The 119,874-nt window shown below is 40.5% G+C and overlaps 8 protein-coding genes across 9 annotated transcripts; 5 read left to right on the top strand and 3 right to left on the bottom strand.

Moving 5' to 3' along the window:
- Window positions 1-1,101: 1,101 nt before the first annotated feature.
- On the top strand, window positions 1,102-22,096 carry acacb (acetyl-CoA carboxylase beta). Its single transcript, XM_053324668.1, has 54 exons — window positions 1,102-1,154; window positions 2,808-3,393; window positions 6,297-6,429; window positions 6,526-6,664; window positions 6,869-6,978; window positions 7,086-7,167; window positions 7,267-7,365; window positions 7,531-7,640; window positions 7,732-7,842; window positions 7,958-8,167; window positions 8,263-8,433; window positions 8,544-8,705; window positions 8,804-8,967; window positions 9,273-9,423; window positions 9,529-9,632; window positions 9,715-9,796; window positions 9,894-10,039; window positions 10,128-10,278; window positions 10,390-10,524; window positions 10,865-11,011; window positions 11,104-11,292; window positions 11,453-11,553; window positions 11,672-11,760; window positions 11,880-12,004; window positions 12,096-12,209; window positions 12,385-12,498; window positions 12,581-12,670; window positions 12,755-12,873; window positions 13,326-13,349; window positions 13,906-14,040; window positions 14,158-14,257; window positions 14,341-14,448; window positions 14,545-14,601; window positions 14,703-14,744; window positions 14,862-15,081; window positions 15,251-15,402; window positions 15,766-15,969; window positions 16,123-16,278; window positions 16,368-16,490; window positions 16,575-16,844; window positions 16,963-17,060; window positions 17,179-17,299; window positions 17,387-17,497; window positions 17,858-18,001; window positions 18,114-18,234; window positions 18,326-18,422; window positions 18,533-18,629; window positions 18,715-18,850; window positions 18,937-19,114; window positions 19,219-19,331; window positions 19,466-19,620; window positions 19,758-19,928; window positions 20,197-20,333; window positions 21,106-22,096. Exons 2-54 carry the CDS (start codon window positions 2,840-2,842, stop codon window positions 21,230-21,232), a joined length of 7,299 nt encoding a protein of 2,432 aa, XP_053180643.1. The 5' UTR covers window positions 1,102-1,154; window positions 2,808-2,839; the 3' UTR covers window positions 21,233-22,096.
- A 283-nt stretch (window positions 22,097-22,379) lies between these two features.
- Window positions 22,380-28,112, bottom strand: foxn4 (forkhead box N4). Its single transcript, XM_053325244.1, has 9 exons — window positions 28,015-28,112; window positions 25,527-25,693; window positions 24,556-24,668; window positions 24,356-24,466; window positions 24,137-24,264; window positions 23,924-24,020; window positions 23,627-23,834; window positions 23,131-23,523; window positions 22,380-23,042 (listed from the first exon to the last, which is right to left on the bottom strand). Exons 1-9 carry the CDS (start codon window positions 28,092-28,094, stop codon window positions 22,792-22,794), a joined length of 1,548 nt encoding a protein of 515 aa, XP_053181219.1. The 5' UTR covers window positions 28,095-28,112; the 3' UTR covers window positions 22,380-22,791.
- Window positions 28,113-39,177: 11,065 nt separating this feature from the next.
- On the top strand, window positions 39,178-46,613 carry myo1ha (myosin IHa). The gene is made up of 31 exons (XM_053325232.1): window positions 39,178-39,315; window positions 39,398-39,513; window positions 39,684-39,882; window positions 39,984-40,064; window positions 40,442-40,621; window positions 40,715-40,813; window positions 40,898-41,011; window positions 41,102-41,173; window positions 41,254-41,373; window positions 41,467-41,534; window positions 41,722-41,827; window positions 41,928-42,008; window positions 42,113-42,204; window positions 42,582-42,676; window positions 42,790-42,836; window positions 43,230-43,310; window positions 43,566-43,671; window positions 43,766-43,883; window positions 43,996-44,109; window positions 44,194-44,270; window positions 44,350-44,418; window positions 44,514-44,598; window positions 44,689-44,851; window positions 44,927-45,010; window positions 45,107-45,200; window positions 45,278-45,333; window positions 45,415-45,550; window positions 45,633-45,703; window positions 45,978-46,075; window positions 46,156-46,255; window positions 46,376-46,613. Exons 1-31 carry the CDS (start codon window positions 39,193-39,195, stop codon window positions 46,400-46,402), a joined length of 3,072 nt encoding a protein of 1,023 aa, XP_053181207.1. The 5' UTR covers window positions 39,178-39,192; the 3' UTR covers window positions 46,403-46,613.
- Window positions 46,614-46,813: 200 nt separating this feature from the next.
- Window positions 46,814-53,081, bottom strand: kctd10 (potassium channel tetramerization domain containing 10). 2 transcript variants are annotated; one of them, XM_053325241.1, is made up of 7 exons: window positions 52,956-53,081; window positions 51,024-51,237; window positions 50,763-50,932; window positions 48,679-48,765; window positions 48,524-48,576; window positions 48,210-48,405; window positions 46,814-48,111 (listed from the first exon to the last, which is right to left on the bottom strand). In XM_053325241.1, exons 1-7 carry the CDS (start codon window positions 52,956-52,958, stop codon window positions 47,893-47,895), a joined length of 942 nt encoding a protein of 313 aa, XP_053181216.1. In that variant the 5' UTR covers window positions 52,959-53,081; the 3' UTR covers window positions 46,814-47,892. The 2 variants fall into 2 exon arrangements, with proteins under 2 accessions (XP_053181216.1, XP_053181217.1); XM_053325242.1 differs by having other exon boundaries at window positions 51,024-51,233; window positions 52,956-52,985.
- A 243-nt stretch (window positions 53,082-53,324) lies between these two features.
- On the top strand, window positions 53,325-61,037 carry ube3b (ubiquitin protein ligase E3B). Its single transcript, XM_053325224.1, has 27 exons — window positions 53,325-53,816; window positions 53,926-54,094; window positions 54,246-54,363; window positions 54,506-54,565; window positions 54,657-54,761; window positions 54,853-54,949; window positions 55,063-55,148; window positions 55,268-55,350; window positions 55,475-55,580; window positions 55,674-55,794; window positions 55,896-56,073; window positions 56,378-56,544; window positions 56,665-56,832; window positions 56,925-57,096; window positions 57,192-57,310; window positions 57,417-57,531; window positions 57,636-57,735; window positions 57,828-57,947; window positions 58,058-58,234; window positions 58,332-58,442; window positions 58,544-58,681; window positions 58,779-58,844; window positions 58,928-58,986; window positions 59,086-59,268; window positions 59,472-59,583; window positions 59,669-59,761; window positions 59,873-61,037. Exons 2-27 carry the CDS (start codon window positions 53,934-53,936, stop codon window positions 60,062-60,064), a joined length of 3,207 nt encoding a protein of 1,068 aa, XP_053181199.1. The 5' UTR covers window positions 53,325-53,816; window positions 53,926-53,933; the 3' UTR covers window positions 60,065-61,037.
- Window positions 61,038-62,822: 1,785 nt separating this feature from the next.
- aldh3b2 (aldehyde dehydrogenase 3 family, member B2) lies at window positions 62,823-66,333 on the top strand. Its single transcript, XM_053325239.1, has 10 exons — window positions 62,823-62,875; window positions 63,387-63,582; window positions 63,740-63,850; window positions 64,152-64,272; window positions 64,387-64,472; window positions 65,039-65,120; window positions 65,207-65,596; window positions 65,688-65,854; window positions 65,956-66,055; window positions 66,134-66,333. Exons 1-10 carry the CDS (start codon window positions 62,823-62,825, stop codon window positions 66,331-66,333), a joined length of 1,506 nt encoding a protein of 501 aa, XP_053181214.1.
- Window positions 66,334-66,605: 272 nt separating this feature from the next.
- Window positions 66,606-68,315, bottom strand: mmab (metabolism of cobalamin associated B). The gene is made up of 9 exons (XM_053325245.1): window positions 68,189-68,315; window positions 67,890-67,948; window positions 67,685-67,778; window positions 67,534-67,591; window positions 67,378-67,450; window positions 67,196-67,293; window positions 67,042-67,106; window positions 66,879-66,938; window positions 66,606-66,796 (listed from the first exon to the last, which is right to left on the bottom strand). The coding sequence occupies exons 1-9, from the start codon at window positions 68,299-68,301 to the stop codon at window positions 66,712-66,714; spliced, it is 705 nt and encodes a 234-aa protein (XP_053181220.1). The 5' UTR covers window positions 68,302-68,315; the 3' UTR covers window positions 66,606-66,711.
- Window positions 68,316-68,596: 281 nt separating this feature from the next.
- mvk (mevalonate kinase) lies at window positions 68,597-78,048 on the top strand. The gene is made up of 10 exons (XM_053325240.1): window positions 68,597-68,923; window positions 69,525-69,672; window positions 70,082-70,226; window positions 72,581-72,736; window positions 74,071-74,174; window positions 74,326-74,371; window positions 74,521-74,611; window positions 75,034-75,153; window positions 75,365-75,518; window positions 76,606-78,048. Exons 1-10 carry the CDS (start codon window positions 68,846-68,848, stop codon window positions 76,767-76,769), a joined length of 1,206 nt encoding a protein of 401 aa, XP_053181215.1. The 5' UTR covers window positions 68,597-68,845; the 3' UTR covers window positions 76,770-78,048.
- The last annotated feature ends 41,826 nt before the right edge of the window (window positions 78,049-119,874 follow it).

Below are 119,874 nucleotides of genomic sequence, written 5' to 3'. Positions count from 1 at the left end.
TCTCAGTTTTTTGGCAGTTTGGTTTCAGTTTTTTGGCTGTGTAAAGCACGTTGTGTTTCATTAAGATATTTGAAAAGTGCTATACAAATACATTTTGATTGATTGATAAATTATGTGCTCAGGACTTGCTTTATTCGTCCCATAAGAGACAATTTGAAGCAAGAAATTTCCCAAATAAGGACTCAATACAACTACACACAGAAGAGAAAGAAACATACAAATATGACAACATTAGAAACATTTTAAATACACAAGGATTAATGGCAGTTCTGGTCTGTAGCTGGCCAAAAATACCTAACAACACAAAGACACATACTATGTCAGACGTTTCAAAAGTGGCAAAGTGCTTTAGATTGTCGTAATGGGTCAAATTGGACTTGAACAGTATGCAAGAGATAATGCACAGAGTGAATCCCTTTGAACAGACACTATCTTTGAAGGGTTTTCCTCCTTCCTGGCTGGGAGGAGTTTGAAGGCTTCCGCCGTGCCTTTTATGGGGGACTACAAGTGTCACGGAAATAGTTAGAAAGCGTTTCATTAATTAATAACTAACGGTACAATAAAAACATAAATACATGCATATCAATTAATTAATCGACAAAAAATAGACTGAATTACTTTGTAATTTGATATTTTAAACGTTTTTATAATTCTTATTTTTAATGTCCATTACAATATCAAATAATGACTTACTTTGTAATTTAGTCTGTTTATATATGAATCAATTGATTGGTTTGTTAATCAATTTATTGTGCAATTGGTTAACATTTTATGACAGGCCTTATTACTATTTCCGTGACACTTGTGGTCCCCCATACATCCTCCACCCCCCTCTGCACATGTTTACTATCCGGACTGGAGGCAGCGGTCTGTAGGGGTTGGAAGGACTGGACTGGTGGTAGGTGGCTTTGACATTTGTGGCTGCTGTCATACAAATAACTTGAAATGAAACCACAACACCATTTACAGTGTGCGGTTTACTTTGTGCGGGGTTTGAGCCCTCGGTTGAGATAAATAGACACTGACGGATGTAGTTAAACAATGAAATAAGTCGAGAAGCGTGAAGTTATGAAAAATAACGAGGCTGTCAGCTAGTTAGCCATTAGCTAGCAGCAACAATAACAACAACAACTGTCCATTAGTTACCAATAGTGGTGCGTGTAATTTACACATTCTTACATCGGAAAAGCCCATTTTAAAGCTAACCTTTACCCGTTTAACACTTAAATCACCTCGCTCACACATGTTGGGCAAAAAGGGGCAGTTGTTTCTGTCAGAATTGACTTGCTTGGACATCTTGCTTTCATTTAACTTCTTAAAGTCACTTAAGTCAATTATGTTTAGTAATAGGAAACAGTTCATTGGTGTGCTGCTAAACCACGTTCAGTATGTGACATTTTGTGTACATGTAACAGTTCGTTGAGGTCAGCTTAGACCTGAAGTCATCACACTTTAACTTAATTTGTCTTCTTTTATTTGGCAGTGAAAGAGGACTTAAATTAGTCACAGGAAGTAGTGATGAAAGGAAACTTTGCTATTTTTAACATATGACGAATGAAATGAAAAGTTGTGAGCGCCATTGTTTTCAAAAGAAATGATCTCAAACATATTGCTAAATTGGAAATGTGACATTTTATTCTTTTTGTTTCTGTCATGCAAAGTGGCTCCAGAGGACAAATTCCTCTTTAACATGAATTACATATTGTTGTATCAATCATTTTGATTTGAGACAACCATATCTGTTTCTTGAGGACTGCGTATTAATCTGTCCTTCATTTTACCACTTTATTTTGGTTCCTTCAGATGCTCATTGAAGGCTGTTTATGTGGATGTCTGTATCCCCTCCCCAGCCTTCATTCCCTCAGTGATGACCTTTACCCCAGATGATACACTTGGCTCTCATGCCAGCTGTTACAGACAGGCTGCTTTCCTGACACTGACTGGGAAATATAGCCTGCGAGGCCCTGCTGGCATAGTAAACTACACACACTTCTTACTGAGTTATAAGAAGGTGAATCTGACTGGGCAAATTCAAACGATTGCTCTAAATCAGATTTTAATTGATTTACTTAATTGAAAAGACATTGTACTTTTTTTTGCAGTGTAACGCTAATCTTTTGGATTAGGCTAACACAAAGATCAGCTTTTCTGTGTGTTTTCTCTCTGTATTTTGAAATTAAGCCTAACCCACAGGTCTTATCTAAAATTACCCAGCATGCCCCTGTCCTGGGATTGCTTCTGACCTCAGACCACCTCGAAAGAAATGTCTTCAGACTAGAATAGTACACAGACAGCAATGCACATTTACTTTAGACCAAGGGCAAGGACAGAGTACCAGCTGGCACCAGAGTTTTTGAGGCAAACTTCAACAGAGTTGAAGAGTTGAAAACCATGTCTTAAATATCTGAGAGTTTAATCCAACATTAATTTAATCCTTTATTTGATAATAGTATCAGATCTGATTGGGCAATAGTAATTTCTTATCATAAATACACAAAATAAAAACACATGTTTGATAAGTATACCTTCAAGAATTGTGACTGTTTACCTCAGTGAGATATTTTGAAGTTGAAAATGTAGCTCACCTGTGCTCTCTGGTGGACAAATGGTGTCACTGCTTTTAATTTACCTTAAGCATATATTTGGCATTTCTGCACTACATGGTTCTGCTTACACTACTATATTTTAATTACAAATATTTTCTTGGGTGAAAAAAGATGTTTAACTATGAGCCTGTTATCACAAGTTTGCTCACTTTTGATGTTTAAATGTTATTGCCATCTCTTATATGAATTATCTCTTCTTAGTTTTCATGGCAGTGTCACAAGGATGTCTGTGAATGCTGCCGTTTGCAGTTTTGGGATTAGTCCTATGGATTTTGTTGCTACTGGGTTGGATTAATATCAAGAGAGGAGCGATGCCCGAGAAAGGAGAGGAATCTTCATCTGGCTGCGGTCCCTCTGCATCCCAGGAGGACATGCCTGCTGCACACTCCCCTTGTCCTGGCAAATATTCCCTGTCAACAACTCCTACTACCTCAGCACACAATGAGAATGACAGTCCTCAGGCCAACAGTGCCTCTGCAGGTCTGGATGTAAATACGGCGGACATTGAGTTTCAGCAGGCCTCTTCTGAGGTAAATTCAGAGGAGACGCCATCACCACTGATCACCCGAAGGCCTTCCAAAACCAAGGGGCCAATGCTCAGCTCAGGGCCCGAGGCTAGGGCACGTCTCAAGTTCATCCTTGGAGCATCAGAGGATAATTCTTCTGATGATGAACCTCTGGTAACCAAACCTCCAAGCGGTGCATCCCAACCGCCGATCTCCACTCCAAAATCTTCTCCTCTGCAGGTGTCCTCTGAAGTGCCACAGCCCAGCTCCTCAGGCATTAGGTAAGATTTAACTTATTTTATGTAAGTCACTTTAGTGTCCAGGGTCAACCATGTTGCTGTTTACATCAGTCCATCATGTGACTACACATAGGTGAAAAACCTGGTCTGGAAGGTGTAATTCTTGCATGTGACTACAGCATGGAGGCATCTCACCCACAGCAATTATTAGTAATACCATTTCTTTATTTTGGTTTGTCGGAGGATGTTTTTGCTCAGAATTGCTCTGTCACATGTGAGACAAACATGCGGGCACACTGGTGATGTGTCTTTGTGCTCTGACTTGTTGTGTTTTATCACCTGACTGCATCGAGCTGACCTGTGTTATTATCGAATGCCAAACACTCCAGCTCTATTATTGGAACAAGAGCCTGAGCCAGTGACTTTGAAAATTGTGGCGTGACTCTAGGTCACAGTGTAGTCGACTGTGAGGCAAAAAAACATATCAGACACAGATATTTTTGTAATTTTATCTTTAGCTCTACTGTCAGTATTTAAATATGGGAATTTGTTTAGTGTGCACAGCTATGAGTTCATCTTGAGAACTTAGTTTTATTGACTTATGCATAAAGCTATGTGTGCTAGCAGGCCTTGTGAGAGTCATCATGAAGGGGAGAAAGGTAAGACATTTTCCTCCGTTAAATCTCAGCTTTCAAAACTTGTCTTTGTAGAGCAGCAGAATGAAATGCGTTTTATTAAGGAAAACAGATCTAATTTGATGTAAAATAGATCTGTTTGTTTTGTTTGAATATGTGTGTGTCTCACATTGTACATGAAGGTTGCAGCTTTTTCATCAACTATTTTGGCTTCAGTTTTTGCCTGGACGGTAGCTTTCATCATCTGACATAGAAGAATGAGCAGTTCTGTCCAGCTGTTGCCTCTGGCTGCTCTTTGTATTGTAAGGAGCAGCCTGTGATATGTCACAGAGGATCTGTGGATGGAGGATATTTTGCTGCACATGTGGGAGGGGCGAAGTCAGGCAGCACCTGAGAGGAAGCACTTTGTAGAAGTCTCTTTGTTTTGATCTTAGATTTTAAAATATATTCATACCCTGAGGCACTTAAGATAATAATGCAGGATATTTAATGGAGGGAAACGGCTGTCAAAGTGTCAACTGGTTCCCAAGTCTCCGAAGGTTAGTCCCATTAAGAGTTGCTTACCGCTTGTTGTAATTTGAGACTGTGGCTCGAATGTTTGTTTTGTGCACAGTTATCACATGATTTATGTTAAAAACAGCAGAAATAATGACATTGTGTGTTACTTTGTACACAACATGAACAAATAATGTTACAACTTCTGCAGACATTTTTGTGAACAGGAAGAATCGCTTGTGGCTGTAGTTATGTAACTGTGCAGTGCTCGTCTTGGCACATGTGAGTTTGAGGGGGAAAAACACACACAATTTGTACTCTCTGAGGGAGGGAAGTGTAAAACAACCAGAGGAACTTCATGGTGTGGCGTCCTCATGTAGCAGTGCAGTAATAAGCTAGTGTGTTTTAGCACAAGTTATATTCCTCTTGTCTCTAAGTCATGTTCATGACTAGATACTCATTGTTTAGTCTGTGCAGTATGTGTTTAGTTCAACTCTATGAGCACATGCCTCATGTCCTGGAAGAAGATTAGAAAGAGGATCAAAAGTGCTTCATGCTGAGCTGCAGAAAGATTTTGATAAACTAGTTCAAAAGTTAAGCACAATCTGTTGTTCCTGAGTTTACTGAAGTGTAAAGTACATCAGTTATAGCAGGGTCCAAAAGTCTGACACCTTTTTCACATTCGAGTGAATGGGATAGAGGACCCTACTGTATGTCTAAAGTTCATATCAACTCCGAATTGTTCTCCAGCTTCACTGATATAACAAATGTGTTTCTCAGTCATATCTTAACATGGGCCAGAATTTCTGTAAAGGGTGAAGTAGCCGGTGGAGACTTTGGAGTGAGCAAGGCATGAGCCAGCAGATAATCATGGTACATAAATGATCTTTAGTTACTGCAGTATTTACTCAAAGTATAGTGTATTGCCAAAGAGGGAACAATAGCTTTGCCTTTGTTGTCGTAAGGTGAGCAGTGTTGCAATTATGTCTTACTCTGTGTGTTGTAATGCTGGTCAGATTTAAAGGATTTAAAGTATGAAAGTTCAGTTTTTACTACGTACTAATGTCATGAAAATGGATGTCGTCATTCTGATAGCAATCATATTCTGTTTCTCTCAACCAATAATCACTTTACACTTTTAGAAAACCACCCAAGAGCAAAGTCACTTATTCTTAAAAAAACCCATGAAGGCTGCAAATGTTTGTCAACTAATGTCACATAGCTAAATTTTATGACCTTTTTTCTGCACTTTTTCTACACTCATTTAAGTTGCTGTCAATAAGGAGAGCCCAGTTGCTGGGGTATTTTCAATACTTTTATTGCTCTCCTGTAACTATTTGAAAGAGTCCCTGGCTGAAGGTACAATTTGTATGAACGCGTCATGATCACGCCATTCAACTTTTATTACTGTGCTGTGGTCAACGTGGCGAAGAGACACAGATTGATAGCATTTGCCTGTATTTTGAAACTAATAGACGTTCCTGTAATTGCATTGCTTGTCTGTTTTCTATGGGGAGCAGTGGTTAAGGGTCATTTTGCGAGATAAGGCCAGACATACATAAATGGGCTAGTCTACAGAGGCAGACTGAACTTTGACTTTGATTTTTGAGAGCTGTCGTTCCCTTGGTCGTAGAGGAGAACTGTAGCCTGTTTCTGTTTTTACTTGCTCAGATCTGATATACTGAAGATGAAATACACCCTTTATTTCTCAGATGATTTAATATGTGTTGGAGCTACTATATAGGACAGACTACACCCAGGCTATCACATCTAGCAGTGTTACTGGGGGAAATAAACATGAGCTTTCCTCTCCAGGCCTAGCATGTCTGGTCTTCATTTGGTGAAAAAAGGACGTGAACATAGAAAAATGGATCTACACAGGGACTTCACAGTGGCCTCTCCCGCTGAGTTTGTCACCCGCTTTGGTGGCAACCGCGTCATCGAAAAGGTAGGAACAAAACTCTGTCCTGTATGTTGATTGGTTCATTTTCCAGTTTCTGTCTTTCTAAAGTTTACTAATGTGGTGCCTGCATCTGTTTTACAGGTGTTGATAGCAAACAACGGTATCGCTGCAGTCAAATGTATGCGCTCTATCCGTCGCTGGTCCTATGAAATGTTTCGCAATGAAAGGACCATCCGCTTTGTGGTCATGGTAACCCCTGAAGACTTGAAAGCTAATGCAGGTCATTGTTAACTTGATACATATCATTTTTTAAAATTACCCAGCAGTTATCACCCGCCTCTTTTTTGGGTGAGAGGAAAACACTAGAAACTGTGTTTTAACTGTGAGTCAACTGTTTGACTGTGCAGACATAAAAAGTGAGGCCCTGAAAGCTTCCATTGGTCAAGCTATTGACTGTTGTATGTTGTTATTTTTTCACCTACAGAATACATCAAAATGGCAGATCATTACGTGCCGGTTCCTGGTGGGCCCAATAATAACAACTATGCCAATGTAGACCTGATAGTGGACATTGCCAAAAGAATCCCTGTGCAGGTAAATGTCAGCATGTATCCACAATCTGATTTCTTCTTCGACCTTGGCTACTTAGTAATAAAACCATTGAGAAATAATTATATGTCTGTGTGTTATTCTGTTGACAGGCTGTGTGGGCCGGTTGGGGCCATGCTTCAGAAAACCCCAAACTGCCTGAACTCCTGAATAAAGTAGACATTTCATTCTTAGGTACAACCCAGTTTAAAACCACATAATGTTCACATTATTCTGGTGTAGTTCCTTTTTATCTGTGTCAGATGTTTTTGTTAAATGACAATCTTATCTTAGGGCCGTCCAGTAAGGCTATGTGGGCTCTAGGGGATAAGGTGGCTTCATCCATTGTGGCTCAGACTGCTGAAATTCCCACACTACCATGGAGTGGATCAGGTGATGCCCCCATTCCCGTTGTCTCAGCTTACATAAGTGTAATACATGCTGTGCTGCAGACACTGACTGAAGATTCCCTCATGTGGTTTATTTTTTAATTTAGATTTGTGTACTTGTACAAAGGAAAGACTAAACTTCTCATCTTTCTTCTTCATTGTGCTTCAGGTCTGAGAGTGTGCTGGGCAGAAGAGGACCAAAAACAGGGCAAAGTAATAAGTGTTCCTCCAGAGGTCTACAAACATGGCTGTGTTCATGATGTAGATGATGGGATGGCGGTGAGCATTTTTAGCAAAATCGTCAGGTCACTTTTCAATGTGAGTCCTTGGAAGTAAACCAAGGTAAATTTCATGTGTCTCCTCCTGGCAGGGAGCTGAAAGAATTGGTTATCCAGTAGTTATCAAGGCCTCTGAGGGTGGAGGTGGAAAAGGTATCCGGAAAGTAGAAAGCGCTGATGACTTTCCGAGCTCCTTTCGACAGGTTTGTGTAATTACATTTTACAACCTAACACTTGTTTTCAATTGTGTATAATTCAGGCCCAACCTTCAACAGCTGAAATTGATGTCATTACAACAAATGTCCATGTCATGTGCAGGTTCAGACAGAGGTTCCCGGCTCGCCCATCTTTATCATGCAGCTGGCACAACATGCGAGGCATCTTGAGGTTCAGATACTGGCTGATCAGTACGGAAACGCCATCTCTCTGTTTGGGCGAGATTGCTCCATTCAGAGAAGGCACCAGAAGATCATAGAGGAGGCTCCAGCAACAATCGCTGCTCCCTCAACATTCGAGCAGATGGAACAGGTCAGTTATTTTATTGCATATATTCATTTGCTCGTGCTAATTAGTTCACTTGTTTTGTTTGAAACTTCTTGTTTTGTCTCTTCTTCCCGTTTTAGTATGCTGTACGACTGGCCAAGATGGTGGGCTATGTGAGTGCAGGAACTGTGGAATACCTTTTCTCTGAAGATGGAAGTTTCCATTTCCTGGAGCTGAATCCTCGCCTGCAGGTGGAACATCCCTGTACAGAGATGATTGGAGATGTAAACCTGCCAGCTGCCCAGCTTCAGGTAAAACTCTCATTGGACACTCAGAAGAATAAATACACCACAGTAAAGATTTGATTCCTCGTGCATCTGAGGCTGTAGCTACAAATCATGTCATGTTTCATCTCCTGTAGATTGGAATGGGCATCCCCCTTCACAGGATCAAGGACATCCGTTTGCTTTACGGAGAAACTCCATGGGGTGACACCATCATTAACTTTGAGACTCCAGACTGCATGCCAAGTCCAAGAGGGCATGTCATAGCTGCTCGAATTACCAGTGAGAACCCTGACGAGGTAGACCTCAATCTCATCAACACTGAAGCCACACCTCTCTGTTTCTAACGGAAATTTAATTTTCACCACAAACCTGTCCTCTTTGTGCTTTTTTAAAGGGGTTCAAACCCAGTTCTGGCACCGTGCAGGAGCTGAACTTCCGCAGCAGTAAAAATGTCTGGGGTTACTTCAGTGTTGGAGCGACTGGTGGCCTGCATGAATTTGCAGACTCACAATTCGGACACTGTTTCTCCTGGGGCGAGAACCGTGAAGAAGCCATTTCGTAAGTCTCTCTCAATCTTTTTTGTGCTCTGATGCTGTCTGGATATCTTATCTTTAGCTGGTAAAATGGTTGAGGTATATTGTCGACTGTAAGGCAACAGCCAGTAATGCAATTTCTGCTGTAATATTGTAACTGCCTGTGATGTAATAAAATAATGTAGGAATTGCAAAAATAAATAAATGAATAAAAAATAATAATACATAAAAAAAATAATAAATAAATAAATATATATATATATATATATATATATATATATTTCACAGGATGTTATGCTTATCTGTTGTCATAACTGCCATGTACTATAGGAACATGGTGGTGGCTATGAAGGAGCTGTCCATCAGGGGTGACTTCAGGACTACGGTGGAATACCTCATTAAGTTACTAGAGACAGAAAGCTTTAGAAACAATGACATCGACACTGGCTGGCTGGATCATCTCATTGCAGAGAAAGTGCAAGTAAGAGACCAGAAACCTTATGTCATAAATCATTACACAGTTGAACACACAGTCACTGAACATGTCAGTCTTCTTGTTTGATGAACCCACATGCTCTTTCTGCAGGCAGAGAGACCAGATACCATGCTGGGTGTTGTTTGTGGGGCCTTGCATGTTGCTGATGCAAGCTTCAGAAAGAGCATGTCTGACTTCCTACATTCACTGGAAAGGTCTGTACACACTCTTCCCTCTTATTTATGCCTCACCACAGTTGTGGACTTTTAAATCATTCTCTTCTTTATGCACCTATAGAGGCCAGGTACTGGCTGCAGCCAGTCTTCTCAACACTGTCAGTGTGGACCTTATATATGAAGGAGTCAAATTCTGCTTGAAGGTATCGGTTTCCTTCCTCTTATACATTCCTTGTTTGACTCAACCTCTTACCTTTTTCATTCTGATCAATAAATAATCACTGCTGCTGCCGCCTGCAGGTGGCTCGCCAGTCCCCAACAACTTATGTCATCATGATGAACGGCTCCCACATTGAAATAGATGTCCACAGGCTGAGTGATGGTGGCCTCTTGCTCTCCTACGATGGCAACAGCCACATCACCTACATGAAGGAGGAAGTGGACAGGCAAGAACTTAACCGTGTAGAATCCAGATGAATCTAATTGGTTATTTTGTTTTGCTAATTTTCCTTCTAAATTACTTTATTCTCACAGCTACCGCATCACTGTTGGCAACAAAACATGTGTCTTTGAGAAGGAGAGGGATCCTACAGTGCTGAGATCGCCATCTGCTGGTAAACTCCTGCAGTACATTGCTGAGGATGGTGGTCATATTTCTGCAGGAGAAACTTATGCAGAGATTGAGGTGAATTGGATAGATTTGGGTGACAGTCTCTTTGCTTCTTGGTTTCATGCAGCATGCTGTGTGTTAGGCTACCATATTTCTATTTAGTGTCTGTTTATGCTGTGCATTTAGGTGATGAAGATGGTGATGACTCTGACTGTGCAGCAGTCTGGTTGCATCCACTTTGTCAAGAGACCCGGGGCGGTTCTGGAGCCTGGGTGTGTGGTGGCACATATTGACCTGGACGACCCTAGCTGTATACACCCGGCAAGTTGGTCCAAATCACAATACACAGTGCATAAATTGATGTCTTCATTGTGTCTTGTAATCAGTACTACTTTATTAGTTGATCACTAATAAGACAAATTAGTCAAATTAGACATTTTGGCACATTTTGGCCAGGATTTTTCCAAATTTACTGATGTTAAAAATATTATCCAAGTATTTACTGTTATTTGGCCTAGTCAAGTGGCAGCTCTGATTGGAAGGCAAAAAATCTGTTTCATGTCCCTCTTATAACTCTGTTATTGTTGTACTGCTTACTGATCACTGCAGAAAATAATGGTAACTGTTCTTATCCACTTTGGTCCCCTCCCCCTTGTCACAGGTGGAGCTCAACACGGCCATATTGCCACCCCAGCAGCCGCTGCCCATCACTGGGGAAAAGCTCCACCAGGTGTTCCACCAGGTCCTGGAAAACTTGATTAAAGTTATGGATGGTTATTGTCTTGAAGAGCCCTTCTTCAGTAGCAAGGTACATCACATGCCTTCTGCCGCTACATATTCTTAAATGGTTTCCGTCATTTATATTGACTATATTGTATGTCTGTATTTTCTTGTCTGCAGCTAAAACAGTGGGTAGCAACCCTGATGAAGACTTTGCGGGACCCCTCACTCCCCCTGCTGGAACTGCAGGAGATTATGACCAGTGTGGCGAGTCGTATTCCGCCTGGTGTGGAGAAAGATATCCGTAAAGTCATGGCCCAGTATGCAAGCAACATTACTTCTGTCCTTTGTCAGTTCCCAAGCCAAAGGGTGAGAACATAACAACAAATGGGAAAAAGTACTCCTATATATGAAGACCTACATTTTCTGTGTAGAAACAGTTGGAATGACAAAGCATTTCCTGCATACTTCCAGGTTTAACAGTGTCTGCTGTACTATATTTAATGATATTTCATTTATTTTATTCCAGATTGCAAATATTCTAGACAGCCATGCGGCAACTCTGCAGAGGAAGGCAGACAGAGAAGTGTTCTTTATCAACACTCAGAGTATTGTTCAGCTTGTACAGAGGTTAGCTTTTTGTTTTTTCTTCATTGTTGAATGCACATGTTGCTGCAGCAACACATTATGTATTTCAATGATAGAAGTATTGCATTGATCTACACATGTTTGAATACATCCATTCCAGGTACCGGAGTGGAATACGTGGTTACATGAAGTCTGTGGTTCTGGATTTGCTGAAGCGATATCTGCAAGTGGAGATGCAGTTTCAGCACGGTGAATTGAATACACCACACTCAAATTGAAATTAAACTGTATGGATGAGGCATTTTTTAAAATCACAGCTGTGTTTTTTGTTATTACTAACATAATTTCACTCTTGATCTCAAAAACAGCTCACTATGACAAGTGTGTTATCAACCTAAGAGAGCAGCACAAACCTGACATGAGTCCTGTGCTGGAGTACATCTTCTCTCATGCCCAGGTCTCAAAGAAAAACATCCTGGTCACAATGCTCATTGTAAGGCTTTCATCAAATCTAACACTGATATGCATACATTAATCATTCTTCTTACATTAACAGAACTTGACATAGCGTTGTTTATGTGTAGGATCAACTGTGTGGAAGGGATCCCACCCTGGCAGATGAGCTGATGGCGATTCTCAATGAGCTGACTCAGCTTAGCAAGATGGAGAACTCAAAGGTTGCATTAAGAGCCAGACAGGTAAGACCTTAGACTGTCTGTGTCTCAGTTAAAGACTCTGCTGTCTGTTTTTTTAATATATAGCTTATGCACATTAATTGGCCAAACAGAAAACTGTAACCATGTCTTTTTGAACTGTCAGATTATTCCAGCTTTATTGACTTCATGCTATATAATACTTGTGAATGTGTAATAGGTGTTGATTGCGTCCCATTTACCATCATATGAACTGAGGCACAACCAGGTGGAGTCCATCTTCCTGTCGGCCATTGACATGTATGGACATCAGTTTTGCCCAGAGAACTTGAAGGTGAGTGTTGTGCATACAATTTATCATCAGTATTTCACTGCTCAAATATAAAATGATTAACGTTTGCATTCATTTCCCACAGAAACTCATCCTCTCTGAAACCTCCATTTTTGATGTCTTGCCCAATTTTTTCTATCACTCTAACCAAGTTGTATGCATGGCTGCTCTGGAGGTATGGCTAATGAATACACAGCAGGACCATTTTTTTATGTCTATTTCTCATTCAGCTATAATGATGTGCTCTGTTTACTTTCAGGTGTACGTGCGCAGAGCTTACATTGCCTATGAACTTAATAGTATCCAGCATCACCAGCTGCAGGGAGGAACATGTGCTGTTGATTTCCAGTTTATGTTGCCCTCATCACATCCCAACAGGTAACATGCTGCCTTCACTAAACTGCACTGCAAAGAGCCAGAGAAGAATAACGCACTAATTATTCCCTAAACAGATGAATCACCACCACCACCAAAATTGGACACATATTGTCTTCAACTCTTTCCATAGGAAAAGACTTCACTTTTGGAGTCCAGGCCTTAAAAACTGTCAGCCATTTCTCAATTTTTTAAAATGGAATTTATCTGATAGATAAATAGAAAATGAACCATAGTTATCCTTTGCATAGTGGTACAGGTGGAGAGTGGTCTATAAATTGTGGCTGTAACTACTTATGGCTAACTTTGAATGCAGACTGGTTTTACCCACTGGACATTAATTTGAATGTGCACAGCATTTTGTAAAGTGCTTTGATCTAATCATAATGCCTAGGGGTAGAGGTGACATTTGATCCTCCACTGCTAATATTCACCTGTCAATCGTCTTATTTCAGAGGGAGCAGCCCTACTCTGAACAGGTAGAGTAAAGCTCCTCCCAACCAGCTACACCTGATGCTGTGTATGTCTCACAGCAATGCATGCTGAATGCATTGTGTTGCTTTTTTCCCTTCCATCCTCTGAAACAATAAACATTTGCTTACGGACTCCTCTAACAAGTTCTTCCTTCTTCACTTTTTAGCTGAGCGCCTCCATATGTTTTTTTTTTTTGTTGCTTCTGTTAAGAAATGAGGAGCTTTTTGAGAGGATCATCTTTGATTTATTTCATGTTCCTCTTAAAAATCTCAAGCCTGAACTTTTATTGATTGCTAGTGAATGGGGAGCCTGTATCCTCCAGCATCAGATTTTGAATCTTGATTTGCAACCATCAATCAAATGTAGTAAAAACAATTCTTCATAACAGCAATTCATAATCCTTTCCAATAAGAAACATTAAATGTACCTATCAACTGTATTCAATTCTAATTGGACATGACAAAACAAACTTGCTTTCATTGCTCTCTGTGCGAATATTTGTATTTTTGTCTGTTTAATGATGCTTTTGCTCATCACTGTCCATGTATGTCTCTTTTTTAGGGTTCCTGTCCCAGTGGATGGCCAGTTTAAAATTAGGCGGCACAGTAGTGAACTCTTCCTCGAGGGAGCACTGTCTCCACCTTGTCAGCGCATGGGTGCCATGGTGGCTTTTCAGTGTTTTGATGAGTTCAAAAGGTCACTTTTAAGCTGATCATCTTCTGTTCTTTCTTAATCATTCACAACAAAGACATTGTAGCTCAAATTAAGAATATGTGATTGAATGTTGATTTTGTGTTTCTGTTTATTTTGCAGGAAATTTGATGAAGTTCTTTGCAGCTTTGCAGAACCACTGCTGGAGAGTTTGAACCTCTCACAGTCCTGCTCCAGTCTCTATGACGAGGACAACTCAAAGGTGAGCACTGTGGGTGAGTAAGGGTCATTGTTTTTTTGTTCCTGGGTCTCTGTAAACACCAATTTATCTTCAATCCATTACAGAGTCAGAGAGAGAACCCAACCCACATCATTAATGTGTCCATAAAAACAGCAGACACAGAAGATGATGATGCCTTAGTCACAGCCTTCACTGCCTTCGCCCAGTCCAAGGTCAGCTTCCTCTGAAAAAAGACATAATCTCATGAATGTGAGGAATTGTCTCTGTTTCTTATTGTTTAATTAAAAATGTTGTATTTTTTTCTATAGAAATCAGTCCTCTTTGAGTATGGGATCAGGAGAATCACATTTTTGCTTGCACAGAAGGTAAATCTGAAACCGTCTCAGCAATTACACTCTTTTCATTAGGACTATTATTGTCATTCATATATATTGAAACTATCTTATATTTTTTGATATTTCAACAGAGAGAATTTCCCAAGTTCTTCACTTTCAGAGCTAGAGATGGGGTAAGTTTTTCCTCAGTGGAGCAAGATACTGTAATTGTTCATTTAAAAACAGTCAATGAACCGACATGCTGCTGTTTGAGGAAAAGATAAACCACTCCTGTCTGTGATTCTTCTCAGTTCCAGGAAGATCGTATTTACCGCAATCTGGAGCCAGCTTTAGCATTTCAGCTGGAGCTCAACCGCATGAAGAACTTTGACCTTACCGCTGTTCCCTGTGCCAACCACAAGATGCACCTCTACCTGGGTGCTGCTCGTGTTCAGGAGGGGGCTGAAGTGACGGATCACAGATTCTTCATCCGAGCTATTATCCGCCACTCAGATCTGATTACAAAGGCAAGTGAGATTATAAATGATTCATTGTTTTGAAAAAACAAAAGACATTTGTACTTGTGAAGTATTTTTTGGTCTCACAATTTCTAAGATGAATGGTTTATTTGTGGCTTTATTAAAAATACTTTGTGCTGTTTTTTGCTATAATGTGATTAAAGCTCTTTATACACAGGAAGCTTCCTTTGAATACCTTCAAAATGAGGGAGAACGTCTTCTGCTGGAGGCTATGGATGAGCTGGAAGTGGCCTTCAGTAACACTATGGTCCGCACAGATTGCAACCACATCTTCCTCAACTTCGTCCCAACTGTAATCATGGACCCCTCTAAAGTCAGTATGCTGCACATCTCTGCTACATAGTGCTGTATTACAAGTATTATTATCCACTGTAGCATACACTTTTCTGAATTCACATAATTTCTGTCTGCAGAAAATAGACATGTTTCTCCCTTTAATGGGCAGACTTCATATACATTTGTCATGTTTTTTGGGTGCCTACTTTGTGTGTGATTCTGATATTTTACTAAATATTTACCTACAAATATATTGTTATAATTTCAATTTTGACAATCCATATTCATTGACCTACTACATATACTGACTCTGTACAAACATAAGACTTCTGAAGACTTCCGACCAGTGATAATCTGATTTATTCCTCTAAACCCCTTGTCCTCTTCTTGGTGGCCTCAGATAGAGGAGTCTGTCCGCTCCATGGTGATGCGCTACGGCAGCCGTCTTTGGAAGCTGCGGGTCCTACAGGCTGAGCTGAAGATCAACATCCGTTTGACTCCTACTGGGAACGCCGTCCCTATCCGCCTTTTTCTCACTAATGAATCTGGCTATTACTTGGACATCAGCCTGTATAAGGAAGTCACCGACCTAAGTTCTGGGCAGGTGAGGAAAATTGACAGAGATAGCCGATGTAGTACATTTCAGTTGAAGCTGATTTATTCTGTGTGTTTGTTCTGCAGTGTTAACATTTATACTTCTGAGCAAATAATTGTCATGGGCATATAAATTAACAAAATGTCCTTGTCATCTATCCAGATCATGTTCCAATCATATGGAGACAAACAGGGTCATCTGCATGGCATGCTGATCAACACTCCTTATGTTACCAAAGACCTGCTGCAGGCCAAGCGCTTCCAAGCTCAGAGTCTGGGCACCACTTATGTTTACGATTTCCCTGAGATGTTCAGACAGGTACTGCTTCTTCACTTAACTTTTGTCTTTCTTCCTGATGTTCCTGAAGTGTCTCACGCATCCCACTCATACTGAAAATCTTCCTGTAGGCTCTGTTCAAGCTGTGGGGTTCAGGCGACAAATGTCCTAAAGATGTGCTGATGTGCACAGAACTTGTTCTGGACCCAGAAGGTCGACTGGTGCAGATTAACCGCCTGCCTGGAGACAATGATGTAGGATACTTTTTTTAGAAAGTTAATTCATTCAATCTTTGTCAGTGTGATAATACTGATACCACTTGAACTGCTCTTTATCAGGTGGGAATGGTTGCCTTCAGGATGAAGATGAAGACTCTGGAGTATCCAGACGGTCGAGACATCATTGTCATCTGTAATGACATCACCCACATGATAGGTTCGTTTGGGCCTCAGGAGGATGAATTGTTCCTCAGGGCATCTGAGCTGGCCCGAGCTGAGGGCATCCCTCGTATTTACATTTCTGCCAACAGCGGAGCACGCATCGGCCTCGCTGAAGAGCTCAAACACATGTTCCAGGTGGCCTGGATTGACCCCTCTGACCCTTACAAGGTGATTTTGTGAGGCCTATTTGCATTTTATGCCTGTAGAAGAAAAACAACAACACACAACAACCACAGGAAAAGGCCATATGTATGTGTGGTTTGATGTTTCTCATGTCACGCTGTAGGGCTTCAAGTACCTTTACCTGACACCACAAGACTACACCCGCATCAGCTCCACCAATGCTGTGCACTGTCACCATGTGGAAGAAGGTGGAGAGTCCAGGTACAATAAATCATCTGTTTATAAGCTATAAAATGTTACAAAATCAGACATATTTGACACACTTAACTAAAAGGTTTATTTCTTTGTTGGTCTTTGTCACTGTGCCCATATTTTACAGATACATAATCACTGACATCATTGGGAATGATGACGGTCTTGGGGTTGAGAACTTGCGAGGTTCTGGCACCATTGCTGGAGAATCTTCTCAGGCCTATGAGGAGATTATAACAATTAGTATGGTAAAACTGAACGTCTGCTTTCTCTGAACAACAAGGGCAGCTCTGATTCTCTTGGACCTTTATCTAAGCCACTTTATGCTCTTGCAGGTGACATGCCGCGCTATTGGAATAGGAGCCTATCTGGTTCGTTTGGGTCAGAGAGTCATCCAGGTGGAGAACTCTCACATTATCCTGACTGGAGCCAGTGCTCTTAACAAGGTGTGTTTGGTTGACCCATTTCCACAGTTTGTTTGTGACCCTCATACCAATATACCAATGAATATTATGGGAAAAATGCACTTTGACAGGAAAGAAAAACAAAAAGGCAAAAACACCTACTGTGGCCCTAATAATAATGTACTAAGCCCACAGTATGTGTTTAAGGTGTTTTAAGATTTTCAGTGTTTTAAGGTGTTATTTCAGTCTCAGATAAGGAGTTATTTCACAATAGATAGCTCATCAAGATGGCTTTCGTAGATAAATGAAACAACTGCATGTCAGCGGGAACAAGATTTCAGGATGTGTTAAATACAGTAACAATCCATTACTGTGATCCTTAAATTCCCTGTATCTGTACAGGTTCTGGGCAGAGAGGTCTACACTTCCAACAACCAGCTGGGAGGAGTCCAGGTTATGCACAATAATGGAGTCACACACACCACTGTGTCAGATGATTTTGAAGGCGTCTTCACTATCCTGCAGTGGCTCTCTTACATGCCAAAGGTTCAGCTGAATGTTTGAAGTTTATATAGCATTCAGTCTAGATCTATAGTATACACAGTAACTGAACCAATACTTCAGATCACTAACCAGACTGGTGCTTCTCTCCTGACAGAACAAACACTCCCCTGTGCCCATTATAGAAACTACAGATCCAGTAGACAGAGAGATAGAATTCACTCCTACCAAAGCACCGTATGATCCTCGTTGGATGCTGGCTGGCAGACCTCATCCCAGTGAGTGGTATTAAAACTGACACTGTAATATTTAAAATAGTAATGTACTAAAGCTGGTTAATTTCCTTTTCATCTGCGTTTAAATTTTCAGCGGTGAAAGGCGCCTGGCAGAGTGGATTCTTTGACCATGGCTCTTTCAAGGAAATCATGGAGTCTTGGGCTCAGACAGTTGTAGTGGGCAGAGCACGGTAAATCTGTGTATAAAAATGTACTCAGTGTATCAAAAATGTTGTATGTGTATGTTTATTATTAAATCACACTACTTACACTGTTTTCTGATTCTGTCAAATGAATACAGATTAGGAGGAATCCCGCTTGGCGTCATTGCCGTGGAAACACGCACAGTTGAGTTCACTGTCCCAGCAGATCCAGCCAACTTGGATTCAGAAGCTAAAGTGAGTAAATCTATGACCCCATGTCTATGACTTGAACAAATATGAGTGTCTCACCTCTACCTGTGTTGGTGTATCTTTATTTCAGCTTATGCAGCAGGCTGGCCAGGTGTGGTTTCCAGATTCAGCCTTTAAAACAGCTCAGGCCATTTGTGACTTCAACCGTGAACGTCTGCCTCTCATGGTGTTTGCCAATTGGAGGGGCTTCTCTGGGGGGATGAAGGGTATAAGATGAATACTCAACACTGCAGAGAGACTTCAAAACTTTGAATTAGGTGATAATTTATTTGGTCTCCCTTTGCCCTCCCAGATATGTATGACCAGGTATTGAAGTTCGGGGCCTATATTGTGGATGCTTTACATGGTTTCCATCAGCCAGTGCTGGTGTACATCCCCCCACATGCTGAGCTGAGAGGAGGGTCCTGGGTGGTGATAGACCCGACTATCAACCCTCTGTGTATGGAGCTGTATGCTGACAGGGAGAGCAGGTACATGAAGCAGCAATGTTTTAATGGTTAATCAATGGTGTCACACAAGACAGACGTGTGCTTGTGTGTGAATCACTTGTCTCTGTTGGGCTTTCTCTAATCAGAGGTGGAGTGCTGGAGGCTGAGGGTACAGTGGAGATCAAATTCAGGAGGAAAGACCTACTGAAGACTATGAGAAGACTAGATTCAGTCTTTGCTGGTCTGGTTGAACAGCTTGGTAAATGCCATTTCCTTTGAAGTCACATAACCAATCTTACTTTCCTTTTTTGCTTATCATTACAGTACTGCTTGGATCTTAGTAACCTCACTGCTGAGACTTGTATTTACTCAAAGTACTTATTTTTTCATCAGCTTCCCCAGAGCTTTCTAAAGAGCAGTGCAAAGAGCTTGAGTCAAAGCTCAAAGCAAGGGAGGATTTCCTGTTGCCCATCTACCACCAGGTGGCAGTGCAGTTTGTAGATCTCCATGACACTCCAGGCAGGATGCAAGAGAAGGGTGCCATCACTGTGAGTGTGTACTACATGAACACTGACCTTCTGACAGTGTGGCAATATGTGTGACACATCAGACCTGGAAAGTAAGAATTAATTCAGATGAGATTCCTGCTGTTATAATATTATATTTTTACTGTGGCCTTTGACAGGATATTTTAGATTGGAAGAATGTTCGGACCTTCTTCTATTGGCGTCTGCGCCGGCTCCTGTTGGAGCTTGTGGTGAAGTGTGAGATTCTCCAGGCCAACAAGGACCTCAGTGATGGACACATGATGTCTATGCTGCGACGCTGGTTTGTTGAAACAGAGGGAACTGTCCAGGTATGTGACTATGGCCAGTGGTACATGCTATCTCAGGAAAATGTAAACATTGTGAATAAATGTCTTTAAAGCAATGAAGTAAAACTACAGGGCTACATTTCAAACTCTGTAATCATTTCATGGGCACTGCAGATACAGCCATGAAGTAACTTATTGTTTTAAGCCTCTGCACATCTTTGTGAGCTTTGCAATCAAGACATTAAAATGCTATTGCTTATTTGTTGTGTCTAATCAATATTCATGGCCTGTTTCTGCTCTGCCTGTCCAGGCCTATCTCTGGGATAATAACCAAGCAGTGGTCGAATGGCTTGAAAAACATTTGTTGAAGGAGGATGGCATTCGATCGGCCATCCGAGAGAACATTAAGTACCTGAAAAGGGAAAACACTTTGAAACATATCCGCAGGTATACAGACACACTCACACAAAACATTAACAGCCACACGTCACATCTTAATGAGTCTGAGAGGCATGTTAGTTGTATGTTGAGCTTACACATAACTGAGCAACACTTCAAGTGAATGATATTAGGGTCCCCTCAGATGTCACACATCACAGCAGAGCACCAGCTAAAAAGACAGAATTATTTGTTTGGTCATGTTTATGGACTGTAGAATTCCAAATGTGACGCTCTACCTTAAGATATACCTTAATCTCAAAGTAAAACTATGTAACTTTTAAAAACAGAAACAACCGAGATTTCTTTTTCCAATTGAAAACTTGAAATCATGAGCAAAAGTCTCCTTGCTCAATTTAGCACTGCTGTTACAGCCTTAGTTGGTCTGGTATGGCTAGTAGCTTATGGTGGTTAAGATTACTCAGGTGACATAATGACTCTTCTCTAATTGTGCTACTGTTCTACAGTGTTTTAACATTTACCATTAATCTTTTAATTGTCACTTTTGGCCTGTTCTGGTGGTCGCTGATAAGAAAGGTTATATAGTCTTGCTTTAAAACATTTCTGCCTCATATATTCACTCACTGAGATGCGTTTTGCGCTTGGCAATATAATCACGGTGGTATGCAACAGAAGTGAGTTTCTCATCAGCAGATTCAAGTAAAAACTACATGTTTGACGACATGCTACATTTTATGTTAATTTTTTACTAATACTACATTTTCACCATTACAACGGTTAAAAGGCGCAATTATTTAATAATCTTCCTCTTGTGTCCTAGCCTGGTGCAGGCCAACCCTGACGTAGCCATGGACTGCATCATCTACATGAGCCAGAACATCACTCCGTCCCAGAGGGCCAAGCTCTCTCACCTGCTTGCAACTATGGACAGCACCAGCACCAGTTAAGCTAAAGGCCTTTATCAGGTTATATTACTAAAGACAACAAAAGGCTCTATTATACTTGATTTTCCCAGTAAAGTGTTCAGATGAAGAACCATATCAGTGTCAACAGGTGGGAAAATGTAAAGCTTGTCCTATTTTAAGGATTATATTCAGGGCAATTCTTTGCAATAACGCATACATGCACGTGCAAGTGGCGTATTCCTCAGTGATCACAAAACCACTTCTACTGTCTATCCTAAACAATGCTGTTGAATGGCATCTATGGATGGACAATATAATACTCTTGACTGAAGGGCAGGGAGTTTGTCTTTTTGGTTGACACACTGTCATTGTAAAGCACATTTGATAAACATGAGTGTGGACAACTGATCAATTCTATGATCATTCTTCAAATTCTACAAAATAAAAGCATTTCAAATTTCTGAGCCAGCAAATTAAATCCTAATACCAGTTTTTCGTATTTCATTACTGCATTGATTAAACTATTGAATTTTTATCAGTACTGTAAATGCAGAATGCAAATGAAGAAGCAGATTTTTTTCTAATAAGCAGTATATTGAGTGAAGTTGTTTGTCATTACACTGTTGACATGGACTCCTGTCGTCCATCTTATCATTATCACTGTCAATTTGTATATGTTTGTAACAATGCTGTAGTTTTTTGTGTGCTAAGCCAATGGCATGAAAGGTAGGAGATACTGTGACACAGTGTGTGATGAACTGAATATCTCTGAAGTATAGAAGTAATTCTTAAAGCTCAGGTTTTGCTCTGATCAAAATACCAGAATTGTAAGCCATGACATTTCATTTGAATGTGTATAAACTCTTTCCTGTGTCTATCAAGGGCTGATTGTTAATAAATGTCATGAATGTATTTTTGGCAAAAGAAACCTCTTTTATTTACCCATTTGATTTTTATTATGGTCAAGCTAATGAACATAATATGCATTTGACTTTTAGGCATGTTAATCATCGTGTGTAGAAGAATAATGTGTAAATTCTGGATTACTGTTGGCACACGGTGGCATTTTGGAGCGAGGTGGGTAAACACAGTCAAAAGAAAGCTTTTCTGTGGCAATAGCATTTTGAAACATTCAAATATATACAGCAAAAGATTGATAGAGTCATCACCTTCTCCAGCTGCCTTTTTCATAAATATAAATAAAACATCACAGCAATAATGTCTAGCACGATACAACAGACAAGAGACAGGGAGCTACAGTATGATGGGGCTTTAAAACGCAGAGTGAACAGTAGAAAAACTGGCAGATGCTAACTGACTTCTCCATCAAGAGTGTTTGTACTTACACAGACTTTGAGTCTTTGCTTGGCAAAGCTAGGTATTTTAAGTCTTACATACTTTTCTCCTACAGCAGCCTCTTTATCACCAGTTTTGTTTTCTTGTGGAATGTATGTGGGGAGATTATTTTCAAGCATTTTCTTCAGATAGTTCCCAGGTGATTTGCTCAAAATAAACCTTCAGATTTCTTCAGCTGATGCCCACAGATATCCACAGACAGTCACACAAGTTGTGCCGACTCTTTTCGAGACAGTTCTGCTGCTTTAAAGCAGGGCGATGGGCTTGCTGGTGGCTGGTGTGCCCATGTACTGGGAAGAGAGATGATCCTGGGAGGCATATGAGGTGTAGAGGCCCGTCACCTGCACGTCTGACAGTGGCAGGTTTGCTCCGCTGGAGACAGGAGGAAGGTGGGCCGTTCCCAAATCACAGTCTGATAGTCGGAGGGGTGAGTTACTGAAGGTGCCCAAAGCATCCAGGTTAAAGCTGTCGTCCTTCATTTCCTCCCACAGGTTACCTGAGAAGACAGAGAGGGTTAGTGTGCTGCTGCAACAACATGGTATAATCTACTGTAGCGAACAAAAAAAGAGACTTCAAAACCTCACCTTGAAGGGCAAAGTCCATGATGCTGGGATCCAGTGCATCCACCTCTGTGTGAGTGTCACCATGTACACTGTAGAAGTCATCTGGCGGCTTGCTCGCGTGCTGGGTGAGGGGACTGTGGGAAAGGTCAGGGACTGTGTGGAGGGGGGGTGTCTGGGCCGGAGCAGGGGACATGGGGGCCAACCGGGCCTGAGCCTGTAGCTGGGCCTGAAGTTGGTGGTGCTGGTGTATGGGTAAACATGGCAGGGAGAGGGTTACTATAGGCTGAGGCTGCATCTGGACTGGGACTGGCAGTGGGAGGCCAGTTGGACAGTTGGGCAGCCGTGTCATGCCCGGCTCCATAGTCTTGCGTCTGCAGTTCTCGGGGCGGTCTGTGATCAGTTTGTCCAGCTCATCTGCAGCAAAGACAGATTATCAGAATAAGTAAGAAACTTTAGCTTGTCTTGCCTCTCAGCTGAACATTAGACCTTTTTATATTTAGGAAAATAAATTTCTCACCAGGATTAGCCATGCTGCGGCGGATGGCTGGGAGATCCTTGCGTTTCCACTTCTGCATCTCTTCCTCCATCTTGTCAATTTTGGCAGGGTTCAGCGCCCATAGACAGCCTTTACGGGAAGAGCTGCTCGTCTTGTTTTCCACCTTCTCAAAGCATTTGTTTAAGGACAGGTTGTGTCTAACTGAGTTCTTCCATCCATCGGGTGCAGTCTGCAGGGAAAGTAGTTTATACTGTCACAACCTTTAACTACACCATCTCTTTTTGTACTTTTCAGTTTAATATTACTAGAGGATCATACCTTGAAATAAGGAAAGTGTTCCTTCATAAAGCTATAGATCTCACTGACTGGGAGGCTGCCAGTTTTGCTGTTCTTCAGAGCCATGGCAATCAAACAGCTAAGAAAAGAAATCACCAGGGGAAAAAATCATTAATTAAAAGTCATTCAAAGCAGAGTATAAACTAATTTAGGTGAATATTTGATTTGATTTCAGCCATGTAAGTGAGGTCTGACCTGTAGGAGTAGATTGGCTTGGGGAAAGACTTGGGCTGTAGCTCCTGGTCTTGTGGAGCCAGGCGAGGTTGCGTAAACAGACTTTGGTTGTTGAAAGAGACATTGCTATAAAGCCCACCAGTTGAACACTAAGAGATAAAGGAGAAGAAAGTTATGAGGGACTTTATCATTTTTAGTTTCCCTATTGATCAGATTCTTTATTTACTTAAACTCCGTTACCTGTTGTCCAGTTTGGGTTAGAGAGTACACCTGCTGGGGTGTGGGCTGGTAGACTGAGGTAGGGCACTGGTATCCGGGTGAGGGCAGCCCACTCATTGAGAATGGAGACATCTGTGAAAGATTAACATTTGACATTAAATAACATAATAAGCACCACACAACATATAACTGTTTCCCTTTGTAAAGCTGCTAAAACTCACACTTCCGCTGTGGGTGTTGATGATGCTGATTCCCAGGGGGCTGTGCTGCATGTTGCTCTGGAGGTGGAGCATGGATCCCTGACCCGCTGTCATCGTCATGTTGTTTAGCTGAGCTGTAAGGAGGAGCAGCCAGACTGATGTTTAGATTAAAGGAAAGTTCGACCAATAACACAAAGCACTCAAACAAATGTGTTTTTTTATATCCTTCTAAATATGTGTGGTGTGGTTTCTGAGGTTTTCAGATATTGTCTCTAACACAGCTGCCTCTCCAAAAAAAAGAACGGCTTCTTTACCTCTAAGTGAACTATTTTCTTTGTCACAGTGACAGAAATGTGCAAGTGGTTCTTGATTAGAGCTTCATTGATTAGTCAATTAATCAATTAGTCAGTCAATAGAAAATTAATCAGCAACTATTTTGATAATTGAATAATCAATTTAGTGATTTTTTTCTTCAAAAAATTATTTTCTGGCTTCTTTAGTTATATATGACAGTGAACTGAATATCTTTGAGTTGTGGGCTGTTGGTTGGGACAAAACAACACATTTTAGGGTTTAAGGGCTATAAGAAACAATTCTTAACATTTTCTGACCGAGCAACTAATCGAAAAATTGAGAAAATAATGTAAAGTAATGTTATGTAAAGGAAAAATTTTATTTTCCTAATAAACTTTTCAAACAAACAGTTATGTTTCAACAGAACAGAAATCAAGTATTTGTTTTTGCACTTTGACCAACAAAGGCTATTGGATGCATTGCACTGGGTTGAGCTAAAGGTGATTTCTCAAACCTCAGAATATGTCACCAGAAGTGTAGTTTGATAAGGTCAAACTTTATTGATCCCTAAATGGAACCTTGACAAATTTAACACTATTTTCTATCTGCAGAGGCCAGAAATCCAGAACTCATGATTCACCCAATGGGAGAGATGATGAGGTTTTTGAATGTTGCACTGTCCCCTCTTGTCACCTCACCTGTCTGTTGCTCCAACAAGCTGCCCTGGGAGGGCCCGTTACTGTGGCCTCTGCTATCAACCATCTGCTGTAGTCGGGGAACATCCACAGAGGTGAGCCATGACAGAGACTGCAGGTCCCCGGGGAGGTCCTCCTCCCGCAACTGGGAGGGGTCCGTGGTCAGAAGCCTTGAAGAGAGGAGGAGGAGGGGGGGGAGGAGGAGAAGGAGGAGGGGTGGTTGTGGGGGTTAACACGGCTGTTGGCTCAGACACACATAGACCAGAAGTGGAATTTAAATGTAAACATTTGATAGAACGTTTTTTTGTCCTTCAAAGTCAAAACCACTGTAATGAGTCTGAATCTGAAGGAAACAGAGATGAAAGCTGCTGAGAGAAGCCGTGTATTAGTCATTCCATCCAGGATTTACCATAAGAAGATTAACTACAAGTGTTATTTAGCAGTGACAGTTTTAATCAACAATGAGGGAGTTAAACAAGCTTTCCATTCAGAGAAAATCATCTGTTGTGATTGGAATACAAGAAACAGCACACTGATCTTTGTTTCTCTTGGTTTATCCTTCTTTGCAGATTATGAAAATATGAAGAAAAAAAATCAAAATAGCAAATGTTTTCAGTAATGGATGTTTTAAATCCATAATTATATATGTATAATTCATGCTATTTTTTATTTTCTGTAAACTGAATTAAAAGAAGGATTTTTGTTTAACCAGTGAACTGCCAGTGCCAATCAGCTTTCAGCTATTACGTCTTTTATGCAGTGAACCTTGAAGAGAAAGAAAGAAAAGAGAGGAATCCTCTTGAATCCTCTTCAGTCTCCTCTGCACACACACACACTTACTGCACAGGGGTTTAGTAATTGGGGTCGCTATGACAACACATACTATTCAGTTACTTTGTGGGTCTTGGACAGTGTAGAAGTACAACCCCCCCCCCCCCCCCCCCCCCCCTCATACACACACCAAATCTCCTATTAAAAAATCAACCCTGTGTCAGGTGACCATAGTCTGGCAACCATTGGCTGAATCATAAGTAAACAACGCATGAGATCGTTTGAAACATGGGACAGCAGCACATGTTGCCTGCAACAGTTGGCCTTGTCTATTGAAAAATGATCACCTATTGTGTCCCAAACGACAAATCTGCCCAGTGGCACGTGGCTCTATTGTCTTCTCCAGACCCTTCCTTGATTGTCTCTGTCGTTTCTTTTCTTTACGCAGCCCTTGCATTAATCTGTTGGAATGACAGCCCTCACATAAGAGGGACAAATAGGATGCCATCTGCTTCCCTGTCCCTTACCAGCCTCTATCCTCACTGCCGCCCCAACCCCCCCAACCCCCTCCACCCCCACCCCCTCCCTACACAGGGAAATCAACGGAGCCTAGGGCCAGAGGGGGTGCAAATGTAGTTTGAGGTCAGGGCTCTGTGTCTGCCGTCTGAATACATGACATCATTGCAGCCAAGAATCAGCACACATCCTCGAACACCTTGCATGCGCCAGCAAATGATTCAGGCTGATGGTCCTTTTGAGGCGGACAGGTGGCATTGTGAAGTTGAACACCCTCCACAGTATCACAATATCTCAGCTGGAGCTTTGAAGTTGGTGAACCTTGTTATTGCTGTCTAGCAGCTGTGAGTTTTATTTCACTTTTCACAAGGTGAATAACTTATTTTCAATCATCTACAAGTGAATGTCAAATGAAAACATTACAAAGGTACAATTGCAGAGACTCTTCTTTTTTGTGTTGCATAAAACATTAAAGCATAGTCGATAGTTGCTGTACGTGTTCTTTTATACTTTTTCTTCCCATTTCTACTGAAGGTTGCACTTATCCATCATGAATGCCCAGTACATACTGATAAAAACATAAGAATAGATGACACATGGGGGTGTTCCCACCTCCCCTCCTTGTACTACCAGCAGCGTAGAAATTGCTCACTGATGCAAAACATGTTGAGCTGGTGTCTCCATGTATCATCCGAGCCTTCCCAGAGGTTCAACAACACTAAATATTGCACCTCCTCCCTCTGTCCCTTCAATCCCTCCCTCCCATTGCTTCTAATTGGGAGCCACTTGTGCATACTGGTGACCCAGAGCGGCCCCGTCTCCCCCTGAGCCGGCAGGCCAAGAGGCTCAGGCTCTCCGTGTGCCGACAGCGGGAGTGTAAACAGAGCTGATGGTTTCTGACAGATCCATTCAGTCTGAAAATCATTTATTCTTCAGGATTTTTTTTCCTCTCTTCTTTTTCATGCAACCCCCCCATGCACAAAAAGAGCTGTCAATCTACCTTTAGACGGAACAGAGTGGAATTGGATCATTTGTTCCATGACTCTTTTAAAAAAACACCTGAAATGGTTTGATTAATAGAGATATGCGTTTTATCTTTTTTTGACAATATGCAACAAAAAAAAAGATAAATAGTTTAGCCCAAGATGAATCAGTAAGTCTTGGTCCTAATAAAGCTGAACATGGTTTGGATCAGGAGTCTTACCTGTAGTCTTGTGGAGACGGATGATGCCCAGCATTCTCAATTATTCCCGACATCCTGGATGTAATTCCACCTTCTATCATTTCCTGGGATGTGTGGTACCTCTGCATGGACATCAAAAAAATTAAACACACTTTAGATGATCTTGAAGCTATGTAGAAGAACTTATTACAACGTGAATGACATTACTTTGACCAAACCGTTTCTCAGTTAGTAAAAAAAAGGCAGAACAATTGTTTTTTATAAAAGGCAAATATTTTAAACACAATTTTGAGGTTTCAGTGATGATTTCAGAGAAGGATAAGCAGATGTAAAATAAATTATAATTTAATAATAATAGGCCTATACATGCCTTTGTTGTTGTCTGCAGCCTTTTCAACAATTTGAATGCGCCCCCCCCCTCCCTTCACCCTAATTAAGCGAATTTAATTTTTTTTTTTAAATACATGGAATTTAAAAAAGAGATCATAGCGCTCATATATAGACAGACAGTCAGTTCAAATGTTTACATAACAGTTAGGTCACATTAAGTTAGCCTGTAGGTGTAAATGGCTCATCATCATATCTCCTGCACACAAAGAAATTAAGAATAAAGACTTCAATCAAAAAAATGTCACTGAGCTCACACAAACTAACAATCGAAGAAAGACGCTGGAAGAGAGAAATACATAAATAAATAAATCACCTGTTTTTGGAAGATATTGAAGGATGTATGAGCCGGTCGCGAGCCCCTGTACTGTATTTCACTGTGTTGCACTTGATTCTCCAAACCCCTTTTTTAAATTTCCCTCTCTGGAGCTGTCCAGCGCTCTGTCATGCGCAGTGGAGACCTCAGTAGAGCTCCCAGTCGCCCGGGGCGCAGGAGGAGGAGGAGGAGGATCCCATGAGTTTGACAGCTGCTGTTAATGCAGTGCCTGTTAACAGTCCCGGGGATATCCACACACACTTTTCCTACTGTAAGTGCAGCACCAAAGAAGAAGCAGAGGTTTGATGAATGTTTTCTCTAGGATTGTGGCTGCTTTGTGTCACAGCAGTGCGCTCCTCCAGTGGGTCCAAGAGTAGACAAACGCGAAGCTTGTTGGATTAAAAATCACACCATACTCCATCCAGACATCCTCTTATGGGTTTATTATTAAAGAGATGAGAAGTTATAATTGCACTTTTTTTTAAATCTTTTATCTTCCTGTCTCCTATTGCGCTGGTGGCTCCAGGGGAACAGGTGTGTCTTAATAAAACACTAAATACATCAGCACGGGCCTATAGGCCTATATTCTGTCCAATGAATTTGACTGGTATGGCAAAAGAAAAAGTTAAGTATTTTAAAATAGTTCAACCAGGTCGTGCGAAACATAGGCAACAGAAAAAAACCACCTAAATTAAACAAAAATGATGAAGAATAATAATGAAATATCCATTTTGCTCCAGTGTGCTCCTGTCAGGTTATTCCAAGTGAGCTCCTTCGTTCAGGTCTAAGACGATGTGAGTCGCTACTTGTGGTGGCATCTGTGTATGTGAGTGTGAACTTTTTTTTTTCTTTTAGGGAAGTGCTTGTAGATAATTTGCTTCCCGCCGCTGTGGCCGCGTCCTGCTCCTCTCAGTAGTGGGAAAAAGAGCCGGGGAGGCGCGTAGGGAGGGCAGGGGGGCTGCAGCAGGAGGCGGCAAAGGCTCACAGTGGCAAGTCTACTCCAGAAAAAAAAAAAACAGAGAATGGCGAGAAGACAGTCATTTCTTATTCTCTGAATTGATCAGTGTACTGAAATTCGTTGCCAGCCTACTATGACACCTCCTCACTCCAGCATCACTTCATTTCCAACTTCTGGTTTTCTTTAGGCTATGTGCTCCATTCAGTTGCGCAATGATAAATAACCTTATGGGAGAAATCTTTTTTTGCTTGTGTAGCCTATATAGAGTCTAACTGGGTTTTTGTTGTTGTTATTTTTATATCTGGAGGTCTCAAAAGATTGATGCCCACTTAAATTTGTGAGGAAAAGCAGCTCTAAGAATTCTCATTTGTTTGATGATTTACTTTGTCTTTATGTGCCTATTTGATTCTTGCATTCCTTCGTCTTTTTATCCTTATGGGAGCTCATTGGGGGTCAAAGCAAGTTAAATTTCACCATTATTTAAATGACTGGAAATTAAAGTGATGGTTCTCCAGGTGGCATCCATGTCTCACTTTAAAGTGTTTTACAATTTGATAAAACATCAGAAATGACAAAAATCTTTCTATAGGCCTATAGAGGTCTTTGAAGGAAAACCTTTGTGCTCCAGTGATGAAGTGCCGTATTTCAGGAGTTAACATAAGCAGGTGAAGTCTTTAAGGTAAAACCTGTTGGAGATTAAATTTACAGCCGGATATTAAAGGGGAATTCCTTAAAGTCTACAGGGAGGCTGCAGTGACAGCACTATCAGTCCCATGGGACCCTACAGATGGTAAATCGGCCTGTCACAATAGACACAATCAATGATTACATGCATGAACGTAACGGACAAAAACAAGGCCGTCCTCACAGGGCAGATCCTCAAGGTCCTAAAGTCCGCGGGGTTACCAACTGTTGGTGAACATGGTCAAATGCTGTTGGTCAGGTGTTGATGATGTTTGACTGACAGATGAATAATCTGCAACTTTTTTGATTTGTGATTAATTATGTTTTAAAGTGTATTTTTTCCAAGAAAATATGCCAAACATTCCCTCTTACCCCCTTCTGTAGATACTGAATATAATTTAGTGATATCACTTTGGCTTTTAATTGTGATGACCATTTATTCACTCTCTCACACCAAGCAATTAGTCAATTAATAATAATAAAAAAGAATCTGCAGTGTAATCTACATTGACATAATAGTTGTAGATTTACTGACTATGCAATGTATCATCACTGCAGTAAATACTACATCTGAAAAAATGTTTTCATGCTTTTTGATGTTTTTACTTCTGGTAAGTAATCATCATGTTACATGTCTTTTAGTCAGCATTGTAGCCTTTTTGTGATTATTATTTACCTCTTTGCATTTTCTTGGTTTAATCTTCACTCCACACCATGTTCTGCACCAGCAGTTCAGGCAGCAACTACCTGGCTGAAGTTGTCTTGATTATATAAATGGTGGTTGTCAAACTTTTTTTTTTAAATGACATCTGCTACTATCAGTTTTCAGCTTAATAGGACTGTGTTCACTGCATGAATGGCTGCCACATCAGTCTAGCAATTTTGCTATCTGACCATAAATAAATATCTTGATACTGAAATATTCACTCCAAGTGAAACCAAATTCTCAGTCCTCAATGAGGACCTTTGCTTTAATGTTTGGCTGTCCAAGCAGTCCATGTCCAGTCAACAAAAGTAGTGATAAAACTCTGTACTTATTGATTGATGCAGTCAACATAATGTCCTCTGAAGTGATGGAAACACATCTGTGTGAGCATGTTTGTGTGGCTCTGTTGAAAGAAGGAACTGATTAATTATAATATAACCATCATGCAGACATCTACTGCTTTTTTAAGCCTTAAATGAGAAAACAGTTCCAGAGGTGCAGTTTAGGCTGCTGGTAACCAAAAATTGATGATAGGTGTCACCTGTCCCTCTATGCCAGTAGTTTTCTTGTGTTTTTCCGTTGCTAAATTACATAACCACTGGATATTGAAATTGCTTCTGCAAAGTGGGATCTGCTCTGTGGTTTTACTGTAGTGTACATGTCAGCATTGCTTCAGTAAATTTCAGGAACACAGTGATATTATCAAAATATTTCTTCACAGCCAGGGAGTGAAATTATAGGAGTCTGGGGTTAATGGCAGTGACCTGTGGGGCCGCTCTGGGAGCTTGAGCTGGCTGTGTGTGATGCACTCAGAGGGACGGTCAGTGCCACTGATGCATCAGAGCACGAGGACTCCCTGCAGTCCAGGAACACAGAGTGACGGCTCTCCTCTCTCATGCTTGTTGTAGAGTAATGGGGAAAAATGGGATCACCGCCCAGAGTTGGCCTGTGTTTGTAGCCTAGCTGTTTTTGTCTTGCACCAATTGTTTACTCAAAACACACCAGCCCCTCTGAGAACGAGGTCAGCTCACCCCTCTAATCTCCTCTGCAGGCAGAGAGACACAGTGTCCCCCAGAACGGCATGTCACCCAGAGTGACCCTAATGGCCACACAGAGGAAACTGCTGTCAGCTGTGTTTATCCAAGATGCAGCATGAGGGTCCTGCGATAGACTTTGTTTTCCCAGAGATGCTTCAACCTGTACGGAGCAGTGTCCCCAGACTGTCAGGCCTCTGGGTGCCCTGTCAAAGGTCAGTCAGTGAGACACGACTGACGTACTGTCTGTAATGTAACTTCAGTTCACATTCACCTTGACAGAAGGAAGACATGACACAGCAATCATAAAATGGCAACTCTTGTAAGTTTTTCATGTAATGTTGAGTCATTTAGTCATCCATGTGTTGGCTTCACATCTATTTAGTGAAAGGCGAAATTAAAAGGTTTACTACGCAAGATTATAATGCGCTTAACACTGTTGTAATAAACTTGTGTTGCATTAAGAGTTTCAGGAATGCAACAATCAGAACAGGCAATAGTATTAAATGGTCACTTCATCCTGACACAAATGAATAAATAAAATTACACTTGAACTTTTTACTATATGAACATTTTTAGGTTTATTTGATGAGATTTTCAGATCTCCAACACTCAGATTCTTGTCGCTAAATGCAATCCAGATTACACAATGCTATTTATGTACAAAACTGCAGTAGATTCCTTATTTTTTGACTGTGTGTTGGTCAAGCACACATCCCATCACGCCATTTTCCCTCCTGCAGGGCAGACGAGTTCTCTGGATAGACTGCTGGACTTCACAATCCCATTGTCCTGCAGGATCACAGAAAACCCAATCTTCAAGTTTTAGAAAGGTCAATGGTGTTGACCTCTGAGCGACCTGTGTCAACACCAAAGCTTCTGGTCTGAGGTGAGGTCAGTCCTTTTCAGTGTCCTAAAGGATAATGATAGAGCAAAAGTCCTCTTAGTTTTCACAGCTGATTGAATGTAAAAGAGCCTTGTTTCCAAAAGAGCTCTCATTTACTTTTTATGTGGCACAGCAGGCACATGGTGTCCTCTAAGGATGGCACTCAGACACTGCTAAGTCAAGTTGTCTGAATTACTGTGCATTTAGTTTCAGCAATGACCTCGCAGAGGTTATCCAGGCTGGCAAATATTTTACTCCTGGTGTTTAAATGGCTATTGTATCAAGAAAATTGTCTAATCAAGTGTAAAGCAATTAAAATGAGATATTTAAAGGTGCAGGTCCAAAAAAATCTGCCTTGCTGAAGAAAACACCAGTTGAAAGGGATATAATAACATCATATATCCTTCTTGTTTCTTAAGCAAGACAGAAATGATGTCTAAGTAAAAAATGTCCAATGTGAAGTATGAAGTACCCCCATTGACCCAGCACTTCAGGACTAAAATGATGACGGGGCCCAGCCTTCGTTACGCTGCTCTGAAAAATTAGAATAATGGACTATGAAAGAAGGAGAGATCAAAAGAAATGGACAGGGGAAGAAAGAGGGTCTTTGGGAAAAGAAGAATTAGATAGGAAGAGAGGGAGAAATAAAAGGAGGGAAACAGTGAAATGGAGACAAAATGAGGAGGAGAGAGGAGAGAGTGAGGGGGCAGTAGTGGTGTGATGTGAGTGTTATCATCAGCTCTCATTCTCAGCATGGAATCTATAATGGGAAAATCAACCTCTCTGACTCCTGTGTAATTGGATTTGCCGGGTCTCGTGCTGAATCAGAGCCCAGTGGGTAGCACAAAGCTTGTTAAGATTGGACAAGCATGGGCCGGGGGAGAGGTGGGGCGACAGCAGAGGTAACCTTGACAACTTTTCTGGAGTGGAGAGTGAATAATTAAAATATGTTCAACGCTCAACTGGTCACCAATTATAGCAACTGACTGAGCGTGTTCCAATAATTAATCGATCCATAAATTGGGTGAAACCTGATCTTTTCTCACACTTGAGTCACCAGAGCTTAGAAATGGACACCTATGTTAATGTGGAGGGTGTGTTTTTTGATGGCGGTTACCAGGTAACAGACATAAAACACATCGACCTCAAAAGGTGCAGCTACTTTTAGGAGCGGTCATTTTTGTACACAAAAGAAAACCCAATTGATTCTTTTAGGACATTGTGTCAAGAATTTATATTTCCAAATCCAATTACAATTTAATAATGGTATTTTTAAAATTTAAACTTTATTTAATCAGGTAAGCTCATTGAGATTGAGATCTCTTTTTCAAGACACACCTGAAAACAAGAAACAACCAGCATACAGAGACAACACAGCTAATGCAGCAAAACCACAATGAACAAATAATGAATAAAAACAGTTACAAAAATCATAAAAAAGACATCAGATAATAATATTTTCGATCTCTGAAGGGAATCAAAGGATTTAGTTTGTATGCAGATCAGTCATGCATTGTACCTCAAACCAGTTTCTGTGTCTCTGTACTTTCAAGAAATAAAAAGGAGAAGAGATATGAGGTAGTTTGGAAGTTTAAACAGTAGAGCTTTATTGATGAATATCTTTATTTATCATGAATATCATTATTATTTATGTCTGTAAAGAAGTCCATCCAGTCTTGTGAACCAGAGAGAAATGATAAGTATGAAAAGTTGTCATTTAGTTGGTTTAGCTGCTGAAGCGATAATGAAATAATGATGACTGCACAATAGTTTTACAGTTTTAAAAAAGATCAATATTGCGTGATATTGAGGATATGAACAGACTTAAATTTCAGTCCAGGCAAATTATTAAGGGTCTAGTTCTAAGTAATAATGTAATTAATAATGTGTGTGTTTAAACGCAAAAGAAAGGTTTGTGCAGTTTTGTTCTTTTGTACCATTAAACTGGCTTTATATTTAACCATGCTATCATTATGTCTCTGTGTGAAATTTGGTTAGAAACTTTCATTCTCTCCAGCAGATATATCCTACTGACTTTGGTGATCACGTCACTACTGCTTTAGTGCCACCGGCAGGTTGACATCTTCGACTTTTACTGAAATATTTTCACAACTGTAATCATTGACTGCCATGATATTTTGCACAGACTTTCATGGTGTCCAGAGGATGAATCACAACTTTAACTTCAACTTTCAACTTAAACTCTATTGTCCCTGGTTGGAAATTTGTCTTTCAGCCAGGGAAAACATTGCACACAGAGAACAAGATGGATGGATGGATGGATGGATGCAAACATGCTCATAAAAAGCTGAGTCGTCATGAATTTTTAAACAGTCTGATGAGCTAAACACATACTGACTGTAGTGATCGATTTTTTTCATCTAGTCATCATCAAATTAGAAAATTAGTTTGATAAAAATACTCTAGGTAATAACCAAATATGTGATAAACTATTGACATTCCCATTAACAGTCTCAGCTGTCCTTTGTGTTTAATAGGCCAATTTAAGCCAATTTGCAAATGTTAGCATTATATGAAGCATTAAATTAAGATGTTGAACATGGTAAACATTATCATATACACATACATACATCATAACATCACCATGTTAGCACTGTTATTCCCACATATATAGTATGTATATTATATTACATTTTTAATAATAATGTTTTTGCCACGATTATAACACAATTAAAGTTGAAACTGAAGGCCAACAATAGACTCTGGCATTTAATGCTGTCACAGGAGCTTGAATTAAGTGTGTTGTTCTATGATAATTGTTCTCACCCAAGCAAATGAGATAATTGCATTTGGGCATGAACCCAGTAGCACTTTACACAAGGCCTGAAAATTGGCAGCTCAGACTGAACAGCTCTGTTATGCGGAGTAATAAAGCAGTTGGGGAATATGCTGTAATGTATCCACCTATTCAAAGAACAGTAACCAGACCTAGACTGTACCAGTAGGGAGAAGAAGACTTTTTTTGCTGCTGGTGGAGATGTAATGGAGCTTAGAGTGAGAGGAGAAGATGCGAGGTAAAGGGGGATGGTTGGAATGGTGTGGTTTGGATCTTGTTTCTGTATCGTTATGTTACACTCAGCAGAGCAGTAGATACCCAGGTAAGAACTGAATAAGATCTCTTCGTCCCTCCACCTCCCACGACATGAATGATTAAGCACCTGGCCCACAGTGTCCCAAGTCTGGGTCAGGATGGTGTGGAGGAGCATACGTGTGCACAGGCCCTCCACACAGCATCGCCAACACCTGCACTGCCACAGCACACTGGATTAATGAGCTGACAAACATGGGGAGAGGACAGTAAATGTGTTTTTTATTGCAATTACACAGGCTGGACTTTTTCCAACTAACTCTCAAGACTTCAGTGTTTACAGCTTCACTGATTGTCTCCATGCAAGCAGACACAGGTGGACACGCTAGTCCTGTCTAACTTTCCCGGAGAGAAGGAAACTTTTGCCAGTTTCAACAGACGGATACAACTTCAGAAATGCAGGTTTGAGATTTTTTTTTTATTGTCATGTGGTTCTCTTGAACAGCCTTGTAGTTTTATTACACTTCGAAGCAATTGAAGCAGTTGCAGGTACAGTTTGGGTATTATAGATGTTGTCAAAGTGTTTTAAAGTTGATGGTACAACAAGTTTAACAATTCAGTGTGAATGTTCTGTTCCATTTCCCAATATTACCATTTTAAAGCTATAATGAGTCCTGTTGGAAGTCTTATCCTTAAGATGCTTTGTGGAAATAGGGTTTTGGTCAGTAGAAGCTACGCAGAACCATTTGGTTTTTGCACCATATGAAGACCTTTGGAGTCAAGTGGAGTTATTACCAACAAACCAGATAATCATGTAGAAACCCCCTAAATAGGGAATAAACTTTCCTGTTACTTGGTTGGTAAATTGCTGTCCCCCCCTCCCTCCCTGCCTCCCTTCTTCACTCCCTCCTTCTTCAACAGGCTATTTCTACTTCTCACACAGATGAGGTCACTCAGTCTCAGGCAACACTGACACTCTAGACCAAGATGAGGGACCATCTCTTAATTAAAACGCAATTGGTTGTGACTCTGAGGTAGCGAGGCAATTCACCTGATCTGACAATGACTGGCGTGGATTGATTACATAACCGCCATGCATCAGGTTGGGCATTCGGGTGTTTAATTATAACTAGAGTTACAATCTTGTTGTGTATATAAAGCTACAAGTAAAAGGAATGGGGAGGAATTCTTTCTACATTCAGGCACTTGCTCCAACTCGGACTTTCTTGTCCTTACCCCTTTTAGTGTTCAGCTAAAGTGTGTCATTAGAAAAAAAACAACCCTGCAGGACAACAAAGCAAACAACACTCAAAGCACAGCAACCCTTTAGATTGTGTTCTTGCTCTGGATGAAAACCTGAAACATTAGCATCATTATGACCACTTCAAAACACGAATCCTCCTCTTGACAGGAGCTTATCTGTCCGTGTTATTACTTGTAACACTGTATGGCAGATCCCTAAGTCACGCTGTCCCAGCATATTGTCTGCTTGCGCTGCCCTGAGAGAAGTTTGTTCCCATGAAGAAAGGGGGGTGTCACAGATACCCCACACCAGCACCACTACCATCACATTGCCAGATTGATTCTGACATCCCAAAAAGGGTTCCTTCATTGATATTGTTCACCTGTCTCATTGGCTTAAAGTGGGTGGGGGTGGGTGGGGTGGAGGGCGGCTATGGGAAGGGGGTCGGGTGAGGGTTATTGGTGGGGACACGGGGTGAGTGGTATTGTTGAAGGAGAGGGGTGAGAGCACATTTGGGGGTGTGGGGCTGACAGGTGGAAAAAAACACTCTCATCTGACTAGCCTCCTCTATCCGTCCATGGGGCCCCGTGTGAGCAAAGTAATGAAGTCCAAATTACAGCACAGGATTGCTTAGAACAAGCCTCTATTGTTCGTCCTCGGGGCACACTAAATGAGTGTCACAGCAAGCAGCGGGGCACAGACCGTTACTGCACTATTTAGTCTGTCCCGTTGTCTCAAGACGGCCCCGTTTCAGAGGTTCTCAGATCAGACAAATACTGCTCCCCTCCTCATCCCCCTCCTTCGCCTTCACCCTTCCTCTGTACAGCCAACCCCCCTACCCCCCAACTCCTCACCCCAAAATAGGCCAAATCTCCTCTATTGTGTTTCGACTGCCTAGTGTGAAATTCACTGTGACGTTAAATGTTTTCTAATGAATAATTACTGAATGGATATGCAGGGGGAATATGTGTAATGGATTGTAGACTGCATTTTAAAGACGTCTTTTTTGTCTCTGCTCCGTGGTATTTACAGGACAAAAACACTTGGCCTTTCTCAGAAGAAATGAGGGCCATAGGCGGAGGATAGAGGCAGGGGAGGAGGAGGGACGGAGGGCTTTGTGTCAATTAGATCCAATGGATTATCTTTTTTTAATGTTTTTACAGAGAGAATTGAGAATCAAAGGACTTCTGCTTCCAAAGGAGAGGGGAGAAAAAATACAAAACCAACAAAAGCTGTGAAAACCTTTGGTCTAAGTGTTGGTGCTGAGAATGCAAAACAGATCGGTGGAATTTTTCCCACTATGCTTCTTAAATGTGCCGCTGTTTTGGGCTCCCCCAAGTCCATTTGCACAGTGTGTTGTGTTTGGTTGGTGCGTCAGCCTCTAGTGAACTATGGGCTGCCAGCCAAGGTCCCTGTGTGCTGTGTAGCGATCATTAGCTTCTGTCTGTTCGTCTGCACAATCACAGAGCTTTGCTTCAAAGCCACATAGGACCTCTAGACCTCTTATTTCAATAGAATTAACAGGGACCATGTTTGTGCTTTTTTTGGTGCTTTTTTCAGCTCCTTCCTCCCCCATGGAGCCATTTGTTCAAACATTCATTCATCCAGCTGCATGTGTTAAAATACATGGCTGAGAATTTTGAATGTCATTGTTATACATGCATCATGTGTTACACTTGCCATTGTTATTTTTGGCAGATTTCACCTCGTCAAAAGTTGAACTTGAATAAGATGCAATTGTTTTATAATTTCTGTTTTTGACTGCAAAGTACTTATTGTGTAATATGATTTCGAAATATAGATATATCTTGATTATGCTGTAGAGCTCCTGGAGTTTGGTAGAACTTAACCTTTTGGGAGTTTTCCCACTGCTCTTGATACTTTTATGTATTTCCTTTATTGTGGTTGGTTGGCTGTTGCACAGGGTCAGCTGGACATGGAGGGCGCTCTGACAGCCAGGGACCGGGTTGGAATTCAGGACTTTGTCCTCCTGGATGAAACCACAGAGCCGGCCTTCCTCAGCAACCTCAAGAAACGTTTCAGCAAGGATCTCATCTATGTGAGTCTGGCAATTTGAACCCTGCCACTAATGTGTGTACTCCTTTACAATGAATATGATGTGTTTTAACTCACTGTTTTAGACCTACATTGGCACTTTGATAGTGTCTGTCAACCCCTATAAAGAGCTGGATATCTACAATAAGAAACAGATGGATCTATACATGGGTGTCAACTTTTTTGAGCTTCCACCACACATGTGAGTAAATTATTTGCGAGAACACACACACACACACACACACACACACACACACACACACACACACACACACACACTGACTTTGACACTGACAAAGTCCTGATAGTAACTTTTGGTGAGTCAGTCCAATGTTTTTAGGTTCACCTATGAAATGTTGTGCACCTCTACAGCTACGCCTTGGCAGACAATGCCTACCACACCATGCTGTCAGAGTTAAACAATCACTTCATCCTCATCTCTGGTGAGAGTGGAGCAGGGAAGACAGAGGCCTCCAAGAAGATTCTACAGTATTACGCCATTAGCTGTCCAAGTACCACTCTACTTAACACTGTCAGGGACAAAATGCTCATGTCAAACCCTGTTCTAGAGGTATGATGGTTACTTAATGTTGTATGATTGTAATGACATAACAAAAACCAAGTCATGCTCAAATGAATTATTATGTATGATGTGGTTGTGTTTCCCTGCAGGCTTTTGGGAATGCCAAAACACTGAAAAATGACAACTCGAGTCGGTTTGGGAAGTATATGGACATTCAATTTAACAGTGAGGTAAGCATCAAGGGGGCCATATTCATAGATGTGCTCTTAAAATGTTTTAATCTTTAGTTTTTGCTTTAGAAAACAGTAAAGGCAATATACAAAAAGGTGAAAAAATAATGCATAAAAAGGGCTAAATCTTCCCTGCATAATTTTAATTCCTCAGTGTTAAAATATAAGGACAAATTTACAAACTTGACATGAAAAAAATAAAGAAAAAATCTAAGGAAATTACAGCAATAAATAGCAATTTTTTTTAAGCCTAAAAAATTACTTTCAAGAAGGCGATATTTTATTAAGAAGATTTTTAAATTCTGGCCAGTGGACCATAGGCTATGTTCTTTCTACAAGTTGTAGAGCTGTTGTCTTTAGGATCATGCTGCCCATAGGGGGATGCTGTTGGAGGACATATCCTGAACTACCTATTGGAGAAATCGAGGGTTGTGCATCAGAATCACGGGGAGAGAAACTTCCACATTTTCTACCAGCTGGTGGAAGGAGGAGAGGAAGATCTGCTGCGCCAGTTGGGACTGGAGAGAGACAGCCAGCATTACAACTATCTAACGCAAGTCTGTGCAACTCAGTAGGTGTGTTAGGAATTATATTTTATTTGTTGACAGTTTTCACTCACAATCTGTCACTGTGTTTACTCTCTCTGACAGGGAGAGTGTGCCATCGTGCCTTCCATTAATGACAAAAATGACTGGAAGACTGTCAAAAATGCTCTGCAAGTCATCAACATCGATGAGATCAACGCTAATGTAAATTGGATGTTGTTTCTGATACTCTGATTGAAAACATTCACTCTCGTCTGCTGCTTTTGCTGACATGTTTATTCTGTGCAGCACTTGTTTGGGATCATTGCAAGTGTTCTCCACTTAGGAAATGTCCAGTTTGACTCTGACGGTAAAGGCCATGCTGTCCTGAACAACAATGCAGAGTTGCGCTGGGTCTCAAATGTAAGAAAATAATCTAGAGAGTTCTTCAAATATTCAGTATTATTACAGGAAGTCTAAGAACAAACATATTAATGCTGTTTTTCCTTGCAGCTGCTAGGAGTTGATGCTCACAGTCTACAAGAGGGACTAACATACAGAAAGATTGAAGCCAAGAAAGATCAGGTGCAAGCATTTTTAAATGCCCTTAAGTTGTTTTTCTATTCAAACATGCCATGTAACTATCATTTTGTCTCACTGCGAAGGTCCTCAGCCCATTCACAATTGATCATGCCATCTATGCCAGAGACGCCCTGGCCAAAGCCATGTATGGCTTCACCTTCACCTGGCTGGTCAGGAGGATCAATGAGTCCATGGAGAACACGGTGAGAAGGAGACTGTGTGACAGAATGACAGATATCAGGCAGTAAGAGTGACTGTGTAAGGATTTCACATTGTCATCTGTTTTTTTCTGCCAGGACCATTCAAGGAAGACTGTGATAGGGCTTTTGGACATTTATGGTTTTGAGGTTTTTTATGTAAACAGGTGGGCAGTCTAATCTTTGCTATTTCTTACATTGTGGCACTACTTGATTATGGTTGATACCTCAAGGCTGTTTTAGAGACTTTTTAACCAAAAGCTGAAATTTTCCTAGATCCTTGGGAAAACTACTTAATTATTGTTACTGAGCTTCAGTTGTTGTTGTTCTGATCCCCTTTTTTTCCATCTATAGTTTTGAGCAGTTCTGTATAAACTACTGCAATGAGAAACTGCAGCAGCTTTTTATCCAGCTGACACTTAAGGCCGAGCAGGAAGAATATGAAGCGGAGGATATTGAGGTAATCCTGTCAATCTGAAACAAAAAGCTATAGTGCGTTTACACTGATTGGCATTGAATAGAGCCCCATTCACAGTCTGTTTCATCACGTTTTTCTCCAGTGGGAGCCTGTGCAGTTCTTCAACAACAAGATAATCTGTGACCTTGTTGAGGAGAAACACAGAGGAATCATATCAATACTGGTGTGTACTTGCTGAAATACGTATTCAAGTTAGGTAAGAAGTTTATGAAATGAACAACACTGATGAGGGAAAAATATTATCATGTGCTGATGATTATCGTTCAGGATGAGGAGTGCCTTAGGCCAGGAGAAACCACAGATCTAACCTTCCTCGAGAGACTGGAAGACAAGATGGGAAATCACCCTCACTTTGTCACGTGAGCTGTACACACACTTACAGAATATGCCATAATTGCTGAAACTCAAGATGTTTAGTAGGTTTAGAAGTTAAAAGTCAGGCCAGACATGGCAATGGCAACACTTTCACATCTGCATTTTCCAATCATTTTGAAATGTTTACATCATCAGTGTTTTGGAGCAGCACAGGTAATTAACCAGCTGTTTCAATTACAAACTCCATCTCAGTGATATGTTGCAATTCAAAGCTCTGAATCTAACTCCATTCACAGACACTTGGCTGACTGGAGGCTTTTGGGTCAGCCGACAGTGGGCCAATAGAGATGGAGGATTAGGGTCTGTCCATAAAGCCTCTCACTCTTCATCCCTCTGTCTCTCCCCACCTCTTTGACTGCAGGCACAAACTGGCTGACAAAATGACACGTAAGACTCTGGAGAGGGGAGATTTTCGCCTGCTGCATTATGCTGGGGAGGTCACCTACTGTGTTGTTGGTAAAAGAAACCACAATCTCAGGCTCTGTTACTCAGCCCCTTAAACATCTAAACATGGTTGTTTTTAACTGACAAACAGCTTCCTGATGTTTCTTTGTTTTTTCTCTCGCTAGGTTTTCTGGACAAAAATAATGACCTGTTATATAGAAACTTAAAAGACGTAAGTTTGCAAATGCACACTTTACATTAGTAAGATAAGGAATGGCACTGTATAGAGGACTTCAGTTATTACCATAATTATTTACAATGCCGACTTCCTGTTAATCAGTAGTTCTCAAAATTGGTTTCCATAAATGTTCTTGATAGCCTTGATCTTTTTTCTTTCTTTTACTTTTCTTTTTTTTTCACATTTTAACTTGCCATAGCAGAGACAGCACCAGTGACACTAATGAAGCTGATGATAAAAGAAAAAAAACAACATTAAAAATGTATTTATGTAGCACAATTCATACAGTGGAAGTAATTCAAAGTGCTTCACATAAAAACAATAAAATTAAATAAACACACCACAACCAGGTTAAGCATCAACTTGTTTTATCCCACCCTCTCATAGCTGATGTGTCAGTCTAAAAACGCCATAGTCAGAGAGTGCTTCTCCTTCGTTGATCCTGACAGCAAGCGACGACCAGAAACAGTGAGTGTTTCATGTTTATCCTGTTCATATCCTGTTCATATTCTTCAACTGTATCACCAACAAAATCTGATGTTACAAATTATCAGCAGTACTAATTACGGCTCAGAGTTATAAATCATAAGTGTCAGAGCCTTCTTTTCTTTGGCCACTGAGATAAAGTCAAGTTTCCTTCTGTTGGAGGCGGTCTCATCATTAAGCCATATGTATCTGACAGATGAACTGTTGGGGATTATGACTCTCAAGTTGTGTCTGTAGGTGGCGACCCAGTTTAAGAGCAGCCTGCTGAAGCTGACAGAGATCCTCATGGCTAAAGAGGCCTGGTACATACGCTGTCTTAAATCCAATGAGTCCAAGCAGCCAGGTACTTTAACAAATAGAAGGGTGTTTTGTTAACAGGATGAAGATGTTTGAATCTGACTAAATTATCTTTCATTGTCTCTCTCGCACACAAACAGGGCAATTTGATGAAGCACTGATCAGGCACCAGGTGAAGTACCTGGGCTTGATGGAGCACCTTAGAGTCAGACGTGCTGGTTTTGCCTACAGGCGCAAATATGAGGTCTTTTTAAAGAGGTGTGAAGGGCCACAGAGCTTGACCTTTATGCTTAACCATTAAATTAAAAAATCTCTGTTGAAGGGCTCCTTTTTAAAACACATTGAGGGGATTGTTTGCTGCATCTTACAGATATAAACCCCTGTGCCCAGCCACCTGGCCACACTGGAGAGGAGGGCCTGCTGATGGAGTTGAAGTCCTGGTTCAACATCTGGGCTACTTTCCAAATGAGTACAAAATGGGACGGTGAGGACAAGTCTTCCTACATTCAACTGAGCAAATCCACTATAAGCTGGGGGCGACATTTTTACTTAAATATTTGTTTTGTAGCACCAAAATATTCATCCGTCATCCGAGGACACTTTATGCCACAGAAGATGCTTATGAGAAATGTAAACATGAACTGGGTGAGTGCAAAGCTACAGTAATCTTTTTTTATACATTACTAATTGCACAATGATTTAACAGCATCTGTTGGAATTTCAGCAACAAGACTCCAGGCCAAATACAAAGGATACAAGGCGAAGGGAGAATTCAGAAAACAGAAAGAAGCTGGTAAATGTTATAATTCATGGAAAATGTAGATCAGTGCTTTTTTGGGGGGTAGAAAAAAAATGATACCACTTCTATGATATTTTTGACACCCACAGCCACTAAGATTGAAACCTGCTGGAGAGGAGTGCAGGCTAGGAAGGAGAGAGAGAGGAGAGCCTGGGCTGTGAAAGTCATCAAGAAGTAACAGTGAAAATCATATTCATCATTACTCAGCTCCTCTCAGTATCACTATTAACTCTTACTGATATAATATTTTACAACGTATTTCAGATTTATCAAAGGCTATATGACCAGGGGACAAGCAAAAAGTGCAGATAACTCAGAGTATCTGGCCTTTGTGAGACAGAATTACCTGAACAGGCTTAAAGGCAATCTTCCAAAAACAGTTTTGGACAAAACCACCTGGCAGTCTCCACCACATGTGCTGACAGAAGTAAGAAGATTTATCAATTTCATTACACAGCAGTTAAAATGAAAATATAATTTCATGGTTTTTGTTCTTCACCAGACATCAGAGTTATTGCGTAAGCTTTACTACCGTCTCATGGTGCGGAAATATGTGAGAGGAATCACACCCCAGAGGAAAGCACAGGTAACATACATCAAACACATTATATGAGAGTTTATCATCACACTTTCTTTTTTTTTGGTTTGGCCGTCTTCCCATTTCCTTTTTTGCTCCTTTCAGCTTCAACTTAAGTTTGTTACCAGCAGCATCTTCAAGGGGAAAAAAGAAAGCTATCCACAAAGTGTCGCTCACCCTTTTGTGGACACCAGAATCAGTGAGCAACAGATACATTCACACACACACTCCTGATTTCTTTTGTACGACCTGTTTTACACTGTTTAATATATTTAGGTGAACAAGACATAAACATGAGGGTCCTGCAGATGATTCGCAATGAGCAGATCAAGGTAATAAAGTCTCATTATAGACATTCAGGAAATCAGCATCACATTTAACAACTCACTGTGTTGTATGCTGTGTTTCTGCAGTACACCGTCCCAGTGATTAAATATAACAGGAATGGTTTCAAACCGAGGCCACGACAGCTCATCCTCACCCAGACAGCTGCCTACCTGATAGAGGAAGCCAAGATCAAACAGAGAGTGTTGTACACCTCGCTAAAGGGTCAGCACAGTGTGATACTTCAACTGCCATCATGGATGTTATGATGTTGAGCTAAAAGTGTCTGTCATTTGAATCATTTCAGGTATTTCGGTCAGTAACTTGACAGATGGAATCATTGTGTTCCACATAACATGTGAAGACCCTAAACAGAAGGTACCTGGATATACATGATCAGACAAATATTACTGTAGGAAAGGTTTTGTGGTGGAACAAATTAAACCTTTAATTAATTAGTTTGGTAGAATCACTGTAAAGAAAATATTAAGTGAATTGTCAAATTAAACCATAAAGCTCATTTACACTCTTTTCAGCTATGTTTCTTTGTGTAATAATAGAAAAGGGCATGAGTTCATCCAAATGTGAAATGGCATTTTTAAAAAAAAATAGTTCTATTTAACTGGTTTTATCCATTATGTGGTTGTTTCAGGGTGATCTTGTGATGCAGTGTGACCACCTGTTTGAGTTTTTGACTAAACTCAGCACCATTGCCAGCAAACAGAATGTGATCAAAGTGGTTCAGGGCAGGTGAGTCTGCGACTGAGGAAGAATTGTTGACTTAAAATATGTCCTCTGATCTAAAGTACTCTGTTTCCATCAATTCTTAGCATCAAGATTGAAATCCTGGCAGGGAAAGAGAGTGCTGTAGATTTCAGCAATGGCCAGGAGCCAATGGTATACAAGGCCAAGAATGGACACCTCATGGTGGTGAGTTGAGTGCTGTTATGATGAAGAGTGCACTTAATGACATGCTATTTGATACTATAATCTCAAATGTGTCAGCAAACCATGTGATACAAGATGAATCAAACTGTTGTGTTGCTGCAGGTTGCCACTCGGGCACGGACGCGGTAACGTGTGGGGTTGAGAAGACACTCAAGAAGCACCTGCATATTTCATTAGGGGACCCCTAAGTGGAGGATCAACATAGCCACAGGATCCACACCTGACTAAACACAAAGGGCTCTCTAGCAAGAATTGTTGCACAGTGAATTTTTAATTAGTACTAACTAGTCAATGATCAAATATGATGTTCCATCAGAATATATTAAAAATCCAATGAGAAAGTTTTTACATTATTCTACAAATGTTTCATTCTACAGCAAATGGCAAAACTTGATTAAAAAAGCTATTTCAAACACATCAAATGTTGCTTAAACTCTTCAAAGAAAGTGTAAGTCTGATTTCTGAACAAAGAAGCCATATGTTTCATAATTTTGTAAAGTTAAATGACAATTACAATACATGAAATAAAAACAGAAGGGAAGTGTTTGTAGAAATTTATTTGTGATAAAGTATGTATAAATATAAAACATACATATATGTTCACTTCTGTACAACAGACCTACAAATACTGTGATTGTTAGACATATCAACTCAAACCTATTGTGTGCAAACAGTACATTCTTTGATGAATGTAGCGATGAAGGACAGGTCTAATTTCTCTCCCTGTTAAAAGCTTGTAGACAGGATTCCCTTCCTGCCAGGGGAGATCTCCAGTTACAGTCTTTCACTTCAACCTCGGCATCCATCATTCAATCACTCAAGTACATTTAACACCTCAGGTCACCGCTCAAGTTCTCTCCATTGATAATGATTATTTTGTGGAGTGAAGGGAAACTGAATAAATGTTAAAAACTAAATAAGGCAGAAGCACTACTTTGAAATGTTGCATCCACCTGTGAAGTGTATCAAAAATGGTTAAATTTTAAAAAAGGTTTAAGTTCTATTATTTGCCGGCTTCACGATAGCCTTGGTAGCATCTTCTAAGAATAAGAACAGTGTCACCGTGTGGCCCAACCGTGTATAACACCTGGTTCATCCGCTGATAACCTAACAATGGACCCGTCAGAGCCACAGTAAGGAGAAACAAAAATTATATACAGGAATTTTTAGCTGCTTAGGTCGTATAACTCTTGCTCTCCTGAATGTAATGTAGTTAGGACTGCAAAGGACAAATTCATACAGACAATATTCTTTTCTTCTTCACACACTCAGATTAGACTGTGGTCACCTGCACTGCTGAGCACAAACATCCGTGATTATAGGCTCCTGCACACCAGCAGAAAACAGTGGTAGAAGTTAATAAGCAAACAAATATTGAACAAAACACTACAGCCTGTCAGACCTCACAACAGAGATGACAAGTGCACATACAAAACACACAAAATCACTTCACCACTACACACTGTTGTATGACGCTCGTCTCATAGTAGTCTCCTGGAGAAAGCTGGTAAAGTAAGAGTGGAAGTGAGACGGAGAGGCGCTGGGTATCGTAAGGCACAAGCATGGTGCAAAGACTGTCTGGGGTCAGAGACACAGGCTGACGGGTCGAGGGAGAAAGGTCACTGGTGGTGGTGTGTGCGGTCATCGGGGCGTTTGATATGAATCCTACGAACTCGTTCAATTCGTTCTCGCTCCTCATCCTCATCCAGATGATGGGATCTTCCTGCAGCGCCCCCTGTTGCCTCCAGCAGGGCATTGTCTGGACCCCTCCCATCATGAGATTCATAAAGGAGGATGTTCAGGGTCTCCTCATAGATCCTTGCCTCAGGGAACTCCACCTAGTAGAACGGTTAAGATATTAGACATTTTAACAACATAGTACTACATGCATGTTTATACATCAGCAAAGAACTCTGTACAGTGGAGTCATATTTACCTTTGTCTGCTTCTTTTCAGTGGCATAAACAATGGAGGTGCAGCATACTTCAGCGATCTTACGCCCCTGGCCATAAAATGACCAACAACAGATCTCGTCTCCAATCACATCTTTGATGAACAGTACACGACCGTTGAACCGCAGAGAGAGCTTGTCAAACAGCTCTATATTTTTCAGCATGTTGTCATCAGAATTGCTGAAGGGGACAAAAAACAAAACAGGATGGTATTTTATTAAGACAACTAGTATAATTTCACCACATTTTGTTCCATGTGTAAATTTACATGGTAGCCGCTGATTAAAAAAGGACTTACCTTGTATATGAATACTTATTGTTGCTTCTGTTATACAGCAGCTTGACAGTAGGCTGTGAAGATAATGGAATTTTTAAGATAAAAAGAAAAATCTCCACATTTCTCTTGATATTGAACACTGAAACGTAACATGTTAAAAAAACAACATAACAAACCTTATTTGAGGTTGCAATAAGCTTCTGCTCTTCCTTAGACGATGTCATCAGAGGCACTTTACAAAGGGGCTCATACGTCTCTTTGTTCTGAAGGATAAAGGAGTTTTTTCCACATTAAAAACATTTCACCTGAAACAACTAAAACATGTATAAGAGAGAGGATGCCACCTGGTGGAATATAGGAGTAACTATGATACAGAATGTACAACTCCCACCCCTTCAATGAGTAAGGGCTCATTGTTTAAGTTACCAACTGTCACCAAAAACAGTAAGATTGTTTAAAAAGGAGCAGTTTATTTTCATAGTAGTTAAAAAAAGAGCAATAAACTGTATCTGATTTACCCATAAATAATGAAACCTCAAAAAAACAAAACAAAAAGTTTGGAGGTGAAATGCTTCAGTTATTTCAGAATTTATTTATACATACACTACTCACAAAAAGTCAGGGATATTCGGCTTTTGGGTGAAATTTCAGGATGAACCTAACATCCACTATAACATTTACAGTTGAACTTAATGTGACCTTCTCTAAACTTTTGAATACACATGTCCAACAGTTCAATGTTTCAGTACTTTCTGCACAACTTGCTGTTCTCTAACAAGGAGCTTAACGGCAAAATTCAAATCAGGTGTTTGATCCATGAATCGACCAATACATTTCCTGGTTCAATTAGAATTGGTATTTAAACAGTCTTCTTTATCATGCTGTTCACATTTTGACATCATGAAACCAAGACGACACCTAACAATTGATCAACATTACCTCGCCATTGCCAGGCTTCACACAGGATGTTCTCAGACGGAAGTGGTCACTGAGCTTAGAGTCTCACTGAGTGTCATCAGCAGCTTGCAACAGAGATACAGAGAGACTGGAAGAGTCACAGATAGGCATAGAAGTGGACGTCCATTGGCCACATCCTACACTGATGATCGCTTCATTGTGAACAGTGCCCTGCAGAAGCGGATGATGAATGCCACTCAACTCCAGGCACATTGAAGGGAGGTGAGAGGCATCCAAGTGTCACGTCAGACCATTTGAAACCGTTTACATCAGTGTGGTCTGCGTGCTAGATGACCTGCAAGGGTACCTGACCACACCACTAGGCACAGGCATCATCGTCTTGCATGGGACAGGGAGCATTTACGCTGGATGAGGGCCCAGTGGGCCTCAGTGCTGTTCTGATGAAAGTCGATTCACGTTGAGCAGAAATGATGGCCGCCAACGATGTTGGAGACGTCACGGAGAGCGCTATGCATCAGTCACTGTTGTCACCAGACAAGTCTTTGGTGGTGGTGGTGGTGTTACAGTGTGGGCAGTGTCTAGTCAATACAGAACTGCCCTACACTTTGTGAATGGTACAGTGACAAGCCCATACTACCTGAATAACATCATTAATCCAGTCACTGTGCCCCTGCATGAACAACACAGGCCTAATTTCATCTTGATGGACGACAATGCTCCGGCTCATCAAGGTCGCATCATTAGGGAAGGGCTGCTGGAGACTGGATACCTCAAATGGAGTGGCCTGAACTTTCTCCAGACCTGAATCCCATAGAAAACCTATGGGATCAGCTGAGTCGCCGTGTTGAGGCTCGTAACTCTGTACCCTAGAGCCTCAATGACCTGAGGGCCGCCCTTCAAGAAGAGTGGGATGCCATGCCTCAGCAGACAATAAGTCGACTTGTGGACAGCATGAGACGTCGTTGTCAAGCTGTAATTGATGCTCAAGGGCACATGACAAGTTATTGAGCCATTGACATTTTTTTGTTGTGGTATACCCACCACTGTTGTTGGCTTTTGTTTCAATAAATTTTTTCAGATGAAGAAATCACCATTGCATGCTTCTACTTAAATGCCCTACTTTCATGATATCAGACCACTGTAGCGTGAACTTTTTACATTTTCCATAAATTTCACCCAAAAGCCAGATATCCCTAACTTTTTGTGAGTAGTATATATAAAGAAATCTGACATGGTAATAGTTCTGTAAAGTTAATTAAACAACTGATGATATGGTAGATGTATCCTTTCTATCTAATGCCCTGCCTTTTCGACAGCCCTTTGATGATGATGATGATAGTACCTGCAAGGCAGCGGTGCATTCATCAGCTAGGCCTTGGACAAGGTAATACTTGGCCTCAGCAAGCAGCTCCTCTGTTTCTCGTCGGCTGTCTGGCAGCGGCACTGCGCCATCTCTAAGGTAGTTCAGGATTGTTCCAAAATGTTTCCCACAGCGATCAATCAAAATCCAGCCTACAGACATTTGCATTCATTAGTTAGTGATAACTGACACTCACAGCTAATACAGGAAAGGTGAGGACAAAAGTTTTCATCAGCAGCTTACCTTCACTGTCTGTGAGGACTTCCATCCTGCCACTGAACATGGCTTTGAGCATTGTGTCCTGTTTGGTTAGTGTCTGCATTGTAGTGTAGTACAGAGCCCCGCCCACATTTAACTTGACGTATTTAGAGCTAGGACTGGAACCCTTGAAGGATGTGGTCCGGGTTGTAGCTGCCGGCACTGCCGAGCTCACAACACTCTCTCCTGACATCTCTTCCTGTGACAGAACAAGAAAAAACACCTGGATCAGGGCAGGAAACTCACATGAACAGCTTGGTTTAGGGCACTGACTGGAAAAAGTTTTTTTTTTTTTTTTAAGTTAATGTTGGAAGCTTGTTTTAAAAGAGAAGGTTGGTATGAATACGTATTTTTCTACTGACAACTAAACCCAAAAGAAACAGTATGTTTGTCAGTACTTTCCTACAAAGTACAGTAAACATTTTAAAATAGATCACAAATAGATTAATTGAAGTGTTTTGTCCAATAAACTGACCCAAAAGATATTCAGTTTACTATCACTATCACTATCAACAAGAACAAGATTATTTTAACATTTGAGAAGCTGGATCTAGTGACTTTAAGCCTTTTTTACATAATGAAATGAATAGTTAATCAATTATTAAAATTGTTAAGAAAACTTTGAGGTATTTGTACTTTACTACTTCCATTTGATGCCACTTATATTGTACTCCATAATCCACTATTTATTTAACAGCCTTTTCAGATTAATATTGGACAAAACGGGCAATATAACAAGCTATTAAATTAGGATTTGAGTCAGTTTATTGGACTAAACACTGTTAAAGAGTACACAGTGGTTTCCAACCGTTTTGTATTTTGATGTCTTACAAAAAGCAGTGCGTAGTCAGGGTCACATTTCAGATGTCTCTGGTTGTTGTATAGTGATTTTTCCCCTCTAAACTTCTCACATGGTTTCAGTTCAATAAATGTTCTAATGAACCAATATTTCCTAAAATTAAAAAAATTAGAGAAAAAGTAAAAAATAATCAATAGTCATTTAACACCCCCTTAGATTCATCTGGTGACCCTTTGGAGAAGCCAAAGTAGTGTAATCTAGATCCACTTCCAACAGCTACAACACTAACATGCTTCTCTAACACTGATGCTTCAGTATTAATAACCTAATGATGTCATGTATAACACTATATGAGTCAGAGGGATGAAACAAGTATTATACTTAATATTTTAAGTACTTTTTTCTATAATTACTTATGTACTTATACTTATGTAGGACTTTCATGCAGGACTTTAAAATGTTGATGAGTCCTTTTACATTGCTGTATTGGTACCTCTGTTAAGGAACTGAAGACTTCTTCCGCCACAGTTTTAATAAATATATACATATAATTAATCTGTTACATGTTAATACATGTAATAAGACACAAAACGTGTTGAGAAAACATGAGAAACTAAAAATCCTCTACTCGGTCTGTTCAGGTTCATCACTCATTTGTTTCATTGAATATTTTAGGCCTTGTCTGTCTTTTGCTTTTGGTTCAGTTTTAAGTGTGAATGTTTTGATTTAATGAGTATTTTTTGTTCAAATTATCTCGATTTACAGCGATAAAGTAGTTAAATCAGAGACAATTCACAGACAGTGGCCGCACGGCATCCTTTCCCAAATAGCTGTTAACGAGACATATTAAACATATACGACTGATAACTATAGCCACTGTTCTTTTCTCCGTTTAAGATGAAAGGTTGAACTTGATCCCTCAATCCAATAAAGTAGCTGGTAATTTGATTTTAGCTGGAAGGCTAACTATCTTGTTAGCATTTACTAAAGTTACTTATATCGTCATACATCAGACAAAGGATGGCCATATTATGACATTAACTATTGGACCATAGTTCTCTACATAACGTTAGTAAGGTGTTAGTAATAAGCCTTTAATAAAACATAAACATACTCACCATAGAAAACGCAGCAGACTTCGTAGTTGTAGCTTGCTAACGCCCGTCAGCTAACACCCACTTCCTTCCGGTGCCACTGCTGCGCACTTATAAAGATTACGTCATTTTCTTTTAAAGGGACAGTAAACATTATTTTGTTTAAATGTTGAAAGGCGAGTGTGGGAAGTCAACGAAATTGGACATATGTATCAATAAAGCAACAATCTCCAACCCACTCTCTGCGAGTCTGCGTTTAATCAACATATTGTAGAAAATAGCTTTAATTACATTAGCCTTTAGCCTGTACATTTCCGCTGCTGGAGGAGTAACCGCGATAACAGCCCCCTCCCCTCCACCCACCCAACACACAGAACGAAAGCGTAATCCACCATCACATATACAAAGTTGTTTCCTTTATAACCCGATCGTAGATGTTTTTTAGGATAGTACAGAAATTCTAACGGCAAATATTTTCTTGTGACGATTTCTTCAGGAAGACAAACACTACCCGGACTCATTTAATGCGACACAAGGGATTAATGGCTGCAGTCTGTGTGCGGATCTCCTCTCATTGTTTACATTTCCAAACGGTATGTTCCCTCTGTTTTTGAGGCTGTCATTGGCAGGGAATCAAACCTAACCCCGCAATGATGACAAATGTCGCTGAATCAACGTGACAAGATCCTTCCCGAGACAGATTCCAGCCGAGTTGCGGTAAACTAGCCCTGTGTGCTAACTATCCCAGCTCCATCTTTACTGTGATCGCCCGCTGATACACAGAGATGGCAAGTTAGTCTTCACCATAAAGACATGACTGCGGAGGTATAGCGTCAGGTGAGCCTCCAGGCCCAGACTACACCTTTCACTCGAGGAATATCGCAGGTAAATTGTGTTATCATCGCCATAATCTCCCATAAAGTCCAACATAATTGCTCTAATTTGAACGCTGTCAGAATGTTTATATTCAGAAAAGTGGTTTAAATTTTCCTAGGGTGCACAATGTTTAGTGTAACTCAAAGCTCCAAGTCAGAGTTCCTGGACAAAGCCAGGCAGGCCAGGGAGGAGAGGAGGGGGCAGAAGGAGAAGGAGAGAGCAGCAATCAACATCCAAGCCCTGGTCAGGAGATTTCTCTGTCGCTGCAGACTCCAGAAACAAATAAGGTGGTCTCCAAGTCTTTTTTTTTTCCTTGCACAATCTCTAGTCACTTTTGATTTGCAAGGGCTTTAGTTAATTAGTTAATCAGTTCACTTAACAATCCAGTTTTATGATTCTGTAACTGTGGCTAAATGTTTTCTTTCTGTGTCTCACCAGGAAAGAGGTTGATGATTATTTTCAACCCTCTGAACCTGGGACGTCAAAAAGAAATGCACTCTCAATTTTCAAAATTGCTCGGAAATTACTGTTCATCTATTGCCCGGAGGATAAGATGGTGAGTCGCTAGTTTTGCACATTTATTAGTTGAAAAATAGTACAATTAAGTTGTTTTTCCTACTTTCTCTCATTGGAGATGATGTAAAGAACTTTTCTTGGGCTGTCAGACTCAAGTGACTTTAATTTTGTATATCACACAGAGGTTTGAGAAGCTCTGTCGGGCTATTCTTGCCAGCATGGAGGTTGAAAATGAACCCAAAGTGAGTGGATGCATTTATGCCCTCGAATATATGAAATATTTTTTAGTATGTGATCTGTGTCTCAGTGACTGTCCTCACATGTGGCTTTCAGGTCTGGTACGTGTCCTTGGCTCTCTCCAAAGACCTCACCATTCCCTGGCTCAAACAGATCAAAGATGTGCTGTGGACCTGCTGTCAGTTACTGAAAAATTTAAAGGTCAGTCTTGATTTGAAGCTGGGAAAATGTGTTCTGATTTTCATTGTGTTAGCTAAATTGTGCATATCACGGTCTATCTGATGATTTTCAGCCTGACATCCTTCAAGACAACAAGTTGGTAACGCTGTACCTCACCATGCTGGTGACCTTCACAGACACTTCGACATGGCGGATAGTCAGAGGGAAGGGTGAGTCTCTGGCCAAGCGGAGGTTGTTATTGTAAAGAAATCTTTTGTTTTTGCAGCACACAATTTTTGCAAAGAAAAGCACAACATTTTTGCCTTGTTATTTTTTATTTTAGGAGAAGCTCTCAGACCTGCTTTGATGAGGATTTGTGAGAATATCATGGGTCATCTCAATCAAAAGGGATTCTATTCCATACTGCAGGTTCTGTATTACAGCTCATACTTTCTGGACTGTAGATGTAATAATTTATGCTGACACCTATTCTCTTCTTCGCTGCCAGATGTTATTAAAACTGAGCATTGCTTGTTATTTATGTTTAGATCTTGCTGACCAATGGCTTGGCTCGTTCTAAACCGTCTCTCTCCAAAGGCACTCTAACGGCTATCTTCACTTTGTCTTTAAGGTGATTGTGGTTAACTTCTGTCTGAGACTAAATGAATTATATCAGTATACTGGTATAGTTCTGAACTGTATATTTATATTTGCTCATTCACCATCCCTCTAACTCAGTCTAATATGTTTCTCAGGCCAGTCCTCGCTGCTCACTTCTCTGATAACCTGCTAAGATCATTCCTCATTCACATCATGTCAGTCCCAGCAGTTGTATCCCACCTCAACGTGCTTACTCCAGAGGTAACAACTAATTTAAAATTTAAGCACAGTTATTACATATTTTGCTTTGAAGTTTTAGAGACAGAATTTTAACATCTGCTTTGTTTCGGACAGTGTATGGCATCGATTCAGACTCATGACCTGCTCCGGAAGTTTATTCTGTTTCTCAGTCGTGAGGAGCAGTGTTTAGATATCTGCGTGTGTCTTGAGGGAAGCCACACACTGTGCTTACTTGGTATAGTATTTTACATGAATACGAGCATACTCTAATAGTGCCAATGCAGGTGTGCATGGTCGAGTGAGTCATTGTGTCCTTGTCTTTCTCGTGTGTTTCAGGCAACCTGATTCAATTGGGCTACCTTAATGAGAAAGTCCTAGAAGAGGAGGCCAATCATTTTGTGAAGGACCTGACTGACATGCTGTCTTATTGCCAGAGATATGTATCCCAAAAGAAGTCCAACCTCACCCACTGGCACCCTGTCCTGGGCTGGTTCTCTCAGACTGTAGACTATGGGTGAGTGAAAGAGATGTGTTGTACTTGAATAGATTCCCCCTGAAAATGTACATATAAAAGTAGAGGAAATGTGGAAGCTCTTGTTGTAATTCCTCAGAGCACACCCATAAAACACTTATTAAGAACATGAAACACGACACCGGTGTAAACTGTATACTAATTTTTATTTGTGTTTTATTCTTCTTAAAGCCCATTTGTGTATGCTATCTGGACAAGTAAATACATTTACTGTTGTAGCATAATGCAGTTTCTCACTTTGCCTTTGTCTGACTTTATCTCCCTCTTATCTCCTCATGCTCCGTAGTCTGAATGAGTCAATGCCGCTGGTCACTAAACAACTTCAGTACCTGTGGGGTGTTTCCATCATTCGGACGCTCTTCAGTGACGTCCTCTCTAAGAAGCTGGAGAGTCAGGAGCCGACTCCCTCACCCCCACAACCCAGCACATCCCAAAACAATCTACCAGTTAAAAGTGAGTTATAAACCCTCTCCTCCATTAAATGAATGACTATAGTGTGTTACATTAAATATTTGTAAAATAGTAGAAGCTCTTTACCTGAAACAATAAAACTTTGTGTTTGTGTTTTGACAGACCTCTTCAAGCGAGCGTTTCAGAAGTCTGCTTCTGTACGTAACATCTTAAAGCCAGTTGGGGGAAAGAGAGTTGACTCAGCTGAGGTTCAGAAGGTGTGCAGCATCTGTGTGCTTTACCAGAGCGCTCTGTCTACACTGACACAAATACGACTCCAGATACTGACCGGTCAGTGCCAAAGTTTGCCAGTCTCGTGTAAACATATGCTGGAAACAAATCCTGGAAAATTCACAATGGAGTATGTTCTCATTTGTTTGCAGGTCTGACACATCTGGATGACCTCCTGCCTAAGCTGTGGGCCTTTATCTGTGAGCTCGGTCCTCAGGGAGGCCTCAAACTTTTCATGGAGTGTCTCAACAACGACACCGAAGAGTCCAAACAGCTCCTGGCTATGCTCATGCTCTTCTGTGACTGTTCACGGCACCTCATCACGTAAGTTCAGCGCTTTTTTAATGTGTTGTGCAGAAGTTACACAACGTGCATGCAGCAACGGCATTTTCTCACAACACACTGTTGATGTATTGCAGAATTCTGGATGACATTGAAGTGTATGAAGAGCAGACGTCTTTCAAAATAGAGGAGCTCCTCACTATCTCCTCGTTCCTGAACACATTTGTGTTCAAAATGATATGGGATGGCATCTTAGGTGAGTGTGACAGCACCGAACTCATGATACACAAATATTTCTGCCCTGTATGTCACAGAAATTGTATTGTGTCCCATTTCATTTTGTAAATATTTGTGTCTGATAGAAAATGCAAAGGGAGAGAAACTGGAGTTATTCCACAGCGTTCATGGCTGGCTGATGGTGCTTTACGAACGGGACTGCAGGCGAAAATTCACCCCTGATGACCACTGGTTACGCAAGTAAATCCAAACACTGAGTAGTTGTTGTTATCCTAAATATATCAGCTCTCTGACTGTTTTTGTAATTGATTAGTAAAACTCTCATTTCCTGTTGTTGTGTTCAGGGACCTGAAGCCCAGCTTGTTGTTTCAAGAACTGGAGAAAGGCAAGAAAAGAGCCCAGCTATTACTGCAGTACATCCCGCATGTCATTCCACATAAAAACGTGAGCTAAGAATCCTTTCATCGAAACTACCAAATTACTTTTATTTTCAGTGGTACAAGTATTATAACCCTAACCCTTCCTGCTCATTTCAGAGGGTGCTGCTGTTCAGGAACATTGTCACTAAGGAGAAAGAGAATCTAGGATTGGTAGAAACGAGCTCTGCCTCGCCACACGTCACCCATATTACCATCCGTCGCTCACGGATGTTAGAGGTAAGGAGACAAATGCTCAGGTGGATTTTTTAAATTTGTGATAGTAAAATATTAAAGTATACTTTGTGAGTTGTTCTACAATAATGCTTGTGTCTCCCTCTTTTTTTTAGGATGGATATGACCAGCTGCGGCGCTTACCAGTGAATTCTATAAAAGGTGTCATTCGTGTCAAGTTTGTTAACGACCTGGGAGTGGACGAGGCCGGTATTGATCAGGATGGTGTCTTTAAAGAGTTTTTGGAGGAGATCATTAAGAAAGTGTTCAATCCTGCTCTCAACCTGTTCAGGGTAAATCAGGATGATGGTGTGCAATTTTTTAAAAACTGCCACACCCTCACTGCTCACACTGACAATACTTTGTATGTCATATTTGTACTTTCAACAGACTACAAGTGGAAATGAAAGGCTGTATCCTTCACCTACATCCTACATCCATGAGAACCATTTGCAGCTTTTTGAGTTTGTGGGGAAGATGCTCGGGAAAGCTATATATGAGGTATTGTTGGTATTCTTTGAAGAAATGCTCTCAATGGTATCTCTCACTCTATATATAGTGTTGAAGGAAATCTCTTTCTTTGTGACGTCTGTGTGTTTCAGGGCATTGTTGTGGACGTTCCTTTTGCCTCCTTCTTCCTCAGTCAAGTTTTGGGTCACCACCACAGCACTTTCTACAGCTCCATAGATGAGCTGCCCTCGCTGGACTCTGAGTTTTACAAAAACCTCACTTCCATTAAGGTTGCCAAAAATTCACCCTGGACTGTTTAATCTTATTTTTCTCTCGTTGCAGCTCAATTTCTGATATCTGATAGCTGTTTTTATATTTGTTTTTCAGCGATATGATGGCGATGTAGGGGATCTAGGACTGACGTTATCCTATGATGAAGATGTTATGGGGCAGGTAAGGATGGAAAACACGGAAAATGTGATACAGTGCTTGAAATTTCTCTGCAATTTTAAACTACTTTCTTTGTTCCCTTACAGCTAGTCTGTCATGAGTTGATACCTGGAGGGAAGACCATGCCTGTCACTAATGAAAACAAGTATGTAAATGTATATCTAGTTTGAAAAAAAACAAAAAAGGGTAGTTGTTTATTGTAGCTTAAATCATCCTGTGACCTCGTCTCCACTAATCCCTGCAGGATCAGCTACATCCACCTCATGGCTCACTTCCGGATGCACACACAGATTAAAGAGCAGACTGCAGCTTTCATCCGGGGCTTCCGCAGCATCATCAACCCAGAGTGGTTGCACATGTTTTCCACACCTGAGGTCCAGCGTCTTGTCTCAGGAGACAATGCTGAGATTGACTTAGATGACCTTAAGTATGTGCAGCAGCTTCTATCATTTCTCTAAAACTGATTTTTGGCATTTAAAATACTGTTTCTAACATGTTTTGGTGACATTTTCCTATCAAATTAATTAATTTCAACACTTGGTGTTCAGCTCTTAATCTGTGCTTTGTGCATATATAGACTGTTTAATTTAAGATGCTCATTATTGTTGCCTCTCTCTCTCTTTTTCTCAGGAAACACACAGTCTACTATGGAGGTTTTCACAGCAGCCATCGTGTCATAATCTGGCTGTGGGACATATTGTCCAGTGACTTCAATGCTGAGGAGAGGGCTATGTTCCTTAAAGTAAGCTTTCTCACATTTGCTGCTCTCACTCCCCAGAGCTTTTGATTTCTAACCATCTTTTATTCTTTTTCATGTTCCTCTGCAGTTTGTTACCAGCTGCTCAAGGCCTCCTCTTCTAGGTTTCGCCTACCTCAAACCACCTTTCTCCATCCGTTGTGTGGAAGTTTCAGATGATCAGGTAAGAATATAAAAGGGAGGAAACTGATGCTGCATACATGTTTGTGTGTGCAGACGCCTCCTTTGTGTTTTGCTCGCACTGATGGTCTGTATTAATTTCTCCTGTTACTAGGACACTGGAGACACCCTTGGCAGTGTCCTCAGGGGCTTTTTCACTATCCGCAAGAAGGAGCCTGGCGGTCGACTTCCCACTTCATCTACGTGCTTCAACCTGCTCAAGCTGCCCAACTACAGCAAGAAGAGCATCTTGCGTGACAAGCTGCGCTATGCTATCAGTATGAACACAGGCTTTGAGCTCTCCTAACGTAGTTGCAAATGGACAATCTGCACAGGAGGAGCCTCTGTGTATCTGGACTGCCATGTCTGAAGGGCATCAACAAAACAAAGGAGGAACGTACAAACTCTCCTTTTGTCTCTTTTTAAAACTGGATGCTCTGCTGCAGCCCACTCCCTCACATCAAAGGGGATGCTGTTTTTGCAGCACAATCTAATTTTTAGCATCTCTCCTTGGCCACTCCCAAAATCCAATATGTTATGTATTTAACTTGATGAAATACAGATGCACAGTGGCTAGATCTCTGTTTCTCAGGCTTAACAGAATCATTCTTGGATCTAACACTCCCGTTTTAAGTGAACTGGAAAGCAATACAGATGCAATGCAAGCCATTAGACACGTGGGTTGACTCACTCGAGTGAAACCAAGCGATGCGTTGTTAATTTACTTTCAAGCTTGGACTCCATTATCCAAGCAACTTTCAGCTGATATTGGATGGGTCTTAAAATGTTTTGCTGAACATAATGCATCTTTTCTAAATGGAAGACAAATCAATGTCTTGTGTGTTCAGCCTCCATGAAGGAGGTGTTGATTACATTATGTCCCATTTCGAGAAGAATCCTGTCAACTTCTTTCCATTTAAAGACACTGCAGTCACCCGAGAGACAACGTTGACCCTTCTGTTTTTTATGGTATATGTGAAACATTTAAGCTCTGCCTCACATGTAGTGAAGCAGCAAAGAATTTTTTGACGCGAAAAAAAAAAAATCTGGTCATGCTGTTGTTTGATCTAGAAAAGATGTCATTGCTCTAGCATCTTTTACCTTTTGAGGAACTGGAAATGTTTTGTCACTACTTGTGTCTGCACAGTGGAGCAGACATGGGAATTCATGTCACAAGTCTGTGTTTGACCTCCATTTCTAAAAAAACAAAACAAAAAATTGAAGAGTAAATTCAATCAATGATGTTAATCTTTGTATTTAATACTAGTAAAACTCTCACTACACCTTTTTAAATAACGCTGAGTGCCTCATGCATCCCTCCCCCCCGCCCTCCCTGCTACCACATGTCTGACTGTATATCAACTGTAACAACCACGTATATTGGAAACAAGCCATAGAAGTGGGAGCTGGACTTATTCTCTGGTCCTGCCAAGAAGACAGAAACCCAACCACTGTACTACCACTACAACAACCAAGGAGGGTTTTTACAAAGATACTCTCTGATCTCTGTAGACTTTTTAAGCCATGTGGAAAAGAATTTGAGTTTTCTTTGTTTGTTTTTAAAAAAATCCTCTCAACATGATGTCATGGACTGGTTCGTCATCCAAATGTGACTGCTTGATTTGATGTTCCCCTTGGATGGAAATTTTGCACACGTTTCTGCTGTTAGGGGGGAAAGGGACATGAGGGTGAATGTTACCTTATAAGCCTAAGTATTACTTTACACAGGGTTCAATTCTGTCATGGAGTAATTGAAGAGACATTTTAGTCATTTAACAAAAGACTATAACTTTCAAAGAAAGGGTTAAAATAAATCTTTATCAAGTTCTTTATTATGCAAAAAAATGTTTTCTCATGAATGAGTATGGATAATTTTATTAATAAGTACCACCGGCGATAGGACACGCAGGTCATTAATACCATGTTTCTAACCAGTATTACCATTGGCCACTAACTTGTGTGAATACATTAAAATACGTGATTATAATTTAAATGCAACAATGATATATAAATAACACTGGTTGTATTGAATTTACCCACAGTCTACTAATGAGGTTAAACTACTATTCTTTGACAAATCAGTCAGGAGTTGCTTCAGCTCTCCTTTTTAATCAGAGACTCTGCAGGATGGATTTTAGCGTCATGTGTAGGGAGAGATGAATGATACCTCACAAGATTGTCTGTCTCTTGCGTGTGATGAGGTCTCTCATCAGTTTTAAATGATGTCAGAGTATAGGCTAAATGTACCAGTTGACTGCTGATGCTGACTTTGAAAATAAACTCTTTTAGTATAAAAATAAAATTAAATAAAAATGATCCTGCAGATGTTGTCACCCTTGATGTGAAAGTTATGTCATTTATCTCTTTTTTTTAAGTGTTATCAAAGTGGTTCTCAAACTGACAGACCCCATCTCATAAGATTTTGTCTGGTCCCCCATCTCATAAGATTTTGGTTTTTAGATGTTTTATTACATTAAGTGTTTGAAACCCATGACCAAAATAGTCATAGATTTTGTCATTGTGTTACTTATGGATTGAATTAACTGAATTAATTATTCCCCTTTTTTTCTGGAGTCCCCCTGGAGCCCCCTCAAGAACCACTTGGGGCCCCCCGGATCCCACTTTGTGAAAAACAAAAAGAAAGAAATGTGTCTATGTGTAAAATACTTTTTTCTGTCATGTTAAATCATGTACATCAGTATTATATAAATCATTTACTTTCAGTCATTTACAATATAATGAGTTATTAATTTTCTTGTCATGCAGCGGGATGACGACTCCTAACAATGTATTCATTAATTTATCACTAACACCTGCTGAGTGTGGTCATGATGATTGTTGCACTATGACAGCAAACACGGTGCAAACCTGAACAGGACTGTGTGGGATTGAGAATGGCTCGCTACACTTTTTCTGCTTTTCCTTGAATAACGTGCATGGCGGATTATGGTGTAAATGCGCACGCCTGAGTCATTTTCTCCATCGTGCTCGGTCCCTGTGACTCTTATTAAATGAAAGGTGAACAGCGCTGGAAGGATTTCTCAGCCTAAATCTGTACAAACACCATGAGCAATCCACCGAGTCCTTCTCCAGCCCGATGGTTCAGAGCGCTGCGGAGGTAAATGATAGATTTGACTTTTTTTTAATTCATTTATTTTTCTGAAGAGCAGGTGACCTGAACATGGAAGTCGATCAATTATGTTTCATGTAAAGTTAATATACACGTGTGTTTATGTGTATGCACAGTGAAAGTGTAAGTTGTTGTCCTCTTAATTATTATATACCTTCTCACAGACAGATTTGCTATGTTATGTGCATCACCTGATTGGCTGGAGTTATTAGGATTTTCACTATGCCTGCCTTGCCTGCCTGCCTGCCTGCATGTTGGAGCTTTTCCTGACCTGGTACATAGGCTTAACTATAGCACATTAACTCCATTTAGAAAAGCCAACACTGGAGAACTCTTGACTCGAATAAACATGAGTGGTAAAGTAAAGGCGTGCTATGTTTGTCAGAGGAATGGCCGGTTAACATGCAGAAGGTTAGACCATATAGGCTAGATAGAATAAATTGTATAGGCTATAATTGACCTGTATGGTTGAACTAAATGATGTTGGCTGATGTTCTAGGACCAGGCTGGGGGAGCCGTGTTTGAAGACGTACCCTCAGGAGTGTGTGGATCTGCTGCAGAGGGCTAGAGTTGCTTTTCAGGCTGCACGCACCATCAAAGAGGGCTTCAGACTGGCTCAGCTGGAGGCTGTGGTGCGGATGCTGGAGGAACATGAGTGTGACTTTGTGGATGCTCTTGGGAGGGACCTTCATAAGGTGAGAGATGAAGCAGTAGTCTACATTTGATGTGTTTGCTGTAACTGGTAGAAAGATTAGTAGTAGTTAGTACAATATTGACATAATGGTCCAGGTTGTTGTGTCTATTGGCATTTTTGTCATTTGCCTTTTTTTTTAAAACTTTTTTTTCAACCAGCCACGTTTTGAGACAGTTGTGTCAGAGTTGATTCTTGTCAAAAATGAGGCTCTTCATGCCATCAACAACCTGAAGAAGTGGATGCAGCCGCTGCACGTGGAGAGAAACTTGGTGAACCCTTTTTCTGAAAACATCTTCATATTATTGTTGGGATTATTCATGATTTACACAACCTTTTTTAGAAGGAACATTCCATCTCGTTGCTACAAAGAAATGTATTGTGCTGAACATGCTAAAGCAGATTAAATCTTAAATTGCCTTGCCCTTTTTGAAGGATTAAAGTGGGCTGATGTCTTTTCCTTTCTGCTAGTCGACCTGTGATGAACTCTGATAAACTCTGCCCACATTCACTGAAGAGAGTTCCTGTTTTAGCTATTTGAAAATTAATTTTGAGGTTGTCTAACTGGTTTAGTCCACCACACTGGATGAGTGTCTGGTGGTCAGTGAGCCACTGGGGGTGGCATTAATCATGGGGACCTGGTGCAGTCCAGTTCAAACATGCCTGGTGCCACTGGTTGGGGCCATTGCTGCAGGTGAAGACACTCAGAACGCTAATTTAATCAGTTGAATTATTGCACGATTTTTTTCCTCTTGCATGCTTACTGAAAGTCTGACAGACATTAATGATGTTTTGCTCAATGATGTAGGTAACTGTGCAATCATCAGCCCCTCTGAGTGCACCGCTCACACAGCAGAGCTTCTCCATCGTCTCATGCCCTTCTACATGGACAATGTGAGTAATTGCATGCTAGCAGGGAGGATGGGATACGCATTTTATGCTTTTTGCTCAAATATTGGATTAGGTAGCATTGGATTCTTATTCCATTTATCATGGCTAATATGTTAAGAGAAATTGTATTTTTTCGTTATGGAAGTAAGAATGAAACTGCTCTGTCACTTTTACCTCTGGCAAATGGCTCAATGAATCATCTGAATACATTTACTCAAGTCAACACCTTTTTGATCTGGGTTTTTCTTCACAAACACATCTGTTGAGGCCAAATGTGGAAGCAGAGTAGAGCTTTCTGGTACAACTTCACCTAATTCCAAGGTGCATGGAGAAGGGTAAAATAGTTCTTGTACATTACAAGTGTTACTGAAGATTTGACTTTTTTAGAGGCCAATTGTGCTAAGATCTGAAGCATGGGGACATCCACGACTAATTCAATGTTTAATTTATGATCATAATCATGCTCTTCTACAGTATGCATTGACTTTTTTTAACAATAAATATAAGTGCCCATATGATGTTTCAGTAAAAATGCAACTATCTGATCTACAATTCTTGTTTTCTTCAAGGAATGCTTCCATGTGATTCTTGCAGGCACGAATGACTTGCCTCAAATTGTGGAACTCCATTTTGATCACATTTTTTTTACAGGTAAAGATAAAATTAGTTTCAAAATATCTTTTTGGGATTATTTATTGAATTTTCTAAATGTATTAAAGATGTCTGTAAATCCCCAGGAAACAGAGAGGAGGGAATCAGAATTGCTCAGTCTGCAGCTCGCACTCTCACACCTGTCACCCTGATTTTGGGTGGCAAGAACCCATGTTATGTGGACAAACACTGTGACATTTCCACCACCGCACAGCGCATTGCCTGGGCACGCTTCCACAATGCTGGACAGAGCTTGGTGGCTCCAGATTACATCCTGTGCCATACGGATGTCAAAGCTCGACTGGTCCAGGCCCTCAAGTGCTGTCTGATGCAGTTCTACAGTACTGATCCCCAAGAGTCTCGCAGCTACGGCCGCATGGTTAATCTGGAGATCTTTAACCGCACGAAAGACATACTGTGGAGATCTGGCAAGGTGGCTGTGGGTGGACAGGTGATAGAAGCAGAGAAATATATTGGTAAGACTCCTCACTTTAGCACTCTTAGAAACAAGACCAGTTGTAGCATATGTAATATATTTCACTAAATTGTTTTTGGTTCTGTCTAAAGCCCCAACAATTTTGACAGAAGTGGCAGAATCGGACCCTATCATGCAACAGGACATTTTTGGCCCAGTTCTTCCCCTTTTGCCTGTAAACAATGTGGATGAGGCCATTGCTTTCATTAATAAGCAAGAGAAATCCCTCTGTGTATATGCATATTCGAACAACAGCAAGGTACTGGACACCAATTGAAATGAGACACTTTGTATTTATCATACAAGCCTGGGGCAGCTAATGTGCATTCTGATGAAATGTTGGCCTTTCTGACAACACAGGTCATCTCAAGAGTGATGAGTGAAACCTCCAGTGGAAGCTTTTGCTCCAATGACAGTGTCGTGCAGAGTCTCATGGTAGCTCTGCCTTTCGGTGGAGTTGGTAAGTTTAATTATGTAAAATGTGTCTGTGGAATAATCTACAATATACATGTTCTCAACCAATGTTTTGTTTGGACAGGTGCCAGTGGAATGGGTTCCTACCATGGGCGCTACAGCTTTGATACTTTCTCTCACAGGAAATCATGCCTGCTAAGAGGCACACGGTTTGAGTGTGTCACCTATCTGCGTTATCCGCCCTATGAGGACCGCAATCTGTCTCTAATGACGTGGGCCAGTACTCTGTCCCAGAGGAGCCAGGGCTGGTGCCAGATCCTGTGACTGTGTGGGAGGGTGATGACAGAGCCCAGTCCTCAAAAGCCCCATGTATTGTTGCTGTAATAATACAACAACAAAATCCATCGGAACAAGAGTTTCTCTGAGGACATACCACCATAACTGTATACCAATGCAAATTAATGTACGTTTGATGAAACAATACCTGTGTGAAATTAAATAATATGCCAGTATTATGGATGTTCCTGCTGTATGTGCTCACTGGCTAATATTCTCATAATATGCTGAAAAAGGATGTACTAGAGTATGAATTTGGACCTCATTCATATTTATTAATATTTACAATATATGTGACATAAAAACATGATCACACCTCCCAAAAACTAATTAATTTTTTCTCTTGTTCTTCATGTCAGGATCTGATCATTCTGGTCTTCTGTAGATCGTTTCCTCTTTGTTTTCTTTCAAGGCTGCATATCTTGCCAGAGTGAAGAGGTAGTCGCTCAATCTGTGTGAAAATGTTAGGACATTAATCCGATGTATGGTAGAGAAAACATGCTCTTAGATGAATTTGAAAGCACTAAACAGACCTGTTCAAAAACTTGGCAACATCTGGATCTGCCTCCCCTGACCGCACAATTGGAGCAACACTGTAATAAGAACAAAGGGCTTTCAGATTCAGCTTTGTTGGTAAATCAAGACAAATAGGTCGTTACAGACAATGTCACACTCAGGGGACACATTGAGACTTGCCTGCGCTCTGCTCTCCGACAGACCGTCCGAGCTACATGCAAGGCTGCGCTGCTCTTTCCTCCAGACTGTGGCACATAATGCATACATGTTTAATACATCTAGAAAACAGGACTTTTAAAAATGCAGTGTCTTACAGATGCATAAATGGGCTTACAGGTAAAATGAAGTTGGTCAGTGGAGGGAGTTCCTCTGTAAAAGTATCAATCCAGCTTTCCAGGTCTGCAATTGGCTGAACAGTAAATTTGGTTCTCTCTTGCATAAAGAGAGCAGAAACAAATTCATGAATCTGCACACCAAACATTTTACTGCGTTAAACCAGAAGATATCTGTACATACTTATATGACTTTCTCTTGCTGATGATTGAGGGGTGGCAATGTTGGAGCCTACGTCTTGCAAAACGCATTGTATCTGTAATGAAAATATCAAAATACTGTCAGCTTAACTATAACGTAATGCAAAATAAGATAATAAATGCCTCATATTAATCAAACCTTATCCAGTTGATATGTAAATGTGTGACCTTTGTCGAGACAAAATTCTCTGGCCAAGCTGCAAAATACAATTTAGCATAGTCAGTATAGGTGAGGAAGATGACAAAATTATTTGAAAAATGGACTGACTTCTGAATAGTAGAATGTTCACCCTATAGCTGATGACAACTCGTCTGTATTTCCTAAAGCTTCAAAAACATGATCTTCCTTTGGCCTCCTTTCCCCTGTAAATGTGCTTGAGAAACCTGTTGGGAGAAAGAAAGAGTGACAGTCATGTCAACCTTTGTAAGAACCATTTACAGTGACTGTACTGTAGTAACTCATTTTTTCCTGATAACTTAAGTTGACAAAACAACCTTTGTCTCCAGTTTTGGTGTAAATTTTGGGTATCCTGCTGTCTCCTTCAGTGGAATAACTATTAGTGAAAAGAAAAACAGGATACAAAGATGAGATAATACTTACGTGTATAAATATGTTGACATAGCTGTCTAACAGATAACAATTAACGAGGGGACACAAAATAATAATTTGGTAAATGCAATGTTTACGTTTCAAAACCATGCTTATTTTGTGTAGCAGCTACCTAGCAAGCATTTTGTTATGTTACAGCATAACACATGTTATATGAGCAAGGACAAACATGCACTACCACTACCTTCGCTCTGAAAATAAGGTTTTCCTGGTCCGGTACTCGCTTAAGAGTCGGCCTGTCCTCACAACACAGCGGAGGTGAGTAGGTTTTATAACGAACGAAGCCATTGTTTGCATTACAAGTAGGCTGCTAAAGCTGAAACAGAGACTACTACCCTTTTGCCCCTCTGAGGTATCCTTAGTTTAAGGGGCGTTTCGTTTTTAATCGCACGATTGGTCAACTCACCGGCTGATGGGACATCGCAGTATGATGATTGGTCAACTCACCGGGTATTGAACAGTGATTGGACAGAAGAATATATGTATAACTAACCGGGTCGCTGATTGGATACGGGTAGTCAACTTTATCTCCGTCCCTCCTCTGTGTGTCAGCTGTGTTTTTTAACTTGTTTTCAACATTCATCACGCCTCCGTAGTGGAGAGTCTGTGGTCAGGGCTTCAACCCATCTGACGACCATGAAAAGGCTTTGTTAAAGTCCATATATTCGTTGAGCCTTCATGAAAAGCGCAGAGCTGTGGAGTTATCGACTGTAGGTTCAAGGGATTAACACTAGCCAAACGTGGCTAAGCTAGCTAATAATAACACTGTGTCAGCAACAAGTTGAACAGGTTAACTTTTACTGTGCATTGACACCGTTGTAGTCTGGACACTGCTACAGATATGCAAGTCAAGGACTGCATCGTGTCTGCTCCGGGGAAGGCGATCCTGCACGGGGAGCATGCAGTTGTTCACGGAAAGGTAAAGTGTTAATGATGAGAGTCCAACTAACACAATTGCTTTCCTGCTGGACACAAGATGTGTCCTGCTTCACTGTTAAGTCAGTCCTCAGTGTTTGTGCACTGGAGGCTTCAAGTTTCCACATCACACTTCCTTAAGTTGGATATTGGACCAGAACTGGCTCCAAACTAGTTGTGATGTCTTAAATCCTGCTCTTAGGTGCACCCTTTATAACTGGATTTTGAGTGTGCTCACAGACACTTTCTACTTTCAGCAGATGAATGTGAAAACAGTCTTCCAGTGTCAAACTTTGCACTAACATCATTCTACACAATGATGCTCAAACATTAACTGATGGACTTTTTTTCTTTTTCAAAACATTTTTTTAAATGCAATTAGATCACCCAGAGACAGTACGAGAAAACCATGTGTCAGCTGACTTTCATACTGTATTATAGATGATGGGGAAACTTCTGATTGTCTTCAATATTTGCTTTAATAATCACAAAGCCATGGTATCCTTTGAAAAAAAGACATGCTTATAAATAGACAGGAATTGCGGACAATAAAACAATGTGATCCCTGTATGATCCTTATACTTGTCGCTATATGTCCTTCACAGGTGGCGCTTGCTGTTTGTTTGAACCTGAGGACATATTTACGGCTGAAAGCCACCACTACTGGTAAAGTTTGCATCAACCTCCCAAATATTGACACATTCCTCTCCTGGGATCTGTCTGAGCTGAGGAGGCTTATTCCATACTCCTATGGTAAGTATGGTACAGAGATGGACATTGTTAGAGATTGCATTTACTGTAGTGTTACTGTTGTACCATGCATCCAATAATGCAGCACATACAGAAATACTAAAGCAATGGGACATTTTACCCAATTAAACAAAGAAATCTAGCTCTGTTTATATTAATAAACATGCAATAACCTAAACTGTTATATGAGCCTATTGCTGTCAGGGCCATTTGAAGAGCCCAGAGAGATTTATTTAAAGATATATGTAAAAAGTCTGGATCAGATGAGTTACCACAGCTTGAAAGTAACACATATGTCTGCGGACATTATTATGGCATTAATATTCTGTTACTTATGTATCTTTTGCAAACATCACTGTCTTATTAATACAGTGATTGAACCATTGCTGTGTCTTTTCACTCATTTTATCAGGTAAGCGGGAGGAGGTGAAACTTCTGGATGCTGAACTTGTGAGGAGACTACGTGACTTTTTTGGTGTAACAAATGGAAACTTGGATACTTGCAACATGGCCACTTTATCTTTCCTCTACATCTACCTCTCCTTGTTTGGACCAGGGTGAGATAATATGATTCTTTCTCTTAACATGTGTTCATATTATTATTGTAGTTAGTTAGCACAGATGACTATTAAAAAATTATATTTTTGATACAAATTAAATACCTTAAACCAGACCCAGAAAATGTCACAAAATAAGCACCAGCAGTTTAAAATCCAGATGTAAACACATCGATGTGCCCCATCTACAGGCAAGGAAATAATAGCTTCTCCTAATATTTTTGCCACCTGAATTACATTTTTATTTTTTTAAATTTTTGTTAACTGGAGATGATGAAAAATATATTTATACGTATATATTACGTAAATCCAAAAAAGCTAATGTGTGGTGTTTCTACAAGCTGTCAGGAAACTTTCTATTTCAGTATTTAATGCACACCAGAGGACAGTGTGATACTGTGATTTTCAACTTATATATATATTTATGTGTGTATATATATATAATATATATATATATATATACATATATTTATTGTAGCTTACTGATGAAAACGTCAAAAATAAAAACTCTGCAAACAATAAAAAATTCAGCTTTAATACTCATTGCCTGCAGGTGGTGCAATTGTTAAAATTGCAGCAGCATTACTTTCTCATCCTGTGGAAGGTGACATTAACATGTCAACATCTGCAGGTTTGAAATGCTGCTTTGCAGTGTGTTTGACTCTTTTGTCAGTGACTGCACTTCTCTACCTTGTAGGAAATCTGAAGCATAAATTATTGAGTTTGTGTGAAAGCTACAAGCCAATTCCAATTTAGATTAACGTGACTGATTTGTGTTCATCAGATTGACCAGACAGTTTGTCTTTAAGTGAGTTGTTAAAAAACAATCTTAGTTCATTTTAATCCCCATCAGTCACTCTTACGTTTTTTAAAATCTTTATTATTTATTCAGGGAAGTTTCGCTGAAAGGAAGCCTCTCTTTTGAAGATCACAATTATACACAATCACATCTGGAAGCTGCCCAGTACAACTACAGTATGAACTGCTAACCACTAAGTAGCTCCACTGGAGCAGCTCGGGTTATGGGCCTTGCTCAAAGGCACCTTAATGGTGGCAATGAGGAGGGGGAAGCTCTGCCTCTTCACTTACCCTACCCAGATTTATCTTGCCAGTCCAGGGGTTGAACCGCTTCTCTAACCTTTAGGCTACCTTTAGGCATGTCTTTGTCATGTCTTTGTCGAAATTACATACTTTATTGATCATCTCTTGTGGCGACTGAATGCTGTAAATGACACCAGAAGAATACAGCAAAGGTCACAAGTACTTGTCACTATCTGTTGTCTTGGAGGCCTATTACACCTGTGCTGTCATGCAGTCACATTCACATTCATTTCTTTATGTCTTTACTCTTTAAAAACAGGCACTGGAGTAGCAGAGCCTTTCAAGCTCTCTTGGAGATGCCCTATTTGGAGAAAAAAATCACTTATTATTGATGTAAATGCATACAGGCAGTTAGAGGCCATTTTCACTGCATCTGAAGAAAAAAAATCACTCCTCCTTGAGATGTAGACGGTAAAGAGAGGCAGACAGAGACGCCGGATGTTAGTTTTAGCGACTCCAGCAGCTGTGAACAGGGAAGATGCTCAGGAACATTAGAGCTGCAGGTTGTTGTGAGGTTTAATCGGCGTTGACACGTTGCTGGCGTGTCTGAGAGAGGTGATGGGTTCTGACAGGATGGCTACTAATGAGAGTCTGGCACTAGGCCACAGTGCAGCCTTTAAAAAGTCTGGATGTGTTTTTCCCTCGAGAAGAGCCGGACAATTAGTTTAGAGTATTCTCCTGTCTGTCCAAAAACAGCTTCCCTGACAGACATTGACAGCAGGGTCAAGCAAGTTTCTGTTGTGTATACAGTACTGTATACATTACTGCACATTGCACACTGTATATGCTGTGAGTGCTGTACCAGATAAGTTTTTTTTTAAGGGAGATATTATATAGCTAGTTACTCAATTTATTTTTGAAAAAAGTCACTATTTTTAAACATTGCAAATGAACTCAGTTTTTTGGCACTTCTCCTGCCTTTTTGATTTATTATTTTTATCTAGCTTAATTTTATTTTTTTTAGTCTTTTAAACAAAATTCTAATACATTATTGTTGTGTGTATCTTTTTATCATGTGTTTGTTGAGTGTATGTATTACTACTGTTGTGTGTAAGGAGAGCAGCAAGAATATCATCACATTGTCTGAACCTCCTGTGTTTTTACTATGCATATGACAATTTTGGGATCTGTGGAGTAAATACTTTCATACTGTCATTCTTAATTATTTGCAATGATCTTGTTATAACGATGATAAGTCACATATAAGATATTTAAGTGTGTATGTCACACCAAGACTCAGTCTTTTTTCTTAGGGAGCTGCCCAGCCTGACGGTGTCTGTGTGGTCGGAGCTGCCGACGGGAGCAGGACTGGGATCAAGTGCTGCCTACTCTGTGTGTTTAGCTGCAGCTCTGCTCTGTGCTAGTGGAGCCATTCCTACTCCTCTCAAAGAGTGGGATCACACTGCCAGGTAATGATATCATATAGAGGAAAAGTCTCCATCATCATGAGCTCTGAGCATGATGAAAATGCTATAAAAAGGCATCTTGGCAAAACGTTTTTTACAACCATATGAAATCACAGAAGTGATTTTACTTCACACATTCTGTGTAATTAAATACTTTGAATCACAACATTATATTCACAAGAATAAAAATTGATTAAAGATTGGAGGTCAGCATATTAACATAAACACTAGTACAGTACAATATAATGTAATTCAACACAATAGCCAACAATACAGTGATTACGGTCTTTAAGAGGCTTAGATGCTCTATTTAAGATGACTGCGCCAACTCTTGGCCTATTATTATTTACAAGTGCCAACAAGTGGTTATGGGCTGCATAAAGAAAAATGGAAAAACCTAAAAACATTGTGAACTATTCAATTTTCATCAAGATAATTCACTTTCCCATTCCCAAGTAACTTTAAATGGTTAGATTTTTTTATTTCAAGTACAACACATGGGGCTCTGCCATTAATGCTCTTTTACCAAGATTTGTATGAACCACTGAAACACCTCCACCTGGGGATTTATTCATCTTGCATGATGCTTATATTAAGTTGATCATAACATATTGGGTATGGAATTAATCTGCAGATGCTCCAGTTCAAAATGAGATCAAACTTTTCTATGAATGTTAGTTTTTGAGCCATGACAAAGGCCATGTTATTAATCAGCCTATTGCCAGAAATGCTTTCTGCTATGTCGTAACGTATATCGTTAAATGGTGAGGGCTGCCAAAAAGATGAAAGTCTAAGCTTTACGATAGGCTCATAAAGAATGTTATCAATGTTTATTTGAATCCACAACACAACCAGTGCTCAAGGTACCAAAATTTGGCACTGGCTAATATAACGTGGCAACAAGGCATGATTGGTTGTCTCCAGTGGAAGCAAGATGCAGCTGTTGATTGAAGAGCGAGGAGTCAGCAGTTAATGGCCTTATAAAATTGAGCAGTCAATGGCGTTATAAAATAAGTTTTTCAAAAACAGTAAATCACTGCAACCATGAGTTGTCCTTGAGCATACAGTCATAAATGAGCACAAAAAATATTAGGTTGATAGGTCCAGTAGTATGCAAGATTAGCTGTGGACAAATGCCTACAGACACACACACTTACACAACCAAAACGCATCCCCCCCAGCACAGATAATAATAATTTATTGAACATAGAATAGTATATCCCCCCTATACACAGTACCAGTGTTTGGTTAGTAAATGGAGAATTAAGTAGATGGCAGGTCAAATAGAGTGTGTAAAGCCACAAAAGTTCTTCTGTTCATTTTTACATGGTTTGCAGGTGGTGTCAGGAGGACTTGGAGCAGATCAACAGCTGGGCCTTCCAAGGGGAGATGATCATCCATGGTAACCCTTCTGGAGTCGACAACGCTGTCGGGACGTGGGGTAAGGCCTGAAATGATCGGGCATACGGCACAGTACATATGGTGTTATACCTCCCTTTGTCTCTGTGGACACACACCAGAGTATTGAAGCTCTGCTGTTCATTATCTTTTGATGATTATCTATTTAATGATTTTGATTTCCCTGTATGTAGGTGGCATGTTGAGGTTCTTGGCTGGGAAGATTATTCCACTCAGCAGGTACTGACAGTGATTAACAGCTTTTTATTTGATTTCATTTACAAAGTGTACAGAGCGTTTTTAATAAAATCACAGCATATATTTTTTCTCAGTGGGCACTTGAATAATAAAGCTGGTTGAACTCTTTGATCTTTCTGCTTTACTTCCAGGGTACCGTTATTAAGAATCCTCCTCACTAACACCAAAGTACCACGTAGCACCAAGGTACTTGTTGCTAGGGTGAAGGACAAAATTAACAAGGTACTAAATGGTTTCTTCCTCCCCCGTGTCTTACTTGCCGACACTGTAATTAATATAATAGGCGTTGCTTTTGCATGGCAGATACTCCAGAGCCCGGCGTTGAGTGCCTTCATAAAATATTGAAATTAAACTCTTAGCCAGCACCCCTGTGTGCTGTTGCCTTGGTGACACCAGCAGGTGTGCAGATTTCTGCCTCAAACATAGATAGGCCTGTATGGTGTTGTGGCAGTGTTATGATAAGGCGAGAACAAAATCAAAGTCAAACCTGCCATTTTATAATCCCTATTTGTGTACAACGTATCCATCATGAAATAGGACTCTTAAAAAACACATACACATTTGTTAGACATGTTGTTTTGCACATAACCTGCTGTAATGTTGGAGATGCTGATTTCCACTGTTTTTGTTTACCCCTCCTGTAGTTTCCCTCCATCATGACCCCTGTGCTTGACTCGGTTGATGCTGTTTCCTGCACTTGTGAGAAAGTCCTCTCAGAGATGACCAGCCAGCCCATCACAGGAGAGCACTACAATATTTTAGAGGTACAAAATTTTAATAGATATTGTAGAGAACCTTGCGCTATGATGCTGAGAAAACATAAAAAGTTAATGTCATACTTAAAAATCTAACTACCATTTTCATTTTTTTTAATCTAAAATTTTAAAAAGCAGAGAGCCCATTTTCACATCAACGTGATTAATTCCTTGCTGGAAGCAACAGGTATTAACTGTAGCTGTGTCACATCACTTCCAGGAGCTCATTGACATCAACCAGCACCATCTGAATGTGATGGGTGTGGGACACCCTACCTTGGACACACTGTGCCAGGTCACACTGGCCAGAGGGCTCCACAGTAAGCTGACAGGTGCTGGGGGAGGGGGCTGCGGCATCACTCTTCTGAGACCAGGTACTACAGGCCTTGTTTATGTTTTCCAGCCTTTTAAACAGACAGTTTATCATAGTCTTTGTATCTCATAGCAGTGTAATGTTTGCAATAAAGGGGTAAAGTCAAGGGTTTGTTTTTTTTTCAAAGAAAAATAGCTGTGTATGTGCTTTAGTGTGTTTTTTAATGACCTCTTCCTAAGTTTAAACAATGTATATAATTGAAATGAATCTCTTTTTTGATGAGGCTAAATTCCATCCTCCCATGAATTCGTCTTATAATGAATTCAATTTGATGAGTGAAGTTTGATGAGCCGAGATGTCAAGACTCCTGCTCACATCAAATGTTGTGTTTTCCTCAAAATGCATCCTCACTCTTCTACTCTGAAACGACAGTTGGAGTGGCAGGAAATGATGAGAAAGCTGAACAAGAAGGGTCCTTGGTGCGCGGGTACTACTGCGCAATTGGTTATAAAGAGAGTTTGTATCATTCTCTTTGACAAAACAAACAAGCAAAGAACCTGCAAATTTGGGCTTTGTTTATGCCTGCAGCCTGTAGCATTCTGAATTTTAATGCGTTTAATGTCCTTTGAATATATTTTCAAATGCTCTTTATTTGTTTTGTTGGCAAACATCTCCATCTTTTGTCAATTACAGCTATTTTCAGATAGGTGGTCTAGTGTCTGTCTCCTCAAATGCTCTCAGAAAGTCTTTTATCATTGCACTAAATGCTTCTCTTCTATCTTAAGCTTCAGTTTTCTTCTTCTTGAATTTTGAACCACTTCCTGTGTAACAAACAGCAGGGAAGTGCCAGACATTTTGTAGGATCACACTGGGTACAGAATCCTTATTCATTTACATTTAATATTGATTTGAGTGATTATATTTTGGTGTTGCTACAGTGTAGTGTCACCTTTTTGCTGTTGGTGACGCAGACTTGACAAATTATTTCCATACATTCTCCTCCTCCATCCCTGTAACATAATTTGGTCATATCCACTTAATTTCAGTTTTAACATGCAGCAGGTGTTGCCCCACCAAATTGCAATACAGTTTTCCTTTTTATTGTATAACTCCCGCTCACCCTGACATGACTTGCTTTTTTTTTGTAGAAACAGACTCCTTCGTTGTCCAGAGTACAATTCAGGACTTGCAAGACCGTGGCTTTGACTGTTGGGAAACGAGTATTGGTGGCCCAGGTGTCCAGCAGCACACCCCTCTCTCTATTAAGGGGGATATTCTGGAGATTTTAAACCATTACTGCGACTGTGGATGAACATTTTTTTTTGTACCTCAAGACCTGGGGTAGCCGAACTGCTGCAGTGGATTTTCTCACTGACCAGAACTGGACAGAACTTCCTGAAGTATTAATTATAGCTTCTTACTGAAGTTTTGAAGCTAACAAGTCAGCTGTGTCTTCATTACTGATATCTTTTAACCACAGTGACTGAAATAATGTTTGTTTTTTCGGTGCAGCTTCCCATACACACAGTACTAAAAGGTGTAATTGTATATAATAAACTATTTGTCCAGTAGATGGCACCAGAATCGCACCAATGCCTTTTAGTGGAAAGGGATTTATGGCATAAGGCTCTGATAAATTGATTAATGTGTAAGGTAGGTGCTGGCAGAATTAATTTATAGTTAAATCCAAATGTTTAAAGCAGCAAGGTCAGTGTAGCTTAATGGATTAGGTGATCATGTGTCATTAACTACTCACTTTGGCAATGTAAAGGTTTGTAAGAAGAAGAAAAAGGTGGACACAGAAAGAAAGAAGTTTTGAAATCATTTGTTTGGTTTATCAACAAAACACAATTAATAATAAGATTTTTTTTTGCTTTAGACTTCACAATTCAACAAAGAGCCTTTTGGAAGTAGTAATAAAAATACTGTTCCGACTATTTACATGAGATGTAAAGCTTCAGTCTCTTTAATTATTATGAGGACGGATGTTTGCTGCTTTGAATCAACACCTCCCTGTATAATGCTGCTATGCTCTTTTATTGTGCTTTACTTTTAATATAAATGCTGACATTTAAAAGACCAAAGACTTCTTAGCAATTTTCTCCAATCTATTCTAAAACTATCAGATAGAATTTGTAATAGTATACAATAGTATAGTTTAATATTATTCTTCTATGTTAATTTCCTCTGTTGGAGAGTAACTGGCTGTGTTGTTTTGCTAATAGAGGATGGGGAAGGGGCACAGCAGGAGTGTGTAGCCTCTCTGGAGCCTCTGGATTAGTGCCACTATAATGTGAATCAACAACAACCAGCGTCCTTCTGTTAGTCACACATTTGTAATGACACATATGCGTACACACACACACACACACACACCAGCTTCCCCAAATTCTTCTCCACCTAATCTCTCATCCTCCTAAGCATTACAAAATATTCTGCAAATGCCGCAGATAGAGAGGACTGATCTCTTTAGAATATCCCTGATTTGGGAAAAGGTCACTGTGGGATTCGCAAGGTTTGAATATCCATTTCATTTTCTATTTTTTAAATGTCATGAAGATTGAGTGGTACGAATGTGGCAGTGTACGTGAATAAACGACATTTGTCACCCTCCCTCCTTTTCCGCCTGGCGCCCCCTCTGTCCTCTTGAATTGTGTCATCTTTATGTCAGGGCTGCCCCCCGTCAGCGCACCGCGCAGTTGCCCCTAACCCCTGCTGGAATTTAATTACCACTGCGCTTTTCAATTGAAATGGCATTGACGAGGGGGAACAAGAGGGAGACAACAGAGCCTGTTTCATTTGAAGCCCCTCTCTTTCTTTTCTGTTTCATTCTCTCTCACTCCTTTTTACCCCTGCAAGGCACAGATGGTATTTTTTTTTATCAATGTCAGCGCCTGCTTCTTTCTGCTCTGATGAATAGAATCTAAGGAGGCCCTGAGATTATTTCAGATAACAGAGGGAGTGAGGAAAGAGGGTCAAGGATAGAGCGAGAATGTCAGAATTAAAGAGATGGTGAATACAGAGTGCTGTCCCGGGAGTGAGCAGGGAGATGTACAAATTATTTAACATTTAGCGTTTAGGGAGGGAGTTCCTTTGGATGGATCAATGTGGCAGAATCAAGGATGTATAATTCATTTTGTCCAAGCAGGAGGAATGAAATGTTAAATGTGAATTTGCTGAGTGGTCATGCTCACTGTGGCACATTCCCTCTGGTCTCTCAGTCGACTGGTGAAAAGCTTGTCAGGAGCCATTAAGTTTGAATACAGAATTAGTCCTGACTGACAAGATATCATGTTGCTGATGGCCACTGGTTTTACTAAAAGGGCTTCAGTGTGTGTATGGCTTCCTACAGAAGATATATACATTTACATATAAGGTAAAGGTCTCTGCATCATAATATGATTTCTGCTTTCATTATCTTAAAAAAAAAGAAATCACTGGTGATGATATATATCACAGTATCTGTGTCAGGAGGGGAAATTAAAATGAGCTCAGCAGGGCAGACTTGTGCAACCATCATCTCCCAGCATTCATATAGACACACTGACAGAGGCAACATCAACATCATGAGCTCCTCTCAGTCATGATGGGCTGTATGATCCTCCTGGGGGTGTTTGCCCTTTTGGTAAATGGGAGGTGGTGGACGGTGTTAGTAGCAGGGGTCCGATAAAGACAGCAGGGTGCAAGGACACTGTTAAAGAACTCAGCAGAATTAGTTCTTTGTTCTTTTAGCCCCTCATGATAGATTTGTTTTATCCACTGTAAGGGATAAGCTTTTCTTTAAATATGCAGTTGGAATACAGATTTCAGTTTTTACCATCTAAGGCTTTACCCCAGGGGTTCCCAGGCTTTTTGGCTCATGACCCCTCAAAACAAAACAATGTCTACTTGTGACCTCTTGTCAGTGGTTGCATATATCTACCAGTTGTGGAGAATTAATTTTCCCCTTGTTTTATTTGAATAATTATTAAAGGCCTTAAGAAGTAAAAAAAAAAAAAATAATAAATAAAATCCCATACTGGTAATTCATAAATTCACAAGAAACAAGACTTGAGTCTGTAGCCACACTGTGACCACAGCAAAAGAAAATTGTGAACCTCATGATGGCGTTAGAGGAAAAGTCAAAGGACCACCCAAGACTAAGAGGATTCATCTCCAAATTTTGTGGAAGGCAAGTAGATATTAAAGTCTAAGTGAAATCACATTAAATCATTAATTTTGCTATGTGTTGTTTATCATTTTGTTTTATTAGAATGAAGAAAAAAGGTCTTTGAAAAAATATCAGAAATGATTGTTTTAGTCATTGGCATTGACATTAGCTGGCAGTGTTACACCTTACCGAACTGATATAGTAAACAAACTGTCATAGTTACAAGTCATAGATAGACAGCAAGTCGATTTTGAAGAGCACTGACCAAACCAGCATCTGAGTGGCTGTGGTATTTTTAGGAATGTTTACATGTGCTGTAGTTGAGCAGCTAGCTGTTAATTAGCTACCCAGCTTGCTAACATAAATTAGCATTGCAATTTTCCCCAGTGAATATTTGTTTGGTTGCTAGTTTGCAAGCCAAAGAACAGGATAGGACATGTATTGTATTGTAAGTTAAATAAGAAGAAGATTTTAGCAGGAAAGCTATATGGGTGGCTGTTCAGAGTCTGTCTCAATTGTATTATGTGCAGCAGGATGCAATCAGGCTCAGTGTGACCAGCTGCTTTGCATATGATAGAATGCCATGTTAATATTTGATTTGCTTTATCGAAGTAAGGTCTCAGTTGCTTTTTAATCAAAATAATGTAACTCTAGGGGGCACTATCATTAAATCAAGAATCTGAAATATAGATTTGTCCCTTTCTGGTTTCAGTTTTTTTTCTCAAAGGCGAACACGCGAAGTGATTTACAGAGCCAATATGTATACTGTAATTGCTTAATTGCATGTGTGGCTGAAAAGCAAACTTTGAAGACTTCTTTCCTATTCATATTAATCAACATGTGTTTAATTTTACAACCCTGTTACAACTGTCTGGTAGGGGCCTCAAACCTGAAAGTGGTTTATCTTCAAACTCAGACAAAATATTTCATTTGAGTTTTCCAGCTGCAGGAACTGTTTGGTCTAGAACAGGGCCTCACTCATATTTATGAAAAAGCCCTCAGTGTATACCCCTGCTTGAGCTGTATTATTGTAAACATCTGAAACACATGGCACATTGCAACTCCTGGTCCTCATTCCATTTTCCATCATGGAATTGTATCATGTCATTGTATCGATTCTGTAATTGATTCTGTGAAGAGGGCACCTGCAACATACTCTGTCATCCCTCAGTGCCAGGAGCGCTCTTGTTTAATTGCAGGCTAAGGCGCTGTTTTTTCTTGTTGCCTTTGAAAAGCCTCATTGATTTTTATACCACCCTTCATCCTCGCTGTGCTCCATTTTAAGAGCAAATCCCTTGTGTCGAAGTTGCCCAGAATGTAGAAGTATGAAATCTGTCAGCGCTTTTCACAAGGCTTCCAGGTGCAATCCAGACACGTTAACACCAAAGTTAAAAAGTCAGGCTTCTGTGTTTTAAAAAAACAAAAAAGTTTAAACAGAAGAAGAAAGAGAAGCTGTGCTATATTTTGGCAGTCTATGTCTCACATGGGACCAGTTGAATGTGAGTTTGAGTTGGAAACACCCTGATCAGTCTGGGAAGGTCAAAGTTTATCCTTTTAACTCTGGCTGTTTGAATTTTTGTGTTAAAATGAACTGATTATGTCCAGTATTTTTGGACAAATCTGAGGTTTAGTATTTTTTTTTTGAGTAGATATGTTTTATCAGTTTAATTCTGCCTTTGTGTTTATGATATGTAGGCTACTGTATGCATTTATGGCCCTTGTACCAGAAATACATTATACTCAGATAATACATTGCCTTTAATAATCTGAAGCAAGTAATCCAAACAGTAATGGATTTTTTTTTTTGTCAGGCTTTAAACTGCAATTTAGAAACTGGCACATAAATATATTCAGTGCATTAAGGGTCTATATAGAACAAAAATATCCTAAATGAAATTTGATTTGCATTCATTTGAGAAGCAGCTTATCTAACATTCATACTCTGAACTTGCTTTGAATTAGAAATAGGTTCTCAACATTTCCCTGGGATTGCAGCCAATTCATTGGATTCAGTTTTTTTCTCTCTCTCTCTCAGAGGCTCGGGGAGGGGGATGATCTCAAAATGTTATCACATGACACCAAGTGATTGATGGACCATTAAAATGTCAGCCAGATGTACTTAAAACCACAGCTTTTAGGTTGATAAATCATGGCACAAATGGATACATAAAGCTGTTAGAAACAAATATTCCCATCCAGAGCTATCTGCAGTTAGATAGTAATGGATGTTATATCTGCTTGTTTGTCTGTCTGTATGTTTCTTTCCTCACATTTTTGCCTCTCCGAGTGTATCTCAAGTCCTCTGCAGTCATGTAATTACAATGGGACAGGTAGGAGTGTTCATATTTCATCTGCAGCATTCACGATAACATCTAATAATCCGAAAGCGTTGCAAAATTGGTATCTCGTTGCTCATGCATTATGAATGAGTCACTGATTGCTTTTTTGCATAGATTAGCAATCATTTCACAGAAATCTTTCATATAAAAATGTGCTAGGAGGGTTCTATCTCTTTTTCTGAAGAGTTGAGGTGACACATCCCGCCGCTTTTTAAGATAAGACAGATCAGGTGATACCACTTCTCCCCCTTGCCCCTCTGCTCCTTCTCCTGCTCTCTGATTTATTTCTCTATGCATATCATCATGGGGGGGATAAGTGTAATTTTCAGCCCACTTTGCAACTGATTGCTCACTTAGTGAATATATTCAGCATCTGCAGTGTTATTGTGTTTGGAGCCAAGTGGCTAAGTACCACTGAGATTCTTTGGCATCAAAGTAAACATTTGCAGACTCCCGAAGTGCATCATAAGAATCAAATCGTCTTCTTCAGAGCTTGGAGATTGTGTGCCCGACATATGGATTTCACTGACCTCTGGTTGTCCTGACTTATAACCTCAGTTTGGTATGACACACAAGGGGCTTGTATGGTCTAGTGGTTAGGAAAATAGGCTGGTGACCAGGTCCCTGTGTACAGTCCCAGGTGAGGTTTACATACTACTTTTGTTTCCTGTCAGGCAAATAACCTGTTTCACAGATGCAACGATCAACATCATCCAGTGAAACGTCAAGTCAAATTTATTTCACAAAGCACTTCAAGAGAGACAGTGAGAACAGTGTAAGTCTTTGTTTGTCCTTTGTTTTAATGTAGACTCAATATGAAGCAGAGCTGGTTGTATACTTAAAACGTTTGAGATCTGCTTGGTTGTTGATTGAATTAGGAGGGGAAAGTGTCAAGAGTATGAGTTTGCAGGAGGTGTGTGCATGTATGGATGCCTGCCTTGTGTCTCCCATCATAACCCCTGGCCTTTGCCCCCTCCCCCAGATGGGCAGACTCTCAGCCAAGGCCCTGTGGAGGTTGGTGCCCTCTGCCTGACAGCCTGTCACTGTGCTATGGTGGTGATTTTTTTTTCTGCAGGAGATGGTGTCTGATTGGGAGCAGTGTGTGAATAGCCCTGTCACACTCGATAAGCCAGCAAGACGACCTGTGACGGGGACATATGGCATGTTTGACAGGGAGAGAGGGTGCGAATCGCACTGAATGATAAAATGGTGTTTTTCCCCCTTCGGCAATGTCATGCTTTCAGGCAAGCGTGTGGACCATCGCTCACTCAAGCGGCTGACTCCGGCCTCCTTGTGACATCTCCTTCAAGGTTCTGGGTTTCTCTGCCTCGCGCCTGGCCAATTCTGACACTGCAAGACTACGCTACTCACAGCTGCTCTGTTAGCTTGTCGATGTAGGGAACATAATTGGATATCAGTTTAGTTTAGCGATGCAGACTGGGAAATTCATCTTAAGAGTCTGTTCTTCAGAGCTCCTGCTAAAGCTCTTTGACACAGCAGCCCTTCACACTGTCTCTTCTCAGCCTGTCACACGCCTCAAACTGTTGATTAATACACAACCAGAGTCTCATCAGATGACTAATTGATGGGTTCAGCCTCCACAGGACCCTGATTTATTTAAAGGGCCATGGACACAGAGTAAAGGAGAAGACAGAGGAGGAAGACAAACAGGCTTGGTTTTAAATTGTGTCGTGGAAATCATTGAGTTAAACTGCATGCCTCTCATCCCTACTGTCAGCCGGGTCTTGACTTCTGCTGTTGCAGTCTCAACTCCTATCCTGTCAAGTGTCACATTGTCTGTGTTTGTGGCTGTGACAGACAGCCCAGGTGTCACACTCAGGCTTCAGTGCACCATCAGGCACCTCTGCTCTGGTCCCCAGTGGCTCACAGTCAGAGAGACAGCACAGTCCAATAACCCCTCTCAAACCCAGCATGTCGCTCCCCGGGGACTCCCCTGTGGAGTTTACTCTCTGTCCATTGGGCCAGAACTTAGAAACTCTGCCAACGGTCACATGATCCTACAGTCACTCTGACTGCTAATTATAACTCTAACTGCTAGTGCTACTGCTGCTGCTATTATGAGTATTTCTGCTGATTTGAAGAAAAAAAAGAAAACAAAGAAGCAGGACATGTCACTAATTGGTAACTAAGTGGATAAAGACATTGAGATTGTGTGGTTTAAAGCCTTTTCAGTAAAGGAATTTAAACATTTGATCAGCTGTTAAGCCTTTTTAGATGTCTGCAGTACTAATTAGAGCCTTAAAAGACAGAGTCAAAATTTTTGAAGCAAAAAATCTCTTACCAACAATTCAATATCAATATGACTTTTAACACAATTATATTGTAGAATATAATGTCTCTTGTCATACAACATTTCCAGTACTGCAAACTTCACATCAAGGCATACATATACATTTAAAAAACAGTATAAAAACAATATAAACAAATTGTGTGTTAGAAAAGATATAAAAAAAGTGCCTATATGAAAACAGTTTTTTTAATTTTCTGATATGTTGTAATTGTACTTCACTGCATATATTTTAACAGCTATAGTTACTAGTTGTTTTGCATGTATTCTGCATATAAAACAAATTGTCAACATATAATATATTTTACACTGTTATTGATAAAACAATAAATAAGTTAGTTAAGATTCTTCCTCAACTTGCTATAACATTAAAATACTCAATAACTCTCCAATAAAATAGACAATTCAATAATAACAAGGTAAAAGGCAGCTGTTAAATTTGTGTGCTTTTCCTTTGATACGATCAGTATTACTTCTGTAGTTCTCTGCTTTACTAAAAGGATCTGAAAACTTCTTCATCACTGATAAAGAAATGCAATTCATTATTTGGTATTGCATACATTTACCATATTTAGATTTTTAAATTAAATATAAAAAATAGTCAAATTAACATACATTTATAATTATCGCCCTTCCTAATGTAATCCATTAGGTAAAAATAGCACATTGTTAGAACTAATAATTTTCACACATTTTTATTGTCACATCATAAAATTACTGCTTCCAAGTTTGATCAGTCTGTCTTCTTGTTTGTGTTTACATGTGTTTAGAGGGTGTTTGACAATTGTGTCACAGTTCGGCCTTCAGTTCTTGCTTATCCATAAATTGTGTTGACATTTTCCCATTTCTCAGAAGTGCTGTCCATGCCTGTGTGAGCACTTTGTGACAGCTGCTGTTCCACTGGACACAGTTTCAAGCTGAGCAGAGATAGGCCAGGACCTTCACTCATTGACCCCACATCAGATTTTTTTGTTCTGGATTCCATCAATAAGGCTTGAGTGGCAGGCCGTCCTCTCATACAGCTCGTCTGTTGAATGCAAAAGGGGAATCGGCCTTGCAGCAAGTGATGACCTCAGTGTCATGATTTTCTGGCTGCAGTGCTATCAGCAGACACGAAGGGGTCTTTAGCATCCGCTGCACATTAGTTATGAGCACTCTCACTGTTTGATGACCATTTTTTAGTCAGCTGTCAGGGTCCTTGGTCATTGCTGAAACTTTAGTCACGTAGCTATTTCAAGGATTTTTCCATGTTGGATATGATGCATTGTGCTTGAAGATGAGAAGAATAGCTGGCTCTACAAAAACATTCATAAATATGCATCAGGCTTTTTTAAACACTAGAAACACAAAAGTGGCCATTTTGCATGATTGCATTCACTTACGGGAGGATTGTTGTGTGAAGCAATTTTAAAGAATTGTGAAGTAATTCAACTCTTTGATTAGCAGACAAAATCTGTGACTATTAAGCACAAACACATTTCTTCAGGACAGAAAAGAAAAGGAAGACATCAAGACGTTTTGTGATCCAGCAAATATGACTATAACTAAAGGAGACTGTTTATCAGTGTGGGGGATTTTTTATAATATAATGTCTTCAGATTAAAAAATAATGTGATTATAAAATGTTAATTAAATGGTTGCAATAAAAAAATACATCAAAATAACTGATCACATTTTCACTGCAGCAAGAAGGTATTTTGATTCTGATCATATTAAATATGTAAAGCTGTATCAATACATTTTAAATATCAAATACTGAATTTGTTGTCACCTTATTAAAAATAATATTAGATACTTCACAGTTATATCTTAAAATGTTTTAAAATAAATACATTTAATCAAATGTATGCATAAATTGATGTTTCTTTCACTTCCTTTCATTGTTGGATGTTCTGCCGTTTAACATATACATTTTTAAGGATGTGATAATAAATTCAAAACAGTTCAAGATTACTACGTATTTCTATTTTAAGCAGAAAATGATTCAATACTTATTGAATACAGTTTAAAGTATCTTGTCTTTACCAATCATGCATTACATCCGTACCAGAAATCCAGTGATTACTTTTTTCTTTGTGGGCTGCATTTCATGTACTTGTGATTTTTCCATTAGATGTGTAGCGAGAAGAAAAAAAGAGGATGAACACTAAAGTATTTAGTCCTCATTTGTAGTCATGAGGGCATCGGCACTGATGAGCGTGGTCAGGGTCACAGCACTTAACTCTGCAAAGGAGGACCAGTGCTTGTAATCACATAATATGTATGATCTCTCATTCAAGTGGAGCTGACATTCGGCAAATGCAAATGGTTTTGTGGACTGTGTAGCTGTGAGAGTTTTGCTCTCTGTTTGCTTGGTATGAAGCATATAGTCACTATATATAGCCAAATGCACAGTTATGCTCAGGTTGGAAGAATGATTGACAAAATATTGACTATTATTTTTAGCACAGCAGGTGGACTGTCATGATGCAGTAGAAGCTCAATTTGTCTGCATTCTGCGGTTTAGAAATTGAACCCAAGTGGCTCATGTAGGAGCTGCAGCCCCTCTCTGTACTGTCTTTCCCCCTCTGTAATTAAGAACAACATTTTGTGCTAGATTATAGGGAGACCCATCGTGCCATTGAACTAGTCTGCCTGATTAATATAAGGCAGCTAATTTCAGTGGAGGAAGGCAGTGCTCCAAAATGTCTCCTAATTACACATTAGGAGTGTGAAAGGCTCCTGCCGCTCCGGCCTCAATCCTCCACCCAACCCGCAACCCCTCCTCTGCCGGGGTGCATGTGCTGGCCCACCAGCACATTAACGCCGCTCCCAGGAGTGGCTAATTCCAGCCAACCCGACAGCACAATCAGTGGCAGATGTCAGAAATCGAAGATGATGAATTATGAATATCCTGGAGATGTGGATAGGATACCGGCTTTAGGGGGGAAAGTTTCCTTTTTTTCTGTGCCATTTTGGGCAGCCAAATAAGCAGACAGATTTAGGAGGAGTGTGCAGTGGTTGGAGTGATTGATTTCTATTCGTCATTATAAATGGGGTCCGACTGAAATTGGATGTTTTAGTGAAGTCGTCAAGGACTTTATGAGTTGGAGGGGCTTTCTGGCAGTATAGGGACTGTGCCTGACTGTGATAGCAGTAATGACTTCCTCTTCTCCCTCCCCTGGGTGGTCAACTCGAGGGCTCCAGCAGCTGGAAATGATGTCCCGGAGAGGGCAACATGAACCTCTCAGTGCACAGCATTTGCATGTCTACATGATTACAGCCAAAATGGAGGAGGTGTGGTGAAGGGTCGGGCTGGGGGTGGAAGGTGGTGACAGTAACAGCTGCAGAGAAGAGGACAGGAAATGGAAAGCAGTTGTTTTTGTTGCCATTGAGCCATATACACAGAGGCATAATGGGAATGTTTTGATGAGAATGAACTGATACTGGCACCAGAGTATAATAAAACAGCGCTTGATGTAATTGCATTTCCATAACTTGCAGCCTTTATTCTCGTTATTAAGAGCAAGTTTCAATAAAGACTTTGTTGAGCTGAGCTTACTTTTAATAGATTGTTATCTGCCACAAGATCAAATGCATCTCTTTTAAGCTGCAGGCAGGTGCAGGTGCTTAAACTATGCCTGACCTTTAAACATACCCTTTTCATATGAATGAAGGAGAGGCCGTGGACACTATCTGCTGCACCAAAGGACCTTGAGACACGCTGATGGAATCGGATTCCCTGTCAAAACAGATGTCAAACTGACGCCGTGGCCTATTACTGACTGACCAGCCGACTGATGAGCTGGCTGCCGATATGCGAACGTACACCTGGACATCTGTGGGGGGTCACAACCATGGTGTGGGGAAGGGATAGTAAGGTGAGATGCAAGCCTGGGGCATGCTGCCAGGCCAGACTTCACCTTGCCACCTCCAATGAGCCCACAGTACATTTCCTCAGCCTTCCTGCCATTCATCACTACACCATGACAGGGAAATTCATCTGAGCAGGAAAGAGGAGCTAATCCTCTATATCTGAGACAGTGATGGACTTGCTGCTCCACAGGACTGCTGCAGGACCAGTGAAATTAGGCTGAAACTGCTGTGGGGGTTCACAGGAAATTGGCCTTGCCAATCATACACAGCAACCCAGTTGTACTCACAAGCTTCAAATTTAATGTCAATCTAGCCTGCATCTGTTCATGTGTGCTACCCTATTTCTATAATGCAAATGTATCCATCTCTGACTTTGATTGCCCTCTCACTGCAAAGATGTTACTTTCTTTAATGTTATATGTGATGTAGAGGTTAATGCAAAGACTGTTTTGAATCATTGATTTTGGGACATCAGAGGTAAACAGCAGCCCTACAGTATGTCCATAGTAGAAGATCAGGTAATATATTATTTTAGATCTCTCCAACCCTCTACAGTTGGTGGCTCTATTGATGTAATTTCAACCCATTTTCCTGATGAGTGCCTCAGTTCTGACGCCCACACAGCTTCTCATAATCGCAGCGGTCAGCATATAAGTGGGCTCTCCACCAGCAACTCAGCAGTATTGAAAAGTGAAAATCTATTCATCAACATGTTTTTCCGTTAACTACATCTGAATGCGGAGTGGAATCCCCAATTGGGTTGAGTCATTACTTTCAGTGAAATAACTCCATTAAATAACAGCGAACACAAAGCTGTCCCCCACACGCAGCCTCTACTTTTCCCCAAGCTGCAGTCCCTCCTGCTGTCTCCCAGAGCTTGGGGTTCAGAAACACTAATACTGTCTGCCAGTTCAGTTCTACATAGATTTGTGAGGAGACCAGGGGTGATCGTTTCTTCCCCCTTTTTTTTCTCCCCTCAGGTGACACTCTGAAATATATTTTGTGTGCCCTTTCACTTCAGACGAGCTCAGTGTGGAGGAAGCCCAGAGGAGACTAATGAGAGAGCGCAGGGGTATGGCTCCGTCTGCCTCCATGCCTCATTTTTCTTGATTTCAGTCGCTCCAGTGTCGGCATGGGCTCCTGCTGGTCAGGTGATGGCGGTGCCAGCTGGTGCATCCAGCTCGGACGGACAGCGATTCATTTCCCCCAGCTGGTGATTTATGGCACGGCAAAGCAGAGAGAAGCTGGTGTGCATGGCACCAGGCCGCCTGAGTTAGTGCACTGTCCGGCCCCGTCATGCTTTACCACACAGCGGGCTGGACTGCCTAATTTACGCTGGCAGACAGTCACATATATCACACCCCGTCTGGCCAATGAAGATTGGTGGTGTTTGAAAGGGTCTGTATACACAGTCGATTTTACCCACGTGTTACTCTCTGCCCAGCATTGCACCAAGAATATTGTTTTTCTTTTTCCTCTCCTTCTTTGTCTATTTGATCTTCCATGCTTCATTTCTGCACCTCTTTTTGTTCTCTCTCATCTGTATCTTTCTCTGTCGCCCCCTCTCTCAGAGTGTGGACATAATGTGAAGTGACTGAGTTGGAGGGAGGCCCTCTCTGGCTCCTGAGGACTGTGCCCTTCTGTTCAGAGAAACTGGGGGAGGTCACAGTAGGTAGCTCCCTCGAGCCATGGCGTATTAATGCCTAGGCTGACCTCGGTGATAAGAAGGAAGCTTCAGGCGCATGTTTGATTCATGAGTCCATCCTCAGTGGGCCCTGGGGGGCTTTTTCCACTGCTGTCCTTTTACTGGCAGGGTGGAGGGTTGCTGCAGGGGAGATCAGTCCTGTCTGTCACAGAGAGGTTGGGGTGTGATAAAGGCACAGGGCTGGGAGTGGGCCAGAGCACACAGATCGGCCCCTGTGTCGGACACAAGCGATGACTTAATGGTGGGTGGTGACGAGACAGACAAGTGTTGAGGGATATTAGAACGGATATCAGCGATGGGGCTCGACATCATGAGCAATCCACCTGCCTAGAGGAGGGTTTGTTCAGGAGCGGGATGAGAAAGTGAGTTGAAGGGCACTTGGCAGTTCCACTTCTTGTTTTTCCCCCCTATATTCTACTATTTGAAAATATTGGACATGTCTGAGGGCTAGCAAAAAGGAGTTTGATGGCTCAGATGGGCTGGAAGATGGGGTTTGTGGGGGCAAGCTGACACACTTTCAGTTCCAGCGCATACAGTATCTGCAAATTACATCCTCTGGAGTTTGGTTAGGGATTACTCCTGTGTAATCCTGACAAATGCTGCAGAGTGAGACACATCTCTGACAACAGAGCAACCACACAGCCTGCAATGACCACAGTGATCAGTTTAAATGAGTGCAGGGTACAGGACATACTCTTGTTTTCCTCCAACTTGAAAAGATTAATGTGCAGTGATGAAATTTTGTCTGCCTTGATTGATAAAAGGAAAATTGCCAAAAACAGAAGCACAAAGTTTACTTGACTTTCTTTTATGGGGGGACAAATTTAGAGGATTTTTGGCTCAGTAAAGGTAGTGTAGAATATAAGTATTCAGGCCATGGTTGCATGCCTTCAAATGAAATGGTTCTCTAAAAGCCCAGATCTGGGTAATTAGAGTGCACATTAGAGTGAGAGAGAGAGAGAGTGAGAAAGAGAGAGAGGGGGGGGGGGGGGGGGCACATCCTTGAACACCAGCTGTTTGAATATGGCTATGTAATACATAATCCTGATTTGTGTTCCTTTCAGTCACTGAAAGATCTGTACATGCCTCAAAGAAACTTGTCAAGGCTTTTCAGTGCACATTGCCTTCTCACAATCAAGTCGATGCTTGTCAACGCCACTGCTATCAAAACAGTCACAGTGGGGAGGGGCAATCCACTTTTCACATATCCCATTGCTGTCACCTCCTTCTGCCCGTCACTAATCTTTAAAAGCTATTTGCAGTTTTAATACAGATTTCAAATCCTGTTTCCCTTTCTCCCTTCCACTTACACACACACACACACACACACACACACACACACACACACACACACACACACACACAGACACAGACACAGACACAGACACAGACACACACACGCATTGTTCTTCTTTTGTGGTTTTGCTGGAAAACTGGGTTTGGTGGGTAGAGTGAGTCTCCTCATTCCTCCATGCGTTCCCATGGCCATGCTTTTGTTTTAGCTAAGCTGGTGCCCCCGGATTAAAGGGAAAATAATCCTTCTTTCATTGTTGTTTTTTGTTTTGAGAACCTAGTGAAAAGCGATCTGTTGATTTTTCTCTCATCTTTCACAGATTAAGTTTAAATTGAACGATGAAAAGTGAATTCGATGGTAATGTCTGTTTATGTTTGTGTGTGCTAAGGCCGAGGTAATGTTGACATTGTTTTTTCCTGTGATTTAGTTTGAGTGCAGAACAGAGAGTGGAGGAGCTCTAAAACCATTTCCAATTTTACAATGTGTAATTCACATTTGCTGGGAAATGTGCTGTATGTTTAATTCATTCAATCTCTGATTCATATCCACTTGAATTATTGTCTTGCCCAGCAGCCAAGCTACCCATTTGTGTCAGATGGTAGACTAATGGTGATATTAATGAAGTCATTGCTTTCGTCAGAAAATCAATAGTCACTCGAAACAGTCAATGCAAGCGAGTGGGCTTGAATAGTGACCTAGTTCCCATGTAATGACAGCTCCTAACCCATTCTGTATTGTTTGATGCTCACAACATCTGCTCCCATACTGCCATACAATCATATTTATGCAACAAAACACAGTAGACTACAATGCACAGCAGCACAGAGTATATGAGGAGGAATTGGGGCAGCTGTAATTTCTTTGTTTGTATGTGGCAATCAACACTGCCGAGCAAAAATGAATTTGCTGATGCTTCACACGACAAGTAATACCAATATTATTCCACATCATTAGCTGTGAAAAACAGCTCCATGAAACATCAACCTCAATCTTCCTTTGGCCACAGAAGGCAGGGGCCAAGTGGGGCCAGGAGGTTAACCTGGATTTGGCATTAAACAGTCTGGCTGTTATTGTTGGGTCTTCTGAGTCTATAAAAGACCCAGCAGTGTTAGAGTTGGAGTGGGGCCATATCGAGGTCAGTGGGCCCCGGTGGTCAACTGAGCCATGAGGAGAAGGTGAGGGGAGCCTGTATGCCAGCGCTGATTCCTGCATACAGAGGCAGCCCCGCGCCTCACTGACATCAGTCAAAACTCATGACTGTGTTATTACTGTGCTCTGTTGTGCGCTCTGAGATGAATAGGCTCTGCATTCAGCCTAACAAAGAGCCTTGGCATGCATACAGGAGCAGGAAGTGGGAATTCTAATACTGCTTTATCATGGGCAGTAAAAGAATACAATACGAGCTGTCCCCTCTGAACTGGTTTAGTGAACACTCAACTCCCTATCTTCTGTAGAGACACTCCCTGCAAGTTATTGTAGAAAATAATATTTTTTAATTTTTTCCCCCCAAAGTGGCTTACAGTGGTAGGAGTGCATACTTGCTTCAGCCCTGACAGCTGCAGTTGCAATCAGTCTCATTAGCTGTAGCAGTGTCATGTCTTATCTTATCCCTGGAGTTACCATACAACAGTCACTTTTCTTAACAAGAGGGTTATACTGTGTTCTATGTCAACTTTGAGTTCAGATTTTTCTCTGATCACATGCAAAGCTTACATGAAACCAGTAGTTAATATATATAGCCACAATATCTTCAGCACTCATCTTTCAGTAACCTTTTTGGGACTCCACTGTCAGTATGTGACTTATATCAGCTGACTATGTGCTACTCAATATCACCTACATGTCTTTCTGAATGTCACCAAGTCCCATGAGCTGTCATGCTAGCCACTTTGCCACCCATGAAACATCATTCTCTCAAAACATATTCCCTCATTTGGTGTCTTGATGATGGTGTAGCTGTAGCAAGTGCCCTCTAGCACATCAGTCCAACATCTTTTAAAGGTGTACAGCTGGGTTAAGATCTGTTCACTGTGGAGGTACTCGTCCCCTGTATAGTAGCATCTGCATTTGTTATGTTTATTCCACTTTTTTAGCTTTTTATGGCTGTGTTTTTCATTTAAAATTCGAATGGAGTCTCACACAGACCGCAGCACATTAACTGCCACCCTCTGCATAAACAGTAGCTATGTGTGTATCTAATATATGTGTATAAGGCAGCAATGCAAATCTGTAAGTATAAATAAGGATGAGGGATTCTGTATACATCAGCCAACTCTGAGCAGACAGAACAATGCGACATGATGTGGAGTGATGAGGTCAGGCACAGGTTCTGTAAGGTACAACAATAATGTTTTGACATTGCTTTATCAGAAGTCAAGCCTTATGTCAAATGCTTATGCCTTATGTTATAAAAATACTTACTGTATATATGTCCTTACTCACAATACTTAGTTCACAAGTTGAGCAGTAACAGTGGACAATTTGATACAAACTGAAAGTGATATTCTGCCTAAAATGTATGCTTTGAGTATCTAACCCTCTCCCCCTGGAGTCTTGCAAAGTGGCAGTAATCTGTGAAGGAGCAAATTCATTTTTTACAGTCACCTTTCAAACACAGAGGGGGATCAATTCAATTTTGTAAGTAGTAAGTAGTAACCTTGACTCAACTGTAAAACTTGCTGATAGTTGATGATGAGGTCATGTGGATATTCATATTAAACTTACTGTGTATCTGTTCGACTGCACCATCCTGCATTTCCAACTTTCAGCTATAAGCAAGCAAAGAGATATTGAGGCTTCTCTGCTTTGACCTTTTATGCCAAGTACTGCCTCATCTTACCTGTCTTTTCTTACAAATATACTTTATATAAAATATATAACTGTATTATATAAATTCATATATACAGCCGTGTTGGTCGCACTGAGTGAAAAACAGTAAACTGTGACCGTCATGACTGAAACTGTGCTGTGACAAACTGAGGTTAAAATGTGAAGAGCTTAATAATAATGATTGTTTGCGCACAAAGGGCCATAATCTGTGTCTGTGGGGCTAACTGAGGAACAGTGACGCAAGTCAGCGTCTCCTCTGTGGACTACAGAGCAGATGCAACTAAAATGCTGTTACCAGAGACAGCCTGGTCCTCAGGCTAAGCTCAAATACCCAAATGCCAACCCCCCCATCCCCACCCCCTCACCCCCTTCAGCAAAACTTCCACATTTTAATCCAATAGTGTGCATAGAGCTCAGGGAAATGATATTTAGGAGACAATGAGTGCCCTGCAGAGAAAAAGAAGGGAGGGGGGATTAGAGTGTGTCTCTGAAGTGGCTTTGACTCTCCTACTGATGGAGAGTAATTAAAGCAGCCTACTGTGTTGTCGATGTAGCTAAAGGGGGATAATAATGAAACATCACAGCTCATAGAGCTTGGGCCTGCAGCACCTTCCTTTGGCCTCGAGCCCTGATTAGAAGCACACTCACTATGTAGGTTGTTCCTAGACTCGATACTTAACAGTCAAACACACCAACGTACTGCTGCTTTCAGATGTTACAAATTTACAGTTAGAAAGTAAACAAAATCTCAGTAAATTATATTTAAACAAATGTAGATGAATTTATCACATGCTCTTGTTCTGTGTTCTCATTAAATTTACGTTTTTGATCAGGAGTGCAGACTGTCTGGTCCTTCCAATTACAACCAAACTGAGGAGATATTAATAAAAAATGAATTATTGCAGTTATCTAAGGTCACTACTTCCTCACAGACCAATTACACATAAAGTCTGTGACTCATCAGCACTGCTTGACTCGTCTTATCTTCCTTTAAGATAATCTGGCACGCCCTAAATGCCACTACTTGCATCTTGAAACATGTCAGTGGGCTCAGCAAAGTGTGTCTTTGATACAGCATGGAATAAAATGGATGACTGATTTACACATAAGGCCCAGGCTCTGAGCTGAAGTGTCAACCAAACACCTGCGCTCTTCTGCCTCCCCTCTGCAGGTTATTGAAGGTCACATCAACTGTGGGTCCTTTGAAATTTGGACTGAACCCCACATACACATTAAAGCCATCACAGAGCTGACCGCTGAAGTGACCTTGTCAAAATGTATTAGTATTAGATTTTTTAGGGGGGGGGGGTTAATTAAGAAATTGAGTCAACCTCAGTGTCAGCCTACAGTAGGCTATACATTAAAAGATGATTTTCACACACAACACAGCATTTCATTAATCATATTGGAAATACATTTTAAGTGTCCCTCAAAATTTGATATAAACAAGCATTAACACCTCACAACAAGAAGATAAACAAAAAGATTACATTGGGCTTTAAAAAAAACAAATAATTCCAATGGGTAATTTGACATTGCAGCAACAAAGAACAAGCTCTATATAAAAAGTCAATAGAATATACTCAAGGGTCAGAAGCTGGTGTAAGCTTGAATGTGTTGTTTTCTTCTTTATGAATAAATAATAAAACTGTGAAGAGCTATTGTGAAACACATTGGAGTCATATCTGCTATCTATGTTAAAACATGGATAGATTGCTTTAATTTGAATGAATTGAGCACAATTTTACGATTCCAAGTTTGGAATCCATATAAAATGTATTCAATACATTTATTCAAATGTATTCAGCCTTAGTAGTGTTTTTTGCATTTTGGCTGGTCCCAGGGAAGAAATCCTGATATTCCATATTCATCAGGATGAAACACTGATTATGTGTGTACTTTTGATTCTTTTTTTTCTAAATGTAAATCACAAAGCAACATGGGCCTCTATTACTTGTAGTACTGAATGTGTCATAAAGAGCTTTAAAGGAAGTAAAAACTAAAAGAAATATGCATTTGTTTCAAGATGAAAGTAGATACTCAGGGTTGTCCTTAATTAGCATGTCTAATTTTGGACATTGTTTCCTATTTGTCCATGACAGCACTTTTTGTGGTGTACCATAACTTCACATTAGTCTTTCCCTTTCTGTGCCCCCTAACTTGTTTCTCAATCGACGATGATTCCTGGGGCTCAAGGTAAACAGTTAAATACAATATCTGTGGAAGATGGGACTCTTGTTGCTGTTTCTTTTGTATAAAACAACTTGATGAAAATGACACCACACTTTATTGCACATATTTGAATGATTTGGTAAAAGGTTGGAAGAGGGGAATGCAGGTGTGAGACAATAGGTTTCACATAGTCTATTTCTGTCAAGATTAACAGTTGCCTTCTCATCATGAGTGGTTTGGTTTTGGAGACAGTTTAGTGTTTTAAAAGAGAGATCACAGCTTCAGAGAGAAACAGCTGGGATAGAGCTCACTCTGCCCGGACACATGTGGATAATGGATCATTTTCATTCCAACTCCCAATGCGTTTGCGCAAGTTATGGGGTATAGAGCAAGGGTGGAGGAGTCAGCAGATGTTAAATTAAGCATGGAGTGAATACATAATGAGCTGTTATGGCAGGAAAACATGTCCTAAATACGATGGTATTTTGCACACAGATCCCAAATGGTCAAAGGAGTCTATCTCAAAGCCTCACCCCCTGCAGTGGTCCTGGCAGGGGAGAGGATATTGGGAGGATGGGAGGGGCTTTTTTTTCTTTTTTTTTTTTTGAGAAGGGCAATTCTGGCGCTTTCTGAATTTTGGATTTTAGCATTTAGGTCAAACTTTTCCTCAGGTCTTGCAACCATCTGCTCCTGGGATGCAGGCCAAGGCCACAGGGCAGGGTTCTGGTAGCAAGAAGGAAGCCGGCGTCATCTCAGGCTCTATAAAGAGGCTCAGCATATCCCTGTATTGTGCCCTCTCCCTACCCTGTGTTTTCAGGTGTTTTCCCTTTTTAGCTGCATCCTCCAGGGAGCCAGCTTTAAAATGGATGATTGCCTGCGACCGTCGCATTAAAAGCATTAATCCCGCTCTTATCAAGCAGGGAATGATGAATTAGGAGCATCAGCTCTGGGCTCACCTTTGTTGTCATTTGAACAGAATCAAAGCTTTAAATCACAGGGCTGCACCTGGTAATAGGAGGGGGGGATGGCGTTCTAATACTGTGTGTGACAGAGCCGCGCTGCTTCCAGCTGATTTAATAACTCCAGAAGGAGGGGGTGGCACTGGGCTAAATGAAAATTTGAGCAAGGTTTTAAAATATATGATTGCAGGATGAAATGGCAGGTGCCCTCATTTCTCTATGCTAAGTGTTCCTTTTCCTTGCTGTGTAATACAAGTCAGCTGAATTTGAGCTGTCATTCAATCATTGTCAGGCCAGTTTTGATAAGGTTTGTAACAATGCAGCATTATATGTGCTCAATGTATCATACTTGCTTTCTCTTTTCCTGCTGAGACCAATTGGAGTTCAGCTCCTCTTTGACTGACTTGCTGATGTTTTGCAGAGGGGAAGGTCTGGTTATAATCAAGGTTGATTTGTTTAGATGTAGACAATGTGTCAGTGTAAGAGCAGAGAATATGCTCTACCAGTGGCTGCTCATAATAGCAGGCCATATTGCTCTTGAAACAAACAATGCTCATGTAATACAAAATGTTCATGTGATGTACATTTCACTAACTGCATGGTGAGCTGTGGTTGATTTTAGTCTTTTAAAGTCTTTTCACATCATTTTGATACTGAAGTGGGAGTGCAGCAATTGAACATGACAAAACAAATCAACCCTAGCTTTTTATGTGTACATGTTTGCATATTTTAATGAAATTGGATTGTTTATGAGCAACATTTAAGCAGCTAACCTCTCTTGTTTATGAAGTGCTGCCATGTATTTATGATTTTTTTTTAAAAACGCATGGAATTAAGCAGCTGCTTTAATGAGAAAAGACGATGTGACTCTATTATTCAAATTATTTCACCACGTTCATTTCTGTAAATTCCCACATCAAAGCAGCTCATTACATTTTGTTAATTAGACCTAGAATAATTGAACCTTACTTCAAAATGCAAGAATATGAGAGTGGATTTCTGCTGTTCATTGAAATATGGATTGGACTTCAGTAGCCTAGTTTCCCCCAACATCTGAAGCAACTAAAGGTGATTTTCCACTTTCTAAATGATATAATTGTTCCCCTGTCCCCATCTTCTACTCTTCCTATTTTTCCTCTTTTCTGAACACCCACAAGGTCTGTAAAGCACTCAGCCAGCTCAATCCATACCCTCCAAGTAGCATGTAGACCACTCTCCTTTGAGTCTGTAAATGCTGCAGAGAAATATGTGAAAAGACAGTTATGTTGTAGTGAATATTAATGGCTCTTTGAGTGCTTGCTCCCTGGTAAACAGAAGGATTGAGTTGACATGTAGCCAAAGACATAATTTAAATCTGGGGAGGTCACAGGAAACATTAGCAAATTATCTACCCAATGCCTTCCAAGATCTCCCGGCAGATAATGGAAAAGCCAATCTATTTGGCTGATCGGTATCTTATCGGAATAGGCTGAGAAAAGCTCACAGTAATTTCGCTTGATATGATAGAAGATTTCCCTTCACTTTGAGATTAGGTTTGCCTCAGGGGTCTGTGCTATAATCGTAAGCTTCTAACAAGGTGAAACATTTGTGGAATTCACAACTATTTTTCCCCCATGAAACATGCAAAGAGAGGGCAGCACTGTGTGAGATGTGGAAACCTGCATGTCCTGTGGTTCATATTAAAGCCGGTCTTGAATAATGGAGAGTGAATATTGTCAATATGTTTAATTTTAGGTAGTGTAACATTTCGTTTTCAATACTGAAATTCCATGTTTAAGTTTTGTAATTATGTATACCATGTTCATTTTTCTGCCATTTCGTTGTTATTAATCTAAAAAAATAGACCCAACATGAAAGCCATTGTATTTCTTTAGTTAAGCTTGTGGTAAGTAAATATAGAATTCACCAAATATATAGTTTATATATACTAGAAGGACATACTTTACTGCAAATAAGTTTGGCTCTCAATTCAAATGCCCAGTGGTGCCCTGAGCTAACATCATGCTTAATGCTTTCATCCTTTCAGTGATGCTGATGATAAGCAAGTATAATGTTTTCTATGTTCACTATCTTAGTTTAGCATGTTCACACAATAACATTTCCCAATTAGTACTAAACACAAAGGACTGCTGATGCTAGAATCCCATTGATTTTGCGTGAATTTGGTCATGAACCAACGTATTGGACAAATTAAGATTTTTTTTTTTGTCCTTGAGGACAAGTTAAGGGTCATCAAAGTCATTGTGACACATTGTTTGGGAACCATAAATGTCCAAAATGTAATGCTGATCCATTCATTTCACTAATGAATTAAAATGTCATGCTAGTGGAAAAATTAAGGGATCTCCAAAGTCAGTATGATTGCTTCTCTGGACACCATGAATGTTTGCAATCCGTCTAATAGTTGTTGAGACATTACAGTCTCGACCAAAGGAAGGGCCAACAGTTTGATAATGCCAGCCATAGAGCCATACTGTTAGTGTGGCTAAAAATGTAAAATCCAAAACAGATGGAAAGATTGTTGGCTGGGTGAAAAGATGAATGGATGGAAAGAGAAATGGGCGGAAAAAAGGGGATGAATCATTAATTTAATTACACTGTTATCCTTAGTGTGGCCAAAATGTCATACCAATCTGTCTAAATTACGCTTTACTACTATTATGAAGTCATTCATGGTAATAAATGTTTGCTCTTGCTGTTGGTAAAGCAGTTGTCTATTACCTTAAAGATGAGGAAATGAGCCATCAGTGAACTTGAAGCCATCTGTTGCACATCTGTGGACTGTATATCCATCCACATCCAGAGAAAGAGGGGAAAGGAGAGGGAGACGGAGAGCCAGAGACAGACAGAGGGGAATCCTACCTTAATCTTCTGTCTATCCAGTGAGATTCCATCAGACTGGTTTCTGCCCCATATTGCTCAGTGCTCTAAGGTTTTGTTTTAGTTAAGCCCAGCTGAGTTACCTTCAGAAACAGCAGTCCATCTTGACGGGAATGAATCCTGACAGCTGTGGCTATAAAGTGGAAACAGATCTGTGGCCTTCTGTATGGCTCCTGCAATTCCACATCTCTCTGGGGCCAAATCAGCTGTCCTTTACACCAATCGATCCGAGACGATTGATTCCTCCGCCAATTTAATTAGCTTTCTGGTGTCTGATTAGTAATGATTTACAGGGCCCTTTGTTCTCCATGCAAAACCTTAAAACCATGCTTTGATGAATTATCTATTTTCTCCTTGCCCTTTCATGTATGAACCTTAAAAATTCATAGGTTATGACCCCACCCACCAGAGAGGGGAGTGTTCTGCCCTCCGGTGATCAGTGGGAATCGGAGGAGCTTGTTTTCACCTCACCACAGTAAATCTAGTAGCAGAGGTCATCAGCTCAAGAGACAGTCAACCAAAAGATGGGCTGACAGGTATCTGCTGTTGGCTCACTGAACTATTGGCAACTGCACTTGCTTACAAGTGTTGGAAGAAACTGATTATTAACAATTTTTAAAAAGTCATTATCATAGATCACTTCATCAGGAACATGAGCAATCAGATACAATTTAATACAACTGCTCGTTCATAAAATTATACTTTTACCTGATGTATGTTAATGGGACAAAATATAAGGAATACTTTTCAATATAATACACTCCAGTACACCACCACCGACTACAACCTCAATAATAAGCATAAAGTAGAATTATCCCCTTTTTGACAATGTCAACAAAAACTGAAAATGTATAAGCTTCATAAAAGCCAAATACTGTAAGTGCTTGGCAAGAGTATATTAATATAGAAAAGAAAAATATAAATGTATATGGACATATAGGTGAATATATAGAGTAACACTCAAAGGTTTGGACTCACATTTCCATTCCCTTGAATTGAGTTTTTGTGTCCAAACTTTTTACTGGTTACTGTATATAGATACCTGCATCACCTACATGTAGTCAAATTAGGTAAAAATTAAAAAGAGGAACGTAAGCAAATTCAATACGTTGCAGTTATTTAGATAACCACTAATCATTTTCCTTTCATGAGAGGAAATGCTTCTCTTTACATTTGAAAAAGCAATACCTAAGAAATAGGTTTCAGTAATACTGGGGAATCATACCAATGGCATAGCTAAAAAAACTGAACAGAGTGTATCATGAGTGTATATTTGAAAATAGCCCACATTACTGAAACCAAACGTGCATGCCATGCTCTCCACTCGATGTAACCTCCTCCCACCATGCGGTGCAGAGAGTGCTCAGAGGTCACAGCTGCAGCATGCGGGGGATGTCGGGGCAGGCTGGGTGGAAACCTGGGCTTGAGAGGAGAGGTTTTGTTGAAGGGAAGATTTAGAGACTCTCTCCTGCTGTCAGGATGGAGGGCAGGAAGTGAAACTTGTACCAAAGCGGCCTCATAAGAAGACGCCTGTGGGTAAATTAAGCTTCACAGCTGGAGCACTCCTGCCCTCCCCCACCATGACCCAGGGGCCACTGTTGCAGGTTTCTGTGGTGTTTACAGCCCAGTGATAAAACATGAGAACTGTGTACAGAGTATTGACAGGCAAAAGTTAGTTCTGTACCCATAAGAAATATGTTGGAACATCATGCAGGAGTACATTGTTTAAAGGCTGTGTAAAATGAATTCACATTTTCTTCTAAACACATTAAATAGGTCATAAATGTATTCTTAAAAAAGGTGTAAAAAGCATTTCAACCATTTAGATTTGAATTGTGGAGCTAGGCTTCACAAACTGTGTTTCAAGATTTCTGTGTTCAGGATTTAGTGGGCGGGTCTGAAAATCACTGCCGCGTTGCTGCTGTAGAGGTATAAAGACATTCAGCACACACTACTACAACTACAGTCTACAGTTAGCCAGTAGGCTGAGTTAGCTACCGAGTTAGCCGCTGGGTTAGCAGCAGAAAGCTCTGAAACGTAGCATCCATGTTTCAGGTAGAGGTGGTGACTTTGATTGACAGGTGACACTTGGTAGGGGGCGGGGTTTCAGCAAACTCGGCGGGCACTCCCACAGCGTTTGGCAGCAGAGAAAGAGACTGAGTTTTACACAACTTTGAAGCCTCATTTCATATATTTTGAGATTTCTTTAATCATTCAAATTTGGCAGGGTGGCTAACAACACACGTTTCTGTGTATGTCAAACTCAGAACACATATTTATTCTTACTTTACACAAACTTTAACCTACTTTTCAGCTGAAAAAATGTTTCATAGATTGCTTGATAAAATACATATTTTAGCAGGTTATTAGATCAAGGTGAAAGTATATTGTGGAATGAAAGAATCAATATCATGTCTCTAAAATGACCTACCAACACATCTAAAGCTCACTAATTATGGTATAATAAAGGTACTGTGCTTCCAAATCCTTGTCATATCATCGAATAACATCAAATGTCAATGTCAGCTTGTACATCAGCAAAGATATGTAGCTGGTTCACCTGAATGGGTGATGTAGATGCAGATTAGGTCGCAACTGGCAGAATACGTCTTCCCTCCCCTCCTCTTCCAAACGTGTGGGAGAACCAATGGGGGCCCTAAAACTTTGGTTTGGTTTGTCTGTTCTGGGCAATTGCAGAAACAAGACGGTGCAAATAGTGGACTCTGTAGATGAGGGCCCGCTTCTTACGTAGACATACAGGGCTCATTCTAAGTTAATGAAAACATACTTGGTTTCAGGTGATTATACACTAATGAAAATATAAATGGGCAGAACAGAAATACCAATATTGTATTTCTGCCCAATCCCCCCCTTAACCGGCACAAGGTCCAAAAGGAGGCTGTGACTGTAGTTTTTTGTAACTTTCCAAAAAACAACAATCTGACCGGCATGGCCACTTCTTGCAGCTATTAGTCAGCAGCGTGGAGTAATGCTGGCGTTGCCCAAAACTCAGAACTTCTTTCTCATCTCCAACAGGGGAACTGGGGACAATTTCATGCATAACCATTTCACCAAGAAACAGATGATATGATCAGTATGGCAGCATACACAGAAGTGAACATTGAGGTCAACATTGTGAATGGTATAAAATCAATTTAATCGGTTTATGAATCAGAAACGTTACAAATCATATGTTGCATGCCATAAGATGAGTTTCTCATAATCAGGTTTGTTGATTGTTTGCATTTGGATTTGTGAGTTGTGGAACACCTTAAACTCTGAATTAGAAATGTTCAACTTGGAAATTTCTGACCTCCAACTTGAATATACCATTAGTCTGTAATTGCCTTCATGGCAGACTTTCCAAAAGTGTGCAGTGGTAACCCATTTTAATGTTATGATGGCTATGTGGCAGTTTGGAACAGCTATAAACACTTTTGCATTAAAATGTGATCAGATGAGACATTTTTTTTCAAATGTGCGAAATTACTTTTTAAAAACATACTCTTGCTTTCACTATTACTGTAAATTTACCAGGTGTTGTATCACTGTGCGTGCATAGAGACTATAGTAGGAGACATTTAACAATGTACTGTTTGGATGGATAAATTGTTGTTCATCAATGTTTAACACCGTCACGCCACTGATTTTCACCTTTACATTTCTGTTTGTCTTCTGATTAAATAAAGGAAATACATTTTATAGTGTTAAAGGTGTCAGTAGGAATTTTTTTTTTAATTTTGGAGAGAAACCTTTTCCCATTTTTCCAGTTTTTATGCTAAACTAGTCAAATCACCTCCCAGCTATTTAATGCACAGAAATGAGACTGATGTCAAGAAAGAAAATAAGCATGTTACCCAAAATGTTGATATTTTATTTAAGGTAAACAAGGAGTCGTGTTTAATGTGTAAGCATTGTAAAATCAATGTAGGCTATAATGATTATACAACAAATACAGATATATTGTCATATCCAAACTCAGAAAGGCTAATAGTGCTACATGTAATATAAATAGAATACTAAACTTAATATATCAGTTTATTTAAATTAATTTTTATCAGACTTGAGTACTGCTGCTATTAGCAACTTAATGATAGCAAAGCTCTTAAAAATCCTAAAAATCAACATCACCTTACTGTAAAAGGTTATGTAGTCATAATATTAACTTGAAATCTAATACTTGACAAACTGACACTACCTACGTGATTTAATTTGACTTACCATATGATAAATTGCTAGATCATTAATATTTGTTGTGATGATATTTAACGCAGTCTCTAAATCGGAGTTGACAGTGCTTTAACTACCAGTATGTAAGAGTCAGATTTCCATATGGAGTGCTCCTGATGTGAAATAAAGGAAAGGCACGTAACCTCTGGTGTGTAAATGTGAATGTTTGCCCCGAGTCATTTGCCTGCCAACAGACATGAAGACTCGGGGGAAATGAGGTGTGACACACGGGCCCACACACGCCAGGTTGTGGCAGTTGTTGCTTTGATGATCATGTGAGCTTATGGGTCTCCAGGTGAAAAGCAACTCCTGTTCCAGACGTTGACTGTAAATATCCTACTGTTGTCTACACCACACAAGTAGGGGTTTGACTTTCCCTTCACGCTTTTTCATGTTTTTTCACCTTATGTGTTATTCACAGTCTTCCCGAAGACTTCCCGATTTGTTGCATCACAAAGCAACAGCTCAGTAGATTATTATCCTTTGCTTTGTGCGTTCAGGACTGTATGTGTGGAACAATGAGAGGAGATTGTCTCTGATTATTTTGTGGCTGCTGATAATTGATAACGATATTTGAGCTTCGTCTGCAGAGGCCCAGAAGATTACAAGTGCTGTTGGGCAACCGGCTTCACGATAACCCCTCACCTGGCCTGATGATGAGATAAAAACAAAAGAAGCCTTGATCAGCTCAAGATACTCCTTCTTTAAATCATCTAAAGCACAACAGTAGAACAGTTGGGAAAAACAAACTTCTTAGACTTAAAAGCAGTCTGTATTAATGTATTCACAAAAATCAAAGACCGCCTATGCCTCTTTGTTAGATCATGTGAGGTGACATTGGTAATAAAACCAATTTGTTTTCAATCAGAGAGCACATCTTGTGCCGAGATTCCTCTGTGTTTTCAGAAACAGGCCTTGATTATTGTTCTGCCCTTACCTTCAAAGTAAGCTTCAATAACATTGCCTCACTTGCTGGTGTCAAAAGTACAGGGCCTCTGAATACACACTGTCACATTCTCTCTTTCTGTCAAATTATTCCTCTCTGTCTTTGCACTTTGTTTGCCATCAAAAAACATCAAGCAGGGGCCTGTGTGTTGTTTTCAGGCTGCTGTTTGTGATTGTGAGAGCACGCATTTTATGTGCACAGTAGGTGTGCACTCAAACACATAGTAAGTTGATGATAGCTTGTGACGGCCCGATTGATTTCTGTCAAAAATAAAGCAAGTCAAGGTTGCACTGAGACAGCAGGTGGAGATTTCTGTTAATGGCACAGTGGCCCAGCCATACTACACTGAGACGCCTGGAGTGGGAGCGAAGCTCTTAAGGTCAGGGAACAAGTGTGTGTATGTGTGTAGTCTGCATGTTGAACACTCATAAACAAACATAGTTACAAGAGCACAGCATAATGTTTGATAGAGAATGTGTTTCTTTATTGACACTGAATATTATATAATTGACCAGTAGCTAAACCCTTTCCCAAAACAACACTCATACTCTCATTACACTCAGTAATGAGAATAGTGTCTTTTTTAAATCCGTTTTCCAAAACCAAGAACATAAGAGCAGAAATGGAGGAAACTGTGTTTGTTCTTACCTAAGTGGCAAAAGCATGTCTAACTAACTAGCCAGTGCCTCCCGGATTCTTGGACGTTTTTTTGTGATTATTGTGGCCACAAATACTTGTTTTTGCAGCAATTTTTCTAAAAAAATTGTGAAAGAATTGTGACAAATATATTTCAGTGCTGATTTTTAAATGTATTTTTGGGCCTGAAACTTATATAAAAAGAAAATACTATACTTGAGTTCCATTTGTAAGCCTTTATTAACAAAATATTAATCTCAACTTTAGCACCAAATAAAATCAGTCAATAATGCCATTCAAATAAATCCATCAATATAAAAATACAGTTTCATATCCAGGGTGCCCATTTTTATGTTTGAGGTAGATTATATCCATTTTTTCTGTCTGAACAATGCATCAACCTGAATTCCTCTGAATGATGTAAGTTTGTTGATTTGGCTGATAAATGTCGAAAAGTTGATGTTATTTAACACAATTGCAAGCTCTTCAAAATATTGCATAGATTTCTTGAATTTGCTTTAATTATTGGCATCGCAAAATCACAATATCCTGGAGGGACTAACTAGCTTAATACCATGCTAGTAGCATCACTTCAAAGGCCAAGGAGTACATAACTACACTTTGTGGGGTACAGTTTACTTTAAAAAAGCACACACAATACAAACATACTGCAGCACAATCTACATAGTAATACCGTGGCCAGATAAAACCACTGGTAACTACTTCACAATTTATCGGATATACATTCATACATACAATATAGCCTATCTAGCTACATTACCCGCCATATAATTTCCCCACCAGGCTATTACAAAGACGACACAGCACAACACTGTTCGCATCATTATCTCATTTGTCGTCATATTACTAACTCTATAACACGTACCTGAAAAGTGAGTATGTATAAAACATATGCCTCTGTAATGACTCAGGGGGGGAAGCAGGGTGTCCTTTGACATAACTCAACAGCTGTACACTTCCTCTCCTGGTGCCCTCCAGTAACTACAGCTACCAGTAATACTGCTGGTGCTGGGTGTCATTATACTCTTAATAAAATAAGGAAACACAGAAATAACTAATATTACACTGCTGCAGTTGACACAATAACATTTTAAACACAAAATCAACTATAAAACTATAACCTAAAAATACTAATACTGAATATTATTCACTCCGTCACAACAAGGCATTGTATTTCTTCACTGTGTGGAGGCTAACTGGTCATGGATGCTGCTAGAATTCAGGCTAATGCTAGCTCCTGCTCTTTAATAGATTTGGGAAACTCCAGCAACCCCAGCTAAACCTATTATTCAAGATAATGTTATGTATCATTATAAAAGCCATTTCTTTTAAAACATCAAAAATGAAATATACAGTTTGAAAATGTGGACTATCAAGTGTAGATTTAACATCTTTCTTGCTAGCCCAAGTGTGAAGCTAGTTAGCTGCCAAACAGGCGCTATCTTGAGGGCCGTCCACACTAAGAACATTAACTGTAACTATAATGACAACGATGTGAGCGTCCACACTTATGAACAATAACGTCCTGTAAACAGCGGTGTCAAGCATGTGCTGCGCGCTCCAGCTGTGTCTGCAGCTAATTGTTAATAAGCTATTATTGCTGTACGTTGTACGGAGAAATAAAGAGAAAACCAGGAGAGTTCAGACATGGTTGATTCAGTGTGTAGTAGAAGTATTTCAGACAGTAGTTGCTGTGATTCAGTATTTACAGACCAAACTGACCTGCAGCTGATGTTGAAGCGTGGTGTGTAAAAGTGCACCGAGTAACATGTTGTGAGCACAGAACCGCTTACAAAGATCCGCTAACATTGTTTTTCGTTTACATTATAATAGAGAACAAAGTTCCAGCATCTTTGTAATAATAAGGACCTATCTAAATAAATCAACTCTTCAGATCCAATTTACAGTACATCAGTCCGTGGTGAGAGAGGAGCAAAGCCACATTATTAGAATAAAGAAATACAAATAAATACATCAGTCAGTTTCCACAATTAAAAATCTGGAAAGCAGATTTTTTTGCACTGTATGGGTTAGGGTAAGGATTTTGATTGGCTGTCAGTGTTTTTATTGTTCATAAAATCGCTTGTGTGATCCCAACACTTTATAGCGTTCTCCACTATGGTTGTCATTATAGTTGTAGTGCGGTCTCCGGCATCTAATTGAATTAGAACAATATTTAAGACTATATATTTATAGTTATCGTTCTCAATGTGGACGGCCCTGAGTTTTACATTTTTCTTCATTCTACTATTTTAGGAATAACAAGCTATGCACCACAACACAAAGACAACACTTTCTTTATGTCCTCTATGTGAGTTTTTTTTTTTTTTATATATCTAATATAGGCAGCTTTACACTCAGTGTTTTAGCACAATATCAAACCTGTAGTCTGTTGGAAACATTAAACAGCATTTTCAACTATTAAGTCATGAAGTTAAAGTAAGCTGAAGTTAGCAATAGCTGATCAAATCTGCCAACGACGTAATGCAAAATCTAGTCAAATCGCTATATCATCACTATAAATGAAATGCCTGCTTTTGTCTACTTCTGTGTAAATTTGTTTAAAAATAACTGAATTTAAACTGCATATGTGCTGTGCGAGAAAGGGGTTGCTCGATAGGGGCTCAGTGATCAGTGAACGGTCAGTTGTCTCTAATAAGAACCCTTTACAACCTATATTGTTGCTGTGGAGCAGCTTCCTGCCTCCACCCACACTTTTCTCCTCTTTCTTCCTTTTCCTCTCCTTTGCTATGGTGGAGGTGGCGGTGGTCGGGTGTCCTCTCACCTCTCCTCCCCAGAGGGCCCTCTCCCTTATTCAGTTCCCCCTTATCTGCCACATCAAAGGATCTCATTACGAGCTGTGACACCAGCCCCACCCTGAGCCAACCTGTTCCTACCATCACATTTAAATAGCATCACATTGTATTCATAATAGGTAATGTCATGCACTGCGGTCTCTGATGTCTCCCAGATCCTCCTTTCCTTTCCTTTCCTTTCCTTTCTACTTCTCTCTCCCTGTTTCAACCCCACATGCCCGACAGACGCCCCTCTATAAAATTCTCTTTTATTTATAGCTTGTTTGCTTTTTATAAGGCAGCTGTGTAGACCAAAGTCGCTCGTCTTGTTTGATGTGCACATCTCTCATCTGTGATTACGAAGTGAATCTTAAAAAAAAGGACAGGCTGTTAAATGAAACGACTGGAGTGGAGCCTCCTTAGTGAAGATTATTCTGCACGCATTTTATTTGGCTTCTCTCCATCGACAGCACATAATTTGTGTCTCAGATCCTTTCTGAAGACCCCCCAACACTCCCTACAGCAGACAGAGGGGCCTGTTTTGACAATCCCACCTGGAAACTTGAATATCCCAGACCTTACCTGTTAGATCAGCAGTCCCAGAGCTGCAGCCAAGGGCGTAATTAACAGGAGTGGGGTCCCACTCTTGCTGCTTGCTGCCCTCATTTACTCACTTAATTTATTTACTAAACAGAGCAGTGCCACTGGCTCAGCTCCACTCTTGTTCCCGGTAACGCTCTCCACACCAGCAGGGCTGTTAAAGAACAGAGCAGTGCTTTCGGTATGGGTTGTAAATAACCTCCGTGGCAGACTTTACTGGGGCCACTGAGCACAGCCAGAGATGAATCTGATTGTAATAGTGGATGGGGAGCTTTCGTGAGCTGCATTTATCATGACCAATGTGAAGACAATAGTATCCGCCGGGAGTGATGGATCTTTAACTTTGCCTCCTCCTTGTGCTCACTAGTTTGACAGATATCACTCATTCCCCACCTACAGACAGCCAATTAAATCAGTATACAGCCCAACCTAGATGCTCTGACTCCACTGACCCAGCTATAGTGTTCAGGTGCGCTCTATGTGTAACATATTGGTGGGGAAGAGGGCACATGCAGAGTTTAGGCAGAGAGAGCATGACTGCAAGGACGACTTCTCCATCTCTTCCAGACATTTATCTGACACTTGAGAGTAATAGATGAAGGTTGCAACATTTTTGGAAGGGGATGCTAGAGTTTTATTTCACAGGATGTTTTGTTTTTCCCGTAGAGGATTTATTTTGGCAGGGCTGTTACTCAGAAATGCTGCTCTTTCCTCCCTCTTCTCTTCTTCTCTATCTATCTCTGTCCTCTCTTCATCTCCATCCTTTATTTCTCTCTGTGGCGCTGTCTCTTCCTTACAGCCTCCCCTCCGTTTGATAAACTTTTGAGATTTTGTATAACAAAGCACACAAGAAACAGCAGCCACGAGAAAAAAAAGGACAATCACACTGTCAAGGTGCTTTGAAGAGCAGAGCACTGCAGCAGCAGATTAATGTCCTCATAAAGCGAGGGAGCTGATTTTGATGGAGGACTTTATAGATTTTGTAGGTGGACCACCTCCTTTGGGTGATATTTCTTTTCTCTTTTGTTCTACATACTTGAGGTAAAGGAGGGAAAGAGTGGAGAAATGCAAGTGTGGGAACGAGCAGAGGGGTTGATGGTGACAGTGACAATAACCAGTTCAGCAATACAGTCAGTCTTGTATATGAAAATCTCCGCCTTGTGGGAGAATGGCATACTGTCTCAATGATTATTACCTCTCAGGAACAATAGACAGTATGTATCACCTTTAGCCCTGTGCTAAAGCACACAGACATAGAAAACTATGTCTGTGTACTGAACACTGCTACTGATATTTCACCATTAAGAGGCAATTGTCCAAGAATGGTTGGCCCCTTGCAAACAATGAATCAATAGTTACTATGGAAATGGAGTCAAAAAGAAAACAGCAGTGGCTATTGATATGTGCAGGTAATGAAATGATAATACCTCACAGATGGAACGGTTGTCAAGGAGTCATTGACCTTGATTCCTCCCTGAGCTCCTTTTCTGCTCTGTCTGCTCAGGGTTGATAAGAGCAAATGTGTTGGATCAGAAGATCTGTCAGATCTACACGTTGGTATTTAAAATTTGACACAAATTCTGAAACATTTTATAATTTTATCCTCACCAAGCTATGTGTTTGTATGTTTCATGATGACAAACAAAAGTGAGGATCTATCCTCTAAAATCTACTGGTGAGTAAAGTCTAGTGGTGCGCAACTGAGTGATAACTCAGATGGTGTTTGCTTTTTATAAAATCAAAAGCAAACAGCAGCCCTTCCTGAACATTGACTATATGTGATTGCATATTTGACTGGAGGGCAAATGGAGAGTCAGTGGAATACAAAAGCCTTGTGCTATATATCTTCCCTTTTTTGTTGAGACCTTTTGATGAAATTCAATTTGATGGTCCAAACAGCAGTAAAAAGAGAGCCTTGATGGAGGAGAGTTGAGCCTGAGCCACGCAAGCTAGGGTAAGGAGACCTCCCTCTGGGCCTGGCAGCCCAATCCAGTTTATTGATTTTCTGTCCTCTGCTTCAATATCTGGAATGCGCCATACCCAATAGATTATGACAAACGTGCCCGCCAGAGACCACCGATCCTCTAATTGAACTTGATGGAGTACAGCTGAGGATCAAAGGTTGGGAAAATTCGGTGACATAGCAGGTTTCTCTGCTACTCCCAAAGACACTCCTTCAAAGTCTATAAAACAGTCCAGGTTCTTGGGGAAAAAGGCGTGTCTTCCCTCTGTCCAGCCATCTCCCCTCTCTTGTCTTCTCGATGGCTGTGGACAGCTAGACTTTCACCGCACCACTGAGCACAATGGAGTCAGTGCTTTACAATAACAACCTCCTGCCAAAAGCACAAAAAAACAAGGCAGGAGAAAAGCTCAGTGCTCTATTTTGATGAAAGTAACAAGCACAGCTTGTTGTAAATAGGCTTTCTGAAGCCTGAGGCAGCTTTTCTCCCCAGGGGACGTGCTTTCTGCATCTCTCCCAGGGTTGCTGTCGCCAAAAGGTTCTCTCTGTAAGGGAAAAAGGAGGCACAAACAAGAAGTTGCTTCAGCTCTTCTGGCAAGAGGAAATCATCCCTCAGTATGGCACACTAGCTGGGATTTAGCATCCACTCAGATTAGGAATAAGATGTTTTGGTTACAATACCGGATTGTATATGGACTTTTTTGTTAGCTGCAATGTTAGGATTACAGTCCAGGTGCACACAGAGACACATTGTTAGCTTAGTGTGTCGAGGTGTTGAGCTACTGAGGAAAGAGGTAGCACCTTGTCTGTCTGCTAGCTCTTCGTCCTGATCCCTGATAACTCGGATGTGTGCTTATTCAAATGAGTTCTGCTCTGGGCACCCTCTTGCAAATCAGGTGCCATCCGCATTGGCATTGTCACACAAATTAGAAACGGATGTTTTGGGCAGAGCAGAGGTGCAGTCTGTGGACATAGTTAGCCCTGGTTTCTTTGACGTGTTATTGTCTCTCTTCACACCTCTACAACAAGCTCAGACGCGGGACCCAGTCTGTCTCACCTCTTGAAAGGGACGTAAAAGATGATCGTCTCTGACCTGCCACCCACATTTCAGAGTAGTTTTTTTCTTTTAATAAATCTCCTCAAACCTCTCTCTTCAGTTACCTTTCTCCCCAATGCCTATAAGCCCCTCTGATCCTTTCCAATAATAATGGCATTGCCAGCCAATCTCTCTGAAAATGGGTTCAGCGCATACCTAATCCCATTTAATTACTTAGACACACAGGGCTCAGGACACACTCCTCAGGCGGCAACCCCCCCTCCCTCTGTAAGCATGCCCTGTTTGCACCCCATCCACCTCTTCTCATGAATTATGGATCTCTGGCTGCAAGGCGAGGGGTGATCATTCCGCCTGCTCTGTCATAAGGCTCAGGGAGAGCCTTAGCTCAGTGTAAATATGGTGCCTGTCTGGGGTTGAGGTGCCCTATTGTGCGTGGTATTAAAAGCTCACCACTCTCCCTCTCAGTCCCTCCACCGCTGCAGTGCTCACAGCAGGGGGGGCAGGGGTAATCGCACAGGCCTTCCAGCACTCTGCTCAACTGCAGCTGGGCTCACGCTGACCGGCATTATGGCTGACAGTCATCATACCTGAGAGGAGCGGAGAAATGAAAAGGAGATAGAAGTGGAAAACTGGAGAAATGGGCTGAATCAGCCTGATTTTACTGTTGATTTGTCAGCACAAATACGCAGTGTGAAAACATCAACATCAAAGTGTGATCAGATGTCAAAGTCCGCCTGACCCTGTGCTCTGGGTGATGTAATGGGGATATGACTTGAACAGACAGTCCCTGAACATAGTCCCTCAATGATATGGGTTTCTGAATGCCAGACACTGTGCACTATCTGAACGGTCTTAAATCGCTGCTGTTGAATCCAGTTGCTGCCACAGCATTAGCAGCTGAGAAGAGCAGAGTAGCACACTGGATAAATCATGCTGTCCACTCCTTACATGCTCGCCTGATAGGATCAGACCTCTCCTCTCCAGTTGCTATCAGATGCTTCAACTGCACATACTTCTGGGCATGATTTACCATACTCCCATGTCACTACTTGGCTGGAAATATAATGACATGTTTATTGAGAAGTGAAGTCTACATCGGTGGTCGTATACATTCACAGAAGAAGCTAAATAAAGTACAAGACGGCCACCTAAGGACTCTATAATTGGCAATGTCACAGTTCTCCCCTTGCCCTAGGAAAATAAAAGAAAGATGATGTCTGTGTCAGCTCTGAGATGGTTCGATGCTGTCTGTCAGGGCCCTGAGCGCATTTCCCTGAGCTTGATACAGACAGGGCTTGTCTCGCTGCCCTCAGCAGCAGACAGACGTCTCATCTTTATCTCTCCAGATTTCTACCTAATCTGTTTCTCTCCCCTTGGCCTCTCTTCATGAATCTGTCATAAATCATTTTTGGATTCTGGCCCCGTTTGCACAGACGGTTTCATAAAGGGAGAGGAATGGGCATCAGATATCCAGACTAAATAGCGATCAAATTACACGGGATATGAAATGCTGTAGTTTGGAATCCATTATACTACTCAATATGAGTCTTCTCACTGTAATATGTCAGCTTTGGCCCTGAAGGGACAAAAGCACAGATGGTACTGTATATATGCAATATGCATATGACTGAACAGTCTAATAACTATAGTTGACAGCTGAGTGAACAACATACAAGCTGAGTGCACACAACTTGTTCAAAATACAAAGCTTACTGTATACACATCAAAATGAGCTTGATTGCATCTCATTTTGCATATCACACAAAGGAGCTCAAAAACACAACATAACATTTGGAGACCTTGAATGAGCTTGTGGTTGCTTTTAAACCACCCACCAGGTGCTCTTATACACAGATGAGGGTTCATCTTGTGCTTGGCCTTCTTTACTGGTTGTATTGATTGTGCAGGTTGATTACAATGTTGAGGTTTTTTTTTTTTTTTTAGCTGTTGTTGCTTTTTTTCCATTTTAAGGTTCACATGAAAACAACTAATTACATTCAATAACAAACTAAAGTGATGATCGCAGTGAATTTACTGGACCTATCTACCTCCATCTGTTAAAACCACTGCCTTTTTTAAAGGGCTCTTCATTTTGACAAGTATCATTGAAAAATTCCGTCGCCATGGCAATGGCAGACTCATTACATTTAATCCACTAATTGCTAACTAGCTCCACAATTGGCTGTAATTGCTTTGGGGACACAGTTAACCCCTTGGTTGGTATGCAGAGCAAGGCTACTCCTCCTGGCATCGGACAAAGGCCAGAAATGAAAGATGGTGCAGTGTAAACCCCACCCACAACATCCACCCCCCTCCTCAAGACAAAAAAACCCCCCAAAAAACTGTGCACACTCCATCCTCATCATCCATGCATTCCTAAATCTCCTAGCACAATATTAATTAATGGGGATGGTTGCCATGGTGATTGATCACCATATTCTCTGTCAGCAGTATTTAGTCAAATGGGCATAATGTTTTTTGTTAATGGAGCCGTAAACAATACTGCTGGAAGTCTTTTATTACATCCTCAGCAGCTCTGCTAGCACCTGGGCCATTCAACAGCACACTGTACACCCAACATCAAATGAAAGCAAGGAAATCTACTCGCCCTGCTCTGATAAATTGCAATTCTTGTGGATCTCGTGGTTTGCGAGATTCTGTACAGCACCGCGACACAGAGAATGATAGTGACCTAACGTGGTGATGTTGTAATATGTCTAACAATATTGGAGCCATTACAGACTGCAAAAAATCCCTGCCACATGTAATGACTTGAAAAAAAAGGAGCAACATTATAGAGGACATCAGAGTGCACTCAGTACACATGTCTGCCAGGCCAAACAAAGGATTCTTTTATTTATTATGGTAATGTGTCTGATGGTATCAATGTCATCATTAAAATGACTCACAGAAATGACTATGTGATGATGAAAACATATAGGGTTCACCAATGTGAAAAAGTGCTCTTATGGTTGTGTGTGTGTGTGTGTGTGTGTGTGTGTGTGTGTGTGTGTGTGTGTGTGTGTGTGTGTGTGTGTGTGTGTGTGTGTGTGTGTGTGTGTGTGTGTGTGTGTGTGTGTGCGTGCGCACGTTCACATGCTGGTGTTAGAGTATGTTTTAGTGTGTGTGTGTATGAGTCAGGGCACTGAACAAACCCAAACCCCTTTGAAGAGTGAAAGGCTCAAAGGATGGAGAGGCAATCCGAGAACTTCACAGGCGCAGAGGGGAAATTGCCTTGAACCTTGAGGTGTATGAAAGTGCAATTTGTGTCCCATCTGTTCTGCTTCCCTTCCATTAGGAGGAAGGGTGCTCTAAGGCCACCGAGAAGAAAATGCCCCTGTGAGGGTCTCTTGGTACACAGAGGCTCTCGTAGATTTAATTTGCCAGACTAGTCATTCCCTTTTCCCTCTGTGTGCTATTAGAGCTTTGAATGTTATTACCTTTGTCATTTTTTAAGATGAAAGAACAATGCGTTTTGGTTTTGAAAAATTTAAAATGTACCTGACAAAAGTAGCTTTTTGGATTCAGTGTCTGTGTGAACCACTAAGTAATATTTCCACACCATATTGACTATCTTTCCAGTGGAAATAGGAACAGTGGAGAAGAGAGAAAGAATGAGAACGAGACAACCCTGCAGCTCTATTCCAAGGAGTCTCACTACCTTTACTGAATCCTGTCTCTGTCATACCACTCTGCAAAGTGGCTGGATCGGCTTCCTTAACTTTTTGCCCTTTCTTCAGAGGGATTTGCATGACAGAAGCCAGGAGAGAAGTTTGTTGCCCGGGCAACGGATTGCCTCCATTTGCAGTTTGAGCAGAGGTGTTACTAGAGGAGTTGGAAACCATGGCATCAGAGATTAGATGGGCCCAAAGGATACATGTTTGTCAGAGCTAAGGTAGTAGAGTGCATTACTGGCACCAGGAAGAACCACTATCATCGATTCACATTTTAAATATAGCTTCGGAGCAGAGAATCTTTGAAGTATTAGTGGTGCATTAAGTCAACTGTTGGCTATAGTGACTTTCAGGGATCAGTATAGATATGTCGACAGCTTTTACTATAAATGGCATGAACTGGTGAATTTTGCAGATTATATTGCAAAGGTGACATGAAAATTGAAATGTGTTCTATCAGTATGTCACAATTATTTCACTTGATACAAGACCCTGTTGGGGACTGGAGTGGCCTTAATTTGTCACCCTCCTTCATTAATATAATAATAAGTATTGTTATTATTATTATTATTGTTATTATTAGTATTATTATTATCATTATTATTATAATTCATTTCAGCTTAATTTTCTCTCGGGCAACTATATTGCATGATCAAGGTATGACTTTATATAAATCTTACATATTTCTGTACATCATCAAGCAAACTTTTTGTGTAGTCCGTGAGGTGTGGTCCCCTCAGAGGAACCCAATTTGAATGAAGTAAGGTCGTGGGTAGAGACACCTCCACCCCTTCCCTGCTGATATTAGCAAATCCTAATGGCACCTTTCAGTGAAACGCTCGTCTCGACAAATTGATTTCCATGTGTGAAACAGAGCGTTGTCCCCGGAGACAACAGCTCCTAAAACCCTCTTCACACGTATATGCTGCTAATTCAGAGGAAAGGCCAGAAAATAAATGTGAAATATAAATGGGGTTGCATGGCAAGAGAATATTAACAGTGGTAGGGTAAGGGGGGGTACGTGGAGTTGGCGATTAGAAACACAGTTTATATGGGGAGAGTGCATACAGTCCCTATTACCAATTGTGAAACAAATGGCATCTAAATTGAATAATTCAGTCTGGGGGAGAAAGACGTGGGATTTGCACACAAAGACTGACTGACAGATAGAGTGAGAGGAGAGGCAGCCAACCTTTAACAGAGCTGGAGAGAAAAGACAGTAAATGGCAAGTTAGATTAATAGATTGGCAAGGTCTCACAGAAGATGGGATAATAATTCACGAAGCAAAAGAAAGGCAAGCTTTTTTGAGGTCAGATTTGAGTGAGGAGGAATGATGAAGATGGAAATATGAATATTGAATAATGTAGGTAAGATCCTTCTTTGAAACAAAAAAGGGATTAAGAGCGGTAGGTAGAATCAAAGGTTATACGCAGTTCTGGAGAAAGATAGAAATGAGTCAGGTGGGTGTAGAGGAAAAATCTGTGAAGGAAGTCAAGCGTACTGAAGACAGAACAGCTGGGTAAGAAAAGTGTGCGGTGCTAGACAGAGGTCAAGGTGTTATTATAATGCACGTCAAGCATTCACCATCTAGCTCCAGCGTTCACCTCTGTCTGTATGCACCTTTTAACCAGCAGCTGACGTGCAGACATGAAGCAGCAAACGGACATGTAAATGAACACCTGGATTCCTGAGAGCTTCTTTGGATCCAGTTTCTTACGGAGTAATTTTAGCTGAACAAATAAAGATCACTCGGAAAGTCAATTATGTCATGGTGAAAAGGGAAATGGACTATTTAATTTTACAAAGCAACCTCTAACTCCCGACTAATTACGTGCTGATTATTTCGGCTGGCTTCTCTTCCCTTGTGAGGTGACTGCATGTTTCTTCCCTGCTCTGGCTCTCTGCCCCCAGGGCCTCAGTTTTAGATTTTTCTCTGATCTCATTCAGACTATGTGCTTTGAGCTAAGATGTCCTGCTGGGATTGTTAACCAGCTTCCAACACAGACTTTTAACCTGCTCTCTCATTCGTGGTTATGTCCAAACCCATTATTTTCTACAATGTCTTTTTGGTCAGCTTATTTTTTGACTGACAGTGTCTGTCTGTGGAGCAGACAATAGCACTGGGATTATTTTTTTTTACTTTAAAGGAATATTTTCTTATATTAACATTGCATCACATAACTACTTGTTTGTAAAAGGAGTTGCTAATAGATACAATTTTCACCTGACCATGCAGTTCCCCTCAGCTATGTGGAGCTTCATTGCCAGTTTCAGCCCATTGGTTTGGTTTATGACCCTTGAGCCACAACAGGCTTTAAAAAACAAACAAAAAAACCTTGAACACTACCTGCCCCACACCAAACAGCAGGAAGACAAAGTTAGTAACCAGCTAGTGAAAATAACACTACTAAAAACAAGCACATCTAAATACTGTTACTAACTGTTACTACTACTGTTACTGTTTCTAAATACTGAAACATAAGACGTTGTAATAAGAATTAATTGTACTTTTGATTCATATGGATTTGGGATGTGATGTATCAATTTTCATATTATGATTTTCATATGTAGAAATATCATTGTATACAACATTTCTTAAAATCCTTCTATTAGTGCTAAAATATAGTGATGATGAAATGACTTATCACCTGGGATTGTGTTCACTGAACACTGAGCTATATACTGAAGCTTCAAAAGCAGGTTGTTCACAATATAAGACAGTTGACTGGAAATCACTTTAAATGCAGCTCAGTGTCTCTTAGATTCCATGCACACAATCATATTTGGAACATTCATTAAATTTGCTGATGAAATTGACCAATTAATTTCTGGACTGTATTGCTTTATAGGAAGTGTAGCGGAACAGACTTGGAAGAAATGGAATATAATATTAAGTTTTTATAATTAGTGTATAACCTCATGAAAATAAGAATCGTTGTGTTTTTGTTACCTTAAAATTACCATTTATATCTACATAGGGTGTGGGTCCTCTTCTCTGGAGCCCACAATGTTGCATCTCCATGTTTCTTACAGTAGACCATAGCAGACCAACCAAACATGCTTGGAGGGGTAGGAGTATTCAGTTGGTTGCAAACTGCAACCTCACTGCTAGATGCCAGTAAATCCTATACACTGGTCCTTTAATCGTTAAATTCATTTTTAAAAAGCAGAGAAATGTGTACAAACACATAACATAATAACAGTTATACTGAACTCTTACAGGTCAGTAGTGCCCCTGACCCTTTGGACACCTTCTACATATAATTACACCCGCAGGATGAAAATGGTTGGTGCTAGGAGTGAAATTCATGGTTTGGTATGTACCTTGGTTTTAGGGTCACAGTTTAGTACAGCAGAAAAAAAGACAGGAAGGAAATATTTATAATATAACATAATATAATTTTATCTTGAAAAATGTAAACATCCAAAAATGGCTAAAACTGTGGCTGAAACAGTTTAGCTCTGCTGCAGTGGAAAAGGAAATCAACCACAAGGAGTCTGTACACCTGCTGACAGCTGTTTAATGACGCTTCATAGTCAATGAGAACTGGTTCTTAGGAAGTGCTACTTGACCACGTCAGCAATCAAATGTGTTTATAGTTATTTCAAACAGCTTCACTTAAAGAAGATGTCCTTACAGAGAGGAGAGGGGGACAGAGCGGAAGTGATATTGTTTAAACATGGAGATAATGGTGCATATTTTAATAGTGATGGCAGCAACCCTACCTGAGCATGGGATACCCATGGTAACTTGGCTAAACCAGTGACCATACATCATGAGCATGCTACAGCTTAGTGGTGCAGTACCAAAACGTTTTGGTTCCAACTGAAACACTAGAATTATTGTTCCGCAATTTGGAGTAAGTGGATCATTAAACTATTTTGACAGAAATTGTTTGTGTCAGGGAAACTGAATAAATTTGCATAATGAACAGAACTAAATGTTAGGAATCTATTGGGACACACACGCAAACTGTTACACCCCTAGTTGTCAGTGTTGGTAAAG

Source organism: Scomber japonicus, chromosome 9, assembly GCF_027409825.1.
Source record: "Scomber japonicus isolate fScoJap1 chromosome 9, fScoJap1.pri, whole genome shotgun sequence".
NCBI classification, from domain to species: domain Eukaryota; kingdom Metazoa; phylum Chordata; class Actinopteri; order Scombriformes; family Scombridae; genus Scomber; species Scomber japonicus.
Note: the sequence above shows the minus strand (reverse complement) of the source record. Positions and strands in the feature narration are given on the sequence as shown.

Bases quoted from the DNA above. Each gene is read 5' to 3' on its own strand.
- mvk (XM_053325240.1), top strand. From the start codon at position 68,846: ATGCAAGTCAAGGACTGCATCGTGTCTGCTCCGGGGAAGGCGATCCTG. The intron at 69,673-70,081 runs GTAAGTATGGTA...TCATTTTATCAG, and splicing joins GCTTATTCCATACTCCTATG to GTAAGCGGGAGGAGGTGAAA. The intron at 75,154-75,364 runs GTACAAAATTTT...CATCACTTCCAG, and splicing joins AGCACTACAATATTTTAGAG to GAGCTCATTGACATCAACCA.
- foxn4 (XM_053325244.1), bottom strand. From the start codon at position 28,094: ATGATAGAAGGTGGAATTACATCCAGGATGTCGGGAATAATTGAGAAT. The intron at 24,265-24,355 runs GTAACGGAGTTT...TTTATCTCTTAG, and splicing joins TAACCCAAACTGGACAACAG to TGTTCAACTGGTGGGCTTTA. The intron at 23,835-23,923 runs GTATGATCCTCT...CTTTCCCTGCAG, and splicing joins AACACTTTCCTTATTTCAAG to ACTGCACCCGATGGATGGAA.
- acacb (XM_053324668.1), top strand. From the start codon at position 2,840: ATGCTGCCGTTTGCAGTTTTGGGATTAGTCCTATGGATTTTGTTGCTA. The intron at 8,168-8,262 runs GTCAGTTATTTT...TTCCCGTTTTAG, and splicing joins CATTCGAGCAGATGGAACAG to TATGCTGTACGACTGGCCAA. The intron at 14,449-14,544 runs GTCAGCTTCCTC...TTTTTTCTATAG, and splicing joins CTGCCTTCGCCCAGTCCAAG to AAATCAGTCCTCTTTGAGTA.
- ube3b (XM_053325224.1), top strand. From the start codon at position 53,934: ATGTTTAGTGTAACTCAAAGCTCCAAGTCAGAGTTCCTGGACAAAGCC. The intron at 57,736-57,827 runs GTGAGCTAAGAA...TGCTCATTTCAG, and splicing joins ATGTCATTCCACATAAAAAC to AGGGTGCTGCTGTTCAGGAA. The intron at 57,948-58,057 runs GTAAGGAGACAA...TCTTTTTTTTAG, and splicing joins GTCGCTCACGGATGTTAGAG to GATGGATATGACCAGCTGCG.
- myo1ha (XM_053325232.1), top strand. From the start codon at position 39,193: ATGGAGGGCGCTCTGACAGCCAGGGACCGGGTTGGAATTCAGGACTTT. The intron at 39,514-39,683 runs GTGAGTAAATTA...GCACCTCTACAG, and splicing joins TTTGAGCTTCCACCACACAT to CTACGCCTTGGCAGACAATG. The intron at 42,009-42,112 runs GTGTGTACTTGC...ATTATCGTTCAG, and splicing joins GAGGAATCATATCAATACTG to GATGAGGAGTGCCTTAGGCC.
- kctd10 (XM_053325241.1), bottom strand. The intron at 50,933-51,023 runs GTAAGCTGCTGA...AAATGTCTGTAG, and splicing joins AGTCCTCACAGACAGTGAAG to GCTGGATTTTGATTGATCGC. The intron at 48,112-48,209 runs GTAAATATGACT...CCGTTCTACTAG, and splicing joins CTGAAAAGAAGCAGACAAAG to GTGGAGTTCCCTGAGGCAAG.
- mmab (XM_053325245.1), bottom strand. From the start codon at position 68,301: ATGCAAACAATGGCTTCGTTCGTTATAAAACCTACTCACCTCCGCTGT. The intron at 67,592-67,684 runs GTGAACATTCTA...TGTATTTTGCAG, and splicing joins GAGTTGTCATCAGCTATAGG to CTTGGCCAGAGAATTTTGTC. The intron at 67,294-67,377 runs GTATGTACAGAT...TCTTTATGCAAG, and splicing joins AGCAAGAGAAAGTCATATAA to AGAGAACCAAATTTACTGTT.
- aldh3b2 (XM_053325239.1), top strand. From the start codon at position 62,823: ATGAGCAATCCACCGAGTCCTTCTCCAGCCCGATGGTTCAGAGCGCTG. The intron at 65,121-65,206 runs GTAAAGATAAAA...GTAAATCCCCAG, and splicing joins TGATCACATTTTTTTTACAG to GAAACAGAGAGGAGGGAATC. The intron at 65,597-65,687 runs GTAAGACTCCTC...TTCTGTCTAAAG, and splicing joins AGAAGCAGAGAAATATATTG to CCCCAACAATTTTGACAGAA.